This window comes from Panthera uncia, chromosome F1 (assembly GCF_023721935.1).
Source record: "Panthera uncia isolate 11264 chromosome F1, Puncia_PCG_1.0, whole genome shotgun sequence".
Lineage (NCBI taxonomy): Eukaryota > Metazoa > Chordata > Mammalia > Carnivora > Felidae > Panthera > Panthera uncia.
Genome location: NC_064813.1, coordinates 34,536,887 through 34,678,370, shown reverse-complemented (window position 1 = coordinate 34,678,370; position 141,484 = coordinate 34,536,887). Strand labels below are relative to the sequence as shown.

General features: G+C 47.7%; 5 protein-coding genes across 5 annotated transcripts; 2 read left to right on the top strand and 3 right to left on the bottom strand.

Moving 5' to 3' along the window:
* Window positions 1–10,066: 10,066 nt before the first annotated feature.
* Window positions 10,067–12,601, top strand: IL20 (interleukin 20). Its single transcript, XM_049635054.1, has 5 exons — window positions 10,067–10,225; window positions 10,520–10,585; window positions 10,680–10,832; window positions 11,418–11,492; window positions 12,524–12,601. Exons 1-5 carry the CDS (start codon window positions 10,067–10,069, stop codon window positions 12,599–12,601), a joined length of 531 nt encoding a protein of 176 aa, XP_049491011.1.
* A 21,435-nt stretch (window positions 12,602–34,036) lies between these two features.
* Window positions 34,037–38,255, top strand: IL24 (interleukin 24). The gene is made up of 5 exons (XM_049634286.1): window positions 34,037–34,466; window positions 35,594–35,656; window positions 36,316–36,474; window positions 37,186–37,260; window positions 38,172–38,255. The coding sequence occupies exons 1-5, from the start codon at window positions 34,209–34,211 to the stop codon at window positions 38,253–38,255; spliced, it is 639 nt and encodes a 212-aa protein (XP_049490243.1). The 5' UTR covers window positions 34,037–34,208.
* Window positions 38,256–39,659: 1,404 nt separating this feature from the next.
* On the bottom strand, window positions 39,660–55,256 carry FCMR (Fc mu receptor). Its single transcript, XM_049634281.1, has 8 exons — window positions 55,073–55,256; window positions 47,824–48,159; window positions 46,935–47,066; window positions 45,760–45,982; window positions 44,195–44,325; window positions 43,656–43,811; window positions 43,372–43,430; window positions 39,660–41,045 (listed from the first exon to the last, which is right to left on the bottom strand). The coding sequence occupies exons 1-8, from the start codon at window positions 55,107–55,109 to the stop codon at window positions 40,869–40,871; spliced, it is 1,251 nt and encodes a 416-aa protein (XP_049490238.1). The 5' UTR covers window positions 55,110–55,256; the 3' UTR covers window positions 39,660–40,868.
* Window positions 55,257–60,895: 5,639 nt separating this feature from the next.
* On the bottom strand, window positions 60,896–79,686 carry PIGR (polymeric immunoglobulin receptor). Its single transcript, XM_049634278.1, has 11 exons — window positions 79,536–79,686; window positions 71,074–71,170; window positions 70,017–70,361; window positions 67,995–68,648; window positions 66,382–66,714; window positions 65,493–65,816; window positions 64,393–64,567; window positions 63,925–64,046; window positions 63,162–63,293; window positions 62,980–63,038; window positions 60,896–61,952 (listed from the first exon to the last, which is right to left on the bottom strand). Exons 2-11 carry the CDS (start codon window positions 71,114–71,116, stop codon window positions 61,857–61,859), a joined length of 2,283 nt encoding a protein of 760 aa, XP_049490235.1. The 5' UTR covers window positions 71,117–71,170; window positions 79,536–79,686; the 3' UTR covers window positions 60,896–61,856.
* Window positions 79,687–90,728: 11,042 nt separating this feature from the next.
* Window positions 90,729–102,217, bottom strand: FCAMR (Fc alpha and mu receptor). The gene is made up of 7 exons (XM_049634277.1): window positions 102,179–102,217; window positions 99,249–99,321; window positions 97,610–97,753; window positions 94,398–94,736; window positions 92,515–93,271; window positions 91,771–91,889; window positions 90,729–91,168 (listed from the first exon to the last, which is right to left on the bottom strand). The coding sequence occupies exons 1-7, from the start codon at window positions 102,215–102,217 to the stop codon at window positions 90,987–90,989; spliced, it is 1,653 nt and encodes a 550-aa protein (XP_049490234.1). The 3' UTR covers window positions 90,729–90,986.
* Between the last annotated feature and the right edge of the window lie 39,267 nt (window positions 102,218–141,484).

The window sequence follows — 141,484 nt, the reverse complement described above, 5'->3', positions numbered from 1 at the left end:
CAGATGTACAAAAAGGGGCCTGGGCTGACTCGCAACAATCCTGTGAAGTTACACACTAATTAACGGTCCAACACTGAGCGAAAAGGCAGAGGCTGACTTCCGAGTGTGTTGCACGATGTTCCCGGTCCAGCTGAGGGTCTGGGCTCCTTCCTGAGGACACTCTCTCCTTCTTCCATCCTCCAGAGCAAATCGTGGGCAGCCACACATGCTCTGGGCAACCGTCTTTGAGAACTATGGTCTTGCCCAGAAGATTGGCCAAAAGGTTAAGAGGATAGACTTTTGTGTGGAATCGTGCTCCTTCCCCTTTCTGTGTGACGCTGAACAATCTACTTAACGCGAGCGCCAGTTTCCTCATCGGTGCCAATGAAGGAGAAAGCTGCTTCGCAGAACTGTCGTGGGGATTCAGAATACTGTCCAAAGCAGATGTGTACAATAGATGTGTAGCAGGTACTCATTAAAAAGGATGGTTGAGGGGCGCCTGGGCGGCTCAGTCGGTTGGGCATCCGACTTCGGCTCAGGTCATGATCTCACAGTTCCTGAGTTCGAGCCCCCGTCGGGCTCTGTGCTGACAGCTCGGAGCCTGGAGCCCGCTTCGGATTCTGTGTCTCCCTCTCTCTCTGCCCCATCCCCCCTCACGCTCTGTCTCTCTCTGTCTTAAAAACAAATAAAACATTAAAAATAAAAGTTTAAAAAGGACGGTTGCTCCTATTTGAGGATTCCCAATTGCTCTAATCTGATTTCCCAGAAAACACTGTCATTTCGGGAAAGCCTCCTTCTTACATGTTTTTTTTTTAACTGGCAAGTGAGACAAGAGGAGAGGCTGTGTTTTCCTCTGGGTCTGCATCTCCAGGAGGCTGTCCGTCGAGTCCCCAAGAAATGACTTGCAGTTTCTGTGCAGCCGGCCAGGCTCCAGCTGTCTTCCTGAATCTCTCTGCTATTCAGATACCCTCCTGCAGGCTCGCCCTTACTCCTCTTTCTTCAGTCACAGATTTACCCCAATGTGGGACCCCTCTCTTAATCGGTCCAGACCTCACCTCATTCATGCCCAGCGCAATCGCTGGTACATACAAATCACATGCTATCTCCCAGACAACCGGGAATGAATGCGTGATCAGTGGCAGAGACAAACTCATTCCGGGAGGTAGGTTCAGGGGCCAGCATATTGCGTTTGGCCAAGGAGTTTGGGGGAGGAGAAATTTTTAAACAGCTGTTATGAGCTCTAGAGCATTCTAGAGAGAGCCTACACATCCAGTTCTGTTTCTGAGAGCCAGCCTCAGATCTCTGCCATGGAACCACCATCCGTAGGTTCGAGTGTCATAAAAGAAGCCTCCTCCAGGCAGGCACAAGGTTTGATCCAGTCACCGTGCCCGGAGAGGGTTCAGGATCTAGCTTTTACCTGGAAGTACGTTTGCCCCAGCATGCTCTTAGTCTGGATACCTCTGTCTGGTCACTTTCCTAGGCACTAAGTAGACTCCGTGGCTCAGTTTCCTTATTTGGAAAATGAAAAGAACAATCATATCTACGTCAAGGGTTGCCTGAGGACAGAATGAGTTAACATTTTATGAAGTATTCAGTGCCTGGCATTCAGTGAGGGCTACAAACAACAAAAGAGCCATTGGTCATGCTCTGTTGCTGTTCTATCTCTGCCCTGGCCTAGGCTTCACTTCCCAAGAACCATAGCTCCACCCTTGGGGCAGAAAGCAGTCTTCCTCTTGTTCCTTCTTCTCCACCACACCCTACTTCCATTTGTGTTCCCTGGGACCCAGGTCCCAGGTCTTGACAAGTCAGAGATCCCTTAGGGCCCATCTCCTCTCTCCAGACTGCTCTCTTCAGGGACAACCAAGCCGTGAACAGCCGCACTCAGGACATAAACATTCCTTGAGTAAATTAATACATATATACGGAGCAAAGCCGATCTCAGATGTCTAGGCAGCTCCTTCTTGGAAGAAACCTATGGCTTTGCTTTTTGGCTTTAGGACACTCTTGGGTTTCCTTGACCTCTAAGGACACATCTGTTTGGTGTTCCTGTTTCTAGCCTAGAGCGAGGAGTCAGTTTTCCCCTTTGTCTGGCCTCCCTGGCTTTGGTTTTGATTTTGCCCAGATTGTTGTCTTATGGTCTTTAACTCCACATCCTGAAGCCAGAAGGTCAGTGTCTCTCGTCACTTTCCTGGACCGGCCAGCCCTTTGGGTATCTTGCTAACCCGGGTCCCTGCTCATCTGCAAGCATCATGGTCTTGACTGTGCAGGCTGTGGGTGCTGTCTGCTCTGACAGGGCCAGAAGTAGCACCTTCCCTCTCGGGCAGGGAGTTCTCAGTTTTGTTGGGCCAGCAGTCCTGTGAGCAGGGAGAAAGAACTCCAGAAGTACTGACTCAACCTCTTCTTCACTTCCTCAATGCCTCCAAATCCCCCACATCTAGCCCGAGAAGAGCATAGTGCAACTCTGGATGAGCTGCCCCTTGGCAGTGACCTCTGGAGGGACTGGGTTGAGGAAATGGGATTATACCCAGGGAGCTAGACATGATGTCCAGTGGAACAGTTATTCGATATCAGAGAGCTTCATCTCTGTAGGGAACCAGAGCCTGAAAAAGCATTTTGAATCCAAAAGTTAGGGGAATACATAGGTAAGCAAGTCTGATGTGTGCAACATTGACCTAGATGTCACCAAAGGAAACCAGACATCGGTTATTAGAAATGGAAGGTTTCAGAGTGCACTTCCTCAGACTGATGTTCAAATCACACTGTCTCCAAGAAAACAACTTAGACAAGAAGTAATCTCTACCCCCCAACCCTCAATGCCCATCGTGAGCACAGACTGAACTTTCTAAGAAACTCCTGACAACAAGCAGTCTCTCCCATCATCTCCAGAAATAGCCTTCTTCTTCTCTCACTTCACGTCACAGTCGGGAAGGTGAGGTTGACATACCCATGTGCCTTTGTTCTTGCCATTAGAGCCGGGGATCTCAACCTTCTGTGTGCTTTGGACCCCTTTGGCACACAGCAAAGCTTGTGGACCCTACTCAGGATAATGTTTCTAAATGCATAAAATAAAGTACGTGGAATTATAAAAGAAATCAATTATATTAAAATACAGCTACCAAAATATAGAATGACAATAGGCAATATATAATAAATGTGCTTCTTTATTAATGCATTAATTAATAAGATCTAGCAGCAGGCAGGCTTACAAACTACCAACATCCCTCTTATTTATTTGTTTGTTTATTTATTTAGAGATAGAGAGCATGAGCACAGGAGGGGAAAGGGGGTGGGGGGAGACAGAATTCCAAGCAGGCTCCATGCTATCAGAGCAGACTCCAACACGGGGCTCAATTTCACCACTGTGAGATCACGACCTGAGCTGAAATCAAGGATTGGGTGCTCATCTGACTGAGCCACCCAGGCGCCCCCAAACTACGGACATTCCTAAGTAGTGATGAGTATAAATGTTATTTTGAAGTGTCTGAAACAACTCTAATGTGATACAAAAATATTTGTGATTTCTATCAGTGACAAAGTCACCGGTACTTCTAATACTATTGTGATTTATATTTGTTTCCCATGCTCATAATCAAAGAGAATGTTAAATGTTAATTAGAGGTTTGTGAAAAGAGGTGTTTTTTCCCCATCCACCTTCTCCCAGGTTAGGATCTCCCACATTAGAGGTTCTGTTCCCCTGCAATGCTCTGGAATCCCACAAGAGGTTCCAAGAGACCATGTCTTTTCACTGGGGTACCTTGGGGTCATCCAGCTCAGTGCTGGATTCCCCAACGTGGGGAATTAAAAGGCAATGAATGAAGTTCGTCTCTAGTCTCCTAGATGAGGAAACTTAATTCAAGGCCATGTGTGGATTTTTTCCTCCCAGATTCCAGTCAAAGCGAGGCTTCTCCTAGGGACTCCCGCTTTGCAGGCAGAGGCTGGGAGGAATTAGCCAATACTGGGGACCCAGCTATGTCATAGGAAATCTCGAGAGCAAGGGTGGCAGCGAGTCAAGTGGGTTAAACAGAGCATGTTGGAAAAACGCAGGAAAAGGAAATGACGTCACCCACTTTGTAGGCTCTGAGGACAGGGAACTGAAAATGTACCCTTCAGAGAGCCGTCAGCTGCCCCGCCCATCTCCATCCGGCAGCGGGGTAGCAGGGGAGGTACCAGGGGCTGCAGGCCCGCAAAGCTCCCACATTGCAGGCCCAGGAGTGAGAACAGTCTCTACTTGCCCACTCAGGGAGCTAAGGTTCTTCCTTCAGCAGAACCTGAACACCCAGCGTTTCCGTGCAAGGTGATGCAACTCGGCAGGAAGCCATGTGCTAGCAACTATGACGTTGTTGCAGACAGGAAAACCCTGAGCTGTGAACGCAGGACTTGCCATGGGAAAAAAGGAGCGGCTGGGTTTTAGTCCCGGTTTCTAGAAAGTCGTTTCCTGCCCCAAAATGGCTTAGTTGGGAAGCTGAATTTATTTCCTAAGAAGGGATTATTTTTTCTCTCCTCTGCCCAGCTTACCTTTACAATCACACTGGCTCTGATTATATGCTGATTCCCGGTTTTGAAACCCTATCTCCCAATGTTGGCTTGATGCGCTCAGGAAATGTACCCCCCATTTCTCCACCACAGCCGCATCATCCCCCAACTACTTTGTTCAGATCACTAACAACGTGCCAGGCACTCTGCCGCCCTTGAAGTTCTCATGGTTGGTACAGTTACGACCGCGTCGCTTCCCCCACCATGATATTTCACATTTCAAAAGGGCTCCTTATTGCTTTACTGCAATAAGGGGGGGGGGGGATGGGGGCAGGAGGGGGGGTAAAGAATTAGAGTATCAAAAGGCAGAATTGGAAAGACCTTAAGTCACTTAATGAATTTCCTCATAATTTACAGATGAGGAAACTGAGGTCCAAAGAAGGGAAGCAGTTTCCCCAAGACCACACGGTGGGCTGAAGATAAAGCTAGAGCTAGAACACAGCTTTCTGGACTCCAGGTCCACGTTCATTTTCCTTGGCATGAGATCCCTGATGCTATTTCCAACTTGATCTCCCACCTGCCCCTCTACACGAATCCAGCTCCGGCCGGCCAATCTATTGCTGGTGTTCAAAGACGTGGTGAGCTTTGCTGTGCTAGTTCTCGCTGTGGCGAAAGCCCTTCCTCGGACCCTATTAGTCCTCCCTGTCTTCTCAGCCTCAGGTGGATTTTCTAGTGTGCCTATCCAATCACATGGCTCCTTGCTGAAAGCCTGCATAACTCTCTGCTATTGGATTCAATCCAAATTCCTTAACATGACCAATATTACTTCTGACTTCAAACTGGCTTATCTTTTACCCTCATCTCCCCATCCTCCTATCTCTCTCTGATTTTAGGTCATTTGGTGATGACTGATTGCTTTGTATGTCTCCATTTTTAGGTTCAGCCAAGCCTAAGATCCTGTGGCTTTGGGATACAACATAAAGAAAAAAATATTGAAAAAAAAATTTTAATGTCTATTTATTTATTTTTGAGAGTGGGGAGAGGGGACAGAGGGAGGAGAGAGACTCCCAAGCAGGCTCTGTGCTGTCTGCGCAGAGCTCCAGGCAGGGCTCGATCTCATGAACCATGAGATCATGACCTGAGCCAAAATCAAGAGTCTTGGCCAGTTAACTGACTGAGCCACCCAGGCACCCCCCCAAAAAATGATTTTATAAAATTTTTTTAATGTTCATTTACTCTTGAGAGAGAGAGAGAGAGACAGAGTGTGGGCAGGGGGAGGGGCAGAGAGAGAGACAAGGAAACACAGAATCCGAAGCAGACTCCTGGCTCCTCGCCATCAGCACAGAGCCCTGATGAGGGGCTTGAATTCACAAACTGCAAGATCATGATCTGAGCCGAAGTCCAACGCTTAACCAACTGAGTCACCCAGGTGCCCATTGGAAAAATGATTTTAATCGTTATGTTCATTCAATAGTCAAGTATTAACTGAGCACCCACCAGGAGACGTTGAGTCTTGGAACCACAGAAATGAACGTGGAGTCTCAGGCTAGCGAGAGATCTAGATATGCAACCAAAAAACTGCAATGAACTGTGATAAGTACAAAAGAAGTATATGCAGAGTAAAGCGGAGGTCCACAGGTGAGGGACCAATTTTGCCCTGGGAAATGGGAATGGAGAGAGAGGTTAGGGTGAGGCAGGTACAGTTTTGTAGAGGAGGAGAGTCGAATTGGTGTCTGTACAGAGAGCGGAATGGGATCTAGTCAATGGATTTAAAGAGAAGAAAGTATTTCAATGTAGGAAAAGGAGAGATTCATTTATTAAAGTAGAATCGGGATTGCACATGAATAAGTTTAATTAATCATTACAGGTGACTTCAAACAAAGCTATTGGGTCCTTCTTGCTTAAAGGAAAGGAATTGACTGGCATGGGAACGGCTTATATTATCGGAAGGTTTTGACGTCAAGTATTTTTGTCAGACCGTGTTTCTCATTACTTTAATCATGGTTATGGATGATCATGAGAAATAGTTTATTTAGCATCAATGATGAAAAAACAGGCATGAGTTCAAGAGATATTTAGATATTCGCACATATTTTCAGCATTTATCAAGCATTACAACGAAAAGTTAGAGTCTTCATTTTAAAGGAAATTCTGGAAAACATTAAAAAGAATGCTCTGACCCAAAAGGTAGAAAAGCAGAGAATCATAGTGACATTGAATATAATTGGAAAAGATCTTGTACGTTACCTATTCTATTACTCTCATTTTACAGATATATAAACTGAAATCCAGAAAAATGAAAGAATATGAGAAATTCACCCTGTAAACCATGGCCTCCCTGAACTCAAGTACAGGATCTCAGAGTCTTAGATATTAAGATAAGAGCTGAGAAGAAATATAGTATAATCGCTACTATCTTGATATTTTTCAAAGATTGTGTATAGTTAATCCCAGGTGCTTTGATTTAATCCTGCCAGGAGGTGTTGTCCTACCTGATGGATTAGTCCCTAAGAAAATCTTCCAGTATCCTTAGGGAGAAAAGGCTAAGATTCATGAAGAAAAAGGGTGGCAATATTAGACTCTCTCATGTGCCAAAGATATATCTGTGATTGGAAGTCTGAGAAGGAAAAGATTGGTGTGGCCTGGAATAATTCAAAACTAAAGAATTGGGATCCACTCTTTGATGATGAATGGAGGGAAAGAAGGGCAGCCGTTGTTGAAGGGAAATGGTGGAAATTAACAAAAGCAAAGGAGAAACGGCAGGAGTGAGCCCATGGTGTCTGCACTGGGGAGAAACATGGTTAAGGAGAAGTGGATTTAAAGTGGGGGTGGGTGCCTGGCTGGCTCAGTTGGTAACACATGAGACTCTTGATCTTGGGGTTGTGAGTTTGAGCACCATGAACAGCACGTTGGGCGTGGAGATTACTTAAAAATAAAATCTTACAAAATATGAAGTAAAAAAAAAATAATGAAGGAGCAAAAGCAGCTTTTGGACTTCTCTTCCAGTTATGTAATTCAGGGATCTTTCCTGTCCTAATTACCATTTTACCTTCCTTCTGGAAGGCAGGTGGGAAGAAAGAGGCACATCTTTTTTTTTTTTTTTAATTTTTAAAAAATATTTATTTATTTGTTTGTTCATTTATTTATTTTGAGAGAGAGAGAGAGCACAAGTAGGGGAGGGGCAGAGAGAAGGAGACAGAGGATCTGAAGCAGGCTCAGCACTTGAGCACAGTGCCCGATGTGGGCTCGAACCCATGAACGGGGAGATCATGACCTGAGCTGAAATCAAGAGTCGGTTGCTTAATTGACTGAGACACCCAGGCGCCCCCCAGGCATATCCTCTATCTAAAAACTATAACTATAACTAGATAAACTATAACTTTGTCTAAAACTATAACTAGCAGTCTCCTAGGAAGGAAACTTTAGGAGGAAAGTGTTGAGGTAATGCAGCCTGAGATTAATCTGCCTTAGAATGGGAGGAAGTGCGATGCCACCAGAGAAATTCCAAGGGAGTTCCAGCCCTCACCTGCAGGAGTTCACTTCCTTTCTGTGACCTGTATATAAAACTGGAAGCCTCTTGGCTTGAGACAGACTCCTAGGTGAGCAGAAGCAGCAGCCTTTCCTGAACTCAGGTAAGAGAATTCCCTTTCTCTACACTACTCACACAGTTCTGGAGGTCAGCCTGGTTCTTCCAATCATTTACCCAAGTGTGTTCAGGGCCACGTCTAAAGGAGCCCTTTCCAACAGTACAAAATATCCTGAGGATAGAGAATTATCATGTTTATCTTCACACACCAGTACCTAGCACAATATTTTAGATGGTGCTCAATAGGGGTGCCTGGGTGATTCAGTCAGTTGGGAGCCCGACTTCAGCTCGGATCATGATCTCATGGTTCGTGAGTTTGAGCCCCACGTCAGGCTCTGTGCTGACAGCTCAGAGCCTGGAGCCTGCTTCAGATTCTGTGTCCCCCTCTCTCTCTGCCCCTCCCCTCCTCACACTCTATCTCTCAAAAATGAATAAAGATTTTAAAAAAATTTTAATTAAAATAATCATTTAAAAAGATGGTGCTCAAGAAATGCTAATCAAATTGTTGAATTTAAAGTATATTTACTATATACCCTCTATGCTCAAGGCAGCTAACAGTATTCTCTATTTAAAATTAATTGATCACTCGCTATATTTTAGGTGTGTAAATCATGCATCATTGTCTTTAAATGTCAAAACAAGCTTCTAGGGTAAGTGTGATTGTTTCATTTGGGGGGGCTAAGAAAACAAAACTCAAAGAGGTGAGTTTACCTGTCCAGAGTCACATAGACGTAGGGTGACTACCTCATTCAGGTTTACCTATGACTTTTCCAGTTTTAAAACTAAAATCCCTGTGTCCTGGGACACCCCCCTTCCCCCCCTCCCCCGCCGCCCAGTCCTGAGCAAATAGGGACAACCTATTTTGATGGGAACTTGTAGCCAATATGTCTCAGCATGGCACTGGCAGATTCACTCGTTATTTAAAATGTTGATATGTGGTTCATCATGGATATGTTTTTCATTAATTTTGATATCGCATGAAAATATTATTTGTCTTGTTGATTGAGACTTTTAGTGCCCACTTATATTCGGTGCCTGAGATGAGTACTCCATTCTCCTTACACTAATCCCAGCTCATTATAATTTATCTTCAAACTCAGGAGACACTATAAAGTGCCCTTCTATGGAGCCGTCTATTCCAGGAAGAAATGAGTTCCCTTCCTGCCTTTCTTCTCTTTCTTTTGGGACCTGGGCAGAGCCAGAAAGAGCCCGCTCTTGCGTCCCTCTCCGGTGTGCCTGACTATAGTCTTCCTGTAGAGGGCGCTGTGGAGCACAGACACCTCGGGAGAGAGAAGTGCTAGGTGTAACTGGGCTGATTGCCCATCAGATCTTGCCTTTCCCTGGCAGTAAGATTGTTATGAAATCATTGACTTTCTATTTGCCTTTGGGGCTGAAATAAATCTATTATCCCGAAATAACCAACCCGATCGCAGACAAATACCAAACAGCTAGGCTCTTCTGCCCTGGGGGTAGCCATAAAATCCAGGCAATTTTCCCCCAAGTGTTTTCGGTGGCTCAGCAACAGCTTCTGTAAGGTTCTGTTTTCCCACAGTTCCCCTGTGGGCTTAAGGGGACCAGAAGAGTGAGCTACACTGGCATTCTGGAAGGGAAGACTGTATACGTCAATTGGGCAAAACAAGTTTTAACATTTTCCCCGAAATGTAATCCTCTGTCTACTCACTGCAAGTGCCTGCTGCTCCAGGCCTTACCTGCTGGGCAATGACGATGGGGCTGGGATGGGGACAGAATAAAGGAGTCGGGACCTGTAGCACCAACTCACAGACCCTGAACGAGCAGCCGAAGTCTCTCCTTCTGGGACAGCAGCTCAGCAGCTTTTCTTAGTAAGTTAGATGAATGGGCCAGACCGTCCAAACCCAGACAAAGCTATTGAGTTTCACAAGGGGACACCTGGGGAAAGCATGTCCCTGGACTGAATTGGCTTCTTCAGACATGACATTGGGAAAATCAGTAAGTCATGCTCTTTCCTTTGAATTCCTAGCTCCCGTGGTCTTCAGATTCTGGCACAAGATGAAAGCGTCTGGTCTTCCCATCTGCCTTCTCTCTGCTGTGTTTTATCTCTTCTGGACACCTTCCGCTGGGCTGAAGACACTCCATTTGGGAAGTTGTGTGATCACCACAAACCTTCAGGCAATGCGAAACGGGTTTTCTGAGATACGGGACAGTGTGGTAAGCGAAGGAGGCAACCCCTCCCTGCCCCTGTGGCTGCCTCTCTCCTTCTCTACTTGTCCTTCTCTGTCCTCTGGGAGCCCGGCAGTAGGATCACAAAAAGAGACAGGCTGGGGACCCCATACCAGGAGGATGCATTCCCAAGAAAGAGCTGTAGTTCAAAATTGAAAAGTGTTTTGGCAAGAGACGTTGTCCACTGGGCTGTGGCAAGGAAAAGTTGAGAGAGGTCTTGATGTCTAACACCCGGCAGCAGTCCCTGACCTGTCCTTTCCTGCCTTGCCTTCTTCCACTTAGCAAGCCAAAGATGAAATCATTGACATCAGAATCTTGAGGAAGACTGAGTCTTTGCAAGACACCAAGGTATGTGCTTGGTCCATAAAACTGTGGGAGGAAATATAAATTGGAGGCATCTCCACCACCACGGATGCCACCAACATACTAGTCTCCTTTGTAGCCTGCAGATCAGTGCTGCCTCCTGCGCCATGTACTGAGACTCTACCTGGACAGGGTTTTCAAAAACTATCAGACCCCTGACCACCATATCCTCCGGAAGACCAGCAGTCTTGCCAACTCTTTTCTTACCATCAAGAAGGACCTCCGGCTCTGCGTGAGTAAAGGTCTTGGGTAAAAGGACCCATCGCCGCACATAGTTCAATGACTTAGCAACCAAGCTCTTTCTTATCCCCATTTACTGGCTAGAAAAACTGAAACCAAACGTTCTCATAATTGGTATTGTATCATGTGACAGGTCATAAGAACTCAGTTTTGCTGTCTTTGGGGTATAGGCCCTATGCAAAAAGTCTACATAACTGCAAAATGCTATTTCATGTTAATGATAATTATCTATTATCCATGAATTACGTGTTACACTGTAGGTGAAGGGTCCTACAGTACATTAGTGCATCCTCAGCCTCTCAGCGGGCCGTGGGGCTGAATATCAAGACAAGGTCTGAATAGGACCTAGGTATCCAACAAAGAGCTCCCTATGTGAGCCTACAAAGCTGGCCTCCTCTTCTGGCTGGTGAGTAGTTTACTGATCCAAAATGATGAGGTCTGAAAAGGCTTTCCATAAGAATGGAGTAGGAACAGGAACGCAGGTGAAAGAGTAGAATTCTCCTTACTTCGTGGCAGTGGTGAGGGCAGATAATCAGAATCTTTAATAAAATCCATCATTCTGTGGCACTCTTTTCAGCATGCCCACATGACATGCCCTTGTGGGGAGGAAGCAGTGGAGAAATACAGCCAGATTCTGAGTCACTTCGAAGAGGTATATGCAATTTGGGCCTCGGTAGGGATGGGTGTGTTTTTCGAACTGAGATCACCACTGGGTGGGATAGATATTCATGCCGGTAGAAATCCTGTAGCCCTCAACAATTGCCCTCTGAGGTCATGTGGACCATCCCTCTGCTTTAACCCAGGGGACACCCATCCAGGCTCTAGAAGGGTGTGGTCTCTGGAAGACGCTCTGGGATTCAAGAGGGCATGGCCTTAATTCCATCAAGTCACTCCAGAGACATCTGTGTCTTCCAGCTGTACAAACAAGAAGCAGTAGTTTTCCAACATTACCCACTTATACGTACCCTCAAAAACAGTCACAATTTCACACACGCCCATGCCATGCTGTTCCTCACCTTGGTGCCTTTGCACATCTGCCAGGAAGGCTTGAAGTCCACTCCTCACTGACTAATTCCTACTCATCCTTTAAGACTCACCCTAAGCATCACCTCCAGGAAGGTACTGGCTATGTCTCTCAGAGGTAGGTGCCTCTTCCGTCATCCTGTGGAGACTCCAGCCTCCATCCACCACACTACATTTTAGCTGTCTGCTTCTGTCTCCTTCACTTGACTGAATTCCCTGTGGGTAGGCATTGTGCCATTTATCTCTGAATCCTTAGCCAGCCCAGTGCTTAACACAATAAATATTTGCTCGGTTAAAGTTGCACAGTAGGCAACTCCTAACACACACACACACACACACACACACACACACACACATCTTTCTTTAAGAAAAAACCCAACCCAACAGTCTAATTACTTTGATCTCTGTGATTCAAGACGCTTGGGTTATACTCCAAACTCTGCCACCTTCTGGGCTTCAGTTTCCCTATGTAATGGACTCCAGGATTTTCCTTCCTCTTGTGAGATCTTGAGATTCCATAACGTCTTTCACGCTCTCCATCTTGAAGAGAATACTGGGCTCGCAATGCCCAGCAGACCTACCAGTGAAAGGAGAGCATTAACCCGGGAGTACATGTTGTCCCTTTATGAGATGCTCAGCACAGAAGTGTGTGTCTTTCAGCTTACGCCTCAGGCAGCGGTGGTGAAGGCTTTGGGAGAGCTGGACATTCTCCTGCAGTGGATGGAGGAGCTGGCCTAGGAGGAGGGTGACGACCCCGCTGGCAATAGTGCTGGCCAAGAGTCCCAGTCCTCGGTACCCGCGAAGGCGTGACCCCCAACCACCGTCTCGCTGCTGTACAACGTAGTGCTGGCCACTGTGGAGATTATTTATTTATTTATTATTTGCTTCCTTATTGTGGTTGTCCCCAGGAGTTCCCACTCTGAACGGAGACCATGGTTTTATAAGATTTTGATGAGATCTTTTCCACCGTGGGGTGTATTTATTACTTAATATATTTATTTATTTTTGCTATTTAACTTATTTATTTTTGTATGTGAAGACAAGACTTAAAAAATTCACGGGTTATATTTATCACCTATGCGTTTTCGTACAGTAAACAAACCCTCTAAATTCTAGAGGGGTGGCTAAGGGTGTTATTCATTTTTATTAAACCAAGGACATGTGTATCTCACTCTGTGAGATATTTAAAAGTGAACTAATGGCTACTAAGTGTGGGCTGTAGAATTTCTGGTGTGAAATTGTAGACTTGTCTCACAATTACTGACCACCTCCACTCACCTCCCCAACCCCATACTTGCTACGGAATCTTGTATGGCAAAAATGCACTTCTACAAATAAAGTTTTCTTTGCATGATAAATATCTTCTTGGAGTTTGCGAATGCTTCAGGAGCAAAAACAATGGCGCGGAGAGCTTGAATCTTGTATCACCTAGGGACTTCTTGCTCCTCTGGGGAAGAAATATGCCAGTGGGAACCTGGACCTTTTCCCTGCTACTGAATGCATCCCCAATTCGATTCTTAATTCACTCACATCTCTGATGCCATGACTCTGCCCTTCACATAAAGGGATGATGACTGAGTGAAGGGCTTCAGTTATCCCTGCCCTCCCCTTGTTAGCTTTGAGCACTGTCCTCTCTGAAACTGCTTTTCTTTCTCACTTTGGGTTTTGCGTCAGGAGACGATTGCAACACAAAGTACGATGGGCAGGAGGTTCTATTATAAGGGTTAAGAACACACAGGTGCAAAGTTTAATTACTGAGCCTTGCCCAGAGAGGTTCGTGAACCTTCTCTTGAGGCTCTTCCACTTTGTATTCTGGCCAGCGCCCAGGGTCTAGCTCGTTTCTGGGTCGAGTCTTTGTCTTTATGACCAACTACTAAGTCAGCATTCTCTGTTCAGGTCCCTTTCATATTGCCCTTCCCTGGGCTCTTCTGGCATGGGCTTCTTGCCTCCTTCCTCCCCACCTTGCTTGGAACTGCACCCCCAGTGGCAGTTTAGTTTTCCCACTTTCATGAAAAGCAGACTAATGCTGATGCCCTGGTTCCCAAAGCCAGCTCCCCTCACTGCCTCGGGTTTCCGCTCCCAATCCTCAGCTTGGGTCTTGATGAAGTTTAAATGACTTTATTAGTTTCTTTTCTCATACAAGTAACAACTACCCAACAGAGAAAATTTGGCAAATACAGAGAAACGTAAAGAAGATTGTTTAAATCACCTAGAATCCGCTCTTAAACATTTAGGTGTATTTTTCCAAGATCTTTTTTCTTGGATCCAAATCATGACTCAGCCCTCATTACCTGAGAGATTTGGGCTGTAAAACTTAACCTTCTTGGAATTTAGTTTCTTCCTCTGGAAAACAGGATGATAGTGTCTACCTTTCAGAAGGATGGAAGACATGGGTTTTTTATGTTCCTTTGAAAACAAGACATCTTCTGCTTTCATATTCCACATAATTATCACCTATTTGCTATCAGATTTTTGCTCCATCTCACCTGTCTTCTGTCATATTTTCTAGTTGCATGTGTCCTGGTTTTCTCTGACCAGTCTGACAAACAATTTAGCTTCAACTCTCCAGGAATAGTCAAGTGCACTGAACTCAGTGTTAAAATCGCGATAACCACCTCCAAGAAACATTGGAAAGCAGTGAGGAGGTCATTTTATCTGCCAAGGGTGTGAGTCTTCCAGATGGGTGCATTATAGGTTGACCCACAGCTAAGGATGAAATTTCTCTACTGTTTGTTTTCTGGGAGACATTTCTGACTCTTCTGGCAGTCTGGGCCATGGGAAGCCTGGGTCTTTGGGGACTGCAAAGTACCATGTTCGTACTGACTTGTTACCTCTTTGTTCCTTTTCTCAACAGGACCCTGGTCTCTTCTCTTCTTGACCTGTCATAGTACCAACAACAGCAAATTCAGCAGTGAAGAAGTCAAGTCAGGTTGTGAAAACCTCAAGGGAAAATTTCATAAAGGTGGGGCCATTGAGGGACAGACTCTAAAGAATGGTTTATAATGGTCACTTCCAACTCCAACAATTAAAATGATGATTATTATTTATTAAGTACTCCTCATGTGTCAGGCACTGTACTGGGAATTTCACATATATTACATTGCTTAATTCTTAAGACAACCCCGTGAGTTAGATAGTATTATTACCAGTTTTCAAAGGACAGAGTGCTCAGAGATGGTAAGTAATTTGTATAAGGGGGCAGAACCAAGAGTTGAATGTGAGCTCTCTGATCCCACAGCCGTATATGCTTCTCACTCTACTGTTTACTTTCCCAACAATGACATCTTGTGTTCAGAGGCACAGTAGGAAGGAAAACCGTGTTATGACTTCATAGAGATATGAGTAAAAATCTTGGCTCTGACCATCACTATCTTGGGCAGGTGACATCACTCTCCTTGGTTTCTTATTCTGCAAAGTGTGGGTTACACACTTACCACACTGTTGGTGTGGACACTAAACGGGATTGTCATAGCTAACTTGAACAAACACTTATTATATATTAGGTGCTGTTATAACTGTGTTGTAAGTGCCCACTCATTTAATTTGTATAAGAGCATGATGAGATAGCTGTTGATTATTCCCATTTTACATATGATGAAGCTGAAGACCAGAAAGCTAAAGTATCTTAAGTTCACACAGCTAACAATGATGGAGGTAAAATATGAATACAGTAGGCAGACTGGAGAATCACGCATGTAACCACTTCACCTTGCTGGTTGGATGGGAACGTCCAGCAAATAGAGCACACTTAGCAGAATCTCTGGCTGTAGCAGTGGTTCTGCCTTGAGAGGAAAGTGATGAGCCTTCCTGCCAAGCTGTGGTGCTGACTTTAACTTCCTGGTGCTACTTCCTGCTCTTTATGACATCTGTGTTGAACTTCATTTTTCCATGATCGAAACCTTGTCTCTTCAACAAGCAGAATGTAAGTTCCTTTGGAGGTCACAAGGCAAATGTGCTGAACCTCATGTTGACCTGTCAGTTCTAGTTACTCTGCCTCTCCGGGCCTCCGATTCTGATGAGAGACTGAATACCCAAATGGAGAGTGGCTAGACAATACGTAAAAATAGAATTCCAATCCACAATCTGCAGCCCAGGAAACCGACCCATTTCTGATAGTACCCAGCCCAGGAAGCCAGTCTTCTATCTATAAGTTGGATTTGTATGAAGCCAGACTACTATCTGTCTATCTATGGAAGCCAAACCATAACCCCTGTAACAATTGGCCCCAAATGGTCAGGAATGATTGGTAACTGACAGCGTCCCTACTTTTTGTCCCACTTTCAACGTAGCATGAGTCAGAAAAGCTAAATACGCACTCCTAAGTAATCACGTAGGATTCCCAGCTTCTAGCTGCCCACCAACAGCTTCCCCATTCCAATCAAAGCATATCCAAAGCCTTCCTTATTTTCTACTCTAAAGCTTTCCCACTCATGCAGTCCTGTGAATCTGTGCCAAAACACAAGTAATGGTAGATGACTTCTTTGCTATAGCAAACTCTGAATAAATAAACTTTCCCTGTTTTCATTTGGTCGGTCTTCATTTATTCCCACACTGCATTTGCAAAATGAAAAGAATTGAAACAGATCTAGAAATTCTAGTACATCTAGAAATCAGATGTACTACAACTGACTCAGGGGATCAGATGTAGCTTCAGCTGCCCTTCATTGCCAGAAAGAGTTTGCTGGTTCCTGTATCACTAGGTTTGGCTTCAGAATTTGGGGTTAGCACATCTGATTGGGCAGGCTGGAATGATGCCCCAGATGCATCTTCCTTCCCAGGAAGGCTAGGAAAATCTTTCCTCTGTTGGGGGGTGGGCTCCTTCTCAGAATGAGTGATATCTCCCAAACCTAGAAATGGGATCTAGGTGCAGGGTAAATCAAAAGAATAAAAAAGTCCACTGTATCTCTTATTCCCATCATAGCTTGGAGTTGCCCAAATTCTTTATTTTCAAAGATCCAGGCCTTCTCCCACATAGTCTAGTGTGGCTTTGTCTGCCCATCCCTCTCCCAAAAGGAAGTAGACAGAATGAACCATCGCCCTGGTGGACTCAAGTTCCTGAAGGATAGAACTCTGTCTTTTCAGCTTTTTAGCCTACCTTATCTCAGCATAACATTACATCCTTGATGAGGATTGAATTCAAAAACAAAAGGCTGGAACATGTATAAAGACAAAACTTTAAAAAGTACTAAATGAAATTGCTGTTTCTATGTATGTTGGCTCCCACCCCTTTTTTTTTTTTTTTTTTTCAGGAGTTAAATGCTTTAGCTTTTGCTAGAACACACATAACCCACCCCACAGACTGGGCTTTGCCAATAGGAGGCAGCAGAACAAATGGTAAAAGGATAACTGAATACAGCCACTCCCCTACTTCACTGGAAGATTGGGAGGAGAGGAGGTGACACCCTCCAGTTCAACTCAACTGTCCTGAGCACGATGAGTCAATTGCTTAACGGGAAGAAGGTAGGACTCAGAAGCCTGGGGGCAGGAAGCCCTGGATTACAACTAGAAATGCTAAGACCTTTCAGAAAACATTATTTGTCTGACTGAATGTTAGAAGTGGGAGAGGATATAGATCATTTTACAGGGCGACTGGGGTTCAGAGAGGAAAGTGACTTGCCAAAGTTTACACAATGAGTTATGGCAGAGCTGGCATTAAAACTCAGGTCCCTGTACTTCCAAGATTATTAAACCTCAATTCAATTCAAGAAGAAATAAGTCATCAATAGTGGAAATGAAGTAAAATGGCCTTTATTCATAGATGACGTGCATTGCCTGGGTAGAACTATATCTACAAAAATCTCCTAGAACTAATAAAGTTTCCTTTGGTAGGAGAATATAAGATCAATGTACAAAGATCAATTGTATTTCCCATTCCATTAACACACAATTAGAACTTGAAATTATGTATATATATATATATATATATATATATTACAAATAATACTAGAAGTCAATAATGTATAAGTAATATATATGTGTATGTATCTATTACATATGTGTGTATATTAAAATAATATAATAATATATATAAATAGTATATAATATACACACACACATATATACACACTAGTGACCAGAGCAGAAAAAAATCTGAAATGCTTGGGGATAAATCAGGCAAAAGATCTGAAAGATTTCTGTCTTGAAAACTACAAACCATTGCAGGGAGCAAGAAAAGATGATCAAAATAATGGAAAGACATCATATTCAAGGATTGGAAGTCTCAATATTATTATTAATATTTGCATTGATCTACAAATTCAGTGAAATCACTATAAAATTTTCAGCAGCCTTTCTTTTAAGGTAGAAATTGATAAATTCACTTTAAAATTCCTACTAAAATACAACAGACTGAAAATAGTCTTCTGAAAGAGAAGAACAAAATTGACTGATTAATATTATCTAATCTCAAGACTTATATAAAGCTATGGCCATTAAGAGCATGTGGTATTAGTATAAAAGTAGATCAATGGAACGGAAAAGAAAGACTAGAAAAAGACCCACACATTTATGGGCAATTGGTTTTTAACAAAATTATAGAGGCAATTCAGTGGAGATAGAACAGCCTTTTTTAAGAAATAGAGTCCTAAAATAATTAGGTATTTTATGGAGAAAAATGAACTTGGACCTATACCTTACTCCACATAAAAAAATTAACCCAGGGGTGCCTGAGTGGCTCGGTCAGTTGAGCGTCTGACTTCGGCTCAGGTCATGATCTCACCATTCGTGAGTTCGAGCCCCGCGTCGGGCTCTGTGCTGACAGCTCAGAACCTGGAGCCTGCTTCAGATTCTGTGTCTCATTCTCTCTCTTCCCCTCCCCCAGTCGTGCTTTGTCTCCCTCTGTCTCTCAAAAGGAAATAAATGTAAAAAAATTTTTTTTTAATTAACCCAAAATGGACCATAGATCTAAACACACAATCTATAAAAAAATTAAGCAAGATATATGATGAGACACTGAAGAAGATACACAAACAAACATACGAAACGCATGAAAAGATGCTCACCGTCATTTGTCATTAGGTAAATGCAAATTAAAACCACGATGAGATACTACCACCTACCAATTAGAATGGCTAAACGTCAAAAGATTGGCCATACTAGGTGTTGGAGAGGATGTAGAGGAACTGAAACTATCATATACAGCTGTGGGGATTGTAAAATGATAAAAAACACCCCGAAACCGGTTTGTAAAAGGTAAGCAAACATCCGCCGTATGACCCAGCCAATCTACTTTTATGAATTTATCCCAAAGAAAGCATATGTCCGTACAAAGACTTGCGCGTGAATGCTCATAGCATCTTTTTTTAAAAAAATAAGACCTTGAAACAACCTAAATGTCCACCAGTAAATGAATGGCTAGCGTGTGGATGTGTTTATTATCGTGATGGCGGTGATGGTTTTACGGCTGTACACATAAGCCAAGCTGATCAAACTGTACATTGTACATATGCACAGTTTATCGTATGACAATGATACATCAGTGAAGCTGTGACAAAATAATTCAATTTCAGGCAGTTTCTCTTTCTAGGCACTGTGGAGGTTACAGGCATATAGGGAGAATGAGGGAGGCAGGGCAAGACACTGTCCAGCAATATGTAACCCAATATGATTAAGGAGAGACACTTGTGTGGAGGGACCAGAGAAGGCTTTCCAACAGAGAGATCCTTGGATTAGACCTTGAAGGATAAGCAAGGATGCCAGCAAGTGGCGTGAGAAGACAAAGGACCTTGAAGTCCCACTACTCCAGGGAAGTGGTTGGATCTTGTGCTAATATCCACATTTCTTTTTGCTGGTATAGTATATGGCAGTTTAAAACACCCTTGTTTAACTTATTTTATTTACTTATTTATCTCCCACCTCCTATCGAAGCGATTTAGTGTGGCTTATAAAGATACTTCCAATACAAGATTGAAAGAAAGTGGATGAAATCCTTGGAACACGGACCACATAATGAAGTTGAACTAGGACTTTTTCCACAAAAGACGGATCATAAGTTTCTGAATCATAAGTTGCTAGAAGGCTCTAATTTTGGCTCCGTGCTTTATACAGGCTGGAACAAATTGGGAAATGATTATTACAGACTCACTAAGCACTTGGTCTAGGTTATCTCATTGAACCCTCACAGACCCTGTACGGTGGGGTGTCCCTCCTCCCCACGACAGAGGACAGAGATTTTTCCGAAGCTGTTGGGAGCTGATGAATATGTGGAAGTTTCTTCCTCCTCATCCGTTCTACGTGAAGAAGGAACTAGCTGTTGGCCTTTATTTTTTTATTTTTATTTTTTTTTTAATTTTTTTTCAACGTTTTTTATTTTTGGGACAGAGAGAGACAGAGCATGAATGGGGGAGGGGCAGAGAGAGAGAGAGGGAGACACAGAATCGGAAACAGGCTCCAGGCTCCGAGCCATCAGCCCAGAGCCTGACGCGGGGCTCGAACTCACGGACCGCGAGATCGTGACCTGGCTGAAGTCGGACGCTTAACCGACTGCACCACCCAGGCGCCCCTAGCTGTTGGCCTTTAAATGAAACTTCTCACTGAGAAGACTCCAAGAAAAATTGGAAAAATCAGGGAATCTGACAAGGTATTGGAAGGTGTTGGAGAGTTAATAGGACAGACATAATTACAGAGTCGGGGTCTGGGTAATGGCAATCCACTCAGTGCTGGGCTCCACACTGGACATTACTTTCCCCGCAGCGAGTTCATCTAAATTGAGAAACGTTAATGAAAGGTTGGGAGACTGAGAAGGTGTGTGGAATTCAATACAAATTTACAGGATGGGGGCCACAAAATAGGTGCTCAGAGCCTGCCGAAGAAGCGCCTTCCTAACTCCCTGCTGAGATCCCAGGGAGAAATCAGCTTTGAATCATCTCAATTTACCAAAGCATTCTGAGTAATTGAAGTAATCTGAGGTAACCAATCCCTTACACCTCAGAGGAAAATGATATTCTAAGCTTGAAATTATCTTTATAGTTTTTCAAATACAATGACTGGAAATGTTCAGAATAGGCAAACACATAAGAACGGAAAATAAATCAGTGGTTTCCAGGCACTAAGGGCAGGGGGAATGGGGAATGACTGAGAATGAGTAGGACGTTTCTTTGGGGGGGGATAAAGATGTTTTGGAATTAGATATCAGTGCTGGTTGCACAACTCTGGGAATATACCCAACACCACTTTTAAAGGGTGAATTTTACAGGACATGAGTTACATCTCAATAAAGCTATTACATGAAGACAAAATAAAAAACATTTCAGGTCAACAAACGTTAGCAGAAAGCAGGAATAGCTGTTTAAGGCATAATGATTTCAGCACAAAATGATCGGGCTTATTAGGAAATGATTTAGTTCTCATTTACTTTCATTATAAATGTTAATTAAAAAAACCCAGCCCACTCAATGAATTCTGGTCCTGAGGTTTCCATATCATATTCTCACATGATTTCTCTTGGGGCTGAACTATTTATCATTTTTTAAAGCAATTTTGCAGGCATTGTAAACAGACGATAGAAACTGGGATTAACCACAGTATATTCTATTGTTTCTATATGGGATACTATTATAAACACTATTTTTATTCCTCCTAAGTGGAAGAGCATATAGATAAAGAATAAGAACTTATTTGTATCAATCTCAAGCTTTTTTATTAATAAAATGCATTAAATATGTCATGATAATAAAAATATTAGTAATATTTTAATAGTAGCTAACTTTTTCAACTCTTTTTAACATTTATTCATTTTTGAGAGACAGAGAGAGACAGAATGTGGGGGGGGAGGGGCAAAGAGAGAGGGAGACACAGAATCCGAAGCAGGCTCCAGGCTCTGAGCTGTCAGTACAGAGCCCAACGTGGGACTCGAACCCAAGAACCGCGAGATCATGACCTGAGTTGAAGTTGGACGCTTAACTGACTGAGCCACCCAGGCGCCCCTAACTCTTTCTTATACATACATGTCGAGCTCTGTCTTCTACGTGCTTTGCATGTATGTTCTCATTTAACCTTCACAAAAACCTGTGATGTGGGTAGTTCCTTTTTATTCTCACTTCATAGATGAAGAAACTGAAGCATAGGGGAATTAAGGGACTTATCCAAGGTCACACAGCTAGTAAATTACAGAGCCAGGAATGCAAACACAAAGTGCGAGTCCATGGCTGTATGTCTTCAGGTGCACTGTGCCACTGACTTCCATACACTCAGGCTTGGAGTCAGAGTCCTGGGGTCAAGTCTAGGCAGCGCCATTTACTAGCCCTATGAGCTTAGGCAAATCATTAAACTTCTCTTTGCCTTGGCTTTCTTTTTTTGTTTTTTAAGTTTTAAAATTTACTCTGAGGGGGTGGGGAGTGCAGAGAGAAAGAGAATCCTAAGCAGACTCCATGCCGCCAACGTGGAGCCCGACGCGGGGCTCTGTCTCACTAACTGGGAGATCATGACCTGAGCCCAAATCAAGAGTCGGATGCTCCACTGACTGAGCCACCCAGGCGCCCCTGCCTTGGCTTTCTAATCCATAAAATGGAGAGAATGATGTCTGCTCTGTCCCGCGGGGTTTTCGTGAATATCCGATTGTGGAAGAACTTTGTAAACTACAACGCAACAGGCTGGCTTGTTGGACTAGAGTTGTGACCTAACCCCAACCCCTGCCTCCCCAAAGAAATAATGAATTCCAGTTCCAGGCTACCAGAAGTTGCCCCCAAACAAATCGTCCACGGGCACCCTGGTGTGTGGCCAAGAACGGCTTTCAGTACAAATTGGGAAAGCTGTTTCACTGAACTCTGTAACACTTTGGGCCAACAATCCCATTAGTGGTGAGTGAGAGCTTTCGACATTTTTTGGCTGGGGCACATTGGCACTGAGAACCTGGGGAGGAAAATCCCATCGTCACCATCACTGGGGCAGCAGCCAGAGCTTATAATAGCTGGTTTGGCCAGCCCAGATGGTACACACTGGTGCATGGATGTGCTTAGGAGACATACTCCGTTGGGAATTCTCAAGACCTTCTGGAGAGTGGGACTGTGTAAGAACCTCCGATGTTTACAGGGGTATTTGGGACCACAGAACTTTGCGGTACTTAATTTCTAATTTTTTAATTTTTTTTAACGTTTATTCATTTTTTAGAGACAAAAACAGAGCATGAGTGGGGGAGGGGTAGAGAGAGAGGGAGACACAGCATCCGAGGCAGGCTCCAGGCTCTGAGCTGTCGGCACAGAGCCCGATGTGGGGCTCGAACCCACGAACTGTGAGATCGTGACCTGAGCTGAAGTTGGATGCTCAACCAGCTGAGCCACCCAGGCGCCCCTAATTTCTAATTTGTAATCACAGTCACTGAACATGAACATTCAGGTTTTGCTATTCCCCAGGTTATTTTTATTACTATTTATTGTGGGAAAGAGGCATTCACTCAACCAGGCTTAAGCTGTTAGATCCATTACATCTCTTTTCTTGTAGGGCTATCTCTCTGGCCTGGGAAAAGGAATGGTGACTTTTCAAGGCAGGAAATACTCCCCAGAGGGAAATACCCTCTCTTCATTTTCATGAGTCATACATGAGGATATTTTTCGGAAATTGATGGCAGAATGGACAATGAGCCCCACCCACTGTAGCTGGAAGCAGCTTCTACTCTTCATCAGTCCTTTGGCTTTTGATGATTCCTTGGATTTGACCGTTTATCCGGTAGGGAAAAGCTGGAGATAAGGAGCCACACACATACACATTTTTTTTTTGGTTTAAGACCCCAAGTCATTTTGCTTTTCAAGCACCATATGCAAGCCCTTTCAGGGACACAGTTTCTAGTTTCTCATATTCCGGGGCAAGCTCAGACCTGCCAGGCCTTAGCCTGCCTTTTTTTGCCAGGTTTAAAATCCAAGCGGTAAGTGAGTATGTGGGTAGAAGTGTATACCTGTGTGTGTCTGTCTGTGTGTCTGTCTGTTGTTGGCTCGTCCAAAACTTTTTACTGGCACCTACAAGTAGAAGGGTCCTCTCCACCGCCCCTGCCAGGAGCGCAAGGCTCTCTCTTGCAGGGAGGCTTTCACACTTCTATCCATCTTGCATTCTGGAGCTGTTGTCCCATCATGTGACTCCCGAATGACTGAGCAGTCGGTTCCTGGAGCCCAAAGTAGTCAGCGTCATGCCACAACCTGACCTCATCCTGCTGAATGCATCGCTTGTGTCGTGCTTTAGGAGAAAGCAGTGTTTTCCATCAAAGGATTTTGGAGAACCTCTGACTTACAATGAGTTGTCTAAATAGCTTATAGACTACCAGTTTTTCCTAGCTCAGCGTCTAAATTCATTTTCTGTGGGTTGGAAGGTCTTTAAAACATTTCAGTTCTCTTACATTAACCAGGTGGGGCTAACCAGGTTAGGCTAAGTTATGCTGCAGTGATAAACAACGCCTTCGTTTCTCTCAGTGTCTTATTACAACAGAAGTGATTTCTCACTTATTTTGCACATTCAGTACATGTTAGCACGAAGCTCCGCCCATCATGAACACCCAGGGGGCCAGGCTCAAGAAAGAAAATGCTTCTACCCTGTAATGCTGCCGTCTCAACACAAGCAGGACATGACAGAGTATGGAGCAGTATGCACACGCCCAAAGTGACACGTTTCTTCCACTTCAAAACAGTCACATGGCCCATCTAACTTCAATGGAGCAGGGAACTGTGATTTTCCCGTGTTCTAGGAAGAGGGAAGCTGTAACTATGAGGAACGACTGGAATGTCTGCCATACTTTACTTTTTAAATTTTTTAATATGTATTTATTTTTGAAAGAGAGAGAGTGGGGGGGAGGGGAAGAGAGAGAGGGAGACACAGAATCTGAAGCAGGCGTGGAACTTGAACCTATGAACCATGAGATCGTGATCTGAGCTGAAGTCAGATGCCTAACAGGCTGAGCCACCCAGGCGCCCCTTGTCTGCCATACATTAAGGTGGATATCCAATTTATTTATTTTTTTTTAATTTTTTTTTCAACGTTTTTTATTTATTTTTTTGGGACAGAGAGAGACAGAGCATGAACGGGGGAGGGGCAGAGAGAGAGGGAGACACAGAATCGGAAACAGGCTCCAGGCTCCGAGCCATCAGCCCAGAGCCCGACGCGGGGCTCGAACTCACGGACCGCGAGATCGTGACCTGGCTGAAGTCGGACGCTTAACCGACTGCGCCACCCAGGCGCCCCCAGGTGGATATCCAATTTAGAGTGCATTCAGAGATTTAAAATTTTAATTCATGTGCTGAGTTAACCCAACCAAATGCCGATTTCGAATCATTCTGAACAGTTTCATATTGAGTATCATAGTCACTATTTATTTATTCAGTAACCTATTCTTCTTTGCTGAGCAGTGTAAGGAAAAGAGAAGGATACAAGATCTATCGCTTTGCCCTCCCAAGACCTTAGTTCAGGAGAGAGAGAGAGAGAGGGAGAGAAACTTATTTCAAAATAAGTGTCCTTAACAGGATGTGTGTGTGTATTATATATGTGTATATATATGCATATACATGTGCAATCTGCTTTTGACAATCAACAATATATCATGGCCATCTTTCTATCATCTTTCTATGTCAAGGTGATAGGTGGTGGTTAGGGTTTGGCAGGTGGTAAGGACATCCCAGATTGTGAACAGAGGGGCAGAAGCCAGAGGTAGGGATGAGCAGCTCAGTTGGGCTGGGATCACAGTGTGCAGAGGTGTGGGAAAACGAATGGACCAGGTCTCAGAGATTGTACATTTCCAGGTCAGGGAATTTCAGTAATTTTCAGTGAGCAATGGTGAAACTAATGATTTATTTAAATTAAAAATAACTTAAAATTTCTTTAATATTTATTTTTGAAAGAGACAGAGCACGAGCAGGGGAGGGGCAGAGAGAGGGAGACACAGAATCCGAAGCAGACTCCAGGCTCTGAGCTGTCAGCACAGAGCCCAACGTGGGGCTCAAACTCACGAACCGTAAGATCATGACCTGAGTGAATGAAGTCAGATGCTCAACCGATTAAACCACCCAGGAACCCCCAAAATAACGCTTAAAGAGCCTTGCACTTATATTCAGCTTGTATAAACTTGGAAAATACAGAAAAGCTATAGAGAAGAAAAGCACCCATTATCTCACCACTCAAAGATAATTCTGTTAACATCTTTGTATTTATAGCTCTTGGTCATTTTCAACATATATGCCCACTTTTTTGTAAAAAAAAAAATGGGATCATACTGCATATATCATTCTGTTTTTAAACCTGAAATGTTATAAAAATTTTTAAGATGGTAAATATAAATTATTAGTGGCTGAACAAGCATTCCATTACATGGACTTTTACCCATAAATAATCAGTTGAGAATCACACAAAAGTAAAAAATCAATTTAATTTAATTTATCCCCCCCTTAAATGCATTCCATTTACCTGATTTTGAAATTAATAATTGATTATAGAACAACCACATTTACTGGACGCTCAGTAAGTGGAAGTGCTAGGCACCTGATGGGATACAGAAATGGAAAAGAAGAGTGATGGGTGAGAGTGGGGAAGGGAGAGTGTTCTTACCAGAAACCAAAGATGATTTGGGGTTTGAGGAGGAATACAATCGACTTGTGCATTTAGAAGGATCTCCTAGAGTAGCAAGCATTCTGTTTTAAAGAGGAATGAGACAGGAAAAGTCTGTAAGACTCCCTTTTTCCTCACTTTCTTTTTCCCTTCCTTTCCTCCTTCCTTCCTGCTTCCCTCCTTTCCTTCCTTTCTTAAAACAAAAAACAAAAAACAGAAAACAGAAAAAACACCTCCATTTGGAAAAGCCACTGGGGATATGTCAAAGACAGAGTGACACAAGAAAAAGGACAATCCTACACCTGGATCTATTCAAGAGACCGTAACTATCATTTTTCCCAACCTGTGTACTGTCATGTCTTTAAAGTATTCACGTCTTTGGGACTCAAAGCTGATGTTTTGCAGGCTGTGGGAGGGTACAGGAGTCTGGCTTCTGGGAAGCAGGGGCAGTTCTCAGGATTGGATGTCTCCTGTGGTTCTGTTTCCTGTGGTTGGCCAAAAACCTTGGCTTAGAAAGTGAGGACCTCCCTCTTCCTCCCACTTGTCCATTCTTGCCTGAAGCTCTGAGGGATCAGCAGCACCCCAGGCCCCTTTTCATGCTCTTAAGTGGTATTGAGATCGCTGTTCCCCGTTGATTTCCATGAATCATTAACCAAAAGAACTATCTGTGGTGGTACCTCTTCTAGCAGCTTCCAGATCCTTCTTTTCCTTGGTCCCCTACAGTAGTTGTATGGCCATGGGATTTGTGAGGGTCACAATGGTCTCAGGCAGGTACCCTCCCTTTGTTTTTGCTGATTAACTCCTGCTCAAGCTTCAAGCCTCAGATGAAACATCACCCCTACTGGAAAGACTCTCCACCCCTTCCAGCACTGTTCCAAGACTATGAGAGATTCTGCCTCATGTGACATGATGTGTCCATGAGGTCCATCCTTCTGTTCAGGGCACCCAAGACACAGTGTGACAGTTATTCCGTTTGGTAGTGTATCTCCACTTTACTGATACATTAGAGCCCAGAGGACTTCATCTGAATTTATTTTTTAGCAGCTTTATTGAGATATAATTTATACACCCTAGAGTTCACCTAGTGAAAGTGTACAATTTAGCAGCTTATAGAGTGTAACTCCATAATCAAACTTTAGAATATTTAATTTACCACCCAAAAGAAACCTCGAACTCGTTAGCTGTCACATCCATTCCTCCTATCCACCCAGAAGCCAAATCCAAACCCTAGGCAACCACAACTCTCTTTACTGTCTCTATAGATTTGTCTCTTCTGAACATTTTTATAGAAATATTGTTATGGTAATTCTTCTTCTTTTTTTTTTTTTTTTTTTTTTTTTTTGTATAGCCTCTTCTGGCACTCAGTAGTGGTTAGGAAATGTTTCTTCAGTAAATGAATGCACGACTGTGTGATTGAGAAGTTGCACGGAAGGGTGGTACAGGGCAAGGAGTTGTGGACTAAAAGCCAGAAGACCTCTAATCCAGTCTGGTTCTGTTGTTTATTTACATGTCCTAGGGAAAATCATTTGACTCTTCTGACTCTTAGTTTTCTTTTTTTCTTACTCTATTTATTTATTTTGAGAGAGAGAGAGCACATGAGCAGGGGAGGAGCAGAGAGAGAGGGAGAGAGAGAATCCCAAGAAGGCTCTGTGCTGTCAGTGCAGAGCCCAATATGGGGCTCCATCTCATGAACCCGTGAGATCATGACCTGAGCTGAAATCAAAAGTCAGATGTGTAACCCACTGAGCCACCCAGGCACCCTCTGACTCTCAGTTTTCTAATCCACAGAGAAATAATACCTGTCCTCCTTATCTCAAAAGGTTACGGTGAATGTCAGATGAGAACATTTATTTGGCAGTATTTTGTAGATGTATGCATGCTGTAGAGATGTAAAAAGAATTTGTTTGCTTTTACTTTAATCTCTTGAAATGTCTATGATAATAAATCATTTACTCCATCAACTAAAGAGGAGAAGGTAGAATGGCAGAGTGCCAGTCTAAGGGGGTTAACCCGTGGACACCCATGTTTCATCTCTGTGTCTGGAATGGTAGCAGCTGAGACAGAGAAAGAGCTGACAAAGCTCCCAGGTATCCCACATGTATTACTGCATAAGTTTCCCAGCCAAATAGGGAGATAAGAATCATCTTAAGAGCCAAGATTAAACTCAATTCACTGGAAGAAAAATGGTGATGTAACTTTCTTTTAGCTCCTGGTTATCAGGAAATCCTGGTCCGTGGGCTCATCACTTCTCTCCTGCAGGGCATTTCCACCGATCAGAAAGAGGGGGTATTCAGGTGTAAGAGTGAGTTCTTTATTGCTTCACCTGGGCAATGTTGATGAGACCCTTCTCCATCCCAGTTCAGTCCCTTTCTCTCCCTATAGATGTAGAGGAATTTATGGGAGATGTGCAGTGGGCATAAATTTATTTCTCAAACATAAAATTGAAACTCTGCGGAGAGATATACATGACAGAGGTGATACGAGACAAACAGAATACACCCTCTAAATCTAATAAAGAATTTTTTGGGGCGGGGGAGTGGCCTTGTAAGTCAAAGTTTATTCTCAAAGGACCTTTTCTCCCACCCAATGTTTTTGTAAAAGAAATTCCCCAAGCTCCAGAGAGTATGGAGGTTAGAGAGATTAGAAGAACCTCTGGTCCTAGTCTGGTCCAGGATGGAGTTTGGGTAAAAATACATGGACCTAGACCAAAGGACCAGTCCCACTTTCTCCAACCTTTTGAAGTCTGACACTTGGAGCTTCCCCAGGGGTGAGCCAGTGGGCCAGCCCTTGCCCATCTGCTCCCTCCCAGGAGCCTTGGGGCTCTGCCATCCAAGTCGCCATCTTGCTTTCTCCACATCCCTGACCATGTTATCTCTCCACTCCCCCTGCTCCAGGAAGGGCTCCCTTCTTATCCTTCTTTTGTGTTATTTCAGCTGTTTCCCACACAGCCACTATTTTCCTCTGATCCAGATTTCTTAGCCTCAGCATTGTTGGCATTTGGGGCCACATAATTCTTTGTGGTGAGGGGCCGTAGGATGTTCAGCAGCATCCCTGGCCCATTCTACTCCATGTCTGTAGCACCTCCACATCCCATACTTCCCAGTTAGGACACCCTAAAAATGTCTCCAGACATTGTCAAATGTCCCCTAGGGACAAAATTGTACCATTGAGAATCACTGCTCTAATCCTTCTGCTTTCACTTGAAAACCCTTGTTTGTGATGCATTTACTACATGGAAGTATATATTTATTTTAATCTAGTTTAATATATTTAAGAATCACCTCGGAGGGGCGCCTGGGTGGCTCAGTCGGTTGAGCATCCGACTTCGGCTCAGGTCATGATCTCACGGTCTGTGAGTTTGAGCCCCACATCGGGCTCTGTCCTGACAGCTCGGAGCCTGGAGCCTGCTTCCAATTCTGTGTCTCCCTCTCTCTCTGCCCCTCCCCATCTCATGCTCTGTCTCTCTCTGTCAAAAATAAACATTAAAAAAAATTTAAAGAATCACCTCGGAGTTTCTTAAAATGCACATTTTGGTTCAGTAGTCTGGGGGGAAGGGTTTGAGATTCTGCATTTCTTTCTTTCTTTTCTTTTTTTTTTTTTTTTTTAGTGGGGAGAGAGAGAGAGAGCATGAGCAGGGGAAGGGCAGAGAGAGAGGGAGAGAGAGAATCCCAAGCAGCCTCCAACTTATCAGCGTGGAGCCTGACAGGGGGCTTGATCCCACGACTCAGATCATGACCTGAGCCAAAATTAAGAGTCAGATTCTTAACCAACTGAGCCACCCAGCACCCAATATTTTGCATTTCTAATGAGCTTCCAGATACCGCTGTTGCTGTTGGTCCACAGACCACACTTAACAGGCTGTACGTCATTGTGTCTTCGTGGCCCTAGATAGGACTTGACTTTATAGATGAGGAAACTGAAACACAGACAGCTCGGAGGCGACTCAATCATGTTTTGAACCCGAGTGTGTCCGTGTGCAAAGCTTGTGCTTATAACCAGCAACCTGAGTTGACATTGGGCCAAGGTCCCTGAGTTCTCTCTTTGTCATCTCTGCCCAGGTAATCGCGCTATGTTAAGCTCTGGCACGTGTTTGCCTGGAATGTCCATATTATACGATTCCTTCCTTAGACAGAATTAGCTACTCATGACCCCAGGTGGATATCCTGGAACCTAGCGCAGTATATTCCATGACCTCACGCCTCTGTTCTAGCCTGCCCTGCTAACAGCTCATCCCTCCTGCCCCCCTGCCTCTCAGCAGACAGTCGCTAGCGCTGTCTAGTGAGCCCCAGGGCTCACTTTCTCTCTCCGCTTCCTGCTCAGCTGTCTGTCTCTCCAGTCCTCTCCTGTCTCCCCCCTTGTCTACCGTTGCTGCACTTTAACTTTGTGTTCTTTGCTGTCTCCTGGACGCCCCTGGGCATCTTCTTACCGTAGTAGGGAGGAATTTTTAGTAATGCTCTGGATCCTGGAAGGGGAGGAAAGGGCGTGGTGTGGGCTCCTGCCCAGGACCAGAGGGCAAGATGTAGGTCCTCCAGGAGCGAAGGACTCAAGCTTGGTCCTCCTACAGGCAGCAGCAGCAGACCAGGGATTGCAGAAAGGACTTTGTCTGCTTAAGGAAATAAACACCGTTGCACGTGTGATGAAGGGAAGGGGTGCCGGTGCCGGAGAGATCGGGAAGGGTCTGCCAACTGGAGAGATGGGGAAGGGCCAAGTCCCCCAGGGCCCCCTGTTCTTCCTTCTCCACTGAGCTGCGGAAAATTTTCCCGCCCCTCATGTCACTTCCTATGCCCATGTCTCTTGCCTGAACCCGGGTTTAAAGCTGTTTGTGCAGCCGGGTGTTGTATGTAAGCGATGAATCACTAAATTCTGAACTCAAGTTACTCCTGAAACCAATTTTGCACTGTATGTGAACTAATTTAAATAAAAATTTGAAAACAAAACAAAACAAAACAAAAAAAAAACAGATAAAGCCTCTCTCTGCAAAGGGCGAGAACGTAAATATTTTGGGCTTTGTGGGCCATAGGATCTCAGCCACAGCTATTGGTCTCTGTCACTGAGCACGAAAGCAGCCATAGAAAATATGTAAGCAAATTGGGTGTGGCCGTGTCCCAACAAAACTTCGTTATTCATGGACACTGAAATTTGAATTTCACATTCTTTTCATGGCTCAGTATTTTTTTCAATCATTAAAAAATGTAAAAACCATTCTTAGGTCACAGGTAAGCTGTTCTAGGCTCATTCTTTGTCTGCCATTTGTCATTCCCTGATGCAGGGTCCAGTGTTGCCTACAACGTGTCCCAAGGACATGGTCAAATACCCATGGGAACTGCTGCATAAAACAAAGTTCAGCGCGGGTCCCTGCCTGCCCCCACCCCTCCCAGCCCTCACGGGAGCTCTCAGTGTCCACTACTCTCAGGAGTGAGCCACGTTTCTGAGAGGGGCTGGCAAGTGCCTGCCTTCTCTAATTTACTCACTATGAAGTCTCTTGTCCCTCAGGACCAGATTCGGTGCAACATGCTTTGGGAACACCGCTCCAGTCTACCCATCACTTAAACATGGACTAACTGATGTCTGAACGCCTTGCTAGCCGGACATAAGGTTGGGTTTCTTGACTGTGCTGGTGTTCCGGACATCCCACACTGTCACATGCCCTCGGTGATCCCCGGCCAAGCAGCACAGGCCAACGCTAACCCACCGGGACACCAGGGCCCCTCAGCTTTCCAGACCTGGCCGTGCACACACTTCTTTATTCTTCCTGCACCTGAGAAGGGACCATCGGTGGCCGCATGTCAGGAAACACTCTGAGATTCCTGGCCCTGAGCCACCACAGAGGTGCTCATAGGCTATCCTGAGTCTCTAGGTTACTGTCCCATCATTAATAGGGCATAATTCCTGAAAGAGTTTGGAGTAAGGAGACTGGGGTACTCTGCGTAGCAATAACGTATTTACATGTGTATGGAATTTACAAAGCATCCTGTCATTTTCCCCGTTTCCTCCTTGCACCTGCCCTCTGGGAGAGGTGGGACAGGTTTTTTTGTGTGTGTGTTAATTTTATAGATGCAGAAACTGAGGCTCAGGGTAGTTGGGAGACTTGCCCCTGGTCACAGAGCTGGTGGCACAGCCAGAACTCAGCCCGAGGTCGAATCTCACCTCAGGGGCTGTTTTTCCCCACATCCCCATTGTCTTCAAATGAAGGGTGAGTAGGCGGTGAAGTAATTCTCTAGGAGAGCATGACCAATTTCCCTTTCTCCACCTCCCCTTTTTCCTCTGCCCCTCCCCCCAGCCCCCATATATATGATCTCCACCAAGCCTTGCTAGCCTGCACATCTTTACTTTAGAAACGGCTTTCGGGGCTGGGAGAAGAACCTTCCACCCACAGTTACACCCCGGTCGGTGAACGGTGAGGGTGCCTGTCCAGCTTGCCCCTCCATAACAGGAGCCAGCCACCCCCAAACAACAAGCCCTCAAACGTCACTTCCAGGACCTGGGGTGAGTGATGGGGGGGTGGGGGTGGTTCCTGAGTACTTAGGCTTCGAAGCATTAGACCGCTGCCTCACTGGGAATGGGTCCTGGGGGATGGTGAGGAGCTGCATTCTCCTGCTTTAACACCAAGAAGGATCTGGGCTGGATGGAAGGAAGGCCGGGAGGATTGTGAGGTCCAGAGATGAATTGTCAAGAGAGGCTGCAAAACCTGCAGTGTTTGAAGGAACAGACTTTGAGGGAGACACTGAGGCACCGACCTGCATGGCAGAGGATATCGGGCATTCGTCCTGGGCACGTGTTAGTCGTCATTCCAGACACAGGTCGGCTCTCACCTTCCTGTGCAGTCTAGGGCTAGAACTGAGTGGCTTCAGGTTTGAGACCAGTGCCCGGAGTAAGATAGGTTCTTAAATGTTTGTGGAAGGAAGGAAGAAAGAAAGAAAGAAAGAAAGAAAGAAAGAGAAAAAAAAAGAAAGAAAGAAGAAAAGAAAAGCAGGAAGGGAAGGAGGGCAGGAGGGAGGGAGGGAGGGAAAAAGCGGGGAGGAAAGAAGGAAGGAAGAAAAGCAAAAGGCAAAGGAAGCAGGGAGAAGAAACTCTGTGCGTTCAGTTATGATAAACAGATAATGGGTCACCATCGTCTAGCTTGGGGCCTCTACACAGTCATCCCAAATGGAGCTTCAGTGGGAGGTTTTAACGGTGATTCACCTGGAGATCTGATTCCTCCCTCTCATTCAGTTACCTGAAAAGTTAATTCTTAGAGTCAGGGGTGAGTCGCACATTCGAGGTGGCAGAGTGAACGTGTGCCCCTAACCTGCTGTCTGTGCCCCTTCCTACAGGCCAGGGTCAATCCCTGGACTCCCCCCATCGTGGGGAGCGAGGATGACCTTCTCCTGGGGGAGGAGTAAAGACCGGCTCAAGTGTGCCTCGTGACTTTAGGGCAGAGCTCAGACAAACAAACGCCTAGTTAAGGTCCCTCTCCTTCAGAGTTCAGGCTCACACGTTCTTTGGCACATTAAATGCCACCACCACCCCTGCCTTCTTGGTCAAATTCTGACGGGCTGGTTGTTGGCTGGAGAGAACGGACATGGGGTGAGGAAGGAGGTGCTGGGTGTGTGTGTGACATGGGTGGGCATGGTGGGGGAGGGCAGAGAGAGAGAGAGAGAGAGAGAGAGAGAGAGTGAGACCAGAGGGTACGAGATGGAGGGACAGAAAGACCCTCGCCCCACCCCAGCGCACAGCAAGGCTACATGTTTAGAATATTCTAACACTAGGAACTTACCCTGGTCTCAGATTTCACATCTGTGTGTCCCCGAAGCTGGCTAAGGTAGAGCCAAGGGGCATTACTCTGGGAATGCCGCTGCTGGGCAGAAGTCCTTCCTCAGTGGGATGCCTCCCTTTCTTCCAGCAGGATCCACACCTGGTCCTTCCTTCCCTGCAGATGGGCTTTCCAGTGCTGAGGACTTCCCTCCTCTGCCTGAGTCTGATCCTACATCTTTGGAGCCAGGGGCCAGGCATCCAGGGCCAAGAGTTCCAATTCGGACCCTGCCGGGTGGAGGGAGTCGTCCTCCAGGAACTGTGGGAGGCCTTCTGGGCCATGAAGGACATTGTGGTGAGTGAAGTGTTGTTCTGGACCCAGCCACAGGGGTTGACGTGAGCGCCGGACGATATCTTATGACTATGGAGCCCTCTGTAACTCACTTATTATTTTCCTATATGATAACTCAAAGTCAGATGCATCACAAGCCCACATTCGCTCTTGCACATAAGGAAACAGAGGCTCAGAAAGATGTGGTCAATGTCTAGGAAAATAAACACAGCCCAAGGGGGATAGAGAAGGGATCCTGATTCACCTGGGCATCATCTACGGCCCAGGGGGACAGGGGACTTCACCAACCAGCAGTCGTGGGAAATTCTTTGAGACCCACTGAAGTTTTTATCTGCCAGGCTCCTGCTAGTCTGTTCCCACCTGCCAAGGCTTTGGTTAAAGGTAGAAAGAATGGCAAATGCTGAGACGGGAGGGGGCGGCTTGTGAAATGTGACTGTGAATTTCACCAAGTCCCAAAAGTGACCCAGTACTCACACTGGCAAATGTGCTCCTTAAACAATGTTTTGGATTCCAGGTAGAAAGAGGGAGCTCGATGAGGCAGCCTGGGGGAGGGGAGAGTGAAGACTGGGGACAGAACGCCTAGGTGTGATCTTGACCTTGAAACTGGGCACAGTGCCCCTCCCCCATCAGGTTCCTTGTTTGCACATTGAGGAGGCGGGAAGATGAGCTCTAAAACTCCTTTCTCGCAAGGATGATTTGACTATAATCCAAGATCTGGAGCGGGAGGCGGGGCTTCAGAGGAAGCTCCAAGGGCAAGAGGCAGCTCGAAGGTGCAGCCCCCACCCATGCCAACCCCTATGGAATATGGAGGCAAAACCCTGCCCCTAAGTCATTCATAAACCAAAGAGGCTTATTTCTTCCTGACCAAAGGAATCCAACAGGTTCCTGGGCTGTGAGAGCTCCTGGGATTCCATCCGCCCCTGGGGATTAAGTATAGTGATTTTTGTGGCTAGAAATTTGTACCCTCACCCCAGGGGCCAACTCAGCACAGCCCTTCTTCGGTCCTCCCGTGGTCCTTCTGGCCTCTGAGATTTCAGACTGGATAGATTTGGGGGGTCAGCGTGCATTCGCAAGGTTGGTGTCTGTGCTGCCCCCGAAGCTGGACACATCTTTTCTTTCTATTCCCAAAGCAAGCTAAGGATAACATCACGAATGTCCGGCTACTACGGAAGGAGGTTCTGCATAACGTCTCGGTAATCAGACGCTGGGGAAAGACGATGCCTCTGTCTCATGACTTGTCTTCTATAGGTAGTGGTGAGGGGTGGTCTAGGGGAGGCTGACAGAAACTTCTCTTCTGCCTGGGCGTCCACTTAGGTCTCTTTGGTTCCCATCCTTCTCCCCCACTTTCTTCCCCTCACCCGACTGGGCGGTCAATGAGCACATGTACTGAGTCCTGATCCCTGCGAGGTGTTGAGCTCCACTCTGGAGCTCACAGGAGCTGGAGTGCAATTCCCGTGTTCCAGGGTGTCAGTTTTGTTTTCTCACTTGTCTTTCCAGTCCTTTCCCTGGACTCTCAACACTGAACCACCACGTGTCTTTCAGGGTCCATCACTCCCCCCTACAGCATTAGAGAGGCCATGTGGTGTAGAGGAAAGAATATTAACCAGATGGGGAGTCAGCGGTCCTGGGACCTAGGTCTGGGTCTGTGGTTCCTGCTGTAAATCAAAGGCACCACTCTGCATGCCCCCGAAGACTCCTTCAGATCTAATGTTTACTAACATCTCCTAGAAGATCTCTTTCTCTCTGTGCTTACCTTGCCTCATGTGGCACGTGGGTTGTGCATCCAGGGCCCGGGGTGGGGGGTGGGGCGGGGTGTGTGCAGAGGGCTCTTCGTGACTGAGACCCTCCCCAGAACGCTGAGAGCTGTTACCTTATCCGTGCCCTGCTGAAGTTCTACTTGAATACCGTTTTCAAAAACTACCAGGATAAGGCAGCTGACTTCAGGGTCCGGAAGTCATTCTCCACTCTGGCCAACAACTTCATTGTCATCGTGTCAAAACTACAGCCCAGTGTGAGTAGAACAAAGCTGGGACCCAGTGCCCAGAGGAAATGGTGTATTTTGATAAGATGCCCTTCCTCCCCTCATCTTTTTTTATTTTTTTATTTTTAAATGTTTATTTATTTTTGAGAGAGAGAGAGAGAGAGAGAGAGCAGGGGAGAAGCAGACAGAGAAGAAGACACAGAATCTGAAGCAGGATCCAGGCTCTGAGCTGTCAGCACAGAGCCTGATGCGGGGCTCAAACTCACAGACCCGTGAGATCATAACCTGAGCCAAAGGCAGACACTTATCTGATTGAGCCACCCAGGCGCCCCTCCCTCCCCGCACCTAGTCCTGTTTATTCCTTAACAGGGATTGAGTGCTGTGGTGGAAAAGGGTGCAGGCTCTGGATACTACTAGTTCTGGGTTCCAGTTCAGATCTGCTTCTAACCAGCTGGATGACTCTTTGCAAAGAAGTCAACCTCCCTGAGTTTCACTTTTCTTACCTATAAAATGTAGATGCCCTACATGCAAGATGCCCTACATGGCAAGATGGCCGTGCAAAAGAGAGGAGTCAGCTCCCACCACGGGTGGGAGTTCGGCAGTGGCGTGGCTACCTTGAGAATGTGGGACTCAGGGCCTGCCTTGGGAACCCCTCTGGCATCACTGGGAAGGAGTGGGAGGGGCTTGCCTCTGCTGCTATCCAACACTTGAACTTGACACAATTTCTTTTCTATTATTTAGCAGGAAAATGAGATGTTTTCTGTCAGTGACAGTGCACGCAGGCGGTTTCTGCTGTTCCAGAGAGCGTTTAAACAGGTAATCGATGCCAGAATTTGAGAGCCTGCTTATCCACGAGTAGACTAGACAGAACCGTCACACGAGGGTGCCTCAGAGGCCTAATGCAGAATTCACTGCAGGTGTCTCCACCCGCCGTGCCCGAAATCTACCTAATTTAGCACAAGCACAGGCGTATTTGCATTAGTTATCACGTGCTTTGCCCAAGCTCCACAAGCTACATGGTCCATGTTTGTGCCACTTGTCGCGTTAACATGCTTTTCTATCACCCTACAAGATGATTTCATTATCAAGGACTCTCCCTGTGCGTTTTATGAATACCTGAGCTAGGCAATTGGAGTTGGAAGGAGGCCCCCTACCCCCCCAAACACAGACTTCCAATCTCCAATATTTTCCATAATGCTCCAAAGTTCTAGTTTGTGAGGGAAAAAAAAGGCATGGGAAGATCTATTCCTGTCTCCCAAATAAAGACTACAAAGAAAATCCAAATTTCATCCCCAGACCCCTGCTCCCAAAATATGATTTTGATCACTTTTTTGAGGAACAGATATATCAGCCTAAAAATAAATGGTGAAGAGGAATAACATACAGAGGAAAGGGGCCACCAGGGCCTCAGTTTCTTCATCTGCAGTTAGGAGGGTATCGAGATCCGCCCCGCACTGGGGTTCTAGAGTTCTTATTATCAGGAACTCCAGTGTTTCTCCCTCATTCCTTACCCATTGCTATGCACTGGTCCGTTGGTACTCACTGCCTCCCCCACCCCACCCCTGCCAAGGAACAAATGACGGGGCAGGGAGTGAGCTCAGCAGAGGCTATCCCAAAGGTGACACAGCCCATGACTCGGGGTCAGGCCAGCTCCAGGAGTGGTGTGTGGGAAAGAAATTTATTCTTGTGGCTAATGTGGTAGATCTTCCAATGTCCTTTCTCTTTAGTTGGACATAGAAGCGGCCCAGACCAAAGCCTTTGGAGAAGTGGACATTCTCTTGACCTGGATGGAAAAATTCTACCAGCTCTGAATGCCGAGACCAGGAAGGCGCCTTGTTCTCCATGTCATTTCCAACGTTCCATGTCCCTTCATGTGATAATATTCTCTGGGCACATCATGTCCTTGATGACGGGTTGCATTCTTGGCCGGGCTTATCTTCAAATACTTCATTCTTTAAGTGGCCCCAAAGATAGCCATGGAAGGTTCCCTTGGATGCTATGAGTAATCTACAAAGTAGACTCCTATATTTATTACAACTCTATTTAATTCCAGTCAGTGTTTTAACTGATGTCATATTTATTTGTCAGACTGTAAGTTCTGTGTAGGCAGCAAGGACTGTGTCCCATGCTTGTTTTTTATCCCCCACGATCCTTGACACTGTGGGGCAGTAGATGAGTGCTCAGTAAATGCTTAATAAACTAGATATTTTGTCTGTCTTTGAATTGTTGAGGAGCAATGAGGGGAGCTGGGATATGAAGTTGAACTTCAGGGCATGGAAATCATATATATATATATATATATATATATATATATATATATTTTTTTTTTTATTTTTGGGACAGAGAGAGACAGAGCATGAACGGGGGAGGGGCAGAGAGAGAGGGAGACACAGAATCGGAAACAGGCTCCAGGCTCCGAGCCATCAGCCCAGAGCCTGACGCGGGGCTCGAACTCACGGACGGCGAGATCGTGACCTGGCTGAAGTCGGACGCTTAACCGACTGCGCCACCCAGGCGCCCCTATTTTTTTAAATGTTTCTTTATTTTTGAGAAAGAGAGACAGAGTGTGTGTGTGTGTGTGTGTGTGTGCACATGGGGGAGAGAGAGGGGCAGAGAGAGAGGGAGACAGAGGATTCGCAGGGGCTCTGTGCTGATACAGCAGAGTTCAAACACACAAACCTTGAGATCATGACCTGAGCTGAAATTGCAGGTTTAACCAGCTGAGCCACCCAGACACCCTGGAAATCATATTGTCATGAAATCTGCAGAAACACAACACTGGGGAGTGGTGAGGAGCACCGGTTTGAAATGTCAATGATGAAAGATATAAGGCAGGCTAAGTGCCCCGCACAAAGTAGGCTCTCCCTAAACATTTCAGTTCTCCCAATGTCACCCCCACCCATCCCTTCTCTTTGGGGACCCTCCTTCCATATCCTACTCATTCTTATCCACCGCTTGAGAGGGTGCCATTATCAAGCTGACCTTGCTTAGATGCTAATGGCGTCATCACACCTGAATATACTGCCCAATCTTTGATGACAATCCCTGTTGATTAAAAAGCAGGGAACTCAATTCTAGCAGCCTCTTCTTTCTAACTGTGGGCAAGTGCCCGGTGAGGCTGTGTTATGCATCCAGGAAAGCTCTTCTTTTTTTTTTTTTTTTTTTTTTTTTTAATTTTTTTTTCAACGTTTTTTATTTATTTTTGGGACAGAGAGAGACAGAGCATGAACGGGGCTCGAACTCACGGACCGCGAGATCGTGACCTGGCTGAAGTCGGACGCTCAACCGACTGCGCCACCCAGGCGCCCCAGGAAAGCTCTTCTTAATAGCAAGACTGTGTGTTCTCTAGCCTCAAACCCTAGCTGAACTTTGTAGTGGACTTTAATCCAAAGATACAATGTCTGCCTATGCCCTTGCCAGAAAAACTTAGGAGAAAGTATATATAGGAGGGGAGATATGTCTTCTTTCACGACATTAAGTGCTATTACACAGCGCCTGGCCCCTTAAGAATCCACTCTCCTGACCCACCTTGCTATAAGCTACCTGGCAAAGAAATGAGGTGCGTTTCTGAAAGCAGAGAGATGTAATGGTTTGGGATGGCCAAACTAGCCCGGCACTAAAGAAAGTGCACAGATATCAGTGCTAGGCCATGGAAGAAAGATAAGGAGATGATGACACAAACTATCCTATTTTCAAAAGAGGAAAGACACTGATCAGGGTACTTATGGGCATCAAAGGAGGGAGACAGTAAAGAGGATAGATAGGTAGGTAGGTAGGTAGGTAGGTAGATGGATGGATGGATGGATGGGTGGGTGGGTGGATGGATAGATAGATAGATGGATAGATACATAGATAGATGGATAGTCACTAACACAAGCATGGTTCTGAAAATTTATAACCCTTTATTGTCATCTCAAAATGAAATGTCCTTATCATAGGACTCAAGATGAATAGAAGCTCACTAGTAAGAGCCAGCCCTATGATCAGGGCAAAGATGTTGCCAGGGGCATTTCATACCAGGCCCCTTCCTAGCTCACAGGCCTGAGGCATGCCCTCATGAGGCGGTCTGGGGGCCTTTGACTGGTATGAGGCCCAAGACTGAGCAAGTCCCCCGAAGCAACACTTATGTCTATCCTCCAGTCTGATGCCATGTGTCTAGACCCAGGGCAGCAAAGACCCTGTGATCAAAGACACTCTGCAAATCCCGTTGGCTTGGAAGGGAAGCAGGTAGCACAGGGACAAATACTCTGCCTGCCCAGAACCTACCTGAAAACCACAGAGGGCTGCAGAGGTGTGCAAGAAGAAACAGGAGGGGGTACAGAGCTATGTTCAGGAGAGACAGGAACAAGACTTAAGGTTAGTGTGGGAGGTAATAAGGGCTCCAAAAACAGAGGAGGTATTGGAAACCAGCAGATAGACAAGACTCATTGGCACCAAGGTCTGGGCCCAGGGGGACAGGGGGACAGGTGAGTCAGGCAGGGAATATTGACATAGTCATCTGAATCAGTGTCCTCTGCTTTGGCAACAGGCTTGTAGTAGAGGCTCACATATTCACAGCTGGTCTTCAGAGATGGGGCATGGAGCCAGAGAGTTTCCATTACCTGGGAACAACCAAAGAAGCATCACTGAATCTGGGTAGGGTGATTTTGGTATCTCTCCAGACAGATTTCCACAGTGGGCAATGGCGGGGGCTGGGGAGAGGGGGTGGGCGGAGTATGTACATGGTTGCTGATTTCTCAAAGACAAAGACACAGAAGTGGCTGAGCTTCGCCAAGTGGCTTAACCTTGGGGAGTTTCAGGGTGGCATCTCACCTCAGGTAGCTGGAAAACACTTAGCTCTGATATGGGCAAGAAATGCCTTAAATGGGGCTCAGGCTAAAATCACACGGTTAAGCCTGGGGCTGAAGGAGACTCAGCTGCCAGAGGAGTTTCCCTTCTAGGATTAGACGGTGTGACTTGTGGAATAAATATGCATCTTCTTAGGGAGTTATTCAAGAGTAGGGTGAGTCATCCCCTGCAGCTCCATAAGGACTCGGAGGAGCCGTGATGTGGCCTAACAGTGCATTCCAGGAAAGGGCTGGGTACTGAAGAGGAAGAAGGAAGCGTGCCACCTGGGCACAGTGCTGCTCCTCTTCCCCGGACAGAAACGTCAGGATCCTCTGCTTTCAGGATGGGTCAGTTCTTGGGAGGACAGGGTTGTGCCATGACCCCGCACTGTGCCATTATTGTAGCATCCACCCACGAAGGCTTCAGTAGGGGGAGTCACCTATTGCAATACAAGTCCTAGAACCAGGAGTCCGGCCCCATGAACATAGGAGGCACCCAGGAAGTTCTAATGGGAAGGAACTATAACTTTGCGTACTTTACCAGAGAGGGAATGAGCTGCAGTGTGCTTCAAAAATTTGTCTCCTAAGGCGTGTTACAGTTCACCGTTCGAGATTAATTTAATCTGCTTGAAAAATTAAGATACTCCTTCTGAAAGCTGAAATAGTGAGCCACTAACCCTACACACCTTGTTGTGGACTTGTTTGGTCAAGATTTTGTCCCTAAGAGTGGGACTGAGAGTCCCAAGCAGGGAGGAAGGATATGATTTGAGCAAAATACAGGCCCAGGTGAGGGTGTGTGTGGCCACAGGGAAGTTCAAGGAAAAGGGCTAATGTAAGGGAAGATGGGTGCTGCTGGATCATACCTAAACTACTGCGAACCTTCTCTAGGAGTGGGTAAGGGCAAGGGCAAGGGCAAGGGCAAGAAGCTAGAGGTAACTGCGGCAGAGCAGTTGCTTGTTGCTGGGTATCACTGTCCCTTCTTAGCAAAGCACACAATTGCTCAATTAGGGACTCTATTTCTCGGTCTCCCTTGAAGACAGGTGTGGCTACATGACTAAGTTATGCCCAATGGGATATGACTGGAAGTGATGTGTGAAACCTCAGGGTCATGGTCTTAGGGAAGCACCTTTCTCTTTCTGCCTCCTATGGGCTGGAATGTAGACATAATGCTGGTGATTGAGCATTGACTACGGACCAGTCAAGACTCCAGAGGAGGGCAGAGCAACAAGACAGAAGATGTTTGAGTCCCTGGATGACCCGGTGGCTCTGGCCACCTCTTCCTGGCCCCTGCCTTAACTTGGGAGGAAAATAGCCTTCCATCTTGTGAGCCCTGTGGGTTAGGGTCTGTTGCATTGGCTTAGTCTACACCCCAATTAAAACAGGAACATTTGCCACACTTATTTTTTTCCTGGTTCCTGAGGCAGTAGTATTTTTGACTACTACGGGCTACTCCAGAGAAGAAAATATTTTCTCTTCTTAATTTGGATAAACAAAGATGAAGACAGTTTAAACACCTTTTACCCATCTGCCAATGGCCATCAATAGAAAACAGCAGTTCCCTACGTCCCTTCCTAGATTTCCACAGGAATCCTCCTCACCCAAGGGTTGAACCCTATGTACGTCTTGACATCTGCCAAGTCATCCTCGAGGCCAGGCTTCCTGCCTCCAGTGATGCGCAAACTACCTCCTCTCACCCTAGAGAGTTTACTAGAAAGCTCTCCCTCATATTAAGGTAAAACTGGGTAGATCCCACTCCCTTAAGACCTCCTGGAAATCGGAGCTCTTCCACCCCAAAGCCCTCCTCTGCAGGAATTGCCATCTGTCGCCTCTACTAAGCATCCATTTATACCCCCACGGTCATGCTTGGCTAGATAAGCCAGGTAATGAAGTCCACGACCGTTGTCGGGCAGTCAGTCTACTCACACCACCAAAGGACGAAAATCTTCCCAGACTGGGGGCCCAGGAGCTGCTGGGAAAGCCACGCCCTTCAGCTAACAGGCAGCTCGAGGAACCGCCCCCCTCCTCCTCCCCGGGCCAGACCCGGGTCTGGGGCCGCCCTCAGGGCAGCGGCTACCAATCAGGGGTGGGGGGCGGAGCTTACCTGCGGCGCGGCCGGGGGTGCTGACGCTCCAGGGCCTGCGAGAGGAGCCTCCCGCTCACCTAAAGACCCGGGGAGACAGAGGTGAGGGCGTGGCCGCGGGTCCGGCCCGCCCCCAGGCCCGCCGGAAACCCCGGGCGTGGGGCGTTCCCGGAGGCGCGGCGCTCGGGCGCAAACTCGGCATCTGGGCGGTTTCCGCCGCTGCACCGCGCCCGCGGGTCCCGCTCTGCCCGGCACCTGCCCCACCCGGCGGTCGCCGTCCCCAGCTCGCCCAGCCGCCGGCTCACCTGCAGCGTCCGCCGCCCGAGCACGCCGCGGGCAGGCGCTGTAGATGTTCTGGGAGCGTTGCGGCTGCGACGCGCGGCGCCGCTGCTGCGGGGGCCGCTGGGACGCCTCCAGGGCGCTCATCCTCACCGCCACTCGGCGGACCCGCCTGGAGAGGGCTGCCCGGCAGAGCCGCGGGGAAAGAGGAGAAAGGCGTCAGAGGCCCGTGGCCACCCCTCCCGGCCCTCGGGTCTCAGGAAATTAAAGGCGGTCTCTCTCTGCGGTGCTTGGCCGTGTCTGACGCGGAGATGCTCTGAGTGCTTGGGCACAGCCTTGTCCCCCACTGAAGACCAAAGGGCCCAAGCCACCCTCCTCGTTCTCATTTCCAGACATTGACCCCTCATCCCACATTCCTCACGTCCCTGGCTGCTCAACTAAAGCTCCTGCGTTTCCAGGCCGGGTGGGGGGGGGGGGGGCGGAGGGGGCGGGGTTCCAGCGGAGTCTGAAGCTCAGGCCCCTTCGGGAAGCTCACCTCGCCCTAACCGAGCCCCGAGCCGCTCACCTTTCCTCCTTTGAATGGCCCTTTTCACCAACAGTCCAACAAGCGTCAGCAGGATGAGGCTCAGGGCGGTGGGCACCAGGATGTGAAATCCTTGGTCTTCCATCCCAGACACCGGGCCTTGGTGGAAGGCTCTGAGGAAGGAAGGAGAGGGAGAGAGACAGTAGAAGTCTGGGAGTCTGGGAGGGAGAGAGGTTTAAGGCAGCGCTTCTCAGTAGCCAACTTTTGGGGAGATGTCTCACAGGTTTGTCCCTTTTTTTTAACACCCCCCCCCCCCCGCCCCGCCCTCTGCCCCAAAGAGTCTTGTCTATGGAGTCAAGAAATTTGGATTCAAATTCAGGTTCAGCTTTCCACTGGCTGTGTGATCTTGAACCAGTCTCCCAACCTCTCTGAGCCTCCCATGTCCTGGGAAATGGGTACAGTAAAGCCTATTTCACAGAAGTGTTTAAGGCTGAAACAAAATTGTAGATATAAAGAAGTTAGAACACCTGGTCTAAGCAGCAGTTAGTAAATGTCAGTTCCCTTTTAAGCTTTTGCACCTCTGTTTCCTCACAAGATTATTGCAAATACTAAATGAGTTAAATTTCTTTTAAGTGGAAGAGACACTGTTCTCATAATGCTCCCTCTTGCTTATAAGGTCTTTCCTCCGTTTCCTCTACAAATTGAAACCTTACTTTCCTTAAAGGGTCAACACATAAGTTCTCTTTTTTTCTCCAGTCATGGCAAACTAGAATCAACTTTTTCTGTCTGTCCTCAATTCTTGTGTTTATATTGGTTACAACCCTTTTCACAGTCAGACTTGTATTAGTTAGTAAGATAAGACCTGGATATTGCATGTTTTCATCTTTCTTACATTTTCAATGTCCAACACATGGTAGAAACTAAGAGAATGTTGGTTGAATTGACTTGCATTCTCCACTGGTAGGCTGGTGTAGTTTACTGAGCCAGGAATCAGGAGTCCTGGTTCTATTTCAAACCACAACGTTCTCATGACTTCAGTTGCCTCATCTGTAAAACCCAAATGATGCTGGAGGTCCCTTTTCTCACTAACATGTTTGTCTTTGGTTAGGCAAAATAATTCCAATTATTATAGGTTTTCTTTGGCGTCTGCTCTAATGCTGCCCCCTAGTGGTCCATCGTCGCACTTTCCTAGGTGCTCCCCAGGCTTTAGACCCGCGCTGTCCTATAGAAATACAGTGTGGTCACATATGTAATTTTAAATACTCTAGAAGCCACACTGAAAAAGTAAAACAGTGAAGCTAAATTTAGTAGTTAACAGTTTTATTGTTAATTTTATTCTTATTTAGTTCCCCATCAAAATAGATTTGAATGAACGCTGAGTGACTAAAAGATTTGGGTCTCATCTCTACAGGGTGTCCTGCTGGGGCATTGAGAAGTGCGTTCTTGTTATTGGACTAATAAGTTAATGCGCTACACTCATAGGTAGGCTAGACACAAGAAGGGTCTCTGTTGGTGGACACTGCAGGAAGATTTCAATGGATCTCCTAACTCTAGGCTACTTTGCCTGACCTCTAGCCCATCCTGGATGGTGGAGACCTCTTACTTACCTCTGCCTGTGAAGCCTGCTGTGGTAGTTGTAGCTGGCCGTCTGGAGCCTACGAAGCACCCCCGGAGTTGAGGTCTTTGAGGTTGTGGTAGATGGCAGGAAGGTTGGGGGCTTGGTAACTGCTACTGAAGATGCTCTGGAAACTCGAAGGTGGTGAGAGATTCGGGTGGTGGGGGAGGGGTGGGTTGCTGGAGGAGCCTCAGTCCTTTGAGCTGGTGGGGTAGCTGCAGGAGATGGCGGGAAAGAGTGACCTTCCATATATACATTCTAGTCACCAGTAGGATGGGGTCACCCTTTCTTTCTTGAACACACTCTCCTTTCCCCTGGACTCCCTCTATTGCAGTCCTCATGGCCTGAAATGCCTTCTTAGCATGGCCTCTCCACCTAGTACCTTCTATGTATATTTGCCTCAAATGTCATTTCCTCCAGGAAGCCTTCCCTGACTTTCCAGGCAGAAGAGCTTGCTCTCCCCTGATCGTGGGAAAAGGCCTGTTTGCAGTTCCCTCCCCACTCTGCTTTATGCTGTAGTTGTGTGCTTGCCTGGTCTCTTCCATCCCACAACCTTGGGTATAAGATATGCTCAGTTAAACGATCCCTCTTGGCACCCAGAAAAGTTCTGTAGTGTCACAATGTTCAATTGATGTATCTACCTCATAAGATAGATGTGAAGATATGATGTAGATAATTGCATGTTAAAGATGCATTTAAAACAAGAAAAAGGTATGGAAATGTAAAAGTACCATTAGTATAATCATCCGACTTTTTATTGCAAAAGAGAGTTGTTAAAATCACTGTGTGCCAGAAAATGAAGACAGCCCTGTGGGGAACAGGAGGCATGACCATCTCTGGCTGGAAAAGATCTGCCCAGTCTTGGTTCCCCAAGTCATTCATAAAAGAAGTGGGTTTTGTGAATGGAGCATTACTTGTGGTGCCACCTGGTGGTGATGTGTAAGTTCTGCAATTCGTGCCAAGTGCCCAGGCTTTGGGATGGGCTTGAAGGACATAGGATGCTAATCTCCGGGAAGTACCATCTCCCAAGACAGGGAAATACACATCTGAGACTCAGCTGTGCTTTGCCAACCATTCCATGAACTGAACACATATTCCCCCCTCCACTGTCACAATGCCCCCACATCATCGCCCCCACCTCTCCTACCTCAGCTTTGGTGAACTGACCTTTAGGTATGAATTCAAGAGAATCGGCATGTGCAGGCATCTGGAACCAAGGGGGCATCGGTCTATGTAAAAATTTATGAAACCATCTTGGAGGCTCAGGCATCAGCTCGTCTTCCCAGAATGGGTCATACTCTATCGAGGCAAAGGGAATAAATACACTGGGGTGGGGGGGCTCTCGGAGGAGACTGAGACCCCAGGAAGGGATGTTGGTATGAGTTGAAGCTGACTCAGCCAGGGTGGATGGCAGTGGGAGGACGAGGCCAGAGTCCACCAGGAAGAGCAGAAAAAGAATGGGCTGGAGACTTCCCTGAAAGAAATGCTCTTTCACCCTTGCTCAGTGGCCACTGGGATTTTAGAATGGCTGTTGAATTAGTGGTTGCATAGGAGTTAAGAAGTCAGTAGAGGAATGGAGAAAGGTGGGATTTGGGAGACATATGGAAAGGCTCATATCATAAAATACCAAGTTTGACCTACAAATGTGACTTGAAAAATGACTGTCTTTCCTTGATAGTTATCCCTGCTATGTCTCATGGGACAGCTATGTAAGGCAGTTATGTCCTTTTGCTTCCAATTTCCTCCCATCTCAGAGCCTCTCCTGTACCTTAAACCCTCATTCCCCTCAGACCTTGGGTAGTGCGGATAGAATACAATGCAAGGAGAGCGTTTATTTGTTCCTTTCAAATGGTTTGGGTCGGAAATTTGGGGGACTGTGAAGTTAATTCACTGTATGAGGTTTCAACTATGCAAATCCCAATTATCTTTGGACTGGCTAGCATGGTAATAGCATGACAGTCTGTAGGACTACTGTAGTTCAGTGGTTCTCCCAGCCTTCCCAGGTGGTGACATTTGCTAGGTGCACTGAGCCTCCTTGGGGGGGGGGGGCACCTACCACTGTGGACACTCAGGGTGACCTGCTGGGTCTTGCCCCGGTCTGTTTTCATGCCTGTCCCACAGGCATAGACTCCGCTGTCACTCTTGGTCAGCTCTGTCACCTCCACTAGGAACACATTCTGATCTGGATATGGCTTCAGGGTGACTCGGTGCTTGTATTCTTCCTTGACGAAATTCTTGCTGGACACGACGGTGGAACATACTCCAGATTCAGCCACTTCCCGGCACAGATACAACCTCACATGCTTTTGAGGAAGCGGGCACTCAATGGTAATGGAGCTACCCAGAATTCCCTCCAGCTTTACTTCTGGGAGGTTCCTCAGAGCCCCAGCCACTGCAGGGAGAGGGAGTTAATGTACAGGAAGCCCCATTTCCAACCACATCCCCAACTCCCACCCTATTTCCAACCCAGGCCCCGGCCCAGTCTCACACTCATCTCTCTAGCTTCAGCCTTATCCCCATCATCAGCCCAAGCCTCAGATCACCTTAGCCTCGACCTTCTCCTGATCTCTAGCCCTAGCCTCATCCTCAACCTCCTCCTATCCCTAACCCTATGTACATCCTCAGTCTGACTCCATGTTCTTCCCTAGCCCTTTGCCCAAGCCTGACTCCCAGCTGGACCTCTCTCAGCCCAAACCTTAACATAACCCTCACCCTCATTCGAACCCAAACCCCTAAGATCTCAGTTACCAAACCCCTAAGAAGTCAAAGCTACTATCAAAACTTCTGTCCCACGCCGAGGAGAGATGATATGCCATAGCAACCCCAATCAGCACATAGCACCCAACTGATTTCAGGGCGGTGTTGGGAGGCACAGTGCGATTTTGCTGCAACAGCTTTCCTGTCTAGTTTTGTTTTGCTCAGATCCATTCAGCCAAAACGACTGCTCACCCTCAGTTTTGTTTGTTAAATCATTTTTTTTAAAGCATTTGTTGAATGCCTTTTATGTGGCAGGAAGATGGCTGGCATCCCTCCCTGCACAGAATGAATCATTTAGTGGGCAGTACAAATGGACACTCACTACAGAGTCATGCGATACACCCCACAACAGAGATATGCAGGGAGGCTTGGAAGCAGTGAGCAGAGAAACTGGATCCAGGCTGCTGCCAAGGGATGGTGTAGCTTGAGGCAGGGTTTCTGGAAGAAGTGATGTCTAAGTTGTGACCTGAAAGACTGAGTGTGGAGGGCAACTGAGAGAATGATGGTCTTCATTGAATGAGGGAACGCAGATGGAATGCAAGGGTGTGTGTGTGTGTGCACATGTGCACAGGTGTATACGCATTGTATGTGTGTTGGGGAGGGTGGGAGCAGGGAGGAATAGAATAGAACAGAATACAATACAATACAATACAATACAATACAATAAAAGTTTATGCTTTGGCTGAGAGAAGGCAGATCTAACACAGTTGAGTCAGATGGAAAAAGAGGGTAAGTCCAAATATGATTAATTATCAACTAAATGGGTCCCAATAAGTGTCTGCATATTTCTGGAAAGAGGGGCAGAGGGTGAAGTATGTGTGTTGGAGTGGGGCCAGGGAACTTGGGTAGAGGAAGAAAAGACTCTTCCAGGCAATGAGCACAGTCCTCAAAGAGGCTGGGATATGAGAGAGAACATGGCATGTTCATGGAGAGAAGTTGACAGACTTCTTGAAATTCATCCCCTGACCACACATTAAGAATAGCTCCCAGGAGTTTAGTAAGATAAGGAAAGTCAAAGAAAGAAGCAGGGCTTGAGGTTTCTGGACAAGCAGAGAGAGCTGAAGAGGACATTCCGGAGGGAGCAGAGAGTGTGGACACCAGTGAAGAGGTAGAAACAACCATGGGAGTATGAGAATGGGGGATAGGGGCTGGAAGGGGGAACGTTTACAGGAGTGTGTTCAAGTCTAAGAGTGTAACTGGTGTTAACATGGTAGGGATAAGAGGAGGGTCCAGCCAGAACATGTAATATCTAACATGGAAACTTGCACACAAATAATCCAATGCTGTTTCAAATCTGCTGGAAACCTAGGTGTGTGAGGCAGCCTCATGACTGGAACATGGCAATGGAAGGGGGACCCATTCAAAAGACAAAGACCCAATCAAGGGGGTGGGGGAATTACCCTGTGTGTCCAGACAGCCCACACCTGTGTGTAAAGCCCAGCATCTGAGAGTGAGCATGTATTTTTGGACCAACCCAGCCAGAAAGGGGCATGAATGCTGCTTTCCCAAGAGCAAGATGCTACAATATGGGCAGGAGCAAGATAGAGCAAAGGGAGGTCATCACACCTCGAGTGACCTCACTCTGCTCAGGAATGAGCTTCTGGTAAACCCTTGGCTTACCCAGATCCCCTGCGGTGGGCTGCATGTTTGTGTTCCCCTAGTATTCGCGTGTTGAAGCCCTAACCTTCAATGTGATGGTAGTAGGAGATGAGTCCTTTGGGAAGTAATTAGGGTTAGATGAGGTTAGTAGGGCCCTCATAATGGGATTAGTGTCCCTCTTCTCTCCATGTACACAAGAAGAAGCCATGTAAGGACCCAGAGAGATGGTGGCTGTCTGTAAGCCAGGAAGAGGACCCTTACCAAGGACAGTATTTGTCGGCACCTTGATCTTGGGCTTCTAGTTTCCAGAACTGTGAGAAATGAACTCTATTGTTTAAGCCACACTGTCTATGATGTTTTATTAAAGCAGCCAGAAGAGACAAAGCAAGGCATCCTTATTGTCTAAACCCTGGACAGATGAAGCACAAGAAAAGCTGCTGGGTACTCTGAGCTCTGGTCCCAAGGAAGCACTAGTTGGTGAGATGAAAGGACAAGACCCCAGCTCTTCTTGGAGTTCACAGTAGCTTCTAACCCACAACCAGGGTTTAGAAAAGCAGATTTCCCAAAGAGAGAAAAGATAGATGTAATTTCCTGGTTTCGAATTTATGCCCGGTGTGCACATGAGGCATGTTGGAGGAACTTAGTAGGATGCTGGTGACCTGATCTTACCCTTTGGCATGGTGATTACATCTGTCTAGGGTGGGGCCTATGAATCTGCATTTTAAAATAAGCTTCCCAGGTGTCCTTGAATTTTTGCAATTCTGAACTACATAACTATATTTCCATATGATTCTGGGGAATAAAAGGAGGGGTGGAAGTAGGTGTCTAAGGGACCCAACCCCTTTAATATTGGTGTTTTAAAGAGGCTACTTAGTAAGTGACATTAATCTCTAACTTGGTGACTTGATTTTCAGTGGCGATGGTAGAGGACAGGGGTATAGGTGATTTAAAAGGTCACTCTCGATATATAGTTAGATATAAATATATATGTTTGGAACATGGGAGAAAAACACATCATTTCCATGATGAAAATTATGGTAAATGCTCCAAAGGCCTTGGCTGGGGTGGTGCCTTGAAGATGGACTTTGGATTCTGTTGAGCAGTGGTTTTCCGGCTGATGAGAACCCTCGCAACTCAAGTCACAGCAGAATTCTTTCTGGAAGAAGGAAGCTGGCCTGCAACTTTTTTTTAGTGTTTATTTATTTTTGAGGGAGAGAGCATGAGGGAGGGGCAGGGAGAGAATCACAAGCAGGATCCACACTGACAGCACAGAGGCCAATGCAGGGCTCGAACTCATGAACCGTGAGATCATGACCTGAGCCCAAACCAAGGGACGGACGTTTAACTGACTGAACCATCCAGGCGCCCCTGAGACTTTTATGTTTACCAGATGGAGTGTGAACTTTTTTAAAAGATGAGAAACGTTCTACTCAACTTCCTACTCCCACATACACCAACATGTGTGTCCAGGCAGACTGTCTGCTTTTTGTCCTGTCACAATGAATAGAGTGTCCCCCCTCCTCCCCAAAGCCAGTTCTTCTTCCTGTGTCCTGAGTCCAACCTGCTCACCTTCTTTAGAACTTCTCTTCCACCCTGATCCCTCTCTCCTCGCCGTGTCATTTGGTTTCTTCTCTGCTATCATTGCCATGGCTTACACACTTGCTCTGATATTGGCCATATTGAAAAAACCCTCCATCTACCTTTTGCCTCCCCTTCAGATGCCACCCCTCTTCTGTTCTCTTTCTCAAATGAGTCATCAAGGTCACAGAATCCACTTTCATACCTCCCACTTCTTCCACCTATGCCTGTCAGAATTGTGTCTCCAACATTCCACTAGAACTGCTAGTCAAGGTCAGCAAAAATTTCCTAGCTTCCACATTCGATGTCTTTGTCTTCATTTACTTGCCCTCTTGGCAGCATGTAAGGGAATTGAGCCCTCCCACCTTGAAATGCTTACTTTTCGTGGCTTCCCTAACACCACACTCACAATGACTGCTCCTTTTCAATCTCCTTACTTTCCTCTCCTTCTCTATCCACCTCTCAGTATTGGATTGCCCTAAGGCCTGGTACTTATGCCTGCCTCTTCTCAGTCTTTCCTTCCTCTCCCCACATTAGTTCATTTACTCCCATGGCTTGTAATGCCAACTGTATGTAGTTTTTTCCAGAACATTTATCTCTAGTCTTGTCTTTTTTACCTCTAAACTCTAGAATCACCTTTCTGATATCGCCACTTGGACTCTACTTGAATATCTAAGATGTATTTCAAACTTACCATGGCAAAACAAATAGACGAACAAAAAAAGAATTCTTGATTTCTCTTCCAAAACCTGTTCTAAGCTCTTCCTGTTTCAGAAGAGAGTACCGGCATCCACCCAACTGCTGAAACCCAAAACTCATTCCCATATTATATTAAATAATCAAGAATAAATTTTAGGGGTGTGTGTGTGTGCGTGTGTGTGTGTGTGTGTGTGTGTGTACTGGGTCACAACATCACGCATATGTATTATTACTTTTATGGGTCAAGGTGAAAAAGCCTACATCATGTAATACATTTTTGTTTTATTGTGGAACTTCCCCTAGGGCCATGTGGTCTATGGTTTGTGCCCCATGCACTGAGCTCTTGGAACAAGGACAATTCCAATATTTGTACAACCTGGGGCAGAAATACAAATAAAGACCCCAATATCATATGTCTAAATATTTTAAAATCATAAATCAAGATAATAAACCGATGAGTAAAGTATGTCCTATGACCCATCTTGACAAATTCACACACCTTAGATGTCCACTCAGAAATATTTCTGTGTTGGGGCACCTGGGTGGCTTAGTAGGTTAAGCGTCCAACTTTAGCACAGGTCATGATCTCATGGTTCATGAGTTTCATCCCCGTGTCAGGCTCTCTGCTGACAGCTCAGAACCTGGAGCCTGCTTTGGATTCTGTGTCTTCCTCTGTCTCTGCCCGGCTCCCCCTCATGCTCTGTCTTTCTGTCTCTCAAAAATAAATAAACATTAAAAAAATTTTAATAAAAATAAAAATAAATAAAACATTTCTATGTGGGAAGAATGTCTCCAAGTCTCCTACTCCTAGCATCTGTCCTATAGCCCCTTCTTTTCTCATCCCAACTCCTGCCAACACCACAAGAGTCCTAGTACATATATAGCAGATAATCCAGGTTTCATGTATTAGCTCCGCCCATCTCATTCCAAACAGCCTTTTATAGAATAAGATAGAATTCTAGGATAGAAGACCCAGTATGGAGGCTTATACGGTCATTGAAAGTGGGCCCAGAGTCATCTGGACAAGGAGCTCGAGGTCTAGAAGAGGGGATATGAGTGTGGGCTTGAGGAGGACAATCCCCTTGGGCCTGTGAACTCCTCACTCTCTGAGGATGGGCACAAAGGGAGACGGACTGGATCCAGAGCAGGGACCCCTCTGGCCCAGCTAGAACGGTGGTATTGCTCAGGACAGACTACAGTGCTGCAGTTCAAGTACCCTTAACTCCTAGAGAGCTTCTACCCCCACTGAACCACTGTTTCTTCTCAAGCCTAAGTTTAGTTAACCATCCACTGTGTTGACATAAGTCCTCTCACAGAGTCTGACATTTCATTAAAACTGCATTTCCTTGGACTTTTAGGGTGTTTCAATCTTTGACTCAACAAATATTTGACTTTCTTCCATATTCAAGCCATTAGAAATAAAGCAAATATGAATAAAAAATCATTTTGACCTTCAAGGAGCTCACCAATTAATCAACAAAATAAAGTGAATACATGCCAAGTCACAATATAAGGCAGAATGAGGTCAGCTCTTGGGATTCAGAACACAGGGTTCTGGAAAGCGTACAAGGAGGTGGAGGTTGAAGTGAATTCTGAAGGGCTCATAAAAGGTGGAGATGAGAGGAAGGATGTTATCAGCAGAAGGAATGGCATGAGTAAGAACATGGTGACAGGAATGTCCAGCACATGTTTAAGGAGGAGTCCTCTTTGGCTGGAGGTTAGGGAAGCACAGGGGAGTGTGGTAAGCTCAGAGGGTAAAAGGGGAGCACAAGGTAGGAGTTTGTAGGCAGTGGGAGCCATTGAAGGTTTCTAGGAAGGGCGATCCTATGATTAGAGTCAAGCATTAGAGAGAGTAATCTGGATTCACCAGTGGGTCAGTTTGGAGGAAGTGGGATAGTTATGAGATGACTTTGAGTTCTGTTCCTTTCCATTCCCTCTGTTACCTCTCCAGTAGAGGCTGCTTATCCCGGTCATGCTAATCCAGAAATTACATGAACTGACCATTAATTGGGTCAAAGTCTGGGTGGGAATAAGTGGTAAGAGGTGGTAAAAAAATCATTCTGGCATTTGCACCTGATATCAGAGATAGTTAAGATGGATAGAATAGCTTGTTTGGATGGGGGCTAAAAAGGAACTTGAATTATGGTGCTAGATATGTTGCATTTCAGCTCTTGGTGGGAGACTAAAGTGGGGGTTCCCAGAAGGCAGCTATTGGGATTCAGAAGACAGGGCTGAAGATATTAAACTTGAGGAATGGATTAGGGTTACTGAACTGATGAAGGAGTCCTCATTTAAAGCTGAAAGTTGAAAATCAGCAGTGAAAGAGATCCAAAGAAAGAGAATGTGGAGGTAAGAAGAAAGAAATTTGGAGGCACTTGCTTTATGATCCCATATTATCAAACTAATACGCCTAGGAGAGGTAATGCCTTCAACACTAGTGGGTCAACACCTGAGCCTCACAGGAGATGTGTCTGGACTGGAGAGCGGGGCACTCACAGAGAGTGGGGAGGACGTCCAGAACTTCACATGGTCTCTATCCTTATCCTGCCCTGAGTAATTATCTGCAAATAAATCCATCCAGGAACATCAGGGCTAGAGATGGCCAGCAACTCCCCTACCTGTGGACAATTCAACCTCATAAAATGTCCAAGGTGTTTTCCCAGGGCACTTACCTGGCAGGAAGCAAAGTGACCAAAGCCAGAGGTCCATGGCTCCTTCCAGAGCAACGTCCCATCCAAAAGCCCCTGGAGATGGGGACAGGGACCCACTGCTCACCCAGGAACCCTTTACAATCTGGAGCTTGAAAGAGATTTCTGGCCCCCACGAGGAGCAAGACTTGAAAATGAGGAAATGACAACTTGTTTTGTTTGCTAACTAGTTTTAGACTAAAAAAGAAAATACCAGCAAACCACAGCGGAAGTTAGGAATTGAGAAAATATGTTATGTTGAGCACGAATGGGTCACCAGGGTTCAAAGGGCCTCTAGGTAGGTAGCTCCAAAAAGCTATTAGAAGCTCTCAGGCATGATATTTCTTAGCCTTGGGCATGTTTTCTTGGAAGGGCCTCCCATGCATTATGAATATTCATTGACTTCTGAGACAGAGTCACTTGCCTTATCCCTGTCTTCAGGATAAAAGAGACTTGTCACCAATTTTCTCCATCTGAGGAGGACTGTATGGGTAGAAACTTTGTCCTGAAGTCAGAAGATACTGGTTGTAGCCCTTGAATTTACTTGGCAAATAATTTTGTGCACCTACCATGTGGGAATACTAACCATTGGTTTTGAGGAATTCACTCCCTTTCTCTGAGCCTAGATCTCCTTATCTAGAAAAGGAGGGTGGGACTCAATGAGCCTGGCATTCCCTCCTGTAGGTTACTGTTCCTGGAGTCTTAATTAACCACAGTTTGCCCAGAACCTCAGATCAACCACCCTTCATCTCTCCCAGCTCTGCCCCTGAAGGTGCTGCCCTCTGGCAGGGGCCCAGGCAACCTCCCAGTGGCCACAGAGGCATGCCAGACGATCACGTGACAGTGTCTGAAGTCACAGCAGCCTGGCAGAGCTAGGCTCCAAGCCCCCCGAGGGTCTATGGGAAAGGGCCAGTGACTGATGGAGAAGGGAGATATGCTGAGGCCATCGGTCACAAGGTATCACAGAAAGAGCTCTGGGTTCCCGTCCGAAGACATGGCTTCTGGTCCCGGTTTGGTGCTTCCTAGCTTCGGGCCTCAGTTTCCTCATTAATAAATAGGGGTGGTCCCTGCCCTGCCTACATCACAGGGCTTACGTGAAGCCCAGCAGAAACCATGGCCATGGAAGGGCTTGAAGGACTTTTAAATGTGGAGGTGCAGCATGGAGCAGTCACTTAATCAGCGGATCCCCAGGGCTTCATTCCCGATGGCTACATTGTAGGCACCTGGCCAGCATCCTCATTTCCAGGGGCTGCAGCCTCTCGGGGGCACCGAGGACTGAGGCCATTTCCACCCCCTTTCTTACCAGACTGATCACATGCTCTCCAAAACACAAAACGACAACATCCGCAGGAGAAGTCAAACGCGAGGCTCAGGGCAGGTGCAGAGGAAGTGTGTGTGTGGGGGGGGGGGCGGGCAGCCTGTCCTGCCCACCCCTATCTGGGTTTCCATCAGCGCAGGGCCGCTGCAGTTCTGATTTCCTCCAACCACCAACTGGGCCAAGGCGTCGGGGGGCAGCCTCAGGCCTCTGGTTAGAGTGAGTGACTGCCAGAGGCCTCGGTTCTGGTCAGCCTCCACCCTTCCCACTTGGAGGGCTCGTCCCAATTCCTCACAGCTCTCCCACAGCCGGGCTCTGCCATCTGCTGGGCTCAAGACCTGGGACTGCCTTGGCGAGAGAGAGAATAAATGACTGTGGTGGGTGTGTGTGTGACTGTGGGTGTAAGAATGTGGGAGTAAGATGGGTAGGTGTGTGTGTGTGGCTCGTGAGTGCGAACATGCTGTGTGCGTGCACACGTGCGTCTATGGAGACGTGGGCTGGATGTGCTGTGGCTGCAGTGCTGGGAATGTGTGCAATGAGATATTTTCACATCGCGGGTGGCCCAGATGAAACCCTTAGTAACATCACACTGGGGTTGTTACGAGCGGGAATTGGGGCGGGGGGGGGGGTCTCAGAACTCCTGGGTAGGAAGTGAACGCTTGAAATCTGAGGAATCAAAACTCCCAGACCTGGGCGATCCAGTCTCTACCTTCAGTCTCTACCCCAAGGTCTCAGGGTAGGCTGGGTCCCCAAGGGAAGGCTGAACCCTGGCTAAGTGGAGGAGTTTACTGTCTTCATTCTCTTCTCCCTCTTTTTTCACCAACCAAATTTTATTTCTCTTTTCTGACTCACAGGGCGGCTGTGTTGCCCTGGTGTTCCCACTTGGGAAAAGGTATGAAAAGCTGAAGCCCACTGACAGGCAGGGGACTCAATGGCCTAACATCCTCTGGGGCCAACGCTTGACCAGAAGGGAGGAACGCAATGGGAAAAAATTCAGAGTCTGATGACAGGAAAGTGGATACAATAAATAATACCAGATACACTGGGAACTGTCCTAAGTCCTTCAGGTGAATTCATTTAGACCCCATAATGACTTGGGTTTTTATTATCCTCCCTATGTTACAGATGGGATAAGAAAAATATTTCTCATAAGGTTGTCGTGAAGACTGCCTGAGGTAAGCATCACAAAGGGCTTGATACGATGCCTGGAATATAGTGTGAGTTCAGTGGAGATTAGCCGTCTCCGTTAAGGGGAAAGTTGTCATTATGGATTGTGCTTGGTTGTAACATCACCCTCGTTTGACCTCCTGGAGGCTGTTTGACCTCTGAAACAGCCATCTCCTGGGCCTTTCCAGACTGAGGGTTGAGATCCTAAGCGGCTCTCCCCGGGACTCAACACTACTCTCCCCAAAGACAGATCATGAGCATCCCCTCACCTGCTAGATTCACCAAGGAGCCCACTCAGGTAGAGGTACCCGGCTCAGGCACCCTGTGGTTCCCACTTTCCAAGAACTTGGACGAGAGGCTTGCCTGACCCAGACTGAGCCACTCCACAGGAGCAAGGCTTTGGGAAGGTTAACCTTTACTGTGAGCCTACTCATGGCCTTCTGCTATAAGAAATGGTAAGACTTCAGGGGCGCCTGGGTGGCGCAGTCGGTTAAGCGTCCGACTTCAGCCAGGTCACGATCTCGCGGTCCGTGAGTTCGAGCCCCGCGTCAGGCTCTGGGCTGATGGCTCGGAGTCTGGAGCCTGTTTCCGATTCTGTGTTTCCCTCTCTCTCTCTGCCCCTCCCCCGTTCATGCTCTGTCTCTCTCTGTCCCAAAAATAAATTAAAAACGTTGAAAAAAAAAAAAAAAAAGAAATGGTAAGACTTCTTACCTAAATATGGCCACACTTCTATTGGTATTCTAAGGTTAGAACCCAAATGTGTAGAATTTTGGATGAATTTTAATGCGATTTATCAGCAAAAATCTGGAGTTTAGAATATTCACCTCCACACATTTAATCAAAGACTTTTGACTCCAGTGAGGGTGGGTCGGCTGCCCATTTCTTTATCAGCCTTAGGAGAGGCTTACCAAGCCCTCAGAACTCCTGGAATCTAAGAGCTTGACCATCTTCTTTCCCTTCCTATTTCAGCACCCTAGCTAGCTAGGAGCCATTGGTCTGTTTTATATCTTTTCTTTTGGTGGCCCCTTAGATATGTGGTCTTTCTAAGACGATCTCTTACTATGTTTCTTATATAGACTCCCTAGTAGAGTTCATTATTTCAGAGAAGCTTGTGGGGTCGGTGAGGAGGGGACTGTACTTGTTTCTCTGCTTTGGGGACCAGATTCATTTACTGCTCTTAGGACAAATGTTCTGTCTTGACTCTTGGGAAAGTCTTAGACAAACGATATGTATGTATTTGTATATGTATATGTATGTGTATACGAGTGTGTATGTGTATGTATATATGTATATATATAGCTTTACAAACCAAAATCAACTACTGTAAGCAGATTCTTGGCCACTATTGGGCCTTAGTAATGTGTAATCATTATTACCTAATAGATTTTTTAAAGGAAAAAAAATCAAAATAATTCAGGAACTTGAGGAAGATTTTTTTTTTTTTTTTTTTTAATCATCAGAAACAGTTAAGTAGTCCTCTGAGTCATTGCTCGGCACTGATCATTGCTATTTGGTTTATCATTAACCCCACAGTTGATTGTTACTCCCAAGGCCTGGGCTGAATAGTGTCCCTCTGAAATTTATGTCTACCTAGAACCTTAAAATATGACCTCATTTAGAAATGGGAACTCTGTGGGTGTAATTCATTAAGATGAGGCCAAACAGGATGGGGGGGAGCTAAATCCAATGGCAGGTGTCCTTGTACAAAGGCCGTGTGAAGACACAGACAGACTCATCAAGAAAAGGCCACGTGAGGATGGGGCAGAGATGGCAGTGATGCAGCTGTGAGCCAGGGAACACCCAGGATTGAGGGCGGCTGCCAGATGTGAGGAGAGAGGCCCAAACAGCTTCCCCCTCTCAGCCTCCTGAACAAACCAACCCTGCGGACATCTTGGTTTCAGACTTCAAACCTCCAGAACGGCGAAAGACTAAATTATTGTTATTTTAAGTCACCCAGTTTATGCTGGTTTGTTATAGCAGGCTAGGAAACTAAAACCCTCCCCCAAATTGTTGACCTTTTAAGTTATTAGATATCCCATTTCAGCCACAGACCAGCTTCCTTATTCATGGAAGGATTTCAGGTGGGCTTTGGGCGGTACATTATTATACTTGACCACCTGTTTATAACATCAGTTAAGAATAATACAGGATTGTCTACGACTTTAGTGGCATTTCTTGGTCTTTGATTCTAGGGAATGGGATAGGCTGCCTGAGCCCCGGATTGGCTTGCAGGTTATTGGCATAATATAGAAGCTGCATCTAAATCTTACTGCCCCAGGAAAGATGCTTTGGTCGGAGAGTAGCTTCCAGGGAGAAAACATAGGTTCTGATGCACCTTGTGGTTTTGGTTCTCCTGGAATGATTTGTTGTCATTCCAGAAGAAGCTAAATATGCATCCCCATTACAGAGAACAGAGAGAAATAAATATTCCTGATGACCATCTCTCTGGGCCAGAGTACAGCCCAAGACTCTGATCCAGGTCAGGGTCCAGGAATCAGGCCTGGACATTGCGGTTGGTAGAGCAGGAGGGGAGACTAAGGAGGACTGAAATCTGAGTCTGGTCAATGGCAGGCTTGGAAGCACAAAGCATCAGAAGCAGTATGATCAAGGCCCAGGTGGAAGCAAATTCTCTTCCCCACATCAGGCAGGATGGAAGCCTGGGAAGAACTTTCTCCCAGAGAGAACTCTGATACACAGAGGCCCTGAGGAAGAGTCTGGTGTGGTGTGAGGGGTTGATACGATATGATTAGGTTTAGTGCCAGAACCTAGGAATGGCCTTGGCAGACAAGGGGGTCCTTTATCTAATCACTGTCCCCCAAGAGACTTTGGGTCAATTATTCTAAAAGCTAAGTTATCATTTAACTAGCTTCTAGCTGAAATTTCTGTGGAAGGAGTTTACTCATTTGGTTTCTTGAGTTTTGATTAATAGCCTCTCTATCTGGAAGGATACCCCACGAAGATATAAGATCCAAGGTCAAGAATTCCATGGATACTTAACCAAGATTTTTTCTTAATGCCTAAGAGAAGCACAGTTATACTTGCTTTCAGTTTATTCCATTATAAATAGTCTTAATTAAGTTCTGTAACACAGCGTTTCAGGTTCTTGACGATTGGTGTAGACCCCAAACAATTCTTTTATTGATCATCTTGGTCCCACTTACAGGCAGTCTCCTAGCCCCCTTCAGTCCAGCGTTGGAGGTGGGGGGAACTTTGGTTTAGGCACACAGCCTGGAGTGCCTGAAAGTGGTTACCAAAGCAAAACACCCTGAAAGGGTTACCTGGGAAATAGAAGGTATGGGGACAAATGCAGTCTGAGCTTCCTTGGTGGCAATCATGGTCTTTAATTATTAATTAAATCACATTTTTGATTTGGAAGCAAGTTTCAGCTGGTAGGTGCTGGTTGAAGTACAGAGCTCAGAGGGAAAAAGACCTTAAACCTTAGTTCTTTGGAGTTCAGCCCCTCCCCAGCATCATCAAACACCCTCTTTCCTTCCTTTGGTTCAGAGCTCTTCGAATAAGTGGCTTTATGCGTATTTGACTATTCTTTTATCCCATTAGGTCCATTTGAGTGACAGAAAAAGACAGAGTCCTCTTCCCCGAGGTGGGGCTTGCAAAAGACTAGTCTCCATTACGTTTTTCTCTTCCTCCTCCTCCTCCTTATTCTAGAACTCTGCCTCCATCAGGAGTGCAAGGGTCCTTGTAGAGAGACTCCTGGTCAAGAGGACAGGCAGAGGTACCAAATCTAGTTTTGACACTAGTTTATGCTACACGGTGCCCTTGAGCAAACCTCTTTACCTCTCATGTGTGAAAGGTTTGCATGTGTGTGTGTGATCCCTTGTATGTAAACCCACGTTACATGATCCCTAAGGCCCCAGGACTCCAGACAGTTTATGATTTCTCTCCCACGATGGGCAGAGGTGAGTAGACCTGATGAGGATTTCAGGTCTTGGTGAGTATAACTGCACCAAGAGGAGCTGCAGTTTCCAAGGATTCCGTGATGTTTACAAAAATGCTGCTGGCCGGGGTGACGGCCTTTCTGTCCCAGTGTCTAGAAGGCTGCCTTGGTTCTGGTGAATATCCAAATATGTATTTTCAATGAAGGAAAGAAGAAAAGATGAAAGAGAGGGGGAGATGGAGAGAAGGAGGGGTGGAGTGAGGAGGAGAATCCCTTTGAGAATCCCATGCAGTGAGGGGGCACGCAGTGAGGCACCCTGGAGCTGAGGGCCCCGGGGATCAACATGATTCTGAAGGTGATTGTCATGGATGGTGGGAGGGCACAGCTGGTGCCTAGGCTTCACTGGGTGCCCCCTGGACGTCGGCAGCCATGTTGTTGGTCTGGAGCAAGAAGGCAGTGTAGGCCATATCAGCTTCCTCCTTGGAGGACTAAGGGGGCAACAGGACAGGAGTCAGTGTTTGGGGTGTTGGCTCAGCGGGTGGGGGTCGGAGGGAGGGTAGGCACTAAATATATTGAGTACATAATCCTGGCTTAAGCAACCCCAGACTGTGTTGACCTGCTGCTCTTAATCTAGCTCCCCATGCTCACCAATGATGCATTTTGAGAAACGGAAAGTTGCAGTTTCTAAAAATATCTCCCTCTGTCTCACTACCGCCTTCCGACACATGGAGTGGAACCACGCTTGTTGCCTGGGCCTGTCCCCGGAAGCTCTGCCCACACAGTACATGGGCAAGGTGGTCTAGGCTGATATCAGCCACAGGACCACTATCTCAAAGATGGAGCTTTGCAACGACACAGGGCTGGAGGGGAAGCCCGTCTTCAGGACTAGCTTATTCCCCTAATTGTTCCAGATTCAGGGTCTCTGCTGCTTCAAGGCAGAGTAGATACGATAGCAAGCATTTACAAGCGGGGGTTAAGGAGGCACAGCGGGTGGGAGGAGGGTAATATGTGACCCAGAGTCAGAAGTCACCTCTGGTAGGATTTCAAGTCATATGGCATGTGGTTGGAGTGGGGAAGGGCTTCTAGTGACTATCAAATTGCCTGCTGCCAGCAAATGTCTTTTAGACTCAGGCAAAATGCTGGTCCTGAGAGCAAACTCTCAAGGGAAGGTGGGTGGCCTGAAGTCCACAGGTTCCACAGCTCAGGAAGACAATTCACCTAGTCACTGCCATTTGACATTTGACCTTTCTTACTCTGTGGCTGAAGTTTCTGCGCACTTCCTTCTGAACCCCCAGTCTCCCTCCCCGCTGCATGTTCACGGCCTATAAATGCAGCTCATCTCCTGCACCTCAGCCACATTAACACCACGGCCGGTAGGATACGTCTTGCCCTCAAAAAGTTGACACTATCTTCCCTATTCAGACATCAGCCCCAACTCTGAGATATGACTACAGACTCTCATGCTGCACTTCCTTGTCACACAAGTGGGGCCGCCATCTCCCTCCTCACTCTTACCCTTTTGGGCTTCTTGGGTTCTTCCGTCTCCATGGTATTCCCAGTGGTGGCGCTGAACTCTATGTGAAGAGCAAGGTGGGGGGATTAGCCTTCACTAGCCTCATATTCCCACCCCAGAGGCAGAGTCAGGTATAATTCCTGCTCTCCCAGGGGTTGGGCATTCCCTTGAGTGAGGGACATACCATCTTTTCCTCCAAGAGATGTTTCCTGAGTGACTTGAGAGGCTCCCATGTTGTCATTGGCACCAAATTCCCTGGAGTTCTCGAAGTCCGACATGCTAATGTCTGTCCTGTAGCTTCTAACCGAAATCCGGTCTGTCCAGGAGAAAGAGGAGTCGGTGTAGGGACAGAGGACAAATGTGAGCAGGACATGCTGCCTCTGAGGGAGCCCCAAAGGATAGCTGGAAGGGGCAGCGTGGCAGGTTGCTCACCTCTGACTCTGACCCAGAAATGATCAGTCTCCTTCTCCATCCCTTCTCACAGATAATCAAGACTCAACAACCCCTGACCCTTCAACGCACAGTGTCTCATTCTGTCCTCACATCAGCCCAGTGAGGTGGTTATTATTATCCCTGCCTTGAGCCCTAAGGAAACTGAGGCATGAAATGGGGACACCCAAAGTCATACAATCAGTCAGTTCTCAAACTAGGGTAGAAGTGTAGTTCTTCCTGAGCTCCTCCTCCTGCCAATCCTGCCTCTAAACTTGAACCCCGAGCCATCAGAGATGATGTTCCAGAGATAGCAGCACTTTAATGTACATTTTGGGTAGGAGCTTATCTTTCCCCATCCTGCTTTCCCAGAACCCTTTCTTGGAGCCTATGAAAGAGAAGGAACTGTAGTAGCCCCACCCCCCGCCCCCCCCCCCACACACAAAGGGCAGATAAGACCCCACGGAGGTCAAGGGCTCAGGGTTGGAGATGGGGGGCAAGGGATCTCAGGCACTCACCAACATTCTTCCTGTGCCGTGCTCTGAGCACCCCCACTACCACGGCCCCCAGTGCCAGCACCAGGCCCAGGGGCACCAGGGTAGAGACAAGAACTTTGGAGCTCCTGCCTTGTCCTGCAGAGCTGGAAGAAAGACTGAGTTAGTCACTGGAAGGGAGACCTGGGGTCCCAGGATGTGCTGACAGGTTGAGTCTCACTAGCTCCTTCTTTCAGTCCTTCTCTTGACGTGGCCCTCTAGCTCTACTCTTCTAAGGATACTTCTCAGATATGGCAAAAGCAAAGACTGGGCCTTCTCTGCGTCCCAGGCCTGGGAAATTAAACTGAATGGTGGATGCCACTCCAGCCACATGAGAAGGGCAGAGGAGCCTCCTGAGCACAAGCCAAGACAGTGAAGCCTTCTCCACTATTGACAGGTAGACAGGCTCTCCTCTATGGTCCCCATGGCCCAACCTGAGGTCCTTGTCCTCACCTGTCCGTGTCCGCGGATGCTCTGCTCTCACCAGCGGGGTCTCCAGTATCCTCCACTGGTCTGTCCTCCACAGAAAGCCTGGGATCCTGAATCACTTTGTTCTCAGTCTTCCTGACACTTGACTCTACTTCCTCTTCACCAGGAGCAGCCCTCACTTGGCTGACATCTTGGGACCCTAGAGAAAGACGAGTGGGACTGAATGATTGTTCTTTGTCAGTTTTCACTCCCTGGAGTTAGGGAATCCGTGGAGTGGGACTTCATTAGCAATCATAGGGTCAGGGTGAGATCTCAAGGCTGTTAGAGTGGAGTCCAGGATGACACTAGAAAGAGAGGAGTGATGGTCCTCTCTAGCTTGTCAGACGATCTCTGTCCTGTTCGCACCAAATCCATGTCCATCTACAAGGATCCATGGCATAGACCCGGCTCTGTTTCAGGGCTAACCTATCATTTGGAGACGGAAGTTTTTCTCAGCTTTGAAACCCTGCCCAAGGTCTAGGGACCACAGGACTGGGTGCAATAGTGCTGCCCCCTGGTGGTAGCTTGGCAGTAGGTTCCTCAGTGAACCAGACCAGCTGCACCCAGACACAGTAGGATTTCTAGGGGGACTAATCACACCCTCATTAGGAATAAAACATTTTATGTGACATTTTAAAAAGAGACTTAAGATGCAAACTTTCTAGAAGGGATTGCCTTAATTTTCTTTACCAGATCTTGTACATGAAGATATCTGATCCTCTTTTGACAGTAGGCTTTGGCAGAGCATACTGCATGTGGTAGTGACTTTGAAATTTCTGCATATAGAACATCTCTCCTATAGAAAGGGCTTCAAAATGGCCTGAAGGGACAACTACGGGACTTGTCTTGAAGCTGAGGTCATATGGCAAACCTATTAATATTTATTTATTTATTTTTAGTTTGTATGTTTATTTCAGATGCTCTTTTTAGAGGGTCAAATGAGACTATATAGAGGCTGAATCTCCCCCTGCCTCTAGTCTCTTATAACCAAACCTAAAGGCCACCCCTGTTGGAGAAGCCTGTAGGCAGGAGCCTTTCTCTGATGTCCCCAGGGGGGTGCGTAGGCCTCGCCCTCAGAGACTTACCCCTTACCCTCTCCTCGACTGCCACATAGACAGCCATGGTCTCCCCGTATCGGTGGCCTTCCTTCACCCCGCACCAGTACCAGCCTTCATCCTCCTGGGCAACTGGGCTCAGGGTCAGGGAAATTATCTGGCTCTTCTGGTCACAGTTCACGAAGGCCTGGCTGGGGCCATCATCTTGGGTGGGCAGGGTCTTGCACCCTTTGTTACTCCACTTGCACCAGTATTTCTCATAGGAGTAGTATTTGCACGGGAAGTGGCAGGGGAGCTTGAAAGTCTCTCCCACCCAAGCAGTGACGTTCTTGGGTGCCTTGAGGCTCGGTTCTCCTGGAGCAGGGAGGGAGGGAGAAATAGGCACACAAGTTGGCATTGGTAATGCTGCAGGGAAGTGGCTGTGGTGAGGACATTTGTCCACAGCCCGTGTCCTCTCTGGATAGCATTATAAGTAAATACATGATACTGAATACATCAAGAATGCAACCATGTGCCTATGTAATGATTATTGTTGATGACCCCCACACATTAATCTAGTCTATCATAAAACACAAACCCTTGACTTCAGTTTGCTTTCCTTGTTCCTCTCTTCTCTTCTAGACTCCATACAAAGAGCTGCACTCTACTTCAGCTGATGCCATATATACTGTGAAAGAAGCCAACGTTCTTGATAATAAAAGGTTCTATGTGTGGTGGTCTGGTGAGTGTGGGGTTTTCTCAGGAAAGGGTGGTTGTTACAATTATGAAAACATGACATCTCGGCAGGGGGGCTCTCTCCCGAGGTCCGTCCCATCAGCATGGGATGAGATAGAAAGAAGAGTGGTTCCGGGTGATGTCGCTGTTGACTGGATGATCCTGGGGATGCCTCCCCTCTCTTTCGCCCCAGTTCAGCTCTTACCTTCGACAATCTTGAGCTCCACTGTGGACCTCCAGCGAGTATCGCCACTGGTCAGACACCAGTAGAAGCCAGCGTCCTCATTGGTGAGCTGGTTGAGTAGGACTGTATAGGTGCCATTGCCTGGCTCTTTGTATAGCGCGAGCCTGCCCTCATACTGTTCATTAACCAGCCCCTCACTCTCTACCAGCTGCTGGCAGCGGCCATTTTGAGTGTCTTCCCAGCGACACCAGTACTTTAGGCTATCTGTTTCCTTAGGGTTGTAGGGGCAAAGCACTGCCACGGAGCCTCCGACCACACCTTTCACCACAGAGGGACTCTGGGGCATCGTGGTCTCTGCAAGTACAGACAGAGATGGAATTTCAGAACATCAGCAACATGGTCTTGGCAGTCTCTTCCGCATGGTCTCAGCCAGAGTGGGGAGTGAGGTTTAGACTATTTACCTCACTCTCCTTAGAAAATGAGAAAGACTGTCCTAATGTCACAGAGCCTATAGCTGGAGCCATCCAACCAGACTCCAGTGATCTTCACCACTAGCCTGGGCATCTCATTTTCTTTTCCCACCTTATTCTGGGCAGAGAATAGAAGGAGTTTAAGGAGAGGCCATCAGTCCTTGAACTCCTTGGGCTTCTTACAAAATCTCTCCCTATGTAACTATTTGTCAGTTTATTAGCTCATACCATAAAAACGGTCAGATGGTTTTTCTCCAAATTAAGAAAATAAATTTAGAATGGTATGATTTAAAATATAAACTATGTAGCACAGAAGGTTTAATTGGTTAGGACCCTGAGGGCCATCTCAGAAAAGGATGGCCATTCTCCAATAAGCCAAAGCTGAGGTTCACTGGGGATGCTGAGCTATGAAGATGCTGAAGAATGTGATGAGGACTGAGCTGGGTATAAAAATGATGGGCAGAGAATGTGAGCCCCTTAAGGAAAGGTCACAAGAGCAGGGACACTGAACTGCAAGTACTGGTTTGCTGTTTCTCATGAGGGTAACTTTATACAGGATGCTCCCAGGTGAAAGGGAGCAGGGATTTAATTATTTCACCACCCTCCTGGATTTCCAAAGTACAGCTGAGTAGGCCAGATGGTGCAGAATAAAAAATAACCCTATGAGATGTTGAGGAGGAAATTTAGAGGCTGGGGCATTGCCTTCCTGGGAGAGCTCTGAGACCAAGAGAAGCCAAACTTTCTCCCATTTGAGTGTGAAGGATGAGGTGCCATTCTTTTCAAAAGACAAAGAGAAGGGACAGGTGGCCCCTGCAAGCCCAGGGTTCCATGCTCAGTCCTTATTGTGGCTCTTGGAGACCCAAATGATCTACAGGTTTTGCCTCAGTCAAGTGCTTCACCCTCCTTTCTGTTAATCAGGGACAGCCACTGAAAGGCCTTTAATAACCTAATTAGTCATTACACAAGTAATAGGTAGTAGGTAACACAAGGCAGAGGCCATGTTTTCTAGCTCTCCTGTCCAGCTGTCCATGGGGACATGCAGTTCAGAGTTTGTCAGGGAGCAGACATTGTCAACTGACTAATCGATACTGGATAGACTCATAGGGTGGGAGCCAGGTGCCCTCCTGCTGGGATGACTCTTCCCCTCCCAATCTCAGGTCTCACCTTCATTGACAAAGAGTTGCCATATCTGAGTGGGTGAGCCTTCATGAGGTTGGCCATCAGAGTGGGCTCCACATAGGTAGTACCCTGCATCCTCTTTCCTCAGGCCAGTGATATGCACACTAAAGAAGCCTTGGTTCCTGGGAGTGAGCAGGATCCTGCCCTCAAAATCCTTAGACTTCTTCCCCAGGGTGTTGATGACCACGTCGCAGTCTTCCCCTTTGCTCATTCGGCACAGAAATTTGGACACATCTGCCACCTCAGAGCCCAGGGCACAGTCAAAGGTCACTGAACCCCTCAGGTCTCCATAAAGCAGTTCAGGCTCAGGCTTCAGCACTTGGAGGTCAACATTGTGCTTATCATTACTGGAATCATCCCCAGCCTGGCAGACGTATATCCCAGCATCGCTGAGCTGGATTCGTTTGATAATGAAACTGAACGTTACTTGACTGGTACCATCAATATCGATGTCTGTTCTGTTGCTATAGTTGGGGTTCACATACCCATTGGAGTCAGTGACTAGGACACAGAGCTGGCCTGTCTTCTTGCACACAGACTTCCTTTTCTCAGAATTTTCGGACTTGAAAGGGCAGTTAATGGTCACTGTTCCGCCCAAGTCAGCTATGTAGACTTCAGTGTCATCTCCGACCCCAGGACCTGCAAGACAAGGGACAGGTGGCCATTTGTGATTTCACTCTCTTGAAACATAGGGCCGGTCAGCATTCCCAGTGAGGACCTGGGTGTGCCTCTCACCTTCAGAGCTCTCCTCCCCCGAGGGACACTGTCAGAATATGTCTTCCAAGACTGAGCCTCATTGCTGTCTCCTCCGTGAAGCCTTCCCTAAACTGACACTAATCTCTTCCTCCTTTGTGCTCTCTTGACATTTATAGCTGTATCTCTTTTACATCTGATCTTGCATATAGTTAATTATGTTCCCCACAGCGTGGAAGTCCCTTGAGAGCAAAGACATCCCTTACACACGTTTGACTCCCCTGCAGTGCCTAGCACAATGCCTATACATAGGTGCCAAAATTAACGTGTGCTAAAATAAACAGAATGAATATAAGTAGAGGGTGATGGATTTCAGCGTGTTGTGATAGAAGTTTCTAAAATTTACAACAGTCCAAACATGGAATGGGCTGCTTTGTAGAGGAATGAATTTTGGCCATTTGAAATGTATACTCATGGTCTCCAGTGTTCTGGACATCCTGTATAGAGTCGACTCCAAGCTCTCCTCAGCTCTTAAAATTCTCCCATTTTATGACTCTACATGACTACTTGAATGAACTCTTCATTTAGTCCACAGATAATAATAGGCACATCCCAAAGGAGCAAAACACATCTTTGAGAACCCCTCCAGTTTTCCTCCCTTAAGACCTATTTCTCTCTTAATTTCTTCTTGATTATCTAATACGCCTTGGTCATTGAACCTGGCCAGAAGGATCTTTCTTATTTTTCTCTCTTCTCAGTTAGAACAGGCTTGGCCAGTGGCCCACTCCTTCAGAGCCCTGGTCTCTGGGCGAGAACTGATCACTTAATTTATGTTGAGGGTGTTGAGGGACTAATGGATCCCAGGTAAGCAATGCATCTTGAAAGAACCCTTCTGGTGTCGTAAGGTCTTGATCTGAAGGTGCAACAATGGCAGGAATTTAAGAATCTCTACAAATCTCTCCCTGCCTTTTCTGTCTCCCTCAGTTCAAAACCCCTTTGCTCCACCTGCCACAAACCCGGTGACAGATCTCTTCCTCCTGATGCTCTTCTAAGCTATAGTCTTAGTAAAGCCCTAAAATGTGATAGGCCTTGAAGACCTAAAAAGTCCCCCCACCACCCCCAAGTAGGTCCTATAGGTCTCATTTCCATGTTCTATTATGTAAAGTCCTTGCCTCTGGAAGAAGGACACACAGCCTTCCCATCCCAGGCCAGACGTGCTTCCCTCTGAGGAAATTCTTCCTGAAGCCCTCCAGTTGCTCCTGACATGAGCCCCTCTCACTTTCCCAAAGGAGCCCAAGGAGCCTAGATTCTTACCCTGGCCGACCTCCAGGCTCACATCAAAGTTGAGGCCTCGGCTACTAATGCCCAGACCACACTTGTAGCGTCCAGAGTCATTCCGGGTGAGATGGCCAATGTTGACCACAAATGTGCTGTTCTCGGGGAAGTTGGTGAGCTTGGCTCTGCCCTCGTAATCCTTGGAGATGTAGCCCTCCGAAGAGATGAGGGTTGTGCAGCGGCCCTTGGCTCCCTGCCGGCACCAGTACTTCCGGGTATGCCGATTGACAGAGGTGGCCGGATAGTAGCATGTGATGGATGCTGAGCCACCTTCCACACTGCTCACCTCCTGGGGACCAAATATGGGACTCTTCATAGAGACCACTGTGGGGAGAGAAGACACACGTTTTCTGAGGCCCGAGGAGGTAAAGCCTGCTGAAAGGATCCTGACGGCTCACCCCGAGGAGATGAAATTTTCCTCCTGACGCATGTACCTTCGGCGGGTTATTTGCTATGTACTACAGCTGGATAATTGTTGTGATTGGGTATAAAGATGGATTAATCAGTATTAAATTCTAACTGTAACTCATTAAAAGTAATCACTGCAAGGACAATGGAACGGCAAACTTATTTAATGATAGCCTTTTTCATAAAAAAGCCACTTTGTAGGATGCTATGCCATTGCCTTTATTATCTATTATTTTCTTATATTTCTAAAAACACTTGGCAGATCCTTTTTTTTTTCCCCAGCAAAGATACTGACAGCCAAGAAGGATAAGTCATTTCCCCCAAGCCCCATAACAACTCTTAGAGATGCCTGGTTTAAGGTCAAGATCTTTTTTTTTTTCCCCCTCCTGGTGAAGACCTTTCACCAGACTTCCTGGCCTTGAAGCGAGGAATTGCCATTCCTGTCCCTGTCCACCCCCAACACTTGGTCATCCATCTATGTTCAGACATGACCTTTCTGTATCATCTGTGAGACTTCCTCCTCGAGGGAGTGCAAATTTTGAAGGTGGCATCCCTGCGGATAGAGTTGATTTTAGTGCTCCCAGGGAAATGGATCCTGGAGGGCTGGGCTGGGGCCTGACAGACGCACCTGGGAAAACCGCCAGCAGGCAGGTGAGGAAGAGGAGCTTCATCGTTGGTGGCTCTCACGGGGCTGTGCCACCCAGGCCAACTTCTTTCGTGGGAAGCTGAAAGACAATAGCACAAAATATGAAGCTCTTGCGTCTTCCAAGACTAAGTTGGCCTTAAAGTTCCTGCAACACCTGTTTGGTTTTGTAGCTCCAGTAACTCACATAAATTCTGTTGAAGGAATGAATGGCTCCGCCTTCCCCATTACGGCTCAAAGTCCCATTATCCCCTAGTACTTTTTGTTCCTTAATAGTCGTGTGTAGATTTTTGTCTTCTCAACTATGCTGCCTGCTCCTTGGGGATGGGGACACAGGTGCCATTGTTTCTATATCCCCGTCTGGGAGGCATGGTTCTGGGCAAGATCCATAAGGTCTCAGGAACAACTTGCTGGATGATTGGTTACTACCGAGTGGCCCCATCTCTCTGTTTCAGCTGCACTCCCTACATCCCTGGAACCTTTTATGGTGTGTTCATATATGTAAACTGAGACCCATAAAGGAGGCCTAGTAAGGATTAAAGTTGTAAATGTAACAATGGTGGTGTCTTACCATGATCTCTTTCCAGGCACTGTGTTAAATAATGTATGTGTATTATCTCATTTAAACTTAATATCTCCCATTTGCAAATGACATATCGGACAAAGGGCTAGTATCCAAAATCTATAAAGAGCTCACCAAACTCCACACCCAAAGAACAAATAACCCAGTAAAGAAATGGGCAGAAAACATGAATAGACACTTCTCTAAAGAAGACATCCGGATGGCCAACAGGCACATGAAAAGATGCTCAACGTCACTCCTTATCAGGGAAATACAAATAAAAACCACACTCAGATACCACCTCACGCCAGTCAGAGTGGCCAAAAATCAGGAGACTATAGATGCTGGCGAGGATGTGGAGAAACGGGAACCCTCTTGCACTGTTGGTGGGAATGCAATTTGGTGCAGCCACTCTGGAAAACAGTGTGGAGGTTCCTCAGAAAATTAAAAATAGACCTACCCTATGACCCAGCAACAGCACTGCTAGGAATTTACCCAAGGGATACAGGAGTACTGATGCATAGGGGCACGTGTACCCCAATGTTTATAGCAGCACTCTCAACAATAGCCAAATTACGGAAAGAGCCTAAATGTCCATCAACTGATGAACGGATAAAGAAATTGTGGTTTATATACACAATGGAGTACTACATGGCAATGAGAAAGAACGAAATATGGCCCTTTGTAGCAACGTGGATGGAACTGGAGAGTGTGATGCTAAGTGAAATAAGCCAGACAGAGAAAGACAGATACCATATGGTTTCACTCTTATGTGGATCCTGAGAAACGTAACAGAAACCCATGGGGGAGGGGAAGGAAAAAAAAAAAAAGAGGTTAGAGTGGGAGAGAGCCAAAGCATAAGAGACTCTTAAAAACTGAGAACAAACTGAGGGTTGATGGGGGGTGGGAGGGAGGGGAGAGTGGGTGATGGGTATTGAGGAGGGCACCTTTTAGGATGAGCACTGGGTGTTGTATGGAAACCAATTTGACAATAAATTTCATATATTGAAAAAACAAAAACAAAAAATAAAATGAAATAAAATAAAATGTTATCTTGTATCAACAACAACAACAAAAAAGAAATGTTAAGTGGTAGAAGAAAATCATAGAATTTGACTTCACAACACCGAAGTCTGCCACATCCTCCAAACACAGATAAAATTGTTTATTTAGAAACACTTAGTATATCTCTATAAGTTTCCTGAAGTTTGTGAAAATACGCTGAGCTGCTCTTAAAAAAATTAAAGAATGAAAATAAGCAATAAATAAATAAATAAATAAATAAATAAAAATAAACTTAATATCTCCCTCTGAAATGGATGTCCTTCTCCACATTTTACACAGGAAGAAATGAAAGCTGCAATTTAAGTGTTTTCCCTAAGGAGTTAAGTGTGAGGGTGGGCAGGGTGAGGGGTGGGGAATGGGCAAGATCTGAACGCAACCTCCTCAGACTCCAAAGTCAAAGCCTTCACTTTTCCCAATGTGCCGCGTTGCACCTCAGCATGGCAGCAGGCTTATCCTCGTGCTCATTCCTGTCACTCGTAGAGCCCCCGTTGCTTATCAAAGCATTGTCATTTATCTTTTTACTGGGGCTTTATAACTTCCCTTTAACTAAAACAGAATGGATATAATTACAAGCATTTTATGGATAAGAGAATCAAGATCTTGAGATGCTGAGTGATAGGCCCAAGATTTCCCAGGGACTTGGCTTCTGTTATCCTACCTTGTGGCTTCCGTTATCCTGCTTTGTGGTTCAGGGCAGATGAAGCTGGAGAATCCAAGATAAGGCCACTTGGAGGGTTCAGTGCATGCAAACCTTGCCACATCTGTGGATGTAGCCCTGGGTTGGGGCAGGGAGTGTGGTTTGAGGGTCCCAGGGTTCAGTCTTAGGACCCAAACTGAGGCCCAGAGGAGGAAAGAGGTGGACAGAGGAGTCCCACTTTCCCAAGGATTTCAACAGGTTTAACCTTTGGAGTGGTTTGACAATGAGAGCATTAAGGGAGAAAACCATGTCAACAAGCACAGGGCAATAATGAACACCCATAAAGATAAGGAAGCTCTAAGCAGTTAGGAGCCCAGGGAGTGATCTCTCAGGCTCCCCTTGCCACCTTCACCCTTGTTCCCGCTCCCCGAGACTCCCTTCACTAGACTGAGCCAAAGGCAATAGAGTTGTTTATCTTGGTTATTTCTTTTCCGTGGGGGAATTTCCCAGCCAGGAACCTTTTTATTTCCTTGTGGAGACAAAGGTATTCTGTTTCTCCAGTTCTTTGGAAGAGTAAGGAGAGTGGGTTAGGGAAGGAGGGGACAGACGGGGGTGTCAGGTGACAGCTTGAGGTTCTCTTGATTCCAGTTAATTGCCCCAGACCTTCCACACCAGGCCAATGGTTAATTTCTGGGGCAGGTCCTTAGCCAAATGCTCAGGAGATGCCGACTGGGGGAACCCGGAGTGGACACTACAGGTCACCATGAGAGAGACTCCCAGGCGGCACCAGGTGGCAGAAGGCTGGGAAGTCTGTCTCCTCTGGAAGGCTTGGGATATGCTGGCTGCAGAGTCCCAGGGAAATTACTCACCTGCCATTTGCACCGGCTTTGGGTGCACTGACAAAATGCCACATGCTTTAAGAGCCTAAGCCAGCAGTATTTTCCTTGGTTCTGGTTCCTCTTCTCATCTCTAGATAAGCAATCTCCCTAATATGTCTGTGAGACAGGAAGGGGTCTTCCCATGGGCTGAGTTGAGGGGTGCAGTTTCTCCTCTGGATTGATCAAAGCGATTTGCTCTGGGTCACAGAGAGGTAGAGGCCAGGTTTTCCCAAGTGGGGGTCCCCACTTCTGCTCCAGGCTTCCTCTCATTTGTCACATGCTTGGATGGCTGCGAATGGCCTCCCGGAGAGAGGATATGCAAGCGGACCCTTTACGCTTTGCACAGCCTCGGGCCAGGGATGAGAGCATCGGGCATGCACAGCTGGAAGGGCGAACCTGGCCGAGAGTAACCTTGGTGAGGAACACACAGTCTGGTTGCAGGGTAGATCATGGGCGTGCAAGGGCACCCCCACTCGGAGAAGCAGGAAATCGTCTTTGTCCAAAACTAAACTCGAAGCACGCTTTCTCTGCTAGAAGCTGAGGGGGTCCTGGGCTTTGAGAATCATTAGAGATCCCTTCCTCTCAAAACCAGACATTCCCCCCAAAGCGCATCAGGTCTCAGGGATGCCCCAGTCATGGTGGTTGCAGTTGGTTTAAGGCAGTTGCGGAAGGAAAGAGCATAATATTTATTGGCCACCTACCATGCACCAGATGCTTTGCTAACTGCTTTTCTTATATGACTTCATCATCACAGCATCTCAAGAGGTAGATCGTCGTGTTGTAAATGGGAGCTCTAAAGGTTAGAGAGATGCTTGGCCCCAAGACCCACAGCAGAATTGGATCACTACCCTATTATCACTCCTTGGATGAACAGAGGGACCTGTCCTTTGGGGATCTACATAGGCTAGGATATCACGATGAAGGCATTTTTTCTCATCCTTAAAGATGAGAAAACCACTTAAAGAGGAGTGGTTTTGTTTGGTTTTACTAGCTAGGCTAGGATATTCTAAATCATTCTCGTGATACCCAGTTACTACCTCTGACATATTTATAACATGCCCACACAGTTGTGGATTGGGGCAGGATTTTCAGCTGGGCCGGAGAACAGAGTTTGTCTCCTAATAAAATTACTCTAGCTGGCTCCCCTTCGGTTAGAGTGGCTGAACTTCAGCTCTACTGGCTTGGAGTCCAAACCTTTGCCCATCGAATTCATAGTTTCCTTTTTTATTCAGAGGGAGACGGATCTCCCAGACCAGGTCCTAGCGTGGCTGCTGGTGAACCACATGCTTCAGTCACTCTGAGCTCTTCATCTGTTTAGTACGTAACAGGGGGCCCCAGGGCATGAGGCTTTCCTTGGCCTGGACTGAGTGGCCCCTTCCCCTGCCTCCAGGAGAGGCACTGCCTGAGTCCATTCGGGACCACCCCTTTAATCTCCCTTGAATGGTGGAGCCGAGCACATACTAGAGTGATCCCGGAAACCGCGTTATCACTGAGGGAGGGAGAGCGGTCTGTGTGCTTTGGAAGGGCCTCGGATTTGAAATGACAAGTGGGAGTTTATGAGAGTTTATGTAGTTTATGTAAGCCCCGGACTGTGGGACAGTCTCCAAGCAAAAGAAACGTTCAGGGAAGCAATAAGAATTCCCTTCTTGCCCATTAGAGGGCAAGAAGATGGGGAGAGAACAGCCAAGGGAATCAAAGAATGTACGAGCTGGAAAGATCCAAGACTTTCTATTCCCATCCCTGTCGTTAAAGCAAAATGTAAGCGGAAATTAGACATTTGAAATAGCAGCTCCATGAAGCTCTGGGAATAAGCCTCATGGATTTCCAGATGCCCTTTTTGCAAAAACTTAGAACCCTATTATCGATTCCATCCCATTCTGCCTTGATGCATAGACGCTTATCTCACAGGCTTTCTCAGATAGCTAGCTCTGCAAGGCAGGGGCCAGCTGAGATCGGCCTCCCCCACACAGAGGGGCTTGCATCGCAGCGTCTGGCAAGACCTGGCTGCTCAGCAAAGCCCGATGGGATCGGAAATGGTTACATCCCCATCCCCTGTGTGGGAAGGGCAGAGTCAGGGTTGGTTTCTTTCACTTTGCCAAATGCCTTCTTGGTTCTGGGCTCGCCAGGGACAGTTGCATGAAAAGGGGCCTGGAGGATGGAAAAGAACCCAGAGGTCCTGAGTCCTGCTCTGTCACAGGCTACCACAAGAGCTCTACCACTTGGGCAAAATATGCCGGCTCAACTCGTTCATCTGTCAAATGAACATCACCGTCCCTCAACTCTTCTAGAGACAAAGGCTTCTGTGGGGTGGAGGACGATGGAGGGGATAACGGGACATGCATATGGAAGTGCTTTCTATAGTATAAAGCGCCCTTCAACTGTAGGAGGCAACAGTCAGTTTAAGGATAAGAGAGTGCGGGTCTGCACACCTGACTTTCATGGTTGCCGGGCGCTTGGAGAGCAGCACAGATCATGGGCTCTGCAGCTTGGTTATCAGCTCTCGCACGCGGGGTCTGTGTGGTCTGGGGGTAGGGGATTTAAACTCTTTGAGCCTCAAGTCCTCATTTGTAAACTGGAGACAATTGTACCTAGTATAGAGAATCGCTATAAGGACAAAAGGCCACAACACAGATATGTAAAGTCCTTAGTATGGTGTCGGGCTCAAAATATGTTAGTTCCTTTCCCAACTCCTCTCTAAAATCAAAACAGTCCGTGTGCCCGGATGACTCAGTAAGTTCAGTGTCCGACTCTTGCTTTCAGCTCAGGTCACTATCCCAGGGTCATGGGATCAAACTCGGGCTCCACACTCAGTGTGGAGCTTGCTTAAGATTCTCTCTCTCTCTCTCTCTCTCTCTCTCTCTCTCCCTCTCCCATCCCCACCCCCACTGGCACGTGTGCTCTCTCTCTTTCCCTCTCTAAAAGAAAAAAAGTAATAAAAATAAAATCAGCACAGTCTTCTCTTTTTCACGTCCTAGAGTGACAGGGGAATAGAAGCCTCTTCACTGGGCAACCTTTGAAGACAGGGGATGAGCTACCCAGGTTGGACCAGCATGGCCTGAAGGAAGAGAGTAGGTTAGAAGCAGGTGATATAATTAGAGCTAGCACATATGGAGTTATTCTCAAGTGCTTTACATGTGTTAACCTCACTTAACGTTTTGCAGCCACCCTAGGGAGGGAGAATAAAACGGGCAAACCCATTTCACATATGAGACAATTGAGGCACAGAGAAGTAGGAGATTTGCCCAGGGTTACAAAGTTGGTAAGCAACCGCCATGGGATTCAAATTCAGGTTCTCTGGACCAAAAGTATAAGCTCTAAGTCACTATGCTGCACGAGGAGGGTCTTGACATTGAGGGGAGCAGTCAGGAGAGGAGGGAGCAGGAAATCCACTCTTAAAGAAGTTAGTCCAGTTCTCTCCTCTCCACTTTTCACGGGAAAGATAGTTCCTGGGAAGAGACACTTGAACCCAGAGGTGGGTGCCAACAGAGAAATTTCTTCCTGAAAAATAATAATAGCTGCTATTTACTTAGCATCTACCGTGTGTAAGTCATGTTATGTTTGTTTCCGATAACAGACACATTGCCCCAAATTTTTTTTCTAGGTGATTTTGGAATCCCAACCCCAACCAACCCAGAGAGAGGGCAAGACATATGTGAAGAGGGTCTCTGCTGAGCACCTGCATGCATAATATTACTCTCTTTCTTTTTTAAGTTGGGTATTTTGTTTTCTAGGTGATGGCAAAATGTCCCCATGACCATGTTACAATGACTGTACCAAAATGTTATCATTCACACTCGCTGGGTGATTTTACACCACTCACATTAACTCGGGGAGTCTTCGTTTCCTAGACTATAAAGGGGATTGTGATACCTATGTGGCCCGACCACCTGGATTTGTCTCAGGAGGGGAGGAGAGGAAGCTGCGAAAGCCCGTGGAAAGTGGATTTGCTACGTGCCAGCCGCTATCTTCGCGCTGTCAATAAAATACAGCCACTGAGGTCTAGAGGCGCTAAGAGAGAGGCAATGATTACAGAGCCAGTGGCTCCCCTGACTCCTGGTTCATTGCTCTCTCTGCTACATCTCCACATCCAAGGCCAAGGAGAAGGACGGATGGATGAAGGGTTCCGGAGCTGGCTCCGGTGGGCAGATCGCTGCCTTCTACCCTAACCCATGAATGGGCACATCCCCTCTTCAGAGGTGGAAGAAGCTAGAAGCCCCCCAGTGAAGAGGCAGAGTGATGGCGGAGGCTCTGGTGCAAAACAGCACCAGCAGCTCAGGTGACCCCAGTCCTGGGGGCAGTTACATAAGCGGAGCTGGGGGTGCTGGGAAGGGAGCTCTCACAGTGCAGCAGCTTGCGCACGACGGTTCGGTGGCCGGCTGGGGACGCCGTCAGGATGGACAGCGGGAGAGCACGGGGGGCGGCGGGGGGGGGGGGGCTCCTGGCTGCAGGGCCAGCAAGACCATCAGGACGCAGAATGCCGTCTGTGCCTGGAAGGGGGCTCTGCCCACCTTGCCCACTTACCCCGGGGGGACCTCATTTGCCCCACCATGGCGAGGGCAAGGTGATAGGATGACACACATCATGCCTCCGTGTGGCAGGAATCACCTGGAACAAAGCTAGGTTGAACCCGGAAAGGGTCCCCGAGCCTCTCCGAAAAAGGAGCTGCGCGTACCCTCCCCAGGGAGCTGGATGTGGAAAGCTCCGAGCCTAGAGGAGTACCCGCTCTGTGCCGGGCACTCTGCATGCGGTCTCTTACCCAGGAGCGCCTGGCGCTCGGTTAAGTCCCTGAGTAACGGAGCTAAACTGAAAATCACCAAGCTCTGGTTATTTTTGCTCTGGAGGTTACAAAGCAACTTCACACGTATTTTCTCGTTTGCACCTCACACACCCGAGGGATAGGGATTATTTGTATCCCCACTTAACAGATTTAGGAACCGCGGCGCAGAGAGCAATCACGTGACTTGCCCAAGGTCACACACTACGTGTGTTAGACTGTTGGTAGGGAGTTCTGGAGGCACGCTTTAGAGCAAAACTACACATGCTGACCACAGACATTCCTTCTGCCCACCTGCTGCCGTTTCACAGACATGGGGGGGGGGTTCCCCACACACGTGCGTCCTCGCTCATCTCTCTCGCGCACCTCTGCTCCCCGGCCACGTGCTCAGCCGCACAGGCTGCGCCCCGTGTCCCCCTCACCGCACTCTCTGTGGGCTGGCCGTTGTGAATGTAGAGGGTTTTCTGAGCCGCCGTCCCAGTCCCTTCCCAGAGGGCATCGTGCTGCAGATCCCAGAACAGGCACACTTACTTTAAGCCACTGTCTTCTCTCCTGGCAACTCAGTTTCAGGGGCACAGCCTGCCGGCCAGTCCACAACCTGGGGCTCTCCAGAAGTTGCCAGCAGGACACTGGATGCGGCTGCCAAAACTGAAACTGTGTGCGGTGCTTGACCCACACCTGGGCTCTTAAAGGGACACTCTCCCATAGGCATGGCGGCCAGCCAGGGGCACGTGACTCTCAATGATCCCTTGCTCTCCTTTCCTTTTGGCTTTTCTGACTGGTTCCATTTGCTTCCCCTTGACCTTGGGGAGACTGTTAGCAGGGAACCCTCCATTATTGCAGCTGCAGGATGCGAGACAGAGTATCAGGCATGAAGAGCCTGTTCTGCCTTTTTCTAGCTGCAAGATCCTAGGCAAGGCCCCTTCATGTTTCTTCCCATCTGAAAACTAGGGATAGTAATCCCAAACCTGCAGGTTGAGGGTATAACCAGATACCCCCGGTCCAGGTGTGGAATGAAGTTGAAGTGCATTTGATGGGGCACAAGTGGCAGGAACGGCTCTCAGTCCATGGCCTCTCATCTCTGCTCACTCTGGAAACCCCCCACACACACTTTCTAGGATACTTAGCCTGGATTAAGTCCACTCTTTACATACATCTTCCAAAGAGCCCCCTTCTACCAGCCCCAGTGCTCTCAGGAACTGTGGGGGCTGCGGATCTTCCCATTCTACTCCCCACAGGGATTAAACACTGGCTGCTTCTGGGCTCCCCTAAAAATGGCAGACCACGGAGTCCTGTTGGGACCCACGCTCTGAGCCACAGCAAAGTCGGTGCTGATCTACTGAGCTGGTGGCAGAGGAAAACCTCCTTCCCTATCTCAGTTAGTCCTTGGTGGTCTTCCGGACATGACCCGGTTAGGATTTCTGGGGTGCCCCAAATGCAGTGCTGTGTCACACAAGTGACGCCCAGTCCCCAACATGCACACATATGTCCCCCCAACACCCCTCACCCTACCCCCCCCCATAGAATCCTGCCCCATCCTACCTGTGCAGGACTGACCCAGGCTCTCCCTACAGCGTCCTGCAGAGCAAACCCCAGAAGGGGAAGGAGAAAAAGAGAAATAGAGTCCCGGTAAAAACACACGGCAGTTAGAGCCCCGGGTCTTATGTTAGCTAACCACTTACTCACGAGTGAACATGAACTGGCAACCAAGGAGTTGAATGGCCACAAAAGAAACGGTATTTTCTAGCATGGAGCTTCATTTCTGACCCCAAACCTACAATCTGACTAATGTAAGAAAAAAAAATCACCTAGTCGTTTCCAGGCAAACTGGGTTCGATTCAGTGATCTCTCTGTCACTTCACTCTCGATTTAAAACTCAATCTCATTCTGGATTTACTTTCCTTTTTTGTCTCCCTTCTCTCCTCTGGTTTTGTGTGAAGTCTGGGCTAAGTGGGCACGGGCAAGGGGGCGGCTTATGTCAAGGTTACTGTCGAGGCAATAGAAGGAAGGCCCTATTATTTTGGTCTTGCTTTGTTGTGGTTGTGCGTTGGCCTCATGCTGGGAAGGAGAGAGCCCTGTCTTCTGAAATGTACCTGGTACTGAGGATCTGTGGCCTTTATCCCCGCTCATCCTGAGACATCTGTGGTCCACTCTGTGCTCCCCTTGTCCCTACCTCTGGGCTCCTTCGGGTAGGACCCCTGCGACCTCTCGGCCCTTCCTTGCCTTTCCTGTGGACGCAGGGCGAGTTGGGCTCATCATGAGCCTCCTGAGGCCTTTGGGAGATCCCGTGAAGCAGAGCCTCATTCTCCCCTAAGCCCCTTGTAGCCTTCTGCGCCCCACTGCTCCCATGTAGCCAGAGTTGCAGTGAATTCTGGCAAGACTGCAGACCACCGAAGTTCTATACAGGACAAGCAAGGTGCAGTTCCCCCGGGCTCTGGCACCTCCAGCCTGTTCTGGATATCTCCATCGCTGTCCATCTCCTCTCCCCAGCTGCAACCTGTGAATAAGCGCCCACCCCCCCCGCCCCCGGTAGCGGGTGGGAGGGCACACAGGTACCCCAATAGCTATGCAATCTTTCTCCTCCCCGGGTCCAGGGTCGCTATCAGTGGGAGGATGTGAGGGAAGATGGAGATAGTGTGGGGACAGGGATAGGACAAGCCTGCTTCTGCCAGATTACAGCTCCTTTCAAACCTTTGCCATCTTATGCCTCTCTCCTTTCTGATTCAATCATCAGATATTTGTAGGCTTTTGTTTTCTTGTTTCTCATTAACTCACTTCCCCCAAAGCAGGGCATATCTTGGGTCTAGTTGTTTGAGCTGGAGTGGGGGTTAAGGGGAGCCCACTGAATACTAGGACGGAAACTTGATAAATGTAGGCTTGCAGGGAGGGAGGGAAAAACACCCCTAAAACGGTTGCTTCTCAGGCTGCCTCCGTGGCCCCAGATCTCCCACCCAGTTTCCTTATTCTATACTGGGGAGAATTTCCTAGGTTGTGTCCTGGTGTGTGCTCCCAAAAGTCCCCAAAACCGTCTTAGCAGATCGTGTCAGGCGCGCGCACACACACACACACACACACAGCCCACCTGGCCTACTGATCCAGCTTAGGGGAAAGGGAAAACGACAAGCAGAACCCAGGGAAGAGCCAGAAAGTCAAAACCCTGCGTCCTAGTTTGGGCTCAGCCACATGTTAGCGGTGTGTTCGGAGCCACCTAACTTCCCCTCTCTCACTGTGGCTTCCCCATCGGGAGCTCAGTGGCCCTAAAGCATAGCTCCTGCCTCCGAGTCCCGAAGGCGGAGGGACTGCCCATCACTCAATAATAACAATGATGACAGCAATAATCATACCTTTCAAAACTTACATCACGGCATCTACTTTAAAGTTACCCCCTCCCCCAAAAAAAAAAAAAAAAAAGAGAGAGAGGTTAGAGTGGAAGAGAGCCAAAGCATAAGAGACTTAAAAAATGAGAACAAACTGAGGGCTGATGGGAGGTGGGAGGGAGGGGGGGATGGGGGATGGGTATTGAAGAGGGCATCTTTTGCGATGAGCACTGGGTGTTGTATGGAAACCAATTTGACCATCAGTTTCATATATTTAAAAAAATTAAAAAAAATAATAAAGTTCCCCCCTCCCTCTTAAGAGACTAATAAGAGAAAAATATACTAATAAGAAGAACTAAAGCTTCTTATTTGACTTTCACGCCCCTGGGACTCAGCAGGAACTGGTCTCAGAACACACGTACGTGTCCTGGTTCCGGCCCTGCTTCTAACTTATTGAGTGACCTTTGCCAAATCGCTTCCTCCTTTAGGGCTGCAGGTGTTCCTTCTGTTAAATGGGAGGGCTGGGCCGTGTGGTTTCCAAAACTTCTAGTCCTCGGATTCTGTGTTTTGAGGGAGCACTGCATTTGATTCCTGTGGCTATTGTAACACTGCCATAACTGTGGTGGCTTAAAACAACCACAACGTGTTCTCAGTTCTGGAGGCCAAAAGTCTGAATCAGGAGTGGACAGAGCCACGCTCCCTCTGGAGGCTCTAGGGGAGAATCTGTTCCCCCCCCCTTTCCTGGCTTCTGGTTGCTGCCGGGTTCCTGGACATTCTTTGGTCTGTAGCTGCATCATGCCCCTTTGGCCCTTGTGCTCATTTTGCCTTCTGTGTGTGCCCGCAAATATTTCTCTGTTCTCTCTTACAAGGACACTTGTGATCCACATGTAGGGTCCATTTGGGTAATCCAGGATGATCTCTTCGTCTCCAGCATCTGGACTGAATCACATCTGCAAAGACCCTTTTCCCCAATAAGGTAACATTTACAGATTCCAGGGATCAGGTGAACACGTCTTTGGGGGGGGGGGGCATTTTGCAGCCTTACTGCAAGCATCTACTATGCCCCTGACCAGTTTGGGTGAGGTCCAGGGAGATTGGGAACATCAGGAGAGTGTGTCTCTGTTCCCCAAGGGCATATGGTCTAATTGAGGAGTTATCATCCCATACACCACTGCCAAGGATCAACACCAGCCAGGTGGTAGTCGGCATGGAGAGGCAGTAAAGCTCTGGGGAAAGCTCACAGGCTCCAAACCCAGAATGTCTGGGGTTCACATCCAAGCCCTGCCACCTGTTGGTCCAGGGGACCCTTGACAAGTTACTTAGGGTCTCTGGACCTCAGTTTTCTCATTTATCAAATGGAGCTAATTATACTTACACTGTGTGTTTGTGACAAATACCAAGTATAATGTGGGCAGTGACTGGCTTCTAACAGGTGCTTATGATTCAGCTTCAGATGAATGGGACAGCATGGGCTTTCAGAACAAAGAGAGATTCCCCACTGATCAACGAGCACCCAAGGGCAGAGAAGTGGAATGACTTGCCCGACTTCACACCTAATGGCATAGGTGGGTCAGGAACCAAGGTCTTCCAGCATTGGGAAGTTTCCTCCACTTCCCAAAGCCTTCACTCCCCAGATGGATCTTTTGAATCGTGTTTCCACGGGCTGCAATGGACTTCGATTTGCATCTTCAACTGATTCAGGGAAGATTGGAGAGGACCAAGTACACAGCTTCAACCCTGAATCCTTGGGTGGATGCTCCGAGACCCTGGGAAGCCACCCATGGAGAGGGGGAGGCCTAAGCCATTGCATCCTTCCCCAGACTTCCCCTGCCCTTCTGCACTCCTGGCCGCTGCGGATGGTGCTTATGAATGCCGATTTTGCCAGACCGGTGAGATAAGAGCGGACAGATGAAACAGCCTATCGCTGCTGTTTACCGCCAGCTCTCTGCTCCCCTTTGCAGATCTTTGTCTGAGTCAATGGTTAACCCCAGCCTGGAGTCGATGTTTACTCCCAGGTCAGCCAGCCCTGAAATCCAACATTCCTCTGCAAACCAATAATATGGTCAGTTGAGTGTCGATCAGGAGAAAACAGAATTGTGACAGCAAATCTACCGAACTAAATATCAATCCCTTCTCTCCCATTTTTTGAAAGGATAGTTACTATTTGGGATCATTATGTTCTAGCAGCCCTACCCTCGCCATCAGGGGGTAACACTCTATATTTCCTGACCCTAGCTGTCCTGCCTTGGCAGGGATACAGCGTGTACTCTCCCTGCCCTGGGCTGGAGAGAGGCCATGGGTTGGGGACTATTGTCCTTGGTGCCCAGCTGAGTGCTGCTGGCTGGGAAGGTGGTCCCTAGTGTGGCCACTGCCTGGAATCCCACCAAGAAAGTAGGGACTGCAATAGTCCAGTTGGCTGAGCTCAGGTGGGGGGAGCTCACCCCCACCTGGGGTGAGTTTCTGAGTCCTTAATTTGTTTGGAGGCCTGAGCCTTTTCACAGGTGAGCCTCCCTGTTAGGGAGTAAGTAGCGGGGGGGAATAAGCTAGAAACGCTCCAAATCTGCCTGGCTGTGGGGTGATTTCATAGGAGCTCCCCAGGTCCTTCTTAAGAAGCGCGGAGCATGACATCTGTGACTGGCAGCATCGTGCCAATGCCAAGAACAAACTTAAGGAGGCAGGCCAGGTAGTGGACGCAAGGAGGGTGGGAAAGAAGTTCTGGTCACCGGAGAGTGTTGGAGAGGGCGGCTTACTGGCCACATGGACCCATGAGAGCCTCAGAGCTCCTCTTTGTTCTCCGTGAACTCACTGGGCCACCTCCTTCTCCCTCATTACCTGCCTCGCCTTGTCATTGCCCAGGTGTCTGATCCCTCACCTGTTTTCCTAGTTCTGTTCACCCCCAATCAGAGAGTGAAAAACAACATTTCCTCAGGGGCTTCTGGGCTGGGGCATCTTCGTCATTTGGGTGGTGGAATAATGAAGGCAGGAGCTGTGGTGGGAGCCCCCCGAGACCGGCTGCGTCTTGCTCTGAGGAGCCTGTTGTGAGGAACAAGGAAGGAATAGTGAAGCTAGACTGGAAAGTTGGCCTTGGTCCAGAGGCTCTCTGAGTTTCCGCCGGCCGATCCCAGGGCCCCAGAGACTTTTCTTCTCTGGTTCTGAGAGGCAGGAACAAAGGAGCAAACCTTTTCTGAAGGTACCAAACCACTCTCTCGCCTTCTCCCACCTCCATACCCTGGTCAGGGAGAGGCGGAAGGAGGAAGATTTTTAGAGTAGATATCCAAAGTCAACAGGTAGAGTGTCAGGTAACAGGGCCCAGCCCCTCTCATAAGCCACTGGGGTCCTCCCGAACCTCCTGAACACTTGTCGTTTCCTTGTTCCTGGTCTGGCCTGGCCTTCAGCCCAAGGTTTGCCTGTCAGACTGCCACCGGAAAAATATCCCCTGTGATCCCCGGCAGCCCATGCCCATCTGAGCCTCTGCATTCCCAACTGCGCGAGGCTGTATAATCGCTTCTTTCTGGTGATGTATACCGTAATTAATTTTTAGCGGGCTGCACTGCACGGGTGGAGCGGTGTGCTGGCAAAATGGAGAGTTGAGGCCAAGTGCATTCACAAACCCGTCTGCACTTCCCATGCCGGGCCCTAAGAAAGCAAACTCCCTGGTGCCCTTTCCCTGAACTCTTGTCTGGGGAAAAGTACGACATCTGCACTCATGGGGGGAATCAGAAAATGCTTGGGCCACGGCGGTCCTGGCTCTCCTCCTCCCAGCTAAGAGACTCAGGTTAGGGAGCCAGGAATTAGTGAAATTAGGGAAAGATGTGGCCCTTGTTTGACCTTCTCCTCTCAGAGCTGAACTGGGAGACCTAGATCAAGGCAGCAAACAAGCAAAACTCGGGAACTCAGCCAGAGATCGGAAAAGGCAGAACACAGAAGACTCCAGAAGCTAACCAGGGAATGTACATCCTCAACAAAATGGGGCCAGGGGGCAAAGAGTGGCCTACTGGCCTGGAGCCTCGGTGTTCATGATTTCTACCTGCCTCTGGAAGTGTGGCACAGTGATCTCTCCTGCCTCTCTGCTGCCCTTCTGGGTTTCAGTTGGCCCCTTGGAGAGTGGGTAGTGGGGTGATGGCTCGTCCTCCTGCTGACAGTGAAGGGGGGGCCAGGGAGGGCTGGTGCCTGCAACCCAAGCCGCATCCTTTAGGGGGAAGTGGAGAGTTTGGTGGTGGCTGGACCCCGCCAGAGGGTCTGTTTCCTTTTGAGTAGAATCTCCATCTCCACCCGTCTTGTCAGGCTCTTAGCCCTGGAATATCTGTACCAGTGGAAAATAACCACACAACTCATGTTTACTTGCCTTAAGTGCTTTACAGGTTTTTCCGTGGAAATACCTTCCTCTTTGTGTCTGACTGATGCTGTCAGTAAGCTGATTCTGTCTGTCCGAGACCACACTGGCTGCTGGAGGAGAGGAAGAAACCCCCAGAGTCTTAGAGGAGAACGGCGACAAGTTGGCTGGGGGTCGAGCATTTGCCCTGGGTTACCTGAGACGGACGGACATCCCCACAGCTAATTGAAGATCTGAGCTCTGTTTGTACAATGCCAGCACGGACCTCTGGGCAGCGACTGAATTTTTAGCGCTCATTTCCAGCTCCCTGAACTTTTATACTTCACTTAGCCAGGACAGGAGTAAGCCAGCTGGGTGACCAAAGAAAACAGATTACTGGAAATGGTTATAAAAACTTCTATACACTGGGCCTCCCAGAGGAAAACAAGGAAGGTTCTAGAATATTAAACAGGAAAGGACCTGATCGGATGCCAGGCCATAAATCTAAGTGTCGAGCAAGGCAGTGTGGTGCACCGATCAAGGATTTAAGCCTGGAGATAGACTGCTTTGTGTCCAGTTCCCGGCTTGCCCTTTCCCGAGGAGCGTAACTACTTACTTCCTCTGCCTTCAGCTTTCACATCTGTAAAATGTGAATCATCATACCTGCCTTACAGAAATGTGGTATCAGATGCGAGGTGGAAGCTGAGGGTAGCCCCTTCTGTGCAGAGATACTAGGGAAGGAGCAGCAGTGTTAAGACTTGTGCCCTCACGGGGAGAATCTGCTCGATCGTAGGAAAGTCAGTGCTTGCCTGTGATGAGGTTTTTGGGGCGATAGCGGGGTGCGTGGGGTCCGGAGCCGACGACCAAGAAAGAATTCTTGAAGACATCTTTAGTGCAAAAAGGTGATTTTATTGAAGCACAGGGACAGGACCCGTGGGCAGGAAGAGCTGCCCTGGGACCATGAGGAGAGACTGGCTTCTATGCTATGCAGTTGGGAGAGGTAAAGTCCAGGGGAAGTTTCCAGTGAGATTTTCACAAGCTAAAGAAGACTCACAGGACTGGAGGCCTGGTTCTCGTCAGGCTAGGGTTGTTATTCCCTCTAGCAAAGCATTAGCACTAAGACAGTTAGGAGTTCCTAGAAAAACAGTTTACTCTGCCGGCCTCAAGCATTTGCCAATGGGCTGCAGGTTATAAGGAAATTAAGTTCTATCCCGGTCTCCTCCTGCCTTTGTTTCCCACATCACTATGGAGGGGTGATGGAGACTTAGGTCCAGCAGGACTATGATCTCTATCAGTTAACCATTTGTTTTTTCCCTTTCCTTTGTTTTTAGGCAGTCAGGAGTGCCTGGGAAATATCACACATATCCCACCTGGGTGGGGGGCGGGGGTGGGGGTGGGGGGCAGTGTTTGCGGCCTGTCAGCTTGCCTTAGGCTCCCTCATCACCTGTATCTTGGATTAGAAATTTCCATGAAGAAGAAACAAAAAAAAAAAAAGAGAGAGACTTCCTTGATTCCAGCCTAGTGATGGATGTTTCCCTGCCTCGCATCCCAGTGATGTATCGTGCTAACGGGGGATGGAAGAGGAAAAACAAATCACGGACAATACCGAGTGGTAGAGCCCGCCTGCTCTGTCTGTCTTACTCCCGCGTCACACCAGGTTATCAGGTAGCCGATAAAGAAGAGCTGTAAAGACATGGGGCTCCCCCATTTCCTTCCAGGTGAGAATTTCCCTCAGATCTTATCTCTGCCCGGCTCCGAACAGTAGGCCCTGAGACTCTAATCTTGGCTCTGCTCTGACCCTTTGAACTTGCACTAGCTCGTCCCCTGCCGGTGGACCTCAGCTTTCCCTGATGCACCTGGTCCTACTTCTAGAAGCCGCTCCCGACTCCAGCCACTCGGCCAACACCCTTGCCGAGCCGGTCCCCTCTTTCCCCAAGATGGGGCAGTCAGGCCGGGTGCCCCGACTGCTGAACCCCAAGCAGAAAGTGTTACAGGGATTCGGAGAAAGGAGAGGTTCCTGAGCAGCGTGGCAAGGGCAGCTTTTGAGGAAGGATGAGGGTCTGATCCCTCACATCGGAGTCTTGTGTGCTAGTTCAGGGCTTGGCAAATCGTGGCTCCGGAGTCAGATGCAGCTTGCCACCTATCTCTGTAAATAAAATGTTGTTGGCACACTGTCGGAGTCATTGTTTCAGTGCTACAACAGCAGAACTGTGGTGTTGCAACAGACGCTGTGTGTCCTACAGAGTCTAAAGAGTTTCCTATCGTGCCCTTTACAGAAAAGGGGTGCTGACCCCTGCCTTAGTGCATCCAACTTCCCCAAGCAGTAAGTGATCTGAGGATCCCGGTCCAGTGAGATTGCTTCACCAAGACACAATAGTCCAAAACACTGGCAAAACACTCATCATGTCCCCACACCCCACGGCTATTTGCCATGCATCTTAGTGGATTAGAGGCTCCAAAAAGTCCTACGCAAAAGAACTTGTTTATTCTTTAACCAGCATTTCCCAAACTTGTTTGATCTACCGAAGCTTTTTTTCCCCCCTCAGAATACCTCTTAACAATCTTGAGAAGCTAGCATTCTGTGGACGCCCCTGGTAAACACCAGTTAGGTGGGGTGATCCTGCACTGAGTGATCCAGGGCAGGGGGTGGGAGGGTCTCAGTCTGTCCCCACCTCTAATAAGCCAAACGACCTTAGCTGTATTACATACCCCCCCAGGGCCCGCTTCCTTATTGGTTGAATGGGTTAATGTGGCTGCCTTATCTCTCTATCTCTTACAGGTTTTTCAGCATTCATGAAAATGGTGTGGAGCGAGCCCATGGTGGTGTCATTGATTTATTTTTAACGAGTTTTGCTTTGATACATTGTTTAGCAGTGAGGAAGTGGAGAAAGCACTAAATCAAGGTTATGAGCTCTCTTTTCTGAGCCTTTGTCTATTCCTAACTGGGTTTAAACAACTTCCTTCTCCCCTGCAAGGCTTCAGTTACCTCACCCTAGAGTGGTTAACTTCTAAGGACCTTTTAGCTCTGAAATTCTGTGATTCTGTTTGGTCAGATGTTTTCAACTTCCCTACATAACCAAAACATTGGGGTCTCTCTCACCAAACGTGAAGACTAAATCTCCATGGTTTTCTGGGGAGAGTGTCCGGGTTCAGCACCAGCTGTGAGGATGTGTTAACAAAGTGTCTCTGGTGTTGCTGACAGTCTAGGAGGCAGGACTGATCCTTCTGGAAATGTCCACTTGACAATTCTCAACTTGACATTGGAGCCTTCCTTTTCTTTCTCTTCCATTGCTCAAAGGCTGCTTTGCCCAAACATGAAGTTCAGACAGTCGGTTAACAGATTCGGCAAAACAAAAGAGCTGATATAATGCCTGAAAGACAGTGGGACCAAGGATGGAGTGAAAGTTCCCCAATAGGCATGGGATGAAAAGGTTATAAAAGCAGAATCCACATAAAATTCCTTCTGGCCACCTTCTCTGTCTTCCACCCCCCTCCCTCCCCCCAATGGTCATTTCCCAACTTCAACAACAGTCCTTGATCTCAAGGATTCAGAAGCAGTTGAACAAGAGGAGCTTTATGAAAAAGGTGAGAATCTACTGAAAAATACCCTCCTCGCCCATGAATTTAGGAAAATCCCAGAAATTTTTGCCTAGGTCAAAAGGTCTGTGGCATGATGACAATGGGCCCAAATGTGGGGGGATGATTTGAGGAATGGGGGTTGTGCTTTTTCGTTTCTATGGAGAAAACACCTGCCTATGGAGTCCTCCGGGGGACTGGAGGGGAGTGAAGGGGGACTCAGAATACCTCGGAGGCCACTGAGCCCATGCCCTCTGGTCAGCCAGCCGTTCAGCACAAATACTTACTGGGCGCCCTACTGAATTGGAAGTTCTCTGGGGACATAGTGATGTGGATCAAACACAATTACTGCCCTAAAGGAGCTTAGAATCTTCTTGAGAAGGCAAGCCTCGTGTACATGAATATGATTAAATAAATGTGTGCAGCAGGCTGAATGCTAACAGACCTGAGAAAAGGGGATGCCTAGCAAGGAGTAGGAATGATGGCTAAGAATTCGTAGCACTTGGAAGCCTCCTCTATTTTCAAACTCCCGGAAATGGAAGTTCCACGCTCTCCTAGGTGACCTCCGCCAATGTTTAATAAATCCTTTCTTGCAGCCTCCTTTGAGTCATATACCACCTTTGGCTGTGGGAAATGCTTGACTTTCCTAGGCCCAAGGACGGCCAGCCTCTGTTTCCCCAGTCCATTTGCTTCCCTCTGTATAGGCGGAGGAAGGATGAAAAAAGGCTGAAGTCACGGCGTTTGGTCCTGGCTCTCTTTCCATGGGGACCGAATAGCTTATTGTTCCATTCCTTGGGGGCCAGGGTGCCTCTCGGGGACAGTCAGACGGGCCTGAGGAGGAGACTCGTCCCGGAATATCTTCCTCTCTACGTGGGGCAGCTGGTCTGGCTGGAGGCTCAGTTCCAGGAAATGCGTCATCTGAATCAAGGTGACCCCCGCTGTCCTTTCTGTCTCCTGAGCTGCACAGACACAGAGCATGCCGTGAGGGTACTGAGAACTGAATGCGGTTCCCTGAGTACCCCACCCCCCAACCCCTACAACCTTCTGGGAACTTCCTGACACAGATGAATTGCAACTGAGCCCTTGGATTGAAAAGGATTGGGCCAGGCCTTCAAGGTCCTGGCTGTGAGCACCTCAGCCTCTTCCACTTGGTCCCGGAACATCTCGCCCTCTCTTCATCAGAGCTAAACACCACGGAACACTCCCTTGAGGAGTACTGAAACCTAGCCGGAAGAGGCTTTTGGCTGGGCCATGAGGCAGAGGGTGCAAATGTGGTCTGCTCCCCGCACCTGGTCCCTGTGCTCCTGTTGCCTGCTGCCAGCATGGCTCATGCAGTTCCCATGCCCACCGTTGGCTTATGGCTTGCCATCCTCTGAAAGAGCTTCTCCTTCTGCCCGGGGGTGCCTTTGAGGCATAACTGATTTTCCCATTTCATTGAGAAACCAAGGCCAGGACCGGTTAAATGGCTCTGTCTAGAATTTAGCACTTTTACCAGTCCGGACCCCACCCAGTCCGGAGGGTGTCCGGTGGGAACGAGCACTCCCTCCTTGGCTCAACTCACAGGTCCTGTTTATCCGGAGCCTCCTTTGCAACAGGACGAGAGCCACAAGCGTGAGGGGGAAGAGCACCGTAGAGACAGGAGTCAGGATCCGAGAGATGTTTCTCTCTCCTGGAGAAGCCCTGGAGTGGAAGTAACAGGTGGGGATGAGAAGAGTGCAGGGGAGGGCGGGCGGGAGCTGGACAGGAGACCGAAGGCCATTCGGCCCTCACCCCTCACTTTACAGGTGAGAAGCTGAGGTGAGGGAAGTCGGCTCCCCTTATTCCCACGGCAGGTTCGTAGCAGAGCTGGGATGGGAGCCCCCATCTTGTCCCTACTGCACCGAGTGTGAGGCAGGTGGGGGCCACTCTGTGTCACCGTGGAAAGAGGACTGAGTGAGAGGCAGGGAATCCACCCTGGGCATGGGGCTCTGCCCCATGGTTTCATGGTCTTCCCCTGTGGCTTTAGCAAGTACCTCCCCTGTCTGGAGCTTTTGTTCCTCACCTTTTACAAAAAAGTCCCAAAGGTTCCACCTAAATATTCTGTTACTCTTTTGTTTTGATCTTTGCTTGAAAACCACATGAAAATACTCAGGGTTTCTTAGCAAGGAGCCTTGAACAAGGGAGGGTCTGTGATGTTTATGGGCCTTGCCCTTTGCTGTCCTGAGGTGACAAAGGGAGAGAAGTGAGCAGGAGGAGGGGGGCGCAGAGGTCGGCCCAGGGAGGGGCATGCCTGGAGTAGGGCAGAGAGGAGGGGCTGGGAGTTTACCTCTTCATGGAATACCCCTTGCCCAGGGGCCTCCTGGGCCCAGCTGCCGGGGCCTGGTTCGGCGTTGCTTGGGGATCGCTGTGTCCAGCAGGCATGCCTAGGTCCCCTTCGGTAGCTCCCTCCTCAGACGCCACCTGTATGCTGGAGGGCCCCAGGGTCCACACGCCTGCAGCTGGGGTAGTTCTTTCAATGGAGCCCAGGGCTTGGGGCTTAGCAATGGCTGTTGCTTCTTGCAAGATTTCCTGCACCCGTTTTTCTGAGACCAGAGTTGTTGGCCTGATCCCTATGACCTTCCCAACTACATCCAGAGCTGTTCTGACCCTCTCTGCTTCTTCTTGTGGCCTATCGGCCTCAGTAGTTGTTATCTCCCTCCCTTCCTCGCTGGGCCTGCCCGAATCCCCTACCGAGCCGTTGGTGTCCCACACCCAAACACCTTCTGTCGTATTGGACATATCTCCGATGGTTGAAGCCGAACTCTCTGGAATGGGGACTGTTGTCCGGACAGAACTCTCTACCCGACTACCTGTCCCTAGAGCTGCTGCCCCAGTTGTTCCTGGGGTCTGCCTGCCCTCAGCGGAAGCTGTTGTTTTCCTGGTTCCTGGAGTCAGAGCAACTCTGTGGAATCCTGTCCCTTGTCTTTCTGTCATCCGGGAGGTTGCTGGGGTCCATCTGTTGGCCGCCAGTGTTGCTGTTCCAAGGGATGCCACGAGGAGCTCACCAGCAGCCAGAGTGGGTGGGGGGACGGCGCTGGAAAGACCTGTCAATGGCGGAAGGAGACCGCATAGGAAGGCTATCCCAGCTGCCTACAGGATTTAGCAAAAGATCCCAGGCTTAAAGTGTTTGCCCCAAGGAATGCATCCTCATTAAGCAACACAGTCTTGGGTCAATATGGTGGATAAAATAAAAATAGGGCAAAACCAGGTGGAATCTCTAATCTTTTTGCAAATATTGACATTTTATGGTCCTTTCTCTCTCTCTTTTTTATGCCCACAGTCTCTATTGAGCTGTCCTGCATGCCCATACTGGCCTCTTTCCCACAGCCCACCACATACTGGTCCTCAAATAGAGCAGCCAATCTCAGCAGACGGTTAGAGTGACATTGAACAAGACAAATGCAATCCCAGGCACTGCCTCTCTCCTGGTCTTCCACTGCCTGGGCGCCCTTCCCCAGGCTCTGGGTGCCCGATTCTGGGTCCCTTCTCTGGAACCTGCCACACAGAGCATGGACCTCGAAGCTGTCAGATGTCTGCTAAGGGGCTCGGTCTCAGGAAGAGCCTCTTTTGTCCCGCATCTCTTACCTGCTCTGCTTGTCTGAACAAAGAGACATCATGCGCCTAAGAAGCCATATTATTCAATTCAACCTCTTGGAGTCCTCTCCAAAAACACATGCCACAAAATGTGGGGGGACTTGGGTGAGGCAGTCTGCATGCATTCATTTTGGAAGTGTTTCCTAATATCTACCTTCCCGAAGGTAATTTCTTTCTGAAATGAAAGCCTACTTTTTTTTTTTTTTAGTTTATTTATTTATTTTGAGAGAGACAGAGACAGAGCAAGCAGGGGAGGGGCAGAGGAGGAGAGAGAGAGAGAAAGAGAGAGAGTCCCAAGTAGGCTCTTCACTGCCAGTGCAGAGCCAGACATGGGGCTTCAACTCACGCAACTGTGAGATCATGACCTGGGCCGAAACCAAGAGTTGTATGCTCAACCGACTGAGCCACCCAGGTGCCCCTGAAAGCCTACTTCTTAAAGTCCTTGCCCCACCCCCAGCTTTTCCTCATCGCTCCCCTCAGGTTTAAGGGCCTCTTGGACCGGACAGTCTTCTCCCACACCTTCTCCTTCCCAGCATTCCCCTCACCAGACTTGACCCACCCGCCATCAGCCCGTACCTGCAGAGACGGTCAGATTCATGCTGAAGAAGACCATGTCGTTTCTCTTCCCAATGCCACAGCGGTAGCGGCCCACATCATCCGGGGACAGCTGGGACAGCCTCACCACAAACAAGCCTCTCTGCGGGAAGTCTGCGAATGTCACGCGGCCACGGTAGCCAAGATGAGCATAGCCGGTGGTGGACACAATGGTGTGGCAGAACGACGTCAGGGGGCTGAGACGGCACCAGTACTTCCGCTCGTATACGTTGATGGCCAAGGGGGCATAATGGCACTGGATGGTGACAGTTCCCCCCGGCTCCCCAGACACCAGCCTCGGGCCCTTCAGTGCGTTTGCGTCTGCGGGCAGAGAGAGGGAAAAAAATGGTCAAAGGGAAGGGAGATTCGCGAAAGGTCACCGTGGGGAGGTACGAGCTCCAGACTCTGTCGGAATTAGGGAATAGGCCAGAAAAACACCTTCGTGAAAGTGAGGCGAGGAAGAATCAACATAGAAATGTCAGAGCTTAGCCCCTGGATCAGGAGTACCCCAAGATACGGAATGCAGCTGTATCCAGGGCCCCATGTGAGAGACAGGAATGCAGGAATACTCTTTCCAACTGTTAGCTGGCTCCTATCATGTGCCAGACTTTCTCCTACGAGTCCGTCCGGGGCCTGGGTCAACATCTGACAAGAGGGCTGCAGTCTGGTTGGTGGAGTGAATACACAAGAGATAGTTCGATGGTAAGAACAGGTTAGCGTGCTTTCCCCCGAGCGGAGAGGGTGCCTGAAACACCGGTATCCCGGTCCACTTGGTGGGTACATCCCCAGACCGGTGACTGGGGATGTGTTCGCCCCCTGCATTTTCCGGCAGAGGGTAAACAACCACATGCCCCCATCAACGCACAGCTGAACGGGCCTGCGAACACACCCGCTTTGGTAACAGGTGGAAATCGTGGTTGAACCGGCCCACCGCCTGTTTACTGAATGACATTAACTCGCTCTGGGGCGAGCAGAAACAAGGCTTGTCGTGTCTCTCACTGTCTCTTCACACGGCCTCTGCTGCTTGATGAATCGCAGGCATAACCTCACTCATGGTAACTCTCACGGTCTCCCTCGGATGGGGAAAAAGTCCGGCCTGGCCCAGGGCGGTAAGGTCAGTCCAGTCCCACGACTGGCTGCCGTTCCAGTCTCTTTGCTCTACTCCTTCTACTCAAAACTGGTGTTTAGGCCCATCGGGGACTGGGTACAGAGGAACAGAGGGGAAGGTGAGGCGCAGAGCTGTGCTCTGTTCGCCATGCTCTCTGGGCACACGGGCGGCCAGAGCTCTTCCTGGGACTTTTGCCTCCCAGACCCTTCCATGGCCTCTGGCTGCAGTTCCCTCCTGGCAAGAACTGTCTCTCCGACTGGCCTTTTGTGCCCCCCCCCCCCACTACTAAACCTATGACGGCTGGCCACCTGCCCTTCCTTTTGGGGTCACAGTCCTTTCTGGGTGGCCTTCGTGGAGGAGTCCCCAGGCCAGCTCCTTTCGGCAGGTTCCAGGAAACGCCTTTGTTCTGCTGTCAGGAGAAGCTGGGACATAGGAAAAACTCGCTGAGTGTCTTCCTACAGATTCCTTCTCTGAACTTGGCTGAACGGGAGGGGGCAGCGATCCCTCCTGTCTCCCCAGGCAAGTGGAGGAGGGCGCAACACATGGACATCTCCAAAGCGGCTCTCCCGGTGAGCTCTGCTGCGGGCTCACGATTCTTCAGATGGCTACGCGGCGGGCTATTGCAGGGACAACCGGCTTTATAACCGCTCTGCGCGTTCCTGCACAGGCAGCAGAATATCTTGCTTTAGGCTGTGGGTACCTGGCGGGTATCAACTCGGTTGGTGTCTCTAGAGCCTCTGAAGACAAGTAGGTTCAGTTTAATACCCAAGTTTAATATCCTGTTGCCCGTAGTGGCCACATAATTGCAAAGCCCAGCGCTAAACGAAAATGCGGAGCCTCGTGTTGCAAAATCATTAACCCCTTGTTCACCAGGGTAATAGCAGAGCATTAAACCCAGCCCTCTTAGCTCGTCGAGCTGGCCCTGCCTGTTGCGTATGTCCGGAGGGCTAATTCTAGAAGACTCAGGGCCATAAAAGCCACGACTATATCATTTATCATTAAGAGTCAAGAATATTCAGTTACAAACAAGGACCATCTCAGGACAACATTGGTAGTGCCCTGATAAAGTGTTCGTGCCCTAGCTTTCAGGAATTCTTGTGATCTACTTGTGGCACACACGAGATAATCTTTTGTATGTCTCTTCCATGAATCGGCAGGACGGGGCAGTCCGACCTCGCTGTAGAAAGCTGATTGAGAATCCTTAACCAGGGCCTCCTGGGTGGCTCAGCTCAGGTCATGATCTCATGGTTTGTGAGTTCAAGCCCCACATTGGGCTCGCTGCTGTCAGCGCAGAGCCTGCTTTGGATTCTCTCTCTCTCTCTCTCTCTCTCTCTCTCTCTCAAAAATAAACTTTAAAAAAAAGAGTCTGTAATCAGCTCTTGCAATGAACATTTTTTTTCTTTTATTAATACCAAATTTAACTTGCCCTTAAGAACTCAGTAGATTACTGATCAGTAGCTCCTAGTTATACATAATTAAGGTATATATGTTATATTATGTATAACTTGGAATGTATTTGGTATGTATTATATGTCATTTGGATTTTTTTTTATTTTTTAATGTTTTATTCTTTATTTTTGAGGGAGGGAGAGAGAGAGATAACAAGAGAGAACGCAAGCAGAGAGAGGGGCAGAGAGGGGGGAGACAGAATCCGAAGCAGGCTCCAGGCTCCGAGCTGTCAGCACAGAGCCTGATGCGGGACTCAAACCCATGAACCGTGAAATCGTGACCTGAGCCAAAGTAGGATGCTTAATGGACTGAGCCATCCAGATGCCCCCATGTCATTTGGAATTTTTATTAGTCACCTATGGAAATTAAAGAAAGAGCTAGCACTTTAGATCAACGTGGTGCCCATCTGGGGCCCCTGATGCAGATTCTCTGCCCTTCAGTGGAGACAGATGCCCTGAACTCATTCACCCATCATTTCCCGGCAGTCGTCTGTGGCTATGGCTTCTCTCAGAGAGGAGCAAGTTGGTTGGGGGTGGGGGGGGGGGGCTGCAGATGTGGGGCAGCCATAGACCGGAGACCGACTCTGTCCGAGAGAGCACAAGAGGTTTGAGGCAGGACAGAGGGAGAGCCATTGCACCTGCGATGGATGTCTTCCCTCTCCCGCAGAGGGGTGAGAAAGGAGTGAGTGTTTCCTTGGCCCAGAGGCGGGGTGCAGAGGGCAGAGAGACGGTCCGCAGGCATCTGAGATGGGGTCTTCTCTGTGGAGGGGTCAAAGCAGAACCTGGGGAGAAGGGAGGAGATGGGCCATCAGGGGACCATCTAAGTTCACAAATGCACCCACCAAAGAAAGAGCCAGCTCTAAACTCCTGCCAGGCCAGAGAGCTCCAGGCCACCCCAGCAAGCAAGAGCTCCCTGTCTATTGCCTCTCCTCCCTTTTGCTCCTGGGACCCTGCTGGGGTCCCAAGCCCCAACTGCCAACATGGGGAGGAGGCAGAAGAGAGGAACAGAGAAGACGGCCACCGCGTCCCCCCTGCAGCGTCTTCCTGACCGTAGGCCTTGGGTAGATAATGGGGCATATCGTTGAAGGAAGATTAAAGGGCCAACCAAAATATTTAACTGCACACTTAGAACTTCAAATTTAGCATTCAAGAGTGAAAGAAATTCAGTCAGAACCCTCACCTACACTAATATGTTAACAGAAAAATCATGGGCCTGCCTGAGTTTTCATCTGGGGGCTTTGGTTTCTACGGAAAAAATTTAAAGGGGCTGGGGGGAGGTTAAAATAAAGAGATGGTCTGATTATAGTACAGAGTTCTTGCTCCTGTATTAGCTACCCTTGATTCATTAAAATTCTGATTTGTTTGGGGCGCCTGGGTGGCTCAGTCTGTTAAGCATCTGACTTCGGCTCAGGTCACGATCTCACGGTTTGTGAGTTTGAGCCCTTCGTAAGGCTGTGCTGACAGCTCAGAGCCTGGAGCCTGCTTCGGATTCTGTGTCTTCCTCTCTCTCTGCCCCTTCCCCGCTTGTGATCTCTCTCTCTCTCTCTCTCAAAAATAAACGTTAAAATAAAATAAAATAAAATAAAATAAAGTAAAATAAAATGCCGACCAGAGCACAGAGGGCCATTTGTCATCTGAGCCGGATCTATACCTGGCCAGGCTCACCACACCAGCCTGCCAGCACCTATTGGCAAGATTCTGTCTTTCATCCACCCGCCCTTAGCGCAGGGCATACGGTCAGCCCTCCATAAATGTATGTTGACTAAATCAGTAAATGCATAGATGTAAATTTTATTGACCCATCTCATTTCTTTGTCAACTCCAAACTGTTTCATGTAGGACAGATCTGCACCTTTAAGTCCTTAGTACTGGGCCTGGCACTGAGTGTTTTTTGAATGAGTGGGAATGAGCCCTCTGCCTGCCGTCTTTTATACACAAGCCCTGGAACCCTTATCTTGCAAATGCAGCCGACTTTCAGCCATCAACTTGAATGGAAGAGAGCAGAGATATTGGGCATAGCAAGACAGTGAATCTTCTAGAAAAGATCAAAACAGGCATATGCCCTCTCTCTTGCCTCTCCCATTCCCCCTGGGCCTAGATCTGACCACTCCCTGGATCCACTGCAGGGCCTTGGATCCCCAGAGAGAAAGCCGGGGTATGCCCAAAACTTCCGTGGGAGCCCTGAACGCCACTGAGGGCCCGCCAGAAATCTCTGCAGCCTGGAAGGCACGGGGCTCATCCCGCAAGCTCTGAGTCTGGGCTGGGTTTGGGACTCACCTTGCAACAGGCACAGCGTGAGGAAGATGGGCAATTTCCATCCTGCCCTCTGCTTGGTGACCTGCAAAAAACACTGCAGTGGACAAAGCCTGAGAGGGTGCGGAGCAGGGAGACCTGGGCCGAGCCCCTTCTCTCTCCAGGACCTCAGTTTGCTCAGCGCTGCGGCTGGATGGGCTACATCCAACCAAGAGCAGGGTGGGAACTGCCCCCTCTGAGACCAGCGTGACTCCATCTCTCACTCCTAAGCACGCGTGTTTGGCCTGGGTCACCACCACCAAGGCTACAACGTCCCTACCCTCGGGGTTTCTGGGTTCAGAAGAGGTGGACTCCCCCTGTAGGATCCCAGCCCCCGCGCCCGCCTGCCAGCGTGGAGCTCCGAATTTGGGGGAGCCACAGAGAGTGGAAAGACCACACACTTGAAGCTTACACCTAGCCCGGAATTGGGTGGGGGGGTGTCAGTCTCCTCTCCAGGGAAATGAGTAAATGCGTAAGGGGGTTGTTGCACAATTGAAACTCAATTGTGTCGGAAGCGCTGGCAGTGTGCTCCATGCAGAGCAGCAACCTCCCCCTTCCCCCTTCCCCCCTTCTATTTTGCGGAAGGAGAATTGATTCCTTCAAGGGAAGCCTTCTGTTTCACTGGGCGTGTACCTCCGGTCAGTAACAAGGAGTTAAAAATGAGCTATGGGGGGGGGGGGGGGGGCGCCTGGGTGGCTCAGTCGGTTGAGCCTCCGACTTGGGCTCAGGTCATGATCTTAAGGTCTGTGGGTTCAAGCCCCACATAGGGCTCTGTGCTGACAGCTCAGAGCCTGGAACCTCCTTCGGATTCCGTGTCTCCCTCTCTCTCTGACCCTCCCCCGTTCATGCTCTGTCTCTCTCTGTCTCAAAGATAAATAAACCTTAAAAAAAAAATTAAAAATGAGCTGTCGGAAAAAGCAATTGTCTGCGTGACTGTCCTCGTCTGTCTCTTCTCCACAACGTCTAGAAAGCCCTCCCTGTCCTCCCGTCCACACTGATCTCCCTCTGCTCTTGTCTCTCTCCTGCCGGCCTGGGGTGGGACACTGCGTGTCATCTCTGCCCCCAGGCTCTGGAACAGGATGCAGGACGGTGTAGGAGCACAGCACACAGCTATTGTGAACTGACCACTCCCGTAACAGACACCATACTGATCCCTACTCAACAGTCTTCCCTTGTCTGCTGATTATAAAGACAGAGATTGTACATTATACTTCATTTGTATTCCTCCTGGGGTTTTCAAGGATGCTTTTTGATTAATCAAAAATCTGTGCTTTGAATCTGTCTACTGCCTACAGTTCTTGGGACCTGTAAAAAAAAAAAAAAAGGCAAACTAAAGTTAGCCATCACTGTCTCCTTCCTCCTCTAATCCCTGTGTCACTAATGTTAAGGATTGGAGCAGATAGTCAGCGGTCTGGGCCATGGGCAGAAGACGCTCACCCACCCCCTCTGGCCCAACTAGACAAAGCCATGCAAGGCCGCTGGCCAGGCTGGGGCATAGACTGAAAGAGGAGAAAAAGGAATGGGGGAGGCAAGAAGTAGGAGGCAGAGAAGAAAAGAAGGGAAGGGAAGGGAAGGGAAGGGAAGGGAAGGGAAGGGAAGGGAGAGTAAAGGACACAAGCATCGTAGGCTCCATGGGTTGGCCCTGGAGCTGCAAACTGTCCACCCAGCTCGGCTCTGCCCAACCAGCCCCCCGCCAAAGTCTTGGCTTCTCTATCCAGGCAGAGCCCCGAGACTGGCTGGGGTTGGAAAAGCCCTCGGGCTTCTCATGCCTCCTCCACGATGCCCCCATCTTGGGCAATGCCATGGCAGCCATAGGCCCTCTGTGCCGTCCAGAGCTTTCTGGCTGCCTGCCCTCCCCCAGAGGCTCTCCAGGTGTGCCTGCGCCTAATCTGTTTGTTTGATTAATGTCCACCAAGCCCAGGTTCCTAGGGCTGGTTTTCCCAACGCACTAGGTGCTGACACAGCACAGGTTGAGGTCAAAGTCTGTAGACCACACCACCCGCTTCCTCTGGAGTCCCCTGGGGCAGCAATCTCTAGGCAGGAGCAAAAGCCGCCTGGCCTCCGAGGGGCAATGAGGAAGCACAGAGTGTGAGATAAAAGGCCTCCAGGGTGCTATTAGCCTTGATCCGAGGCTGAAAAGACTATATTGGAGGAAATGTCTCCAAGTCCCCCACCCTGCCAATGACCTTCAGAAAGCCTTTCTCCAGGATACAGAGGGCCCTAACTCTGCAGCCTGGGGCTACAGGCCTTTGTTATAATGCACAACATCTTAGGGGGTGAGGGCCACATGGTGGGGGGGGGCACTCTCATCCCCTGGTCCTGCCAGGAAGGACATCTATCTTATCTTCAACACAGGTTGCTCTACGACTCCCCGGATCCCTACTGGCCACCCCCTACCCAGCCCCCCACCCCCCCACCCCCCACCCCCCACCAGGCCCACTCCTCTCCTATTCCCTACCCCTGGGGCAGCTGACAAGAAAGAAATGAGCCCCTGTGGTACAGAGAGAAGTGCACAAAACCAGGACTCAGGAGCTTTTGCTTTGCCTGTGGCTGATGGAATGACCTAGAACAATGCATCCTTGTCTCCACTATAGCAGAAGAACTTTGTGGATCTCCATGTTTCCTTCTCTTTCTGACATTTGTTGGTTCTACATTACTTAGGGCCTCAAAGGAATCTTTCACTCTGGTGGGAGGGAGAGTCGAGGGGACCAGGAGAGCCGGGAGATGGGAGGGCAATGCTGCAGCCTGGACCCCACAGACCTTTCCTGGCCCCCTGGGAGTGAGCCCGGCCTGCTGTGGGGAGGGCCCCTGAATGCATGCTTGAGAACTGCTGCAGAAATTCACCACCCCCCACTGGGAGACAGGACCCCAGCCTGGGGAGGGGGGGTAGGCGGAGGGGGGAAGCCGCATCTCACCTGTCCTTCTCCGGGCTTAGCTGAGGCTTCTCTATCCATCTCAGCCCAGAAGTAAAATTCACCCGGACTTTTCTTTTTCTCTCTCTCTTTGAGATGCTGGTGTTTGGACACCTTCTAGCGTCTTCCCTCTAACCTTGAGACTGAGAAGGCAGCACCGGAGCGCTGGAAAGCAGCTGGGGCTATAGCCCCGGAAGACACAAGTGCGAGACGTAGTTGTGCCCCTCGCCCCTCCACACCTGCAGCGAGTCAGGGCACATCGGGCCTCGGCTTCTAGTTCTTCTAGGGGGGAGCCAGCCCTGGCTCCTTGTGGTCCTTCCTGTCACTTACTCTTGAAGAACTCTTCCAGGGGTGGTGACAGTGGCATCAAAGAAAACACACGGATCTCCGATCTTCCACTTCTCATTTCCCTCCAGTCCAGAGCCCCAGATTTTTCAGGATGCCCCAGTTTAGCTGACCCCTGTAGGGTGATGATGAGACAATCTGGGGAGGGGAGAAAATTCAGGAGAGGAATTCCCCTATGGTCTGGCTGGGCAGCTGGTGCCTTCTGCTGGCCTGACCCCTTAGGCTCCCAGGGAGAGCCAGTTCGGGTCATGGACTCCCTGCTCAACTGCATGCCTGGCAGTCGCTAATTCATGCTCCAGCCAAAGCACCGTCCAGGAAATGAGATGACCTCCACGGAAAGAGAGCACTGACACACGGGGCTCATCCCGAAGGAGGAAGGACAGCCGACAGGCTTAAACATAACCCCAACGTTTTGCTTTGGGAAATATGTCATGGGTGGGCTCTTTTCCTCGTAAGGGATGTAATGCCTACCTCTGTTGGTTCTAAAAGAAGGTCCTCACCAGGGCCCCTGGAGAGCACCCTTGTGCCAGGTAGAAAGGACACGTCTCCTTTAGAAAAATCAAGGCGGTTGACATCTTGTTGCACAATAATTAGAGGTGGCAGCTTGTTTGGCTCATGCATTCACCCTTCCATGTTGGAAGACAGTTTGGGGGTAAGAGCTGTGTCCCCGAGAGCAATAGGAGAGGACAGAAAATAATACCGTGGGATGTCTGGGGTGTGGCTGGGACAAGGTGGTCTCATGCACGTGTGTGTGCCAGATTCTGTGTGCACGGAGATGTGTGCTGCTACGCTGGGACTTGGTTAGAAGCTTCACATCTTCACCAACACCTATCGCCTCTCATATAAGTTAGAATACATCTACAGGGGAAAGGGCATCCCCTTAGCCGTGGCATGCTTAAGTAGCGCACAACCCGAAACACTGTGCATGGCGGCCCTGCTTATCCCCGGAACTGAATGGTGGAGAGGGTTAATGTTTGGCCAGATTTTCCATTCCCAGCTCCTTCCGGAGCATCGTGGTTGATCACATAGACTTTGGAGTCAGACTCCTTCCAAGTTGATATACCAGCCCTACTTTTTACTAGGAAAGTGATATGGGTAAGATTACTTATCCGTTTTAGCCCCTGTTTTCCTAATCTGAGAACAGAAGCTAATAGCACCTACCTCATAAATTATTTGGTGGATTAAGTGTGACAATCCATGTAATTTAACGTTCCTGGCATGTAGTAAAATATCGGTAAATGTTAGCTGATAATATTAATAGCTTAGCTTACAGCGACAGAGAGCAGGTGTCTTTGGATGATCAAACCCTCGAAAAAAGTCCTTTTTGGAGGTTTTCATCTATTCAGAGGCCTACCACTTTCTTTCTTTATTCTTTCTTTTTTTCTTTTCTCTTTTTGGCCATTTGATCATTTTGGCATCTGAAAGATTAAAAATAAGTCCATTTTTCTCAGGACATGTTTGGATCGATTTTGTATTTTTAAATAAATGTCGGGGCACCTGGGTGGCTCAGTCAGTTGAGTGTCTGACTTCAGCTCAGGTCATGATTTCGTGGCCTGTGGGTTTGAGCTCTGCCTTGGGCTCTGTGCTGACAGCTCAGGGCCTGGAGCCTGCTTCGGATTCTGTGTCTCCCTCCCTCTTTGCCTCTCCCCAGCTTGTGCTCTCTCTCTCTCTGTCTCTCTGTCTCTCAATAATAAATAAATAAACTTTAAAAAATTATTTAAAAAATCAATAAATGTTAGTCAAATCGTATTGTTTTATAAACAATGCAGTCATTTTACATCCTTAAGGATACCTTTTTCTAGTTTGTCTCCTTTTGAACACTTTGGAGACTTTTTGATTACTGAAGACATAAGCCATAATCAAGTTCAATTGGTTGTAAAGCACTAGGCCACTTTCCAGAGCACTGAACGAAAGCCAAGATGGCCTCCTGTCTGAAGGAGTATGAAAGAGAAAACTCTGCACCGGCTACTCTTAAGAATGTAAATGAATTCTTTTGCCTGACAGAAAGCCACAGGAAGTCTCTTTACATAGGTTTCTGACACTGTGACCTGATTCCCAGTCCCAGACTCCAGAAAAAAAAAAAAAAAAACTAAGTAAGACCCAACGTCAGATCTGGGAAGAGTTTTACCCATTGCCTGCCCTCCCATTCCCCAATCCCAGTTTTCGTAAAGGATTTTATTTGCTAAACAGACACACCGGACTAAAAATCAGAAAACAGAAAGCTAACCAATGCAAGGAAAGCCAGTTGGGCTGTACCACAATCTGTATTCTCTTCCCTCTCCAAAACATGTTGTCTAATGAGTAAAGTAAGAACGATATATAGAGACGCTGTAGGCGTCCACACAGCCGGTAGACAAAGCTTATTCCCCCTTATACATGACTGCAAAGCTTTCTGCTTGCTCTACCTACGTATGCAAGCTCTTTCTGTCCTAGTTGTTTGCGAAATAGACACAGCCCTTCTCCCCCTCCCCGACTCAAGCTCCGGTCACAATACTGGATGTTGAAGAAAATGTTGTTAAAAACACTTGGATTATTAGCACAACCAGAAGTCCTTGATCACTTACTTACTTAGAAATTCGTAGAGGAAGGTGAACTATGAGACTCGCCACTCCTCCAAAGGATAAGAGAAGAAAGTATTTGTGTAACACCAGCAATCATTTTATAACGACATTTAGGAGGCTTTTACGACCTCCACCATCATTTGGCAGCTAGCAAAGATAGCAATCCAGCCACATTCACAGCCCTCCGAATACGGAAGACATCCCAAAGGCAGTCTGGGGGGTGCTGAGATGCTCTAAGTTCATGGACAGACCACTAGTAAAAGCACAGAGGAAAGAATCCCAGGAGATCATTTCACAATTCACAGGATTATAGCCGAAGACCTTAACAGGACCTCACATCAGGCTGTTGGCATAGATCGCTGCAGAAAATCATGAGCAACAGCTTTTAGCACAATCTTTCTGGAGTGATGCGTCTGGGGATCGAAACAAATATATTTCTTACTGATTGGGATTATTTCATTACGATGCTACTTGGAATAGGCATTGTCCTGTGATAATGAGTCATGAGCCCTTGCAAGATGGAAGGGGCTTCAAATAATTACCTTGCCACCAAGGAGGCAGTTGGTCTCCTCGAGGAATGGTGTTATATGGGGGGTGGGAGGGTGTCGCTCTATTGCTGGTGGGTTGGATGGTCATTGGCAACAGGGCTAAACTCAGCCTCGGTTCATAGGAGCCTCTGCAGTTTGTGGGAGCCAGGGCATAGCCCCATCCCTCTAACTGTGGCTACGTCCCTCCTGTGTCCCTGGTACCAGCACCATGGTGGCCAGTGCCTGGAGTTGGCTGACGTCAGATGGCCAAGTCATTCTGTCTGCTTGGTAATTCAGGGTCTCTTCCATGGTGGGCACTCTCTGGAGGGCATTAGCATATGATGCAAAGAGCTTTGCACTTCATGCCGCTCCCATATCCATCCACGTGCCTCCAACCAATCTTTCAATCTTTGTCTAGCCGGGCCTCTGTCTATGGCCTAACATCAGGCCGTTTTTCCTTCCATACAAAGTAAAACATCAGTACACTGCCCAAAGTTCTGCCTATCGGAAGGACTTTTTCTTGCCAAGTGGTTTTCAAAGCCACTCCTTGTAACATACATACTGTTCACTTTCCCCTTGAACCCACGTATTGAACCAGCTCATCCATAAATGAAGCTTGGGTTTTGCCTTCCTCTGCCATGCGGTTCATCAGGTCTGCTCCTACATGGCCCTTCATGCATTGGGCGGGGGCGGGGGTGTGGGGGACACTGGTGCAACAGTGGCAGCTGAAGTGAGGCCGGGCTGCGCACTTATGCAGCTGGCTGGTGTCCTCAAGCCCTTAGTGAGTCACCGCTCCTAGTTATGATGAATTGCTGCTGGCCTACTGACCTCATGACTTCGTGGATGTAATAGCTCTCAGCTCATGATGGGCAGCTCCAGATGCATACTCATCTGGGGTCCTGGGTTCACGTACTACATCTTTACCAGGGCCCGGTATCATGCCTTCAAGAGTTGTTTTTCCAAAGACACGTTGATCTCCCTTGCAGACGGCACGGCTTTGCCAAAGAACCCCAGGGGACTATGTGACCAAGTTGGGATCCCTCCACTGGGACTGGCCATAAGCCCCACACAGCATCTTTCCCCAACACCTGTACCTCTGATATTAAAAAGGAGGGTTGCTTCCACATCAGCCTGGACGTGCTACGGAGCCCTTCTCTGCTCCGGGCCCCACTCAAAGGGAGAAGCTGTGAAATCCTCATGTAAAATGGAGCCAGGAATTCTTGAAGGGGGTACTTTCACGCATGTACCATATTGCAGCCTGCTTCACCAGTAGAGAGAAGAAAGGGAAAATTACTTGGACAAGGGAGGGCATTTTTTCTCATAGGAATTTATCTCCTATTTTGGAGAAAAAGAAGGATGATCCCTCCCTGCCCCCAGCAACAGTGTGCTGACCACCCCGTATAGCAATGAGAACCCGCCAAAACCTCCAACACTGGCTCTTCTCCAATGAACTTTTGTTTAAAATAACCCTCCCCAGTTTCCTCCTGAAACCTAATAAAAGCTGACCTTCCCTTTGTCTCTTTCAACTTGCCTGTGGTTCACCATAGTTTGCTTGTCCTGAATTGCAATTTCTCTCCTATTCCTAAATAAACTCATTGGGCTGGTAAAATAACCTGCCATTTTGTTTTTAAGGTTGACAAAACATTTTATGCCACTTAGTGCGTGGGCTAGAGCGGTATTTCCTTGTGTGCTATGTGCCGTCTCCAGAACCAAAGATGCCCATCAGGTATGTGCTTCCTTCATTGTGGCAGGAAGTGCAAGCTGTAATATCTTGTCTTTTACTTGGGATGAGATTTTCTGGCAGGAAAATCGTTGCACAATATTATTGCTGTGACAGTCCCCAAATCTTCATAAGCTTATGTCCCATTCTCTGAGGCATCTGTGTCTTACCAACGCCTCCAACATGCTAGCCACTTCCTGCTCACATGGCCTGATTAGCACAACATCATCAATAAATAATGGATCGATGTGACATGCTTCAGGATGCCCAGATGGTCCAGATCCCTGTGGACTATGTTATGACAGAGGACAGGGGAGTTAACACAGCCTGGGGACAAAATTGTAAATTTGCATGCTATTTACCCATGTAAATGCAGATGGTCTCTCTTGCTCTGCAAAGGGAGCAGCAAAGGACGTATTCAACACATCAAGGCTCCATACTATGGGCCTGAGGCCATGTCAATTCTGTTGTGAGAGATAAATAGACACCGAGGCTGGAATTGGGGCCAAAATTTGATTGGGTGTGCAGTAGATTATAGTCACCCTTCAGGGTCCACTAGGTTTCTGCAGAGGCCAGCTATTGAACTGAGTAAGACACCATGGGAAGCTTTAAATCTTTCTTTCTTTCTTTTTTTTTTAACGTGTATTTATTTTTGAGACAGAGAGAGACAGAGCATGAACAGGGGAGGGTCAGAGAGAGGGAGACACAGAATCTGAAACAGGCTCCAGGCTCTGAGCGGTCAGCACAGAGCTCGACGCGGGGCTCGAGCTCACGGACCGCGAGATCATGACCTGAGCCGAAGTCAGCCGCTTAACCAACTGAGCCACCCAGGCACCCCACGGAAGCTTTAAATCTTTAAGTGTGGTATTAATATCAACACCTGCCCCCATGTGCTATTGTCTTGTATTTATCATCTTGGCAGGGAGTGGGACGATTTCAGAGCCTTCTGCTTGACCTTCCCCATAATGACAGTTCTTTCTGCCTAAGCTGAAGATCCAGCTGATGAGGGAACATAAGACGAAGCTAACAACAACCGCCACCCCCCCCACCTCCAGGTGGGATACTGCCTGCCCAAGAACAAAGGAAAGGATGGAAAACAGACAGTCAACTATTGGAGGTCACAGTCCTGCAGGAAGTAAGTCTCCATCAGTATAGAAATATCTTAGTAAATTACAAGAAAAAGGTAACCTTATCAATAGCCTAATCTCTAGGAACTCCCTACTGTCTTAATGTTCATGCTTTGCTAGAGGGAAAAACAACCTTAGCTTGGCAATAGCTAGGCCTCCAGGAATCTGTGAGTCCCCTTTAGCATTTGAAAATCCCTTTAAGCAACTTCCTCTTGACTTTACCTCCCCCAGCCCCATCTTCAAGAATTTTCTCTTGGTCGTCAGCTCCGAACCCCACCACCACCCCAAAACGTCATCACAGGGATCCAAGTAACAAGCATGCCAACCCCAATTATCCATTCAGGGGCTGGAGAAATTGCCACTTGGCCAGGACCTAACTTACTTACTTACTTTATTACCTATATAGTCCTCCACACCTTTGAGAGTCCCTTTTCCCTGGTATACATTCCCCAAATAAATGACTGCGGGTTTCTTTGGAAAGGACTGATGGAATCATTACTGACCATGATTGCTATGATGTTGCAGGGTTTTGTCTCCGGGGAATCTGGCTGAGTCTGAGTCTGAAAACTGACTCAGGTCCAGAAAATGGGCGAGAGATCATGACATGCTCTTTGGGCCACCGCCTTTAGTCTCCTTGTCACCCATCCTTCACTTCTTCTAATCGTACAAGCTGAGAAACAGCTTTGTTGGCTGTCTATTTTGCCTCAAAGAACACTGTGTTTTTTTAATCATCCCCATCACTCTCTGTGGGTCAGGCCCCTGTGGCTGCCACTCCAACCCTATATTCATCATAATAACTGCATCCATCCGGCCTTTTTGGTTCTGGACCCATCATCACCGTTGGTATCACCAAGCCGAATTTTCTGCCTACTTCTCCTGTCTTCATCCCTGGCTTCTAGAAAGCTCTTGATTGAGCTTTTTGGTGATGCTGGTGTTCTTCTCACTAGCTCATTGCTTTTAGATTTGTGAATGATGTATTGCCCAGGGCTTCCCAAGGAACAGAATCATCTGTCACGGTAGACAGCCTACAGAATCAGCCTTACAGTACATCCACTCTAGCATACTGGCTTTCCTGAGCCTCTTCATTTCTTCTTCCACCGCCTGCTAGGGCAGTTCTGGCATTGCAGCTTTATCTAGCTTGGGGCATCACTTTTTCCATACTGCTAGCAGCCATTTGAACAGCATAGTCGTATACCTCCCGGAGGCCCTGCCAGGCGTTAAACCTTGTATCTCTGGATTTGCTCCCAAATCAATATAATCTTCCCTATCCTATCTTGTGTTTCAGCCCTTGCGATACAGCATTTTCAAAATCCGCTACCATATGAACTCCTCTGACTTTTGCTCGTACCTGCTGACCAGGACTTGCGGCTCCTTTGCGGTCTATTCCCTTTCTAAAGGTCTGACATGGAGTCGCTGTTGAAGTGTGCTCAGCCCCACTCCAACAATCCAACACTTAATACCTAACGATCATAGTTTCAGGTTCTCCCGGGAATTCAGCCTTTAATCAGAATTACCCGGTCGGCACTCATGAGGTAACCTGCCTGATAGACCCCTGCCTTCCCCCAAGGAAAGGTGGCCTTGCCTGACACAGTGCACTCTTTGCTAGAATAACTTCACTGCCCTGCCTCTTGCTTGTGAAGTCTTCCATTTTGCATAGCTCCTCAGAGCGCCTTTCTCTCTGCTAGGACAGTATGCTGCCTGGTTCATGGATCATTCAAAAAAGCCAATTAGATCTTTCAATTTACTCAGTTGCATTTTGTTTTTCAATGCCCTTCTTCCATTACCAGGTCCCGAACATCCCGGCTGGGTTATGTTGTGACTTAACCCTAGCCATAAGGCTAGTGACTGGGAGAAGGGATGGTGGAGAGAGTCTTTGAAATGTCTTCAACCAAGATGGAGTGGGAGTAGAGACAAGAGTGCTGGCTCTTAATAAGGAGGTGGGGGGAAGGGCTAACTCTTCAGACTCTGGGGGTTTAGAAGAATCTGGGAGCTATATATTTGGGGGAATCATCCACCCAGATGTCCCATCCCAAGTTCCGGGAGCCCCATCTCCTCCAAAAATGTCTCCATTCTCCTTGGATTTAAGCCTCTTTAATGTGTATGATATGTGTATAATAGAAATGTGTATAATAGAAAGGTCAAGTTTAGCTTTCCTTTACAGAGAGATTGTTATGGGACCTGCCCAACCTGCCTGAAATCCTAGAGACCTGATCACAAAGGGGCTCTCAAGGGCGACTTATACTGAAACAAGCAGATGTATTTAGCCTCCAGGCTTATTACAGTGGGGTAAGCTCCATAATGATGAGGGATCTCATTCCTGTTTAAATTCTGAATAAAGCCTGTTTGTTCACACTATCACCTTTTAAGCTCTACAGTGAAAAAAAATAACTTAATTTGAGAAGGCAAATTATCTTCAGAGATCACTAACCCCAATCTTTCATTCATGTGGGTTTTTTTAAAAAATGACTTCTCCACAAAGATACCTAAAGAGATGAAGCCTCATTTCGCATTTCAAAAGGGACGATAGAATCCCCGACATTCCTGTGGTTATCTCCTTCTTAACTGTACAACTTATGCAGCTGAGGTTTACCTTGAAGGAGAGAAGGAAATAGCATCCTGTAGCCCACCTACTTTAGCATGGGAGCTTTTCTCTCTGAGAGCCAGACCCATCTGGATCCCCCCTTCCTCTTTGGAGCACCCAAAGAGTGCTTACTGAGCACCCAGTGACTATCCGGCACAATGCTGGGTGCATTAGGCAGAAGGTGGTAAGGCACAGACACAAGATACTGTCCTCAAGGAATGTACTATCTAATTACGGACGGAACGTGAAAGCTCAAATATCAATACAAACATATATTCCAAAAATAATTCTCTCAAAAAAGTGGGGGAGTTAGGAAAGGATCTCATAGAATCATAAATTACCATAGAACTATGAAGTGTAAGGGAAAGTGACCTAACTCAAATCTCTACCTGATGCACAATATCTTCAGACATTTTTAAAAGGGAGGGATACCACCTCAGTTTGATTGCCTCCGGTGACAGGTTGCTCACACAAAGCCAATTCCATTTTCAAACACTTCAAATTGTTAGGAAATTCTAGCTGAGAAAAATCTAATTACTTGTAACACCTACCTACTGGTACTGCTTGTACATTCTAGAAGGAAAAATATAGGATTCAATCAACTCCTTTTCTCATTAGCCTTTGAATTAGCCCACTAAAGTCTTCTGTTTGCTCATCTAGATAGTCCCCATTCCTTTGGGTCAAAATCGTAGCGTATTACTGATGCGAACACTGATCCTTTATTGAATGTCTGTGTCTGCCGGCCCCCTTGTCTGCCATGATCGCCTTTAAGCATTACAATGGCTCCTCAACTCAGTATTACTACTTCCACTGTATAAATAAGAACCTTGGAGCCTCAAGGAAGTGCAAACCCTCCCCTCCTAAGTCTCTCCCTTCTAGGTGAATTGGTTTGTCAGAATATCTTGTAAAGCAGTTGTTGTTGTGCAGTGAACTCATAAGAAAAAAAAAAAAAAATGAAAGCATTTTAAGAAATTGTGACAATTACCAAAGATGATAAGGTTGTGATGGCGGTGATGAGTAGCCCAGGTCAGGCTGATGTCCAGGGGTACAAGGGTAGGTGGGCAGAGGGAGGCACGAAAAGAGACAGAGAGATTAATGAGTCCCCAAGTATTTATCAATAATAAATACATCAGACACAATGCTAGGTGTTGAAATGGATAGTGAACCGAACAGGTATGTGCCTCTCTTCAGGGAGCTTCCAGTCCAGTGGGGGAGAAGGACATTAACCTGATCAGCATCAAAACAAGTTTCGGATTATAAGCGTTGATAACTACTCAGAAGGAAAAGAACAGGGCTCTGTGAAAGTGGTCCAGGACAGGTCTGGATAGTGTGCCAGCTGGTTGGTTGGCTGCTCTGCTGGGTGAGAAGCCCATCTCCTTGTTCAGAGTGATAGGTTTCAGGTTCAAGTTCAGTCGCCTGCTGGTACCTGCTCCTGCCAACTGGACTGAGTGAGAACCCAAGCTGGAGTGCCGGGTGGTGCCCGTCACGAAGTGCCCTCTGGTGTTAAGGAAAGGAAGGGAATGCCTGCAAGGAGGAGAGTTGGGTAAAAAAGGGAGGATGTTAAGTGGGGACTTGTTTTGGAGGTGGGTGGCCCAGTCCTTTACCTGGGCCAAGGAGAAGCCCCCAGGGATCTGTGCTGACAGCTTGGAGAAAAGGTTAAAGGGAGCACCCCCTTGGTGTCCAGAGTGCATACCTGCATGCCAGTTGGTAACACAGATAATGAGCCAGAACTGTTCCACTGCTCTGTGTGTTTTACTCATTTACTCTTCACAAAAGCCATATGAGAAGATACCGGTAGGACCCTATTTCACAGGTCTGGAAATGAAGCACAGAGGCTAACTCGACTAAGGTCACATGGCTTATAAGTGGCATAGAACAGAATCCACAGTCCGTGTTATTATCCAAGGGGCCCCAGCGGATCTCTTGATCCCAATGGAGGTTCTGGATGTTTCAAATGTGCTTGGCTGAGCTGCTCTTTGCAATGTTTGCCTGAGGGCTGATAAAGCAGCCCAAACATTATTTCTCACTCAAGCGACATCCAATGCGGGTTGACAGGGGGCTCTCCCCCCAGGACAACCCCCTCTCGGGAACCAAATTCCCTCCATCTTGCAACACTGCCCTTTTAGCACTTGGTCTTCCACGTTTGCTGAGTCAGGGAAGTGAGGGATGGACAAAGCATACTGGCCTTTAATTTTGTCATCCCAAGAGTGACACACCACATGTACTTGGCTTGACCCACTCGTGTGGCCTCCGCCTAACTGCAAAGGAGATTGAGGAAAATGTAGAGATGTAGACAATCGGCAGAGCACTGTCCCTGCCATGACGTGGGACTGATCCTTCTCTTGGACCAGCCTGTTCTCAGCTTTCATGCTCTGCTTCTGCCTCAGGAATTAGGGGCTTCCTTCTACGTCATGGTTCCACTGGCAGCAGGGAGAGAGGGGGAAAGTTGGGAAGGCAGTTACTCCACAGCCCAGGGAGAAGTTGCCCCCCATTTAAGAATGGGGAGGAAAAAATAATTTTTTATTTTTCGCATGTATGGGGGGGGGTGGGCAGTGAACCAGAAGAGCCATAGAAACTTGAGCCCCTGAAAATTCAGTCTGGAAACCTCCCCACCCAGGAATGTGTTGTCCACTCTCCTTAAGGAATATGGCCCCCAGGACTTCTGCCTTATGGTATTCACGCCTTTCCCTCGAGTGCGGGGTGAGTTGTGACTTATTTTAACCCATAGAACACAGCAAAGTGATGAGAGGTCACTTCCGTGATGAAGATGCATAAGATTGTACCACCCACCTTGCAAGGAGACTCTCCCTTGCTGGCTCTGCTGAGCCTGGCGGCCATGTTGGGAGCTGCTCTGTAGAGAAGGCCATGTGGCAGGGAACAGAGGGCAGCCTTTGGCCTACAGCCAGCAAGAAACTGAGGCTCTGAGTCCAGCAACCCACAAGGACCTGAATCCTGCCAATAATCATGTGAAGTCGAAAGTGGATGCCTCCCCAGTTGAGCTCTCAGTAAGACCAACACCTTGACTGCAGCCCTGCAGAGAACTCAGCCAAGCCACGCTGGGACTCTGAGCTCAAAGAAACCATGAGATAATAAATTTGTGTCGTTTCGGGCTACTGAGCGTATGGCAGTATTGCTATGCAGCCGTAGATACTACTTGGGGATCAGCAAAAGCGTGAGAGGGGAGAGCATCAGTTTCCTAGGGCTCCTGTTAATAAAGCACCACAGACTGGGTGGCTAGAAACAACAGAAATATATTCTCTCACAGTTCTGGAGGCTAGAAGTCCAAGATCAAGGTGTTGGTGGGCCATGATCCCTCCAAAGCCTCTAAGAGAGAATTCTCCCTTACCTTTCCCAGCTTCTGGTATTCCCAGGAAATCCTTGACCCGTGGCAGCCCGTCTCCAATCTATACCCCTTCCTTTTTTCGCCAGCCCTGTTGGACGGAGGGCCCATCCTATTTATATGGCTTCATCTTAACGAATTGCATCTTTAATGTACCCTATTTTCAAATAAGGCCGTTCTGAATTACTGGGAGTTAGGGCTTCAACCTATCTTTTTTGCAGACAAAATTCAACCCAATAACAGGAAGCAAAAAGAAAAGGGTTGACAGTGTATCATCTGGAAAACAAACATCTTCATGAGCCTATTGAATATATCAAAGGGTCTACACCTTTAGCACAAGGACTAGAGGCTTTCTAGATGAGGATCTCAGAAACTGCTGGGGGAGAGGACCCTCCCCTGGGTATCACACAGGAAATGCTTGAACCAAGGTCTAATTCCACCTGCTGGAAGCATCCCAGCCCTGAGGACAGCTTCTCCCATGGCTGCCAGGCACAGTTGCACGGCCTGCCTCGTGGCAAGGGATGGACAAGATGACCACCTTACAAACCCTTGCATTACAAGAGGCTCCCATTCCATGGTCTGGTGTTCTATCTCTAGCCTGTCCTGGGTTAAGGCAAGGGCCACTTTCTCTGCCGCAGATACGAGAACTGCCCACAAGCGGCCGTACTTTTTCAACCATGGGCCGATGCTGCCACCTTGTGGCCGAAGGACTCTATGTCTAGGGTGGCCAGGTAAATTATTGCTCACACAAGGACACTTCTGAAAGTGAAAGTCATTGTGTTGGGACAGCGGTGTAAATGGGGACTGTCCCAGGCAAACCGGGACATATGGAATGTGAAAGAAGAAGGGTCCGTGCGGGGCTCTCTAGAAGCAGAAAGAAAAGAGATCTCCTTCTACGTTGCCTATGGACACAACGTGCCCCAAACACATTTAAAGTACTGTCCTAAGTTTAAAGGTTATATTTTAAATCAGTAAAGAAACAAAAGCCCGGAAAGGGCCTCCTGTCTCGTGTGTGTGTGTGTGTGTGTGTGTGTGTCTGTGTGTGTGTGGTGACCACAGTTTCAAAACGTCTGTATTACTCAGAAATATAAAAGTAAAATTTCTGTTTTACAATTGCATTCTGTTCTGGATGCCAACTTGTATTGAGAGCAGGGACGAGGTGACACTGGCAAGATACTGTAACCTGATGACTAATGGTAACTTAACCGGTCTCATTTTCAGACCTGTGGGTAAAGCAGTCAAGTCAAAACTCAGACTCCTAACAGCTTGGAAGGATCATCCCTTCCTGGGATGCGTTCTGGGTGCAGTGAGATTGCTCCGATATCTCCTGGGCCCCAACAGCTTCTGCTAAGACAGCCTCATCCTGCCTGATGGTGAAGGCACGACTGGCTTGATCTGGACCATGGGCATCAGAGTGACATCTGCCACCCACACCCTGGCCCTCGCCATTGCCTCTGGTGATACGAGGCCCACACTCGAGTTTCCTCATTTAGAGCCCAGGTCTCTTCTGGTCTGTCAGCTCTCCCATTCTTCACGAGCACCAGAAAACTGGAGGCTGTGTTCTCTCCGATAAGCTGTGGGGGGGGGGGGGGCCTTGGCACCTGACCCAGGCATTGCGATGGACCCCGTCTTGGGTCACATCAGGCTGGCATCTCATCGGCAAACCCCTTCTCTGCCAGGCCTGTAGTTTCCCCAAGCTCTACCCAGCCTGTCCCGAATACCAGCCCCGGAAATTCTCAGATTCTCCAAATCTACCCGGCTGTTGTTTTATCTACCCACCTCCTGCCAGCCACCCCCTTTGTCAATGTTCCCTTCTGGGGCGAGGAAGGGAGTCAAGCATTTCGGGTGACTTTTCACCCTCTCTCTTCCCTCTCACACCCAGCTCCTGCTCCTAGCACCAAGGGGACCTTTTCTCTTCCCATGTGGTGGGAACTTCACTCTCATTATATTCCTTCTTCCTCTCTGATCAGTGATCTATTCTGTGATTAGCTCTCTAAGCTCAGGCTACCTGAAACTTTCCCAGCTTTTTTTTTTTTTTTAACTTTCTCAACATAGCCTGGAAAACCAAACAGTAACTCCTCCGTGCCTAATGGTTCTTCTCTCCCCTTGAAGCTGTGGGTGCCATTAATTCAACGGGATGGGAGCCAAAGTCTAACCAGAGTCTAGGCAGCACCAGGTATAATATCTCCAAAAATATTGTCCTAGTCCAGTGAGAATTTTGCATTTGATAAGTGTCTTCAAATAATAAGTACAGGAAGAATAGTCTTAGCTAGCAATTTGGAAAATAGATTGTTCCAATTCAAATTGTTGACATTAATTCTAGATGGATCAATTAATTGAACAGCTGGAGAAAAATCAAATCATTTTTTTAAACTAACGGAAAATAGAAATGGGTATTTGTCTATCTCTTAAGGAGTAATTTTTTAAGCTTTAAAATCATGGAAGAAATAAAATAGGAAAAAAGAAATAAAAATACTTTAAAAAATCTGTCCCGCCCCCCAACAGCAATTTACATAAATAACCAGGAGAACGAGATTTGGAAAACATTTCTAGAACATGGAAGAATCAGAAAAAAGAAAGAAAGAAAGAAAGAAAGAAACAAACAAACAAACAAACAAACAAATTTGTCAATACTATATAACTCAGGAATCTCACTCTTTGGAATTTATCCCAAGGAAATAATTCAAAAGAAGACTCAAATTCAACTACACACTTTTTATAATCCCATTCATGTTGCACTGGGATGATCACGTTTCTCATCTGACTCTCCCCGCAAACACTAAGGACACTGTGCTCCTCTCAGCTCTGCCTGCCAGAGTCTGGCACCTCTGTAGGTGGCAAATAAATGTTGCAGAGTAACTATTTTGTTGTGTTTTTACTATATTAAAAATGGAAACAATCTTAATTTTCAATAATAGGGAGATGACAAAATAAAATACGGCTTAGTCACTTGATGAGGATACAGTCAATGAATTTAATAACTATTAAGTGTTACATGACATGGAAAAAAAAAACCTTACATCATTGTAGCAAGTACAGACCTTGGACCACATACTCAGCTGTGCCAAAAATGTAACTTTTTTTTTACTTTCTATAGTAAGACTTACTTTCTTCTTCAAGCCCCCATTATGTGAAGCGTTATGGTCCCGGTTGGCTCCATCCTGGGGACTCTCAGGCAATTCTGTCCCCATGCGACCCCTGATCCCAACTGTGTGCCTTCCCCTGGAGTCTGTCATTGTCTGAGCTCACCGGCCCGCCCCCCGCCCCCCCCCCCCGCCCCCGCCTCCCCCCCCCCCCACCCCCACCCCCAGCCCAGGATGTTCGCTGACTTCTCTCTCGTTTGGTCATTGATCCATGCGGGAGCTGGGCTGTCCTGTGTTCCCTAGTCCGGACGTTTCTCGGGACAGCCTCTGTTTTAGCCACATCAGTCCATTTCATCTGCGGGGAGTTCTGAGAGGTTGTGTTGGGTGGTCACATCCGACCCGGGTCATATGGCCGTTGTCGCAATCACGAGGCGCGAAGTGGAAAGACCACGGCCACACTTGCCTTCTCCAGGCTCTTTTCAGGAAGGTGGTGCACATCTCATCCACCAGTTCCGGGGGGCAAGGGGGGACCCAAGTCACAGTCTTCCTTCTGATTCTCTGCAGCCTTGCTCTTAGCCCGGAGGACATTGTCAAGGCTCTGAGGTGAGTGTTGGCTGTTTATGTACTCCCAAATTCTTTTCTCTTTGGCCTGGACCTCAACTTCGGAGAGGTTCAACCCAACCCTTGGTTATTTTAATTATCTGCTTCTGCGCTAACAACCCGCCAGAGAAAACCTAGGAGGAGCGAAGATATAAAATACGACAGCATAACCAACGGGAAGCGTTAAGCTCATTGATTAATGTATCAAGTCCACTACCAAATACTGCAACAAGCAAACACATCCCCAAAGTCGCAGGTCCGACTTCATTGTAACCGTGCACACGTCATCTACGCGTATGCACAAACCCTATAAAGGCACAGGGAAAATATCAAGCTGATAGGTGGGTGAGGAGAGAGTATGGGTGATTTTTTTTTTTCTTTAACCCATCTCCTTTGTAGTAATTAGAGGTAAATACCAGCCATGTTGTTTGTGAACAAAAAATCCATTTATTTTTCAATAATATAGAGCTTTCCTGGCTCTTGTGTATTTCCCAGCAGGTCTCCCATCATCCCTGGTATGGCTCCTTTGCTCCAGTAAAGCCGGTCTCCTTACCTGCAAACCACTCATGCCTGCTTCGGAGACATTGCTTGGCCCAGCAGTTCTCAAACTTTAGCCACATCAGAGTCACTGGAAGGCTGGAAGCTTTCTTAAAACACACAATTCTGTGCCCCACCCCAGGGTCTCTGATTCAGTACCGCCAGGCTGGGGCTGGGGCCTGAGAATTTGCATTTTCAACAAGTTCCCAGTTGATGTTGATGTTGTTGGTCTGGAGACCACACTTTGAGAACCACTGGCTTAGCTGCACCTTCCTCCCGAAATGTCTCTTCTTTCTCCTTCCCTCCCTCCTTCCCTTCCCTTCCATTTCTTCCTTCCCTTCTGCTTTCGTTCCTTTCTTTTTTCTTTAATGTTTATTTATTTATTTATTTAGAGAGAGAGAGAGAGAGAGAGAGAGAGACAGAGCGTGCGTGTGCGCGCGCACACACACACACACACACACACTCACACACACACACACCCATGCACGGGAGAGGGGCAGAAAGAGAGGGAGACAGAGAATCCCAAGCAGGCTCTGCACTGTCAGCACAGACCCCAGTGTGGGGCTCAATCTCATGAATGGTGAGACCATGACCTGAGCCAAAATCAAGAGTCTAATGCTCCACCGACTGAGCCACCCAGGCGCCCCAGCCTTCCTCCCTTTCTACCTTCTTTCCTTCCACAAACACTTAATGAGAACTTAATATGCATAGTAGGCAGGAGGCACTTTTTGCAGTTTATTGGGCTAGAACCAGTCTGTATTCCATGCGTTTTACCTACTTTTTCTCAACAGATTCTCAGAACTCTGATTATTTACCCTGCACCACTCTCACTTACATAATTCAGCCAGTATATCAAAATAATGCTCTATCATTTTGGATTTATTACTGCATCCCTTTGTAGTTGTTTCACTATTTTTTTTTTTTCTCTCCATAACCAGCCCTTGAAGGCTCGGATAGAATATCCTCTTTCTCTGCCTTCATGGCACAGAGCCAGCGTTTGCTGACTGGGGCTCCCTGAGGGGCAGCATGCTGAGTACCAGCAGAACACCTCTATAGAAACTTGTCTGGGCCGGCAGCTCTCCCCACCCTTACTAGACCTCATGTGGAATGTCTGTCGCCCTGTCCTTGCTGGTCAATTTTCCATGTGCCTGCTCCCTTTTTGCAGTAAGAGAGCCCCCCCACCCAGGACTACTCCCAACAGGCTCAACGTATGCCGAAACCAGTTGTGCTGGGGAAACAGGAACTATTTACTATACTAAAAATGGATTTTGTTATAAAAGCTATAATACCGCTCATAGTATTATATTAAAAATACAGAAAGCCAAAGAAGAAAATTAAAATTCACCCATAACTCTACCGTCTAAAGATACCAATTTTAACATCCGACTGTTTATCTCTCAAGTGTATTTTCCCACAAAATTAAACTAAGTAAGATACCCAGACTTACTGATGTCATTTCAGCTTCTATAATATCATTTCAGGTGATATTATAGAGCATGATATGATCTCTATGATATTACAGAGCATGACATCGTATACAGAGACTCTAAGTTCATTGGTAATAATCACTTTTTAAATACAAATAATGATTCAGGGAATATCCTTATTCATTCATCTTTGTACACCATCCAGTGATTTTATCAAAGGAATCTTTTAAAGATCTTGATGTGCATTGAAAAATCGCCATCCAAAATATTTACAGTCTCCCAATTCCTTGCCTGGAATGGGGTCAGGGGGTACAAGCCTCTGCTTGTAGAAGCTTCGGTTTGCAGAACACCTCCTCCTGGAAATCTGCTAGAGGCCTGCTACATAGCTGGCATCCCAGGTGCCACTGCTTTCCTGAGTGACAGCCACTGCTTCCTGGGGGTCCCCACCCCACCCCCCGCCGTTTTCCTGGTCTTAGCTGACTCCCATATTTGCTGAAGGATGTTGTGAATCATTTACTAACAAAGGAGGTTTGATAGGTAAATTTCTCGTCTTTGCATTTCTAAAAGTATCACTATGAGTAAGGCAACAGGTTGATCTAATGGACATAGAGTAAATACAATACTTAATAATGAAAGAAAACACACTCTTTTAAAATATAGGCTTTAAAAAAAAAATTCAAGAATTGACCACCATGGCAAATTACAAATCAATTTTCACCAAATTTCAAAGAGTTAGTATGAAACAGATCTTATCATCCAATCGCAAAATAATTACGTGAAAATTCGGTACCAAAAACATACCATATTCTTACAGCCATGTATTTGGAAATTTTAAAACCGATCTCTAAGTATTTGAAGGGTTAAAAATAGAAATAATAATGTGAATTGGAAAAAATATTTCAGTCTAAATGATAAAAAGCTCTAAATTTCAAAACAAAAACACGTGAGGGAAATGTGTAAACCAAGTATATTAGAAGAGGAGAATGGCTGAACACTAAATAATTGATTTGGATTAAGTGTGCAACGAGAGACGTTAGAAAAAGAACCAGAGAGGAAAACCAAATAAAGATGAAGAGGGAAAATGGAAGACAAGAGCAACCCTGAAACATAAAACACAGAAAGGCAACAAGATCAAAGTGATAACAAAGCTCTGGAAAGAGGATTCAGGTAAGGGAAGCAAAGACACAAACAACATCAGGAATGAAAAAGAGGAACTAACAACATTAAAGATAATGGAGTCATGTTGTAAATAACCTGACGCCAATAACCTTATATGCTTAGTTGAAACGGACAAACTCCTAGAAAAACATGACTGGTAACAATTGCCTCTACATGAAAAAGGTAACTGGTAACAACTTAACAGCTGCCTCCAACAGATTTTTAAGAAATTGAATACAAAAGAAATTGTTACAGAAAGAATTGTTAAAGAATTGTTAAAGAAATTGAATACAAAAAACAAAAACAAAACAAAAAACCCCAACACTGGGCCCAAACAATTATAAAGGTGAGTTCTGTGACATATTCAAGAGATATTTACTCAAACTCTTCAAGTTAATGGGAGAGAAAATACTCCCAAATTTATTTCAGGAGATTAATGGAAGCTGGATCCCCAAGCTATACAAAGAAAATATGAAAAAGAAAAATTACAGATCAGTCATATTCATGAATACCAATTTTTTAAAAAACCTAAATTAAATTTTCCAAACATAACCCGGCTAGGTTTTTCTTCCAAATAATATGAGTATAGTCCGAACTATATTGGAAAACATCTCAATATAATTTATCCCATTAGAGATTTAAAGATATATTTATCCCAATAAGTTTAGAAAAAATTTTAGATGACATTCAGCATTTATCCATTAAAAAAAAAAAATTAGCACCAACCTCTTAGTAAACTAGAAATAGTAATTTTCTTTACCTGATCAAAGAAACCTATTTTAAAAACCACAAAACTGCAGTATTAACATGGTAAGCCATTGGTGAAATATTAAAAGTATTGCTTTTAGGGGCTCCTGGGTGGCTCAGTTGGTTGAGTGTTTGACTCTTGATTTTGGCTCAGGTCCTGATCTCACGATTGGTTCGTTCCTGAGATCAAGCCCCTAGTCAGGCTCTGCTTGGGATTCTCTCTCTGCCTCTCCCCTGCTTGTTGGCACTCTCTCTCTCAATAAATAAGTGAATTAAAAAAAAAAAAAAAGTATTTCTTTTAAATTCAGGAACAAAATTAAGATTGCAGGGAAGATTATAGCCAGCTCAAAAGGCAAGAAAAAGAAGAGAGAAAGTATAAGAATGAAAAAGGGATGAAAAAAATTCTCATTATTTGCCAATGATATGAATACTCACATGGGAAACTCCAAATAATCTACAGATTTATTATTAGGATTATTGACAGTTTAGCAAAGTTGCCAAGTTTAAAATCAATATATGAAAATTAATTTTTTGAATATCAGTAATAAACAGAAAAACATCATCTCAAATTTCCAATTACAAAAGCGGCAAAATGAAAAAAAAATATCTAAGAATGACTCTAGAGACGTGCAAGTCCTTCATATAGAAAATAATACGGCTTTTTGCAAGATCTTAGAGACGCCTAAAGAAATAAAAAGACAGATATTTGTTGGGAAAGGAAGGTCAATTTTTTAAATATGTACATTTTCTCCATCTTAAATTTTTTTAATGTTTACTTATTTGTTTTTGAGAGAGAGAGCCCTTGAGCAGAGGGAGAAGGCAGAGAGAGAGGATCCCAAGCAGTCTCCTTGCTGTCAGCACAGAGCCCGACACGGGGCTCGAACCCACTAACTGCAACATCATGACCGGAGCTGAAACCAAGAGTCAGAGGCTTAACCGACTGAGCCACCCAGGTATCTCCATGTTCTCCATCTTGATCTGTACGTAGAATTAAAGAAATTCCAATAAAAATTACAACATGGTTTCATACTCAAAACCCTCCTGAAGAAGCCCAAGGTCGCTGATGAGGGTGGGACAGCATGTTGTTTCTGGCATCATGATCGATTATAAGACTAGAGTAATCACAAGTGTCATATTAGAAGAAGACAGACAAACAGATCACTGGAACAGAATAAGAAAAGCCAGAAACAGTCCCACACATAGATAAAAACTTGATATATGAAGGGGGTGGTATTGCTGACTATTTACTTATATGGGGAAAAACAAATCAAAGCCCTTGTTAGACTGTACATACAAATAAATTAAGGCGGATTAAGAACTTGACTATAAAAGACCCAAAAATGAAACATTTAGAAGATATAGAGGAGAAAACTTCACGGCTTCAAGAAAATGAAGGGTTTTATTTTGTAACAAGACACAAATCACACACCAAAGGAAAAGTGGACTCACTTGAATACATTAATCTACTGCATATCGTTGAATACTTTGATAGTGTTTATGGTACTAAAGAGAAAGAAAAGAAAAGCCACAAGCTCAGAGAATATAATTGCAACACACCTAAGCGGCAAAGGAATCTGTATCCAGGATATAGGAAAAACACCCACAAATCAAGACGAGGACGAACAAAAGACATCTCCCTTTCCCCTGGAGAAGAGACCTAAAATGGCCCAGAAACACGCAAAAAGATGTTCGGTAAGATGAGTAATCAGGAAAATGCCAATTAAAAAACCACAGTGAAAGAACATTGCATACTCATCAGATTCGCCAAGGTTTTAAAAATCTGATGTCAATAGTTGGAGGTGATGCAGAGAGACAGAAACTCTTAAACACCGCGGATGAAGGGCTTATGAAAATGAGACTGGGGGAGGGGGTAGAATGAGACTGGAAAACAATTCAGAATTATCTAATAAAATTTAAAATGCACATACCTCATGACCCAGCAATTCCGCCGCTGGGCATGAACTCAAGAAGCTCTTGCACACCCGTTGACCGGAAGGGGAGCGTTCATAGAAGTGGTGAGTATAACAGCAAAAAACTGGAAATAGCCAAGTGACCCTCAACAACAGCATGGACAAAGTGTGGTACGAACACAGCGTGGATGAACTACAGTCGCAGGCGTCACGGCTGGGTAGCTTTTGGGGATGATGAAAACGGTCTGGAGTGAAATACTGTTGATGGTTGCACAGCTTTATGAATATACTAAATATACTAAATGCCGTTGAGTCATACACTTTAAAAGGGTGAATTTTATGTTACGTGAATTATATTTTAATAAAACTGTTTTGAAAGGCAGATGTAGTGGGAAAAAAACCCAGAAACACACAGGAAGTGTGGTTTCATTTACATAAAGATCAAAAATAAGGAAAAACGAAACAATGCATTGCTTAGGAATAGATACAGATGTGAATAACTATAAAGAAAAGCAGAGGAATGATCACCACTAAATTTGGGCTGGAGGGAGGGGGAAGATATGATCAGGGAGGGAGGGCCACAGAGATGTCAAAGGAACCGGTAATCGTCTCTTTCTGAAGCTAGGTCGGGGGTATATGGGCGTCTGTGGTGTTATCTTAACAGTATACAGATTATCCTTTAAAGTGAGGTTCAACTATCTCTCTCTGTCTCTGTCTTTGTCTCTCTTTTGAGAGAGAACGCCAGAGAATGCCAGTGGAGTAGAGTGGCAGAAGGAGAGCGAGAGCAAGAGAGAGAGAGCATCTTAAGGAGCCTACACTCTCAGCAGGGAGCCTGATGCACGGGTGGACCCCAAAGCCCTGAGATCATGACCTGAGCAGAAATGGAGAGAGCCCAACGTTTGACCAACTGAGCCACCCAGGTGATCCTCAACCTATCTCTTATGTATATATCCATACATTAAGTTTGTATCTATCTATCTACCTACCTACCTATCTAGATATATACATACTCATTTATGTGTGTATCTCCTGATTTCTAAAAATTAAATCCCTTCTTTCTATCCTTGCACTGGATGTTTGGTTTGTGGTCTGTCCTTTATAGGGATGTAGTATCTCCGAGGATATTAATTTGAATACTTTAAAAATTACCTTCTTTAAACTATCCATTTGTTTTCAGTTTCTGTCTCTCTGTCTCTGTCTCTCCCTCTCTCTCTCTACGCCCCCCCCCCCCCTCCTTCTCATTAAAGGCTCTTCTAAGATATCTGGTTATCTTTGGCTGTCTATTCGTATTTTAAACCACCGCATGGGGAGTTCCGGGTACACGTAGGTGCTTTGCTTCATGCAGGCGGACTGGGAGCCAGCCGTGACCCTGACGTCTACATGCCATTTGGGGAGGATCTCTTCTCCGGAACCATTCAGTGTCTCAAGAGAAAAAGCCCCACAGTGTTTTTCTCCTCGGGGGTTTTGTTTGTTTGTGGCTGTTGGTTGTTTTGTGGTCCGGGGGAGGTTGGTGCACGACTCGTGTATATTTGGAGCAAAGGGCTTTCGTAGCAGTCAATTGCTCTGTGTACAGGATTCCGGCAAATCCCCGCTGTCCAGCCCCCCCCGCCCGCCCCGTCTCGCTCCCGGCTTCGTTCCGCTTGGCATTGGCCGGGCTCGTGTCCACCGGTTCTGCAGGTGTGGCAGCCCCTCCTCCACGTAATTCGCCCGCCACGCGCGCACCGGTTCTCCGCTTCCTCTCTTACCACCTCCACGTGTGGCGTCTCCCATCTGCTGATGACCGCTTTTCCCTGCTCGGGGTTCATATATCTTAATTCCTTATTGTTATTATACAGAGGGATCTTTGAAGCGAGAGGAGGAAACACGTCCAGTAAATCTGTCACCTTTAACCAGAAATTAGGTTACTTTTAAAATAAAAGTAATGAGAAGAAAAAGGACTAATGTTTATCGAACCCGAACCAAAGGCCAGGCATTAGTCTGAAAGCTTCACATGTACCCTTTTCTTAATCTACACAAGCACCCTATGAGGCAAGCGACTCTTACTTTTTTCCTACTTTACAGGTGAGAAAACAGAGAGATGGGGACAGTAAATCACTGCCAGAGATCTCCGGGATAAACAAGGAGTGGAAGCAGGATATAAATACAGGTGATCTGACTCGAGGAGCACTGTCCCTAATTGTCATGTGACATTAGATACATGATAGATAGATAGATAGATGATAGATAGATTGAGAGATGATAGATGATAGATGATATAGATAGATGATTGATAGATGATAGATGATAGATGATATAGATAGATGATTGATAGATGACAGATAGATGATAAATGATATAGATAGATGATTGATAGATGATAGATAAACAGTCATTCAACCTGAAGGTCCTATAATCAATGGTGGTAGATGAAAGACCAAAATCTGTGTCCTAAGCTGAAAGAGTGAAAATCCACTCAGAACGAAAAATAAAAAGCAACCCTGTCCTTCATCAGGTTGGCAGGACAAACACAGATAAAAACTAGCTGCAAGATTAGCAAGAAACACTGTTTCCCCAAAGTTATGCAGCAGATTGGAAATGTCATAAAGAATACAGCCCCCCTGTTTGAGTGACCACTTTTGTCTTCCTGCTGATGCTCCCAAACTCGCTTTGCCGGGATACCCAACTGGTAAATGGCCCTTGTCTCCTGACAGCACTCAATCCCTAGGTAATTTCCACATACCTTAATCCTGCACTGGCAACAGCAATCAGTTCAGAACAGAACCTCACTTCCCTGAGACTGTCCTCAAAATTCTTCGGCAGGAACCCAAACCTCACAAAAGGTACGTCCCCTCTTTCCTCTTGTTGAACCTCATTCTCCACTTCCTCTGGAATACCCTCCCTCACCGCACTGAGTCAATAAATGTGACTTTCTCTTGGCTAATTAGGTTTCAGTATATAGGTATGTGTGTTCTTAGAGATTCATTCCTTTGGCTTTAAATGCATGAACTTTCTGTTCATTTGAAAACCTTGGGAAAGAGGGGTGCCCTTGAAAGGAAGAGAGGTCAGGACTTGGAAGGCACATCTAGCTACTTTGTATTCTGTGCTCGGGTTGGCTTAGTCTTTCCTCTTGCCTGGGTCTCTGGGCACTGACTCCTTCCAGTAAGGTCTCAGTTTTAGGAGTCAGTTTCAATCCTGCCTGGGGCACTTACTTCCAACTGCCATTTCTGAGCTGATAACTATCTCCACTCTACCCCTTCCCTAGGAAGGCCCTACTTTAGTCAGGTGGAGCTTCCTCATAAGCGTCTTAGCTGAGAGAGAGGATACCTAGCTCTCATGCCCAGTCCATGGTGGAGAGTTCCCCAATCCCGGGCTGCATAACTGTGAGAGGGGCTGAGCCTCTGTCCCATTCTTGACTGTGTTGGGGTTAGGGCCAGGAGGGCAAGTGGGGTAGGAAATATCACTACTTTTGGAGCTCTGGAAAAAAAAAAAAACAAAAAAACCACCAGAGCTGGAAAAAAAAAAAAACAAAAAACCCACCAGATTCCTTTTGGAGTAAAAGGGCCCTCGGGGCTAAGGGGCGCCTGGGTGGCTCAGTCAGTTAAGCGTCAGACTCTTGATCTCGGCTTAGGTCCTAATCTCGGGGTTTGTGAGTCTGAGCCCTGCAGACTGCCCTGAGCCTGCTTGGGATTCTCTCTCTCCCTCTCCCTCTGCCCCTCCCCCACCCATGGCGCTCTCTCCCTCCCTCCCTCCTTCTCTCTCTCTCTCTCCCTCTCTCTTTCTCAAAATAAACATTTATTTTTTTTTTTAATTTTTTTTATAACGTTTATTTATTTTTGAGACAGAGAGAGACAGAGCATGAACAGGAGAGGAGCAGAGAGAGAGGGAGACACAGAATCTGAAACAGGCTCCAGGCTCTGAGCTGTCAGCATAGAGCCTGACGCGGGGCTCGAACTCACAGACCGTGAGATCATGGCCTGAGCCGAAGTCGGACGCTTAACCGACGAGCCACCCAGGCGCCCCTCAAAATAAACATTTAAAAGAAAGGATCCTCAGGGCCTTGACGGCTATAGATGAGTCCCCGTGGACATAAGGTCATCTTTATTGTTGTTGTTACTGATATTATTGATGCTTTTTACACTGGTATCATCTTTTTAATTGGTATTGTATTGCATTTTTCCAAGTACCTTCACACTGGGTTTTCTCCCGGTTACGTGTACACAGTACGGGCGGTCCATCCCTCATTTTACAGCTGAGGAAACGGAAGCCCAGAGAAGCTGTGGCTACTTGCCTATGTCGGTGACAAAGCAGGGGTCTAAAACCACAATCCCCTGCCCCCAGTCAACGGTCCATCCAACTTCTCCTGACAGACTAGATGGACACTGAGCAGTGAGTGTTGGGAGAATCGCCTGAGCCTGGGGTGTGTGAGCCATGGAGATGCCCGGAGTCTAGACCATCAGTTCTCAGGGGGCAGAACTACAGACTCCAGAAACGGGTTCCTATTTCCACATCTCCAAGCCAGAACCTATCTATTAATGCCACCTCCGGAAGCCGCCCAGCCCACATGAGAGTGGGGCCGTGCCCTGGGCTCAGATTATATAAGTGGAGTCTGGGCAGCTGCCAGCTGTCAGGAGAGGAAGGGGTGGAGGAGGGCCCTGCCTCTGCTCTGGCCTCCCCAGGGTGAGTGTGGGCACAAGAATGCAGAGAAGGGCCCCGAGCCAGGCCAGGTAGGTCTTTGCCTTGCAGCCAGCTCTGCACTGACAGGTTCAAACCAGTCTGTGGCTTAGCCCACACTTCAGGAATGGGGGAAGGTGGGGGGCGATTCTTCTTCTCCTCCCCGCCCTAAACTAACTAGGCTGTCCAGGAAGAAGGTGGACAAGGCAAGAGGCGATGGTTTGGGGAAATATGTGCTTCAGGAAGGAGACAGTGCCTGGGACTGGAGGCCCCTTCTGCTCTTCTGAGCACTGGCCCCTGAAGTCAGGTTTTAGACCCACAGACACTGCGGAGTCTTTATTGGGAGCGTTCCAGGCATCGGTGTCTCTTTCACTCAGTTCGACCCCCCGAAGCGACTTTTAGCTTTTTATCCATTCTGCCTATAGCACCCGGAGTGAGCTTTCAAAACACAAATCTAACCAGGTCACCCCCCTGGTCTCCCATCGTGCATCAAGTCCAGATTCCTCAGCATGGCCAGCCAGGCTCTGCTCTAGAACAGCCTACCTTCAGCCTCACCGTGCCCCTCTCTCCTCACTGCTAACCAAGCTAGGCTCAAGTTCCCGGAGAGGGCTGTGTGCTCTCCTGCCTCAGGATCTTTGCACCTGTGATTTATGCTGCCTGGAAGGCCCACTGTCTCCACCCGCCAGCCTTTTCCCCTTTCTCTTCCCACTTATATACCTCAGATCCCTCGGATGTGAGCTCGTTGTCTTCTTCAGAGAACTCTACCCCAATACTGTACCCCTTACGGTCCCCTTACATGCTCCAAAAATACTCCTTATGACAATTGTCGCTATTCATTTAATGTCTATCTCAGCCTTTGCTGGACTGAATTGAATGCTCCAGGAGGACAGGGAACCCGTCCTACTCACTACTGTATCTTCAGCACTGTCTGGGGGTGAGTCAATTACATTCAATTTATTGAGAACCTAATAGATTCAGCAAAGACTTGCTGAGCATCTCCTCTGTGTCAAGCACCATGCGACTTCAGTTACAATCTTAATTTAATCCCCGTGAATTTGATGCTAAGATTTGGGGTTCCAGAGCTGAGGTTACCACCCTGAAATAATCAATATTTAGGTGAACTTCTAGGTGTTTGAAAAGCACAGGCCTGGCACATAGTAGGTGCTGAATAAATATTTATTCAGTGGACAAATACATTTGGAAACAGCAACCTTTTGATGAAGCCATTTTAAAGCTGGAAAAAAAAAAAACCCACCAGATTCCTTAAATCACATAGCTAGTGAGTACTGGACCTAGGATTTGGACCCAGGCCTGGAGGCGTGAGCCCAGAAAGCATCGCCTGTTCCCACTGGGCTCTGCCGGCCAGTGGAGAGGTACTAAGACCTTGGTCTGCCCTGGAGGAACAGATTGTAAAGTTGATAAGAAAAAGATACAGACACAGGAAACAACGGAAGCCATACGTGCCTCTGTGATTTGGTACCAAAGAAACTGATACGAACAGTAAATGAAATCGGAAATCAGAGAAGGGAGAGATCCCCACGGGAGTGACGGATGCCTGCAGCGATGGAGAGGCGGGAAAGGGCATTCCAGGAGGCGAGACAGCAGAAGAAGTGAAGACAGGAGCAAGTCAGCATGGGCAGGAACCCCCCAAGCAGACTGTGCATGCTCCTGAGGGGTAAGAGAGGAAGCATGAAGAGGAGAGGCGGTGTCTGTAGCCGAGGGTCCTGCGTGGCAGACAGAGAAGTGGCCGCACTGGCGACGGGAAGTCATTTGAGGTTTGGGATGCAGAGGGCAGCCTGAGGCTAATGGAGTTCCAGAAAGATCATCTGGGAGTGGTATGCAAATGAACTTCAGCAGGAGTGCCTGAGTGGCCCAGTACGTTAAGTGTTCATTTCTTGACGTCATCAGCTCAGGCTGAACCCCGCGTCGGGATCTGTGCTAACCGTGTAGAGCCTGCTTGGGATTCTCTTTCTCTCTCTCTCTCTCTCAAAATAAATAAATCAACATAAGAAAATGAACTTCCACAAAGCAGAAAGAAGAAAAGGCAGGGAGGAGGGATGGACAGGTGGAAGAAGGAAGAGAGGTAGCCTTTGCTGAGCGCCTAGCAGGCCTTTTATAAAAGAGACCTCATGTAATCCTGTCAACACCCCCGAATGGTGTGTACGTTTCTCCCTGTTTTGCAGATAAAGAGGCTGGAGTGCAAAGACGTAAAGTGACCTGCCTAGGGCTGCGTAGCCAGAGAGGAACCAGAACGAACGCTTGGGTGTTCGCCTCCCAGGCAAGCAAGCTTTCCTCCATATCACAGGGAAGTGGATGTCACCTGACAGCCCAGTTAGGAGACTGTTCAAGCAGGGTGGTCGCAGGCTGATGGCTTTGGGTATAAAGAAACTTTCCTGAGCTCAGATGAGTCTGCCTGTCTCTGGGACCCGGCTCTAAAACATGCCCTGAGAGCCAGCAATGAGGTCAGGGGCAGCACAAGGCCGGTCCCGGGAGAAGTGTCTAGGGTGGGACCACACGGCAAGTTGAATCCAAAGTAAAGTCTCGGCAGATGCAGTTAGAGCCCAAGAGTCCACCTGGCCGGGGAGTCGGGGTAACTGGGTTCTAGTCCCGGAAGCCCCACTTTGAGACTTTGGGTAGGGGACTCAATCCCTTCATCCAACAGACGAGCTTCTTCGTCTGTAAAACATAATTACAAATCTCAACTTCCTCTTCTGTGTTTTGACATCCGAACGATCTTATGACTGTGGGCATGTTTTGTCCCCCGAGAAATGCTGGGCTGGTGGAAGGGGTGGTTGTCAGAGATCCGGAGGAGATGGGCAGGATGTCCCAGGGCCCCGTGGACCCTCTCGGGGCTGGTGCCCTGAACTGGTTTGTCATGAACCATTTCTCCCTCTGACCTATGGCTTCCGATCAATCCATTGCTCATGTAAGCACCCACCCTATTTAAATCACTGCGCTGGCCAAGTATCGTTCCAATCCTCTCGGCACCCGTCTTTCACTTTTTCCTCTTGCTGTTTAATCAAATGAGGTCGTCAGACTAAGCCATTGCGCTGTTGGTCAACAGTGAGTTACCTACACCCAAACATTGAGACTTAGTAAAATGCTTCTTTTGCATTTTCCGCAGCCCGTCTCCCTGCTCCAATAAATTCACCATCTGTGGCACGTTTGGGTTATAAATTACAGGTATAGCTCCCCAGCGTCAGTCACAGGATGAAGACAAGGGAAGCAAAGTGCTTATTGGTTTTCACTGTTGGTTACCTTTAAGACACGTTGCATTTTATGCGCGTGGACGAGGGAGCCTACCTATTGACCGACACAATGCCTTGCAAATGTATCTTTCACAGCAAATACATTGCAGGGGGGATAGTTATTTTCATTCATTTGTGCCAGAACCTCCAAAGAAAAATAAAATGCCAGTATGTTGCTCAAGCGCACATAATTCTTACAAAACAAAACTACTGTAAAATATCTGGATGCAGCAGACCCATCCCAGTAGCCTAAGGAAACAGTGCTCCCAGGTGTCTTTGTGGATACATGTCTCTACAAGCACGCTTGCTGTCTTTTGTCTGTGCACATCTGCTTAGCACTGAACACTTTGAAGGTGCTGGCGGTGGGGGGGACCCTCTGAAGATCAGGGTCAGAGAGTCTAGCCTGGGAGGATCCCAGTTTCAGACCCAGGCCTACAATCCAGAGAAACAAAGAAAAAGAGGCAGAAAGGCTGAAGCGCCGAGGAGGGATCCGAGAGACGGGAGAACAGCAGGATCCATAGAAAGACAGGCCCAAAGGAAGATAGCAAGGGACATTACCCAGAGCTCAAAGAGTTTTTGGCTTTACTGAAAATGGGACCTACTGTAGGGAAGCATCCTAGATGTCCTTGACTCTTTCCCATCACGTCAGCCCAGTTTGTATGATCAGTTTGTTTGGGAATATTCTCTGCTCCCTGAAGGCAGGGGTTGGGGACAGGATGGGAGAGGACGGGGGGTCCCCAGATGTTTGGGCAAGTGGCCTTTGAGTAAATCCACCCTGCACTCCTGTCTGCCGGCAATCTGTTCATTTATTCATCCAACACCTGTAAGAGGCCGGGCATGCCGGGAGTCGGGCGAACAGAGAACAGAACCCAGTCCCCTCACGTTCTGCGATCAAGCCACAGAACTAGAACTCCTGCCGGCCACACCAGTCTGTGGCTGGACTCAAATAAGGGAGTTGAGCTCTGATGGCTCTTGTATTCTCTTATTGAAGAGTTCTGCCTTTCTTACACTTTCCTATCAAATTCTTGGGAAATAATTCCAGCCGCGGCGCAGCTAGACCACGGGGGATATGCGGATGGTCTCCATCTGGCTTGGGACCCCTGGAGGACAGGGGGGCATCAGAAGCCTGGCATGGGGGTGTGGTGGCCATTCTATCAGACCAGTGCAGGAGTCAAGTGAGGAGACTGGACTGCCGACATGCGGTGGCCTGGCGTCTTCGGTCTCCTGGGTCTTCTTGTACCTCTGAGGGTTAGGAAGATGCTTTGTTCAACCGCGGGGAGCAGCCCAGAGGGTTGGGGCCTGGACAAGAGAATGCTGAAGGGCATCCAAGAACCTCGGACCCCCTCAGCCTTCAGAGGGGCCATCCCTCGTGTGCACAGCACCAGGCTCTCCCACCTTGCATCTGGGTCGTCATGGCTATGCATGGTGCCCAGCTCAATCTGTTGACTGCCTTGCTTCTTCTCTCCTCCCCATCAAACCCTGTCCTCCTCAGGCAATTCACGTGCCCTCTCCTCATGCATGGACCTGCAAGATGGGGCCAGTCAGCCTGCCTTCTTGAAATCCCGCTGGAATAATGAAGGACACAAAGCGGCACCCGTTTCTGTCCGTTATGGGAGAGCACCCAGCCTTCTGAGGCCCTTCCTTCTCCCTCCACAAGCTCACCTCACTGGCTCCCCTACTCCTTTCCATCCTCAGCCTGGGAAGAGAATGGCAAGAATCCTTCCTCCCTGTTGAACCGGTTTGTCTACTTTCTTCTCCCTTCCCCAGAGCCCAGGTCTCATTAAGCCCAGATTCCTCTGTGTGTGTTGAGGGGAGGGGGCACAGGGCAGGGTGGAGCTAAGGGGGCTGGCACTGATGCTAAAGGGCAGAGAGGGGGATGCATTTATTTGTTCATATAGGACTTCACTTTTAGCAGACTGAGCTTTCCATGGTGGCTATCTCATGTCCTGGTCCCCACCCAGCAGCTTTAACCCCGTCTTTATGAATCTAATTCCAATATGGCGGCAGGGGCGGGGGCAGTCTCCACACTACCAAGAAATTTTTGGACACTGGCTGGCTGGCTGTTTTACAATTCAACTCAATTCTGACCAGGCCTCCCCGGAGACAGAGTCAGATCCCACAGGTTAAGGGCTCAGTCTCCAAGACTCCCCGACTTCACACGCTAATCACTAGGCCAGGTTGTCCCCTGTGCCTCTGACCAATCAGCTTTAAGTCAGAGGTTCCCACAATCCCCCCCCTGTCTCCATGTTCACAACCCATTAGCTCTCTCAACCCCATCCTTTTTTGGTTTTGTTTTTAACGGAAGCTTCATTGCATAGTCACAGTTTATTAATTCACTGGCCAAGGGTGACTGGATTCATCCTCCAGCCCCCACTCCTCATGGGCGGGTGGGGGGGGGTAAGATGGGGTCTTCAGGTAAACAACTCCCATCCTTAGGTGACCTAGGGATATTCCAAAAGTTGCCTCATTAACACAACAAGAGAAACTTTTATGATTCTCACCATTTAGGAAATTCCAAAGGTCTTAGGAGCTCTGTGTGAGGGCCCAAGATACATTTCTTATTACCTGTCACAGTCCCACCTGCCCCTAGCTCCTTCTCTCCACGGCCTCCATAAAATCCAAATGACCCACACAAAGGCTGCTAATCTGTGAGCCCAGTCCCAGCTTCCCTCCTAACCAGCCCCCCTGGATGGCTCCTAATGGCCCGCACTCTGTTTCCCTGCAGAGCCTCACCCGACAGCTTAGTGTTTTCTTCCCCGCTTTGCCTTGGAAAGGTGAGTAGCTGAGACAACAGACTCACCAGGGAACAGGCACATCACAGAGGAGGTGGCTCTCTAGAAATGCAGGCTCAGGGACACAGGACTCCGGCATCATTGAGCTGTGGCCCTTCCCCCCACCCCCACCCCCGCAGTGGAGGCAAGTCCCAGCTCCCTCCACGTGGCTACCTGGCCCGCTCCTATCTCCGTAGGAACAAGCCCAGAATTCCTGGGTGTGAGGAGGGCCTTATCAGACGAGGTGACTAGAAGCGTGATTGCCAGGCCAGGGTCCAAACTGCAGGGTCTATACCACAGCCACCACAGCCACCACAGCCACGGCGTCTGAAAGGACAGGGGGGTGGAGGGGGGCTCACTAACCGCAGCTTCCTGCTCCCCCTCTTCCTGAATGCAATCCAAGCTCATTCGCAGAGCGGAGGAGTCTGCCGAGGCCAGGGTCTTATCAAAGGGCCTTTTGTCTCCCTGAGCTAAACATTGACTCATTGTTAGCTTTCTGCCCGGACTTTTCCAGAGGTGGGAGGCGGCCCAGAGCCTCGGGTCTGCCCGTGGCCTTGAATGCAGTGGTGCCAGAGAAAGAGAGCAGCTCTGCTCTGGGAGGGGGCAGACCCTGGGGCAGGCCTGTGTGGTGGCTTTGCTCACGGCTTCCCGCCCAGGGATGACGGGGGATTCAGCAGGACCACTGGACGTAGGGTTACCTTTCTTCAAGATGAGGCATTCTTCCACCTTTTCCTTCCCGCCTTCTAAACTCAAGCCTGTTAAAGAATTCTCCTCTGCTGGCTTCTCAGATGAAGCACTTTATCCTTTAAAGAAGGGGATCAACATCCTCTGATCTGTCAACACTTCCACATCCCCTCGGCGGTTACGTACCTCCCCTGAGTCATGCCCATTTGCCCTCTTTCTGTGGTGCTTTCTATCGGCCTGCTTGGCCCTCGCGTTGGAATGCTTTCTGAGGGCATCGTCTAGGTCTCCCCCATTAGACTGGAAACTCCCTTCTTTGCAACTCGAAGCCTGAATACAAGCAGTCATGTTCTGTACACGTTTGTTAAATACTGATTCTACGGGGCGCCTGGGTGGCTCAGTCGGTTGAGCGTCCGACTTCGGCTCAGGTCATGATCTCACAGTCTGTGAGTTCGAGCCCCGCACTGGGGCTCTGTGCTGATGGCTCAGAGCCTGGAGCCTGCTTCCGATTCTGTGTCTCCCTCTCTCTCTGCCCCTTCCCTGCTCATGCTCTGTCTCTCTCTCTGAAAAATAAATAAAAACATTAAGAAAAAAAAATTTTTAAATACTGATTCTAGCCTCAGCTCTCCCATGGACAGTGTTTGACAGGTCTATGTGGAAAGTCTCTCTCTCTCTCTCTCTCTCTCTGTCTCCCTCCCTCCCTCTCGGGATTGGACATAAGCTGCAGGTTATTTCATGTAGATCAACCACCCACTGCTGACTATAGTTACGACATTGACTATAGTAAATGACACAAAGTGAGTTGAGTTAGATTCCTCCCCAAGCCTCGAAGGCAATTACGCGTCTCAGGAAAGGGTTAATCACCTCCTCTCCACCCAGAGACACAGCCCCAAAAGTCATTAAGTGAGAAGTGATAACTTCAGAAGGAAAAATCTCCTCCCAGCCTGTGTTCAGCTGTGCGGGGGTCCAGGCTCCTTTAACACTGATGCCACCTGAGAAGGACCCCAGCCTGGACCCAAATGGAGGCCCCGGGGCACTAACATGCCAGGCAGCTCCTTCCCCCACGCCCAGCATTTTCTACTAGATGCAAAGCTCTGACACAGCCTCAGTGTGTCACAGGGCATGCCTCCTCTCTGCCAGCCTGCCTCCCCGCCTTCCATCCCTCCCCGTTTCTGCCCAGGGGCCGAGAGGACCCTGGAAGGCAGTGTTAGCGTTCCGCTGACCCCAGACCATTTCCAGAATGTGCCTTTTCTGCCCTCTTAAGCATATAGTCCCACTCCTCAGTGCTTGGAGGGTGTATGTTCCAGTTCCCTTCAGGTACCAAGAGCAGCTTCAAGAAGTCAGGATGCCGGAGCGGTGCACTCGGGTTCTGGGAATGAGCAAGGGTGTGAGCACGAGTTCGTTTATTCGACTAGAAAACGGGGGCAGTGGCTTTTGCAGAACAAATGTTTTCTGCTTGGGTGTGTTTGCGTAGTAGCTGTATGCTGGTGAGAGAGGGGGCCTCGGGCACAGCACCAGGGGTGAGGACAGCCCCACGTGCTCCCCAACCTGGACTGACCCAATGCCACCTTCCTTTCTCTGCACACTCACACTTTCCTCAAGAGTACACGGGTCTGACCTCACCCGACTTCAGTATCAACACGCTTTCTTTTCCGTCATTGTTCCGAATGCAGTTTACTTCTCATCCCAACCTACGATGGCTGATGGCTATTTTAGACCTTTTGTCTTAGCAAGGGCCTGCCCCTTCGCCTACTTCTCTTGCCATCAGCAGTTGACATTCAAAGGGAAAATATTACCCATTAAGAGGGAACTCCTTCCATTTCTCAACCTCTACCCATAAAGTTGGGTGGGTTTTTTTTTTTTTCAATCTTTATTTTTGAGAGAGAGAGAGAGAGAGAGAGAGAGAGAGCGTGAGCAGGGGAGGAGCAGAGGGAGAGGGAAATACAGAATCTGAAGCAGGCTCCAGGCTCTGGGATGTCGACACAAAGAGTCCAACACAGGGCTCGAACCCGCGGACTGTGAGATCACAACCTCAGACGAAGTCGGACGCTTAACTGACTGAGCCACACAGGCGTCCCACCCCCCCCCCTTTTTTTTCTTTTTACCTCTCTCCATGCTTTGCTTCTTCCCCCCTGACCTGGAAGAGAAGGTGCTGACCCTTTTTCCTAAGAATTCATTCTTGTTCACTAGATTCCATCCCTTCTTTCCTTCAAGAACCTTGCTTTATAAAGATCACCTTTCCTATATGTTTTTTTTTCCTTCGTAGACTCCTCAGTGTATAATCATGCTCAAATGTTTTCCAACCCAAAGCAAAACCAAAACCAAAACAGAACAATCCTCCTTGACCCTGATGACCTATCAATTTCTCTAGCTTCCTTTCATCTTACAGCTAAGCTTAAGTTGCATTCACTGTCTCACGTCCATGAACTGCACACAGTGCTCCTGGGTTAGCTTTCCACATGCAAATCTCCACCGGAATTGCTTTTGCTGAGATTAATGGGGACGTCCAAATTTCCGCATCCAATGGAAACGTTTTATTTATTGTCATATTTGACGTATCTGGGGCATTTGATACTGTTGACCATGTATCCTTCTAGAAACTCTTTTAATTAGCTTTCAAAGTCTCTCTTTCTCTCTCTGTCTCTGTCTCTCTCTCCTATCTTTCAGAGAACACCTTCCATATGTTGCTGGGTTTTTTTTTAAAACGTTCATTTATTTTTGATATAGAGAGAGACAGAGCATGAATGGAGGAGGGTCAGAGAGAGAGGAAGACACAGTATCTAAAGCAGGCTCCAGGCTCTGAGCTGTCAGCACAGAGCCTGACGCAGGACTCGAACTCATGGACCGTGAGATCATGACCTGAGCCCAAGTAGGACGCTTAACCGACTGAGCCACCCAGGCCCCCCCTTTCCATATGTTTATTAAACAAACATTTGTCAAATGCTCACTATGGGCCAAGCATTCTTCTACAAGATGGGCAAAGCCCTTGTTTTCACAGAGCTTACTTTTGGTTGAGGGAAAGAGATGGCAAATAAAATAAGTAAACAAAATAGGAGATAGTGGTGAGTACAATGCAGAGAACTAAAGGGTGGAACTCTAAAGGAAAAGGATGAGGGTCAACTTTAGATGGAGAATCAGTAAAGCCTTCTATGAAGATCTAAAATTTAATCAGAGACTTGAAAGATAAGGAACCAGCCATGTAAAGATGAGGCGAAAAGAATTCTAGCAGAAGGAACAGCCAAGGCAAAGTCCAGAGCTGGGTCAAAGTCCATGTGTTTAAAGAACATGCAGACATATTCCTGCATAAAGCCCTGTGACCCAAGAGGATGAGGTGGCGAAGACATAGGAGAAGCAGGTAGCACCCGGAAAACAAGAGGAGAAAGGGTTTCAAAAAGAAGGGAGTTGTCCGTGAGAAGGATTGCTCAGAGACAGAATAAGATGAAATCAAGGGGGACCATTAGATCTGCCAACACGGACACCACAGCTGACATTCGCAAGTGCCATCGTGGGGACATGGTGGACACGGACGCGTCTTTGAAGGGGTGGAGGTGTGAGCGTGGGGTGAGAAAGGAGAACCCAGGACTATTTCAAAGAACATTCCCACAGGAAAAGCAGAGAGATTACAATCACATTTGATTGTCTTTCCCTCCAGCTAGAACGTGAGCTCCTTTCTAAACTGGATTTGTCTTCCCAGTATTGGGTAGAGGGTTGGAACTCAGGAAATTGTACAATGAATGAATGAATGAATGGACGAACTGAAACCAGAGACCTTGATTCTATCCCCAGGTCTATGCCTTCTAACCACACGAGCTCTCGCAAACTCATTTTCTTCCTACGTAAAGCGAGAGTAATAATTCTACCTTTGCCAAGATCACAGGGCTGTCTGGTGTTCAAATGAAGTTATTCGTTTGTGGTAGCTTTGTGGCGGCAGAAACAGCACTAGCCTTGCTGACAGGCAGATGCGAATTCAACTAATTACCAACTTGTGAACCTGGGCAAGGTAAGTCACCTGTCTGAGCCTCAGTTTCCTTAATGGGAGGTTGTATATAAACGTGTGGGGCTGTCATGAGAATAAGTTAGATGTTGGAGGTGAGAATGTCTGACTCATAACAGGGGTTCAATAAATGTTAGTTGAAGTGGAGGGGAGAGGAGGAGTTCATCAGCCTTGGTGGGGTCCCCCCGGGATGCCCGGTGCCTGGGGGAAAGCTGTAGTCCGAATGCTGCCGGGCAGCAAAGCCACAGAGCTCTGTCTCCTTTCCTTGTGCAGGACGACCCGTGCAGAACCGCTCTGGGTCTCCGTCCCAGCGTGGAGGAAGTAAGAAGAGAAACCGACATCGGTACAGTCCTTGTGCTTCCCCAAATATGCATCTCATGTATGTCTCAAAATAACTCTGTGCATCCAGAACGTAGCAGAGATGTGACATGACTTGCTCAAGGGCACATGGCCATCACGCGATGGCACAATCGGGTCTCGCTGCTCCATATCCTGAGGACTTTCCCTGCTTCCTCTCTGTTGAACACAACAGCCAGAGTTCAAGACCAGACGCGACTTGAGTGACTTAGGGCAGCTCTCTTAATCTGTTTCTGCCTCCGTTTCCCCCCTACTAGGGGGAAGGATTAAACAGGACAGTGTGGATAAAGTGCCTACTTCCGTGTCCTGTACATATTTAACTTCAGTAAATGTTGCCTATCGTTACAACTCTCAAGATGAGCCCCAAGGTCTGACTCCAGAGTCTACCCTTTTACCCTGTTCTCTGCTGCCTTTCAGGGACATGAGTCTGTTCCTGGGGATTTAGGATGAGGTTCTCCATCTCTGGTTAGGAGGTTCCTCTGTATAGTCCCAGGCCCCGGGTGGAGACGATGTCCACACCTTTGCTTGTCAAGCCTGACTACCCAAAGGACCACTGGAGTACCTGGTTACCGCCCACCATGCAAGTTGCAATATGAACAGGGGCATATCCAGAGACAGTGAAAAGGTGCACCTCAGGGGCCCCTGGGTAGTTCAGTTGGTTAAGTGTCCAACTTCAGTTGAGGTCATGATCTCGCGGTTTGTGAGTTCGAGCCCCATATCGGGCTCTCTCCTGTCAGCACAGAGCCCACTTCAGATCCTCTGTCTCCCTCTCTCTCTCTCTCTCTCTCTCTGCACCTCCCCCACTCACACTCTTTCTCTGTCTCTCTCAAAAATAAACATAAAAAGAAGTCTTTCTTTAAACTTACTAATTTTAAACTTTAAAAAAGTTCCAGGGGCGCCTGGGTGGTGCATTCAGTTAAGCCTCTGACTCTTGATCTCAGCTCAGGTCATGATCTCAGGGTTGGTGGGTTCAGACGCCAAGTCGGGCTCCACACTCATGGTGTGGAGCCTGCTTGGGATTCTGTCTCCCTTTCTCTCTGCTCTCCCTCACCCGTGCATGCTCTCTCTCTCTCTCAAAATAAACTTTAAAAAAAATTCCAAAAAGAGTTCAAAGAGTTCCCACATACTCTTCACCCAGCTTCCCCAAATGTTAGCATCTTACAGAAGTCCACTTATTAAAAGCAAATTGAGGGACTCCTGTGTGGCTCAGTCGGTTAAGCGACCGACTCGAGCTCAGGTCACGATCTTGCAGTTTGTGAGTTTGAGCCCCACTTTGGGCTCTGTGCTGACAGCTCAGAGCCTGGAGCCCACTATGAGTTCTATGTCTCCCTCTCTCTCTCTGCCCCTCCTCTGCTCGTGCTCTGTCTCTCTCTCTCAAAAATGAATAAACATTGGGGCAGTTGGGTGGCTCAGTTGGTTAAGCACCCGAGTTCGGTTCAGGTCATGATCTCACAGTTCGTGGGTTCGAGCCCCGCGTCGGGCTCTGGGCTGACAGCTCCAGAGCTCGGAGCCTGCTTTGGATTCTGTGTCTCCCTCTCTCTCTCCCCCTCTGCCACTCATGCTCTGTCCCTGTCTCTCAAAAATAAACATTAAAACATTTTTTTTAAATGAATAAACCTTAAAAAAATATTTTTTTAAGCCAAATCAAGATGTCCTTTTCCAATGCAAGATCCAACCCAGAATTTTCACGGCATTTATTTGTCGTGTCTCTTTTCTCTTCAATGTGTGATCGTGCCTTTGTCTTTAAATATCCTGGTGCCTTTCAAGAATCCTGGCCGATTATTTCTGCGGAATGTCTCTCAATTGGTATTTGATGTTTTCTCATGTTTAAGTTCAGATTGTGCGTTGCTGGCAAGAACACTGTGACATTGTGTCCTTTTTAGTGCAGTGTAAAAGGAGGCACTGGCTATCAACTACGCATCATAACCCGTGATGTTAACTCGGT

What these genes read in the sequence shown, in the direction of transcription:
- IL20 (XM_049635054.1), top strand. Translation starts at nt 10,067, where the DNA reads ATGAAAGCGTCTGGTCTTCCCATCTGCCTTCTCTCTGCTGTGTTTTAT. An exon ending in AGAAGGACCTCCGGCTCTGC is followed by an intron (nt 10,833 to 11,417) that starts GTGAGTAAAGGT and finishes CACTCTTTTCAG; the next exon opens with CATGCCCACATGACATGCCC. An exon ending in TTCTGAGTCACTTCGAAGAG is followed by an intron (nt 11,493 to 12,523) that starts GTATATGCAATT and finishes TGTGTCTTTCAG; the next exon opens with CTTACGCCTCAGGCAGCGGT.
- IL24 (XM_049634286.1), top strand. Translation starts at nt 34,209, where the DNA reads ATGCCGCTGCTGGGCAGAAGTCCTTCCTCAGTGGGATGCCTCCCTTTC. An exon ending in GGGCCATGAAGGACATTGTG is followed by an intron (nt 34,467 to 35,593) that starts GTGAGTGAAGTG and finishes CTATTCCCAAAG; the next exon opens with CAAGCTAAGGATAACATCAC. An exon ending in TGTCAAAACTACAGCCCAGT is followed by an intron (nt 36,475 to 37,185) that starts GTGAGTAGAACA and finishes TCTATTATTTAG; the next exon opens with CAGGAAAATGAGATGTTTTC.
- FCMR (XM_049634281.1), bottom strand. Translation starts at nt 55,109, where the DNA reads ATGGACCTCTGGCTTTGGTCACTTTGCTTCCTGCCAG. An exon ending in GTCACTTTGCTTCCTGCCAG is followed by an intron (nt 48,160 to 55,072) that starts GTAAGTGCCCTG and finishes CTCTCCCTGCAG; the next exon opens with TGGCTGGGGCTCTGAGGAAC. An exon ending in AGCAGGCTTCACAGGCAGAG is followed by an intron (nt 44,326 to 45,759) that starts GTAAGTAAGAGG and finishes TTCCTTCCTCAG; the next exon opens with AGCCTTCCACCAAGGCCCGG.
- PIGR (XM_049634278.1), bottom strand. Translation starts at nt 71,116, where the DNA reads ATGAAGCTCCTCTTCCTCACCTGCCTGCTGGCGGTTTTCCCAG. An exon ending in CCTGCTGGCGGTTTTCCCAG is followed by an intron (nt 70,362 to 71,073) that starts GTGCGTCTGTCA and finishes CTCTCCCCACAG; the next exon opens with TGGTCTCTATGAAGAGTCCC. An exon ending in ATCTCTTGGAGGAAAAGATG is followed by an intron (nt 63,039 to 63,161) that starts GTATGTCCCTCA and finishes CTCTTCACATAG; the next exon opens with AGTTCAGCGCCACCACTGGG.
- FCAMR (XM_049634277.1), bottom strand. Translation starts at nt 102,217, where the DNA reads ATGGATAGAGAAGCCTCAGCTAAGCCCGGAGAAGGACAG. An exon ending in CACGCTGTGCCTGTTGCAAG is followed by an intron (nt 97,754 to 99,248) that starts GTGAGTCCCAAA and finishes CCTTCTCCCCAG; the next exon opens with GTTCTGCTTTGACCCCTCCA. An exon ending in GAATCTGACCGTCTCTGCAG is followed by an intron (nt 93,272 to 94,397) that starts GTACGGGCTGAT and finishes CGCCATTGACAG; the next exon opens with GTCTTTCCAGCGCCGTCCCC.